A 124,196-nucleotide genomic window follows, 5' to 3' on the forward strand; every position below is an offset into this window, starting at 1 on the left:
ATCCCATGTTAGAGATTTTTCTTTCCTTTTTTTGAATGTCTAACATTTAATTCAGTCAATATTTCTCATACTGTTAGACTCTAATGTCAGAGGGAAACCATGTACTCGTACTGCACTTTAAGAACTATAAATAATGGTTGTAGACAAAAAACAACAACAACAAAAACAAAAACCAACCAAAAAAAATGCACTTTGTAAGCATGATGCACCATGATAAACATTGCAATTCTTGTAGGGACTGGAAATTACTTGAGCAAAATAACATACAGCAGCCAAAATGAAACTCGGCGTACTTTGTATATGTTTGAAAAAATAATATATCAGTGATTGCATTGTTTATTCTAACTCCTTTAAATTTTTGGAATTGTGGAGGGCATACAATAACATGTCCTTCCTTGAAATAAACCAGTAGCGAAGCGGCTTAAAAGCAAGCGGAAGGTAATTCATATTTCCTATAAAAGCTATAAAAAGAGAACATCTCCTCGTTGTAAGCCAAGGGATGACGTGGGTAGTGTCCGTGTTGTATTTCAACCCAAGTGAATATTTCAAGAGCACTCGTCCACTGAAAGTTATACCAGTGATAATAAAAACACACTTAGTTCACTAGTTCACTGATGTCTATTTTCTTCAGGAATGAATAAGTAAATAAATGAGATAAATAAACATATAAATATACAAACAAACAAAAAACAAACAACTATATAAATAGATACATAGATAAATAAATTAATAATAAAGGGCAAACAGTTACTTAAGTTACTTAATCATGAGGGTGCAATCTACCTCTACACCTAGTATTGGTAAATATTATGTAATCAGAACACTGTTACAGAAAATGATGCCATGAAGAAACAATATTTTTTGGGTCATTGAAATAACAAGAGGACTAAAGTATCAGTGAGCTATGTCAAGGAGATTTAAAAAAAACATATAAATATACTGGTGGGGTTTAAAGACAGTGTTGAGAGTGTATGAAGCAACACACTGTCCTCTTGTGGCCAGCAGTGTTGGTACAAAACATTAAAATTCATCATATATCCCCTTGTAAAAAATGCTAGAAAGAAAATATGCAAAACAAGACTGATGAGTTATTGTAAGTTATTTTACATTGTCTCGATTGAGTAGTATCTTCTGTGTTGTTATGCTGTAAATTATTAAAGTTTATCTATTATGTACCAACTATCAGAATATAGAAGCAGAACATACTCTCAGAATTCTAATTTTGAAAATTCTGTCAAAATTCCAACTTTAGAGTCAAAATCTTGACCACCTTTTTTCAGTGGCCCTTATTTTCTTCCTTGGAAATGTCATTGCTGTGCTCTTTTCTGAATTTCATCAACTTCTTCAACACCATGCTGAAATCCTTTTATATCCAATGCATAAACCAAGATTCCTCATAAATGCAGGCTCAGAGGAAATAAAACATAATATTCTTTTTCGCATGATCATTTCATCATGAAAACGCAAAAGCCATGCACTTATTTTTACTAAACTAAAAAAAATCTGGCCAGCCATTTTTCATAGTTTGTATATGCATACTGCATTTAAAGGCAAAAGAAATAAAGATGGAACGCTAAAAAGAGAAAACTATCTGAAGAAATTTTCATTGCGGACTTTCTAAAAATGAGCTGTGACTCTTCAACGTTTTCATAAATGTTAATAAACAAATAAAATATTTATACCCTTAAGAGAGACATAGGCAAGGAAACCACAAAACAACACATTACTGTGAAGTTGAACAATGAGCAGCAAGCAAATATGAATTATGAAAGAAGGCGCTTTGAAAGTTGAACTGTATTTTCCCTAAAGCCAGCAAAAGATTCTCCACACCATCAAGCTTTAATGCATACATTACCCTGTTACCCTTCATGCTTCAAAAAAAATAAAAATAGTTTTTATAGTGGATAAATATATTTGGAAATTTCCCTATTGGTGACTCTGTTCGTTTGCAATACTGTGGTTCAATGGGAAAAAAAGAAGCAGCACTGTTTTTAATAGGCCACAAATTTGGACCCTGATCTTTAGTTTCACTGAAATGTTAACAAACGTCCTTATTATCTTTGCCAGGTCACTTGGTGTCCAATCCGTTCCCGTGTCCTGGTTGGCCTTCATCCATTTTGGAGGATAAGATGACCTGATTATCTGACTGTAACAAACACAACTGTGCATTTGTAGTGGAAGAATATCAAAGCGAACATTGATATTACTTTGATAAAGTAGATATTCCATTAATGCAGACAGGTACGTAAATGGCTACTGTTTCACACATTTTTTCCTTTTATAGGGCTCTAATTTGACTCACTGGATGTCACTGAAGACACTAGATGTCCATTTAGAAGTGATGATTCGCAATGGCACTGAAATATGAGCATTCACAGTCAGTATTCCTAGTTTGAATCAATCACATCTATCACTGTCAACAGCAGGCAATGAGTTATATAATATGATTTTTTTTGAATGTGAGGCCCCAAGTCATGTGTTAAAAAATGTGAGATATTCCACTTTTGTTGCCATTGACTGGAGTCGACACATTTTTTTTTACCATTTAAAGCAGTAGGATGTTGTTTAAAAGAATTAGGAAAGTTATTGGATTTTATGGATAAGAACTTACTGCGCTTTTTACTTCCTTGCTCTCTTTTCGCAAGCTCAAAGGTCATTGTCGACATCTTAGGCCACCTCGTTGTAGGTTATCAGCAGATGTGACTTCTTCGTTTAAACTCGTCTTTAAACATGTGTCTCGATATACTATCTTCCCAGGCCACTAGACAGGATCGCGACTCTTGGGTTTTGCGATTTTGTTATGTGGATCGTTACGGGCTCACTAGAGCGGTTAACATAAGATGTCATTTTATCTGCAAGAGTGTCAATCAAAACTGAACTTCATGATATGATGAGGCAGAATTTCTGATAGTAGTTTTGCGTAATAAGATGACAAGAGTTTCCCATTGGGCGAATATGAGCATTATGATATTTTTCTGATTCCACTGATCCTACTTCTGAGCACGCCCAACTTGAATAATGCATCACTCTCTTTGTCAGCTACTTCATATTCAAAAATTATAATTTTAGAAAAGCCCTGTAAGTAAAATAAAAAAGTGTAAGAAAACACTTAATGTGTCTTGTGTGAGGAGGTGGTCTGGAGAATACTATCTGAACTCAAAATGGGTCACTTGGCTCCCTTGGAGCTTGGAAATGGGACAGATATCAAGAGAGCAGTAATTATTTTAAGAATTTCAAGAGTCAATGTTATTAAAAAAAGAGTACAGTACATTCTGTCATTCTTTTTTTTCCTTTCAGTGAATTTGACCTAACAATGTCAAAGGGAAAACATGCATGACAGGTTTTCTTTAAATGATAAAAAAAATGTTTCCACTTCTTCTCAGGAACTTTGTCTGACTTCTTCAGAGGCACATAGTCTTTCAGGTACTGCTGGCTCTGGATAAAATTGTCGCATGGAAATGTTACTCACTACATGATACCACCAATACATTGGCCCACGTGTCGATCGGAAAGATAAATACAATAGCAAGGAAAGCTGGCCAATTTTTGTTTCTTTTTTCAAATACTGTCGTTGAGGTCTATCATTCGACTGTGGTGAATATATTTGCTAGATTTTCTACATACCATATGCATATACTATATCATATCCCACCACACCATACCATATATTTGTGGACAGATTTAGAAGTTTACCCGTGGCTGCACAACAGTTCTGCTGTGGAACAAAAACCTCTGTAACCCAGCCATTTGTTAGTGTTCAGGAAGCATGACATACAAGCAGACAGCTCGAGCCGTGTGGGATGCTGAAATACATTCATAGTCCAGTGATTATTGAAGTTACATAAAGGTTATTGGGTCATCTATGAAAAACAATCACCACAATATAATTTTGAACATATTCTTCCATCTGTTCATTTTCTATCACGCTTGTTTTCATCCGAGTTGCAGGTGAGCTAGAGGGGAAAGGAAGGGTATGTTTTGACAAATAACCTTTCTTATTCATATTCACACAATAGAACCATTTAGGAAAATTTATCTTCAACACTCAAGCAAGTAGAAAAGCGCAGGCATAAAAAGATTTTACATAGGAAGCGAAATTTTTCAATTGAGCAGGCCTTAGTTTTACCACAAAACCAAATCACACAAGAGGGGAGACAACGGCTTGATTTTTCACAACTGACACTAATTCTATTATGTACCTATGTGGTTCTTTTGGAAATTATTAAAACTCCATCAAAAATGTGCCGCTTCTATTGCCCCTTATAAAATATCGCCACCAGCTAAAGAAATAACAGACAAAAGAACTGACAATAGTGGGCCGGCTATTTATTCTCATTATATCATGCATCCGACCGGTGGACTCCACTTCGAGAGGAAGTGTTTACAGGTTCAACCCCCTCCATCACAGCACCCCACATGACTTAAGGAGGATGTCATAAGTATTAAGAAATCAGAGAGAGGAAGAGAGAGAACATCTTTTGCTGAGGGCAGCTTTGATCAGCCACTTCTGTGTCAATTAAAAATGCGAAGCAGACGGTCACTTTGGATACAAACTCTGCTCCTAACATCCTTCCCTATATGGGGTAAGCAAAACTGTCCATTTCCATGGTTGTCCATAATTATCTACCGCAAATTGGTGTTTTGAATATTGCCTAGCTGTACTGTTGCTTCATCTTAAAGGGGAACTAGTTCCTTGAGTATAATGTTTACTCCTTTTACTCAAGGAACAATTTGGGCTTCCACGTCTCCTAATACCCCCCCAGCACCTAAACTTCTGATTCGTTCACGATCCGGGAACTCTCTGGTCCTGCTTTGCCAGACCTCGGAAGGCCATCTAGGGGTTCTCTTCAGGCTGTACAGATTCAGACAAGAGGTTTTTTTTATTCTTGCTAGTACTATGTTGGTTCAGGGTCTTTTGCTTGTGCTTCCACATAATAATGTCTTTATTTTTTTCTATCAATCTTTTTAAGGTGGATTCACTGGAGCGGTCCCCCACCGAAGATGTCCTCTTCACCGTCCAACTCAATGCGACAGAACCTGAACATTTTTGCTGTTCGTACAAGAACCAGCAGGGCTTCTACAGTGCTGTCAGTCCATATTTAACCATACAACATCACGCAAGTAAGAGAAACTCTGACTTATTTATCATACACCATAAGAAAGTCACTTTTGCCCCCTTGTGACTTTAATTCGAAATCATTCTGCACTGATTTTATTGGCACGCGTGGCATGAAATAATACGTAAACACTCCCATCCGCTGCTGTTGCAGGTGCTTCTTAGTTCGTATGATCTCTCATTGTTCTGTGGTCTACGTGTGTGTGCGGTGTGTGTGAGTCGCAGTAGTTACATCCTGTGTTTCATATAGTAAGCGCCCGCCTATTCCTGACATCAAACACAATGCATGCTGCAGACGGTTACAGCAGGGGGTTTGGCGAGCAACTGCGGTAAACCGTGGCAGGGTACGACGCTCAAAAGATGTTCACTATAACCGTCTTGTGGTGTCTTTTTTATCCTTTAAATCCTGCCTCAAAGTCTTTCCACAAACTGTTCCTACAAATTGGAAACTTTCTATAAAAAGCACAGTATAGTGGAAAAAGAACAGTTAAAAACAGTTGGATGACAGAAGCCCGACCATATTTGTTGCTGGTTGCGAAGCGACCAAATGAGAAGTAACACTGCGATTTCCTGCTGCTTTGGATGTAAAACGAACATAGAAAAATAGAGTTATTGAAACCTGACCTTCATTCTGTGTGTGCCACAGATTTTGCCCCTACTTTGGGTGGACCCACCCTGCCATCTCCAGTCTTATCAGTGGAGCCACGCAGTATGATGGTGGAACTTGGTGAAGTATTGTACTTCAGATGTTCTGTCCCTGCTCTTCAATCTACCTCAAAAACAACTTCATTCACATTGCTTAAGGATTCAATGACCAGTCAGCAACATGACGCCAAAGTGTCAAACTTGGAATCCCAACTGGGATTGTTTAGTGTCGGGCCAGTGACAAAGGGAGAAGGTGGCGAGTATGCCTGCCTCTACCACACGACAACAGGGGAGAACGTAGTCCATTCAACTATCAGCAACAAGATTCAAATCACTGTGAAAGGTATTGTAACTGATACTGTTTGTCCGTTTCAGTTTGTCTGTCCTTCCAAATGCCATCAAATCATATGTAGGCATCACATTTTATGTAGGCCACAATATTTGCATTTGATATACAACAAATGTCTAGATAACAGGAGGCCAAGTCTCATTTATAATTATGTACAGTTTATTAGTAAGCATATTTTATGAATAAATACAATGAAATAAAATCAAGAAAATATCAATAAAACTAAATCAATCAAATTAAGATGAAAAAAAAAACAGAAATGCAAAGGTAATGGCCATCAATAACAATCTAAACTTTTTGTGTTCAGCCTGTACTGTCAATTGCAGCCAATGAGTGTCCTATAAAGAATGAAGATTCTGCATAAATGACTTACGCTAACATGGGCATCATACTGATTCCTATAACTTTATGTAGTAAAGAAAAACAGAAAAAACAACACTTTTTGTGATGCATTCTAATTTTCTTCTGTGTGTGTGTGTCCAGACGCTCTCCCTGTACCTACCCTAGTTCTTGAACAAAGCACACAAGTGTGGCACATGCTCTGTAGGGGCTCTCCTGCGTACCCCGGAGCAGTGTTCAACCTGTACCTACTGGACAGCCAACTTCCTGTGGCCAGTCACAATATACAGGTCACTAGCCATGAGACCACCTTCCCACTGCCAGTACAGGACACCCTGGTGGCCTTGTACCAGTGCCAGTACACCATCTTCTTGGGAGGACAGTGGACTAATTCTGAACGCAGTCGCCCTTTGACGGTTTCCAAAGGTATTTTCATTTTTTGAGGCGCTTGTCTTCTTTTGGCTCACTGGTGCGCTGGAGTCTTTCCCAACTAACGTATAGCAAAAAGTAGATAATTCAGCAGGCATTGGCAGGGTGCATACTCCATTGACAAAAATTAATTTAAGTCTGAAACAAAAGCACCAAAATGTTTCAGGTTGAAACTGCCAGTAAAAAAACAATTGCAGCTTGTAGACTTTTATGATTAATAAAAAATAAATACAGTCTATTTTACGCCTAAAAAGTAGGTGCCTGGTCACAGGTTTCCCATTATAGAGCTCAAATGTAAATGACCTGCAATGTTACCCACATCTGCTACCCATGATTAAATATTTTGTAAAAAAAATAAAAAATAAAATATAATAATTGATTGCAACCCGGCTAAAGAAAATAGCTTGATGAGTAGATACTTGACAGAGCTTTGCACTGATTTACATGCAAAAATTATTCTCTTTTTCAGTTCTCCCGCCTCCAACAAACACAGGTATGATTATGTATATTAATGTGAAGAAGTTTTCATACCTTATTTAACCGGTTATTGCCCTATATGTGCAGAAATATCTAATGTAGATTGGCCTCTTATGCTTGGATCCCTTTCTGCGGTGGTGCTGTTTCTCTGCTCACTGGCCTTACTTGCGGTGGTAATTCACAAAAGAGGTATTTTTTTCACCAGTGCGCCTCTCCTGATGTTACTCCTTTTTTATACAACCTCAAATGTGCTTTGTTTTCCTGAAGTGAAAGCCACAGCTGATGAAAAGAAGAAAAGGTACTGATTCGAGTGTTATTATTGATTTTCCATTCACCTCAATGAAAATGAAATACTAACATATGTATTTTACTTAGGCTGGAGGCAAAATTTTGGACTCAAGTCCATGCGAAGGACCATGTTGTTGGTGAGGCTCTTTTTATTCTTGCACAGTGATTCCTAACCAATCATTCATATTCCATTCAGTTTACCCTCACGAGGGTTCTGGGGGTGCTGTAGCCCATTACTGCCAACTGGTGGAATACACTGAATTGGATGCTAGCTAATTGCATGGCACAGGGAGACAAACAACCATTCATGCTCAAACACACCTAGGGAAAATTAAATTGAGTGTTCAACCAGAATACTGTGCATATGTTTAAAATGTGGGAGGAATCCCGAGTACCCGGAGAGAATCCACGCAGGCACGGGGAGAACATGCATCCTTTATTTATTTATCCATGCCAATGATTCCGCTAGATGGTAGAAGGTACTTAAATTGAGACAAGATTGCCATTGTTCTAGAATACAGTAGGTTATCGGCTTTTAAAACATTTTTATTTAATGTGGGGTAATGGTTTCCTAATGTAAAAATTTCAAAATGTATCTTGGAAAATGGAATGTGCTGTTATGATACTATCATCTTTTTTTCTCCACAGACCTAACCCTTAGCCGGACCAATGTCACATCCCAGGTAATTATTATTCATCAGTTTTTATCCCAATTGCCAACATCAAGAAAAATCCTTCAAAGATTTATCAGCAAAATATCAGCAACCCATAAATTTTTCAACCTTTGTTACAAACTTCGTACAAATAAAGATAAGACTTTTATTGAGGTTAAGGTCAACACCTAGGAGGATCTGCTGCTAACGCAAACTTCCAGAAGTTTCTCTGGTGAAGTGATTTGGTCAAATGGCTGACCCCATTTTAATAAGTCTAAAAAAATTGACTATATCACTTAACCTGTTAACAATTGACCATAAATTTTCAATCGGAACTAATTATAATATGAATTACAATCTATAGTCTTGAAGTTGTCTCCGATAGTATTAAGTGATTGAAAGGACAAACAATACCTGGTATAAAGAACCTTTATGGGAAAGACAGTTACTTCAAGTATTTATTCATTCATTTTCTGAACCGCTCATCCTCACAAGGGTCGTGGGAGGTACTGGGGCCTACCCCTGCTGACCTCAGGCAAGAGGCGGGGGACACCCTGAATTGGTGGCCAGCCAATTACAGGGCACGAGGAAATTATGTGCTGTTTGGGAAAGATCCAAATGTGAAAATCCCCCAACCTGTGAGAGTTCACCAAACACAGAGACAAACTAAACTAGAGGCTATACTGCAGGAAATGCTTTCATGCTGGGTTCCTTAGAGCTTGCGTTGTGATTGCATTGATGATGTAGATGTGTGTGTGCATGTATGTGTGTGCATGTGTGTGTGTGCATGTGTGTTTGTGTACAGGGATGGATCAGCGGGGAGATGTGCACAGAAACCTCCTGCAGATCCCCATTATGGAACTCCCACTCTACTTTCACAAACCCCATCCCTTAGAAATCTCTCTCTGTTTATATTTATGCTTTATTATTGTGTGTTTGTGACGCTTCCGTTAGCTTTGAACACAGCGGGACAGGAAAAACAATTTCCTTTTTTCCAATTTCCTATTTCATGTGGAGAGGCACACTTCCACAATTAGACAGGACGTGATGTTTACTTTATTTACCTGTCAGGAAGCCATTATGACTGAATAAAACATGCCTACAGTACTTGTGGTTTATATTATCTGATCTAATTATTATTCATCATTCATGTTGATATAATTATTATATATATTTGTAATGTTTATGGTGATTACTCTGCTATTTGCAAAATAATACACAAGGAGGCTTGGACAGTGTAGACAAAGTTAGCGGCCCCTTTTAACTCCCCTCTTAAGGTAGCCTAACCCATTTGCATGACTTGAGCCGTTGTTTTGTACGGCATTTTTCATCACGACCTCTCAAGATCACGTGGCATTTGATGGCATGTGATTTGCAACCTCAATGTCTTTCACACCCAATTGGTTGCATTTACATGTATTAAGAATTTAGCAGGTTTGATTTGGTGATGCTTGACTAATTATTCGGTTGCTTAGCAACAAATTCAGTTGAACAGGTTTCTCGGGGATCACAATACGAAAGGGAAAAGTAGGGACATTGTTTTTTCAATATATAAAATAAAACAAAAATGATTATGATGAGTTTGCTCTTAATCAAGCAATTTTAAATATTTACCATTCAAACAGTTTCCATTCCATCCAGATTAAATACATTAAAATACCACATTATCCAATGAGGTAAGACACTAGAAGCTCAACCAAGTGTTCTGGGCACATAACACACACATTCATAAGCATTATGATGAGAAAAATATGTTCTTATGTGGGCAAATGATGTTGATACGTTGTGTATATTATGGCTTCAAGGAAAATATGGTGGCATCATTTGATTTTAAGATCCCATTCATTACACATTTTACGGCAATGCAGTGAGACAAAATAACCACTGAGCTGATTTGTGGTATGCATATGCAACATTTTTAGTGGGATGAGAAGTAGCTTGCTATTCTTTAAAGCCGAATAGAGAAAAGCTGTGGCCTTAAAAAACTAACATACCCCAAAATGTCCCAATGCAGAGGAGATTTTTGATGTTGGTGGGCTTTGTCCTGACATAAAAAGGTTACTATTGTAGCACAGACACATGTCAAGCATGTTTGGACACTCATATTAGGAAAGTAGCACATATACTGATGCTGAGCTATTTTTTTTTTAAATCTTACCCCCAAAATATTTTGTAGCATTCTGAACAATCTATAAGCAGAAGCATGTAAAAATCCCACCTTGCAATTAAAGTAATTGGCCTCAGGGAAAAAAAACAATCTTTCATTGCCATGGTGACCTTTTTAGTAAAAAAGAAAAAGTAGAAAACCTCAAGTTTCTTTGGCACTGGCATTCATATTTGCACAATCCATATGATAATGGTGGCTGGAAAGGATAGTTTTTGCACAAGGTAAAGTGGCAGTGGTTCGTAAAAAGCTGTAGGAGAACTACTATCTATGGAGTGCATGTTTTACTTTATGGTATGCAAAAGATTTAATGATGTAAATGTTCAAACTGCACTTTTTTCCTGCTGTGTGTGGCAGTACATTTATTATTTGTACAGAAAAAGTATTATTATTTGTACATTTAATCTTTATTTTCAAAGCATTATTTGGGTCCTATTGGACTATAGTATAAGAGTAATATACTAATGTAGTCAATCTATTTGAAAAAAATATATACTATGTGAAAAAAAAACAGTGGTTATGGTTAAAATGTGGCTTACCGATATTTAATAACCTTCGCTCTAGATTTATCTGTGGTACGGTGGTTTCTTTTTTTGGCTGAACTTCCTTTTCATGCTTGACCACTTCCGTATCTCCTCTTGAGTGGAATGACAGTGCTTACATATTTATACTCATTGGCTGCCCGCCAAACCTCCAAGGATGTCATTTAAATCATTCAAACAAATTCCTCAACATCATATGTCAATTTCTATTCACGATTAGATGGTAAATATTTTATTTAATTCATTCATCTTCTATATTGCTGGAGCCTATCCCAGCGAACTTCGGGCAAAAGGCTTACTACACCCTAGACTGGTCGCCAGTCAGCCGTAGGGCACGCACAGAGACAGACAACAATTCCCACGCCCAATCATTGCACCACCAAGCGGGAATCGTTTCCATGTTTACCCACACCAAAGTAAGGCGAGTGAACTCCTACACCGTCAGGTGCCTCATTTATTCATCGTTATTTATAATTTGCTTTACATATGGGTTTGGCCGCAAGTGACTCACAGGTCAGTAATTGACAGCCAACCTGCACAAGCACTACAATAGTCTTCAATGAAAGCAATATAATTTTTGTTTGAAATGGGCGAGAAAATCATGTCGTGATTTGGAAAGGCCACTACTTGTTTGACTACTTGAGAATATTTATTATTCATCATCATAATTAATCATCTACAACAGCGACAGTTTGATATTGTTTTTCCAACAATATTATTCCTAACCAACATTAAAAAACATTAAGGCAACCTAACATGCATTAGGTAAATCATTAATATAATAATATATATTTTGTACTGAGCAAAGCAATGTTCTAAATAAATCAACTTTTTGCTTAATAACCTTTGACTAAAAACTCTCATTGTCATGAAACATTTTTGACACAAGAAATAAAACTTTTGTCAAAATTTGACATTCACTTGTGTACAATGTAATAGAACTCCGTTTTTAAAAAGAATCGCTACTCTTTTTAGTCAACTTTTCTCAAAGATAAAAAAATGGAAGAAAAATACATGGATGAATGAACAATTATTACATCCCGATCATAATCTTAGACAGTTATGGCATAAGGCCATTATCTCAGGTATACAGTATATATATAAAAAACGATTCATTCTGCAAAACATAACATTGTATATTAACTAAATGGCTTGCCATTGTCAGAAATAGACGCCCAATCCATTTCAACTGTTCAAATGTACTGAATGTTTACTAGTGATGAACTCATAAAATCATGGCAGAGGGATGAAAACAGCCGTATGATTGGACTTCTATCATTGTCAATGGCACTGAAAGGGTTAAAAAGAATGTGAGAAGCCTCAGGCCTGCTTACTAACATCAAGTTTCATTCCAAAGGGCAGCAACTACTGCATGACTCAGGGAGGTGTCAAAGAGTGCTACGACACATGCGCTTTGATTCACGTGTGTACTCTGGACTATCATAATTCACCTGCAAAATCTTCAGCGTAATGCAGCGTATTAGGGCAGCTCCAGGATTATACCTCTTAGTTTGCTCATTCCACTGGGTGACAAGCTCATTAGAAAATTGTCAACTTTTTTGTGATCACAGAAGAAAATATAGCAATGGATTAAATTATACGTACGTGTTCAAGAGCTATAGTAAAAGGAGAAAATAGTAGGAACAGTCAGTGAACAGTAGACAATAAAAATCAAATATACTTGCGTGTCTTTAAAATGATCACATATTTACGAATTTCAAAAATAGCTGGCATAAGCGCAAAAAGGGGATTTTTGCATGGATTTTGTACGTAATGGCATTTGATTCCATAGGTTATAAAGTGAGACATTATTAATATATAAACATTTTTTTAATTTGCTGGGAGCTGATATTTTGGAAAGTAAAATCAGGCTAGACTTACAGTATAAATTTCTTGAAATTAAAGCATGTGTAAATGCAGTTTCAAGTCATTTTCATTGTGTCTGACGTCAATCTTGACCTCTTTATCGCTATTACTTTTTTCTTCATTGACACCAAGTCCCAAAACCTTCACTTTTTAATTAAAAAACGTTGTCCACCTCATTGCTCTTGTAGGGTTTTTCCAGTGAACATGCCCGACTCCCACAAGTGCACAAGGGGGGTCTTGTGTCTATGACTGTGGAGGGGCTTCACCACCTAAAGGACAATCAGAAATTATTGTCGGTTATCCAAAAACTGAGCAAGACATAAGGAGTAAGAAAACATTTAAAAAAATAAAATAAAAAATAAAAAAGACAATGAAATGGATGACCTGATTTAAAACGGTGCGTGAAGACCTGATTTATTCGGATGTGTTTGGGTTTTGCAACATTAATATGTATTTTCCATTCATTCGTTCCATTAAAATAACCACTCTCAATAATCAAAAGGACATATACTAGTGACCAACTAATTTAAAGTAACTGCAGAAGGATGAAACTGAACCACAAAATAATAGACGACTATCATCATCAATAGTGGTGAGAGATGTATGTCGAGGTACCACTGTACAATACACTCTTTTGTGGGTTTACACATATGTCAAACTATTTTTGAGTGCTACATGAATAGAAATTAGTCCTACAGCATATTTTTCCTCTCTATGTGATCTCTTTGGGTGACTTTCACTCTCCAGGCACCTTTGAGGCAAGATCTACACTGTTTATTATAGCACAGTAATAAGTGGAGATGATGAACAGAAAGAAAGTGAACACACTTAAATAGATGTAAGAACCCTAAAGGCAGGTAACACACACACATGCACACATATCCACCAACACACTTCCCAGACTCTTTTTTCCCCTGTCGTCTTATCTATGAAGATAAGCTGCTCGCTGTGTGTTCTGAGAGTTATCAGATGTTTTTGGCCCACATTTGGTGCCATGGATATGCTTGTTTCCTGTCTGCATTGAAGTGTGTGAACTTTTCAACAGGAATATACATTTATATTCACCCCAATGGAATGCCCTCTCATTGTTTAGCTGCAGGTAGCCTGGAAAACTTCAGAGATTACTTAACATCTCTCTTGACTGCTATTCATAGACTTTGAGAAAATAATAAAAATGGGCTAACCTAAAATTTCTTAGTGTGTCATCATTAGCAATTTCTTCATGTCTGTATTGAAACACATGCAAAAAATAAATTGTATATAGTAAGTGTACGTGATCTTTATATGTACACACACCTTTTGAAAATACAAAAATATATTTTAAAGCAAAGAAAAACTTTTAGAAATACTATTATATCAGTCCTTTTTCTTCTGTCTCTATCAGTCTCTATGTAGCTTACTTGAATCTAGTGTAATTGGTCTTTATTTAGGCACACCAGTGGTTTAGATTACAAATTTGAAACATAAATACAGTATGTGTACTCAGCTTTAATCAATTACTAAGTAGAAGTTGTATATAATGAATATTATTGAGTACTAAGCACCTCTAAAGTGTAAATCTTATCTTCTCTGAATTGGTGATTCCCGTTTTATTTAGTTATTTCTATCTTATTTGAGTGTACCGTAAGGTCACATGAACTTGAGAATAAAGCATCAAGAGGTCACTTTAGTCACCTTTGGCTGGTCCACTGTGTCTCTATGCTCCTGGCTTGGGGGCCACGTAACCAGCTTTCCAACAGATGGATGGGCTGGTGGAGACAGAAGAAATTAAGGAGCAGTTCAGAAATACTTAGCATTTTTATGTAAGCTATATTGTGAGAAATCTTGCAATACACAACTTCAGCAATCAATATAATACAATAAATTGAATACTTTTTTCCCCAACAAGGTATACAATTATTTGCCCAGCGTCAACATAAACACACCCTGTTCACTTTGTGATATATTTCTTGCATTTTTGATACCAAGTGCTCCAGTTCAGACCCACACAAAGGTCGACAGGAACACCTCCCTGATAACAAACATGCATGCAATACTGTATTATTCTAAACTTGACTATGAACGATCTATGTGAACTATATGTGCGCATCACATAGTACTTACTCATAATATCGCAATATGTGGTCTAAGACACCTATGAAGTTATATTTGCATTTGCAGTTTAATACAAGAAAATGAACTGCAATACACCCCCAACAGTAAGATAATTATTAGTAAGCATGCTATAATTTAAAAATCCTTGCTACCTATTTATTAATCACCCAGGATACCGATGGTTTCATGACACAGTAATCCAAGTATGACACATATCGATATTTACATATAGCTGAGAAATTGACACATTTTTCACTTTCAAAACAACTAACCATACTAAAACGTTAAAATAAACATCATTCATTATATTGGAGCTATACGTATTATTTAATGTATCTTCAGAGCATGTTTGGATGATCAATGCACACACACAATGCATCGATGACACAGTTCATGCTCATGCAATAAATGATAATTAATCATGATGAAATGTGAATTAACACATAACCTAATGTAATTTTGCATATAATAAGTCAGTCTGCACATATATGACAAATAACCACACTTGAAGGTTCCTTGAAATATTGGCTCATGATATCTTCATTTCCACCCATTGAAAATCACATAATGTATCTTCAAAGCAATTTTCTCTTTCCATAGTCGAATTTAGATTTAATGTTGCAAAAATATCATTATTGTACATTTGTGAAATTATTTTGTTCTAACAGTTTACATATTTGCGCATGGTAGAGAACCCTGTGTGAAGGTTTGGTTTGTTGCCAATAGGTTACATCTCTGGAGAATTTTGGCCTCAGTTTCTTTCTTGCAATGTAAATGTTTGGCCTTCAACCAAAGAGCTACAATCCAATCCCCTAGCAGCCAGAAAAAGATGGGACAGAAAACCACAATGCTTAGTTTGAAATAGTTGTGGTAGACTAACCTTCTGTGTGTCCGCTGCCTCTGCTGGAAGACTCAAGACCAGATGAATGGACGCTTCTTCTCTCCGAATCGACTGGCCGCCCATGACCTCCTCCGTCCGTAACCCCATACAGGTTAATCCTCTGCTTGCGGAGCTCTTTCTCCCTTTCTTGAGCTTCACGGATATCCTGCTCAACTTTGACATCGTTTGTGAGAGAGCGCAGCTTGAAGAAGGGGTTCTCCTTAGACAACATCTCTTCTGCTTCCAGCTCTAAAGAGTGCCCTCCCGAACACGATGGGAGGACATAAGAAACTTCCCGATCAATGCTGTCTACCTTCCCCTTAGTACAGTTCTGCTTCTGTTCCGGGGCATTCGCGTTTTTCTCCACAATTATGACTTGGCATGACATTCCCTCAGATAGGCCCGGTCCCCTAGGAGTGGAGGACATGAAAGCAGTTTCCAGAGGTTCTCTGCTCGGTCTTCTTTCCCAGCTATTCATAGTGGGTACCTGTGATGAGACCTCATCCCGGGTATCCGAAGAGCAGCTGCAACTGCTGCTGCTACTGGACACAGTGAAAAATGACTCAATAGGTTTTTGAAAAGCTTCGAAAAGCTTTTTTTTCTCTTTTAGTTGCCGAACAGTCCCTTTATCATAGAAACCAGAAACCTTCCCCAGCTTGACCAGAGCTTGCTCACGGTTGACATCCTCGTGGATCTCATGCTGCATCATTTTCCCCGCCAGCTCCCTGTCAATGCTTTGGAATTTCTCCGACTTGGCAGTGAGTTCCTGGTTGAGGACGGTTTTTGTCAGGGGGATATCAACATACTCGGTGGATGCATTCGGAAGCCCCCTGGATCTCCTTAGACTACGCTCTCGCTCTATGGCTCGCCGGATCTCCCTCTCAATGGGGGTCTCATTGGACTTGGCAGTGTTTGCTGTGCTGCGAGGTGGGAAGTCCACCGATAATCCGCTGTCACTCTGGTTGTCGTCGCTTGAGTCATACTCCATTCTGATGGCTTGAGGACTGTCCTTGTTTTCTCTCTTCTTTTCCTGGACCAGTACGTCACCTGACTCTTGCCCATCCACTTTATTCTCTCCACTTTGTTTCTGCTCTTGTGTTTTGCATTCTCCCTCTCTCCTTTCCACTATCCAGTCTGCCGGTCTCTCTCTTACTGTGACAACACAGACAGAGCCTTTTGAAAATGCCCCACCCTGATTGGGCGGCTCCATGGAAACGCCAGACAAAGGTGCAGAGTTCCGCTCGAGCACCTGTTGAGCAGCTTCCTGGTTCGAGCCCGTGGGAGTGAGCTCGTGTTGCCTTTGGGGCAGTAGCTCTCCCTGCTGGCTGTTTGAGGATATACCATCCGGGGCTGTTTGTGTCAAGGAATTTGGATTGCACGTGTTTGGTTCCTCTTTTTCAACAGTGAGAGGAGGTACACATGCATCAAGTGGAAATTGGTGAGTCACAGTTTCAGGTGATCTTGGCAAAGAGTCTGCTGCTAGTGGAGCATCCTCATTCTGGCAACATTCAGGCGAGTGGTCATCTAGATTGATCTCATCATCACTCGGCAACTCTGGTACCTCCACCTCCAAGCTGGAGAAATCGTCTTTCGGTGGAGGTTCAAAGAAAACACCTTGACCAATCAGTTTCCTGAACATATTTGATCCCTCGGGTGACTTGATGGGATGCTGTGGAGCTTCGACCCATTCGGTCATGTTCTCTTGGGTTTGGCCTTGATCCTTGAATCCCTGTTCTACGTCAGCATCCTCTATCGGTTCTCTGGGTGCTTTTTCGTCAAGCACTGCGGGATCGAGTCTAGTGTCCACTTCACGTTGCATCTGGCATTGTGGCTGCTCGAGCGAGCCGGTGGGACCCTCTTGCCTTTGCGGGGCCTCTGTTTCCATGGTGATTGCAGTGAAAATCGTTTGATCTCTAGACAGTTGAGTAAGTATTAAAATGACAAAGCAGAGAGAGGAGCACCACAGGGATCATTTGCTCTGTAGCAAGTCCACAAAGCCAACAGCAGTGTGACCAATGCTGAGCAAGTTATTTCAAATATGGTAAATACAGTTCAAATAGTTGATTTTGTTTTAATAAGCAAGTTATGTCCCTCAATCATAACACGGTAGACTACAATAAACCCTTTAAACGTCTTACTATTACATTTTTAGAGCATTTGACCAAATCAACCAATTAATGAAATAAATTAAACACGTTTAATCCATTTTGACTGTCACGGCTGCTACAGTGAAAGATCACTGCCAACCTTCACAGTCAAAGTGGATTGGATGACCAATGCGGTAATAGTCAGGTAATGGGTTACTTATACTTTGCTTTTCAAATAATTATTTCAGCTGTAAAGAATGACCTCATATAACAGGACCTGTTGTTTGCAGTGATTGAAAGGTCTTAAATTCAATGAGGCATCAAAAGCAAGCCAACGATGCGATAGTTTTTGTAATTGCTTTAACGTGCCCAACAGTGGATGCGATATTAACAGCTTACTGTATACAAGGGAAATACAATGTGCACAGTCTGTATCGAAGGATTCCGTGCGTACTTCAGTGGCCCCAGATAAGGCGATGTTCCATAACCAATCATCGTCACCTTTAATCCTTAATGACTGTCACACTGTTTCACTTTCATTGCCTTTAATGGGATATTGTTAGTCTACAATAGTGCACAGGTGGCCTTTGTGCAGCTCATAAAACCACCTTTAATTTAATCAGCTTAAAGACCGGTAGTAAAGCGTGCACGCGACTGCACATACACAAACACCATTCAGAGTTAATTTTGTCTTGGCCAGCACACACATAAACACTTTCCATTAAGGGTCATTTTGGCGTGGCCGAATTTCAAATTTGGGACTAATCATGGTAGGGGCCAAAGCTATATATTAATTATACTGAAATGTATAGCATCAGTATGAAAAACCAGAAGAATTAGGTTAAACAAAATGCACATTTATTCCGTGTTTAGTTAGCCTTCAGAATGTTAAAATTAGTTTTGAGATAGCAGAAATTTGGAAGGTGTTCATTTCCTGTAATATTGTGATTTATAAGGATTTCCACTAAATGTAATATAGAATGAACTCTGTAGCAATGTTATTTCATTCCAGATGCCCAAAGAAATGTGATGAAACTGCACGTTAAAACACATTACATAACAGGTTTGCATTTATCTTCATTCAAAGCAACTATTTATGTTGTTATGAAAAGAACAGCAAAATCTTGACATCATTAAGAATACATCTATCTACACATGCTATCAAAATTATTAAAAAACAACAACAAATATTTAAATTGAATTACTCACAGGAGACTTCTACACGTATAACAACACAAACGAAAACATTATTATTATTTGAAACCTTTTCACTTACCTGTTAACAATCACCAAAGTTGCTCACAATACGACACATTATTATTCTTAAAAGCACATTCGTTCCATCATCCTCAGCGTTCACATCTGCAGTGCACAGTGCTGACCAGCAATCAGTGCCTAATGCCTAAATCATATTGACAATGCGCACACGGGCACAAGAGGATAACTTTATTGCCGCTGTGGATTAAGAATACTAATCCGGTTTGGGAGTTACACGTGCTAGTTTAGACCAACAGCCTATTCACTTGAATTAATGAGTTTTCTTAAAATATATTACAACAACATGAAAAAAATGTGAACAGAAGTAAGGGAAAGGACAAAGAAAAACAACACCAAAAAAACAAAAACAAATAGCCACAAAAATGTCCAAAAACAAATAGGGACATAGCGATTCACCTCATCTTTTACTTTTAATGTACGTACTTTATACATTTTGATTAACTTTTAGAAGCCTTTGAAAATCTTGATTGAACTGATTACTAAGATTGCAGTAGTTCTCTCTCCTATCATATTCTCTTTCTTTTAGTAAAATGTTTAAATGCAAATCAGAAGGCATTGCTTTTAACACTGAAAATAATATCTAATGTTTTCATATAGTGTGCTGTATAAATCCATTTTAATCTCTGTAATTTGATCAAAATATATATACTTCTTTAAAATTCAAAACATGGCATATATGCTAATTTAAGGGTACAAACAAACATGCAAACTGCATCTTCTAACAGTTCCTATTTAAGAAGTCCACTGGTTTACACTAAATACCAAGAACAACAACATACCTCCATATCTCCATATCTTACTTTATATGTTTTGGCCAAATGCACACAACTAGCAGTATCCTTTGTACAATTATAATCATATGTCTGTTTCTTTCATATTTCATTTTATGTCAATATTTGATTTTTTAAAAATGGGTATACCATAGTTAAAAACATGACGTGAAAGAGAAAAATTAAGATCACTTTTGGAGTTGTTTCCTTGTCTTATTGATATTGTGTGTATACCTTGTTTTCGAAACTGTGTTGACTGAGATATTTTAAACTGAAAAACACATTTATTGCTCTGCACACCATCTTATATTTGTTTTATATGCTCTCCCCCAAATCATGCCTCCTTTATTCCCTTTGACTTGTGCTATTGATCTAATGGTTTCCACTTGCGGACATCACATTTTTGGTTGTCACAAGACTACATTGTTAAATTTTGGACTACAAGGGCCTGGCGTCCACTTATGTTGTGGACATCTGGACATCATTTTTCTCAGAAACTATATCATGTAAAAAGATAATTCTTTGGTTTTACACTCATCAGGTCCCAATTAGCCTAAATATCAAAGATAACATAAAAATGCACACCTTGCAAGAGTTTGTGTCTTAGGAGAACCTGTATACGCCACACGGACTCCACGGCAACCGACCTTCCCGCTACGGCCAACGACCCGCCTCCGCCGTCCCCTCTTGTGCTCGCCCGCCTCGCGGACGATCGAAATAAATATTTGAAAAGAACCAGACTCGCACCCTCGCCTGCTTTTGGGTCCTCCATCCCCGTACGTAACACCATTTGACATCCAAATGTATAGTGTTGTACAAGTATTTTACGATCGGAAATACATTTATATATAATAGTAACTATTTATAATCCAAAATGAATTAATTGAAGGATCCATTTGGGGGGTTCTGATTATTTGTAACAAAAAGACGTGTACATTTAAAAAGGTATGCGCAAAAAATAATAATTCTAAAAAAAAATACATTCAAAACATTTTATAATATCCAAAAATCTAAATGAAAACAAGTTGGAAACTGTAAAAAAAACTATAGACATGCAGTTAATTTAAATAAGTGTGGCCTGCCTTTGAACGGGCATTCCTCTGTGAATGTTATTTTAGTTTTATAAATCTCTTTTGATATTGAAGACAATAGGCAACCATTTATTATAACTGAAATGGATTGGCACTTATGCAATAACAAAACACATGAAAGCACAGGATCGAGGGCTTTATTGAGACAGTCAAGCCTGACAAAGCTCCTTGGTGGGATCCATCCAGTGGGGCTCCCTCAAGCCCAAACATTTGGCCTGAGCAGCAAACTCTTCCTTCTCATGGTCATCCAACTCTCGCCGTTTGCTCACCAAGTAGAGGTCAGTCGTTGTGTGTGTCGTCGACTCCACGTCAAAGCGGAACAAAAGACAAGTGGCGCAGGAAGTATGGTGGAAGGTGGCTTTGAAGAGATAGTTGCCACCCCTCAGGGTCATGACATTGTCCTGCTTGGTGGCGTTAAGTCTGTAAGACTGGCAGTTGCCCGTCACGCGGTTACGTTGGACGTAGGTGGAGTTGGAACAGACCAAAACGACGCTGTCTCTATTCTTGAGTGTGCCTTCGTCTACCTCTCGTTTCAAACTGGCTGCAACCAAACCCCATTCTCCCTCCAGCTGGTCATCTGATAGGTCCACCAGTGGCTTAATCAGTTCGTCGCAGGCCAGAGGGGCGCAAGCGGTGCCGGACAACAAGCAGACCACGACGGCTGCACATGCTAGGAGGATCATCATCAAGGAACGAGGGGGCCAAGCCTTTGAGATACACCCAAAAATTGCCAGTCACACTTGCGAGCTATGCATGGTGGCTTTTATAGAGGGGCAACACAGTCCTACATTTCAAACAGAACAGACAAAGTCCCACTCTCTGAATGATTCACAGAATTCAAACAAGACAACGAAAAATATAAAACATTTACTTGGACAACAAATAACAAAGTCAAATCCTGTACTGTCTGTCCTTGATGTAGAAAAAGTAATTTGATCGCACGTTATAGTGGAAAATTTCCAGCTTAAACGACACCCAGATTTAAAAAAATATATATATATATAACAAAATCTTCTATAATACAGTAGCACAGTGACAATCAGTCTCACGGGCCGTAAGCGACAATAATTCTAATTGCATGTTTGGGTAATTTTCAGCAACTTAATAGCCTATGAAAATCACTGTGTGAACGGTCTGCCACAAAATGCCCAAACTATTGCGTTGTCGGCGGATGCAAGGGTGCTGCAAAAAAAGATTTAAGGATATTCACCGATGGATTTCCAAAAAATGTTGCACTTAGTCAAGCATAGTGAGATTTGTACAGTAAACTTGGGAGCGATTTTCGTGAACATGGACATGGTTGTTGTCTTCACGACATTTCAAACATGAGTGCATCGAAATTTTTCGTGCTGCCATTCCTACAGATTAGACCGGAATCAGCATTCTGTAATCTGTATGTTAGTTTCCCGACTTGCAATGTTGAATAGCAATCTTAGTCTTGCCCCAGATGGGCTGCATTGACAAAAGGCAAGGAGACAGCTAAAGTATCCCTGTTCAAATAAAATGGTTTCCCATCCATTTTCTTCTAACAGTTCCTATTTAAGAAGTCCATTGGTTTACACTAAATACCAAGAACACCAACAACATACCTCCATATCTTACTGGACATACTTAATATGTTTTGGCCAAATGCACACAACTAGCTGTATCCTTTGTAAAATTATAATCATGTCTGTTTCTTTCATATTTCATTTATGTCAATATTTGATTTTTTAAAAATGGGTATACCATAGTTAAAAACATGAAAAATTAAGATCAGTTTTGGATTATGTAACCAGAAAATAGTTAAAAATAAGAAAAGTTGTGTTTCCAAGACTTATTGATAGTCTGTATACCTTGTTTATGAGACTTCTGAGTGAGATATTTTATACTGAAAAACATATTTATTGCTCTGCACACCATCTTACATTTGTTTTTTATGCTCTCCTCCCCCAACCATGCCTCCATTACGGCCTAAAACCACGACCTAAAAAGACCGACCACACCCTTAACACGCCTCCCTAACTTCCAACCTTGGTGCACGTGTGTGAAATATCGGAAAACATCATCTTTGATTGGAAAAGAGTCAAAGGCTCAAATTACTGTTCCCCCAAAATAATCAGTATATTTGTACCCTGTAGTATTACCCAATTATTGAAGGATGTGGCTCACCCCAAACATTTATCAATCTCTCCTTCAATATTTGACCCGATTGTCTCTTTGTCGTTATGCGTGTGGCCAGCTTTTAATAATTGACAGAAGACACAGTTGCAAATATTTTATTATTCATTGAATAGAATAAACCAGACATTAAGCACAAGCCTCTTGCGTTGCGGCAGTCTCCTTTGGACAAAGTGCCTTGCTGGGGTCCAACCAAACGGGTGGAAGCATGTTCAGACACGCCATCTGAGCCGTGAACTCCATCCTCTCTTCCTGGCTCACCTCCCTGTTCCTGCTGAAGAGGTACGCCCGCATCACCGTGTTTTCGCTGTTATCGAAACGCAATAACAAACAATCCGCGCAGGAAGTGTAGAGTAAGTTCACGCTGATGTTGCCTTTGTCGCGGAACTGAACGGTGCTGCCCTCCAGGGTCACGTTGTGAGCGCTGGAGTGGCACTTTCCCTCGACGTTGACTTTGGGCGTGTAGGATATGTCGCGACCAGGGCACACGCTGACATCGATACTGGCGCTGTCTCGTCGCTTAAAGAATGAAAGTTGACCCTGGTCCGCTAATCCACCGGAAATTAGAGCCCAGCGACCAGACAAGAGTTGGGTGTCCACTATCACCAGAGGTCGAACCAGGTCTTCACAGGCCAGAGAGGCTGAGTGGACGAAGGACCACATGGTGCACGCTAACACGGCACACAGACCAAAAGTTCCTGCTGAATGCATGTTCTCTTGGTGACTTTTCCCAATATTGCTTACAGGAGAACGCTAGCCCCTTTTATAGTTGATTTGTAATTGTGCAATACTAAAAACTCCCAAGTCATGCTGGACTAGGACTCTTTATTTCAATGGGAAATACAAACTACGTGAGTTGTACCACAGGTTGTATTTTTTTTTATTGAATTGAATTGAATGCTTTTATTGTCATTATACAAGTATAATGAGATTTAAAGCTTTCACTATACTTGTATAATGGCAATAAAAGCATTCAATTCAATTCAATTTTAAACATTGTTGCGAGTAAATTGTTACCAATTTCATTTTTTGGCAGTTAAAGTTGTGTTTGAACTTGATTTTTTAAGCAGACAAAAATGTAATACTCCAAAATTAGGAATATTTTACAATATTAGTGCAAAATAGTGGTGCTAATTTCCCCCCCCAAAAAATCAAAATGAGGTTCAGAGGTCTGTTTATTTCAATGAAATATGGTGGCTAACTCTTTTTAAAAGGTAATTTTCTCAGATTTTCTGATATTGAATTTCATCAAATTTGGAGAAATGCGATTCAATACTTGTCATTTCTAATCAGATTTTCACAATCCTAGTTTTGCAAAGCTCCTGGCTTTTTAACCTTTGGAAAAAAAGCTTTGGTTCCCTCTGTAAATAATTCTTATCTTATTTTCTTGTTGGGGTTGTCAAAGCCTGAAAGTGGGATGCACTCTTCAATTTAATTGAATAACTGTCATAGCTTGAATTTGTGATTGAATAAGATTTTAGGGTTATTTTGTGATAGTACTGGAGCACAACACAATATGAAAGCAATTTAGGAGTAATACTAACTTGAATGAGTTCGGCAACACTAATAGTTTTCATATTTCCTGAAAAAAAGACTCCTGCAGGAATGGATTTGAGCGCTATTGGTTGTTTTGCCATGTGATTGACTGATGACAAATAGTGGGTGTACCCCTCCTCTGAGGAGTCAAAGTCTCCTAATGTGGACATTTTTTGTTTGTTTTGGAGTTTCACCATGAAAAGCAATTAAGAACAAAAGTCCTAATTCCACTGGTGTGTTTTCTCAGAAATGACATGACGCAATGGCTCACAGCCTGTTGGGGGATTGACTTTAATCTACTTAAAACACCTTTTTTCCACAATAAGAACTCAAATTGTTTTGTACTGTTAAAACCATAAACACCTCTAAAACAATTATTATTGCAAAATCCATATGTATGTCCTTTAAATGTTTTTACTACTGTTTTGAGGCAGTAATAAACACAGTTTTCTACAGGTTACTAACAATATGTGATGAAATTATAGATTGGCATGAATATATATTCGTTACTTCATGTCATAATACTTAGTATGGAAATAATAGTGCATATCCACCAGAATGCAGTACAAAATGTCTGATGATTAATCTAAAGAGTTTCACATCCGAGTGTAATTGGATTAATGTTTTAGAATAAAGCATATTTGAACAGTTGAGTATTGTAATATGCGCCTTGCAGGCAAAGTTTGTTATGCTTGCGTATAGAAGTTGCATACATCTATCTATGAAAGGAAAATCAAATAGTGGGTACAAAATTGAACATTTTTATTCAGTTATAAAGTCTGGACCATAGACTGTGACATCTTCAACTGGCTTCTTTTCACAAATGGCCTTGGTGGGATCCATCCAGATGGGGTCCCGCAAGCCCAGACACCTGGCCTGGGCCACAAACTCCTCCTTCTCACTCAGCTCCAACTCGCGCCTTTTGCTCACCAAGTAGAGGTCAGTGCTGTCCAGGCCTTCCACTTTGAAGATAAACACCATGCAATCCGGACAGGAGGTGAGGTAAAAAGTCCCCACCATGACGACTCCCATGGCTTTGAGGGTCATGACATTGTCATTCAAGGTGACGTTGAGGCGGTAATATTTGCACTCATCTCCGAAGCGGTTGGCTTGAACGCAGGTGAAGTCGTACGCATGGAAAGTGATGCTGTCTCTCTGCTTGAGGAGGTCTTCGTCAGGCGCATTTGTCATGCTGGCAGCCACCACGGCCCAGCTTCCCGCCGCGTGTCCCGGAGTCATGCCGATCAACGGTCGGACCAGCTCGTCGCAGGTCGGGGGGGCGCCGAGGCTGCCTGGCAGCAAGCACAGAAGCGCAACGGAGTAGGCAAACAGAATCATCGTGCGATTCTCTGTCACCGGACACACGCTGACTTGGAAGTGGCAACCATGTGCTTTTGTACTGAGATTTCACCACGCAGCAGTTGAATGATTCACAGAAATCCAATAGGGTATCTCAAGTTTTTTTTTTAGGTACAGGGACCCCGTAGACAACTATCAAGTTTTAGATGATTATGCAAACAGTCTATGGTTTATGAAACATGATTTTAGATACAAGTAACTTTAAAATAGGAGCTGTTGGCCAGAAGATTTTTATTTTTTGCTTTGACTTGTGCTATTAATCTCATGGTTTCCACTTGCGGACATCACATTTTTGAGACTACAATGTTAAATTTTGGACTACAAGGGCCTGGCGTCCACTTATGTTGTGGACATCTGGACATCATTTTTCTTAGAAACCATATCATGTAAAACATATCATTCTTTGTTTTTACACTCATCAGGTCCCAGTTAGCCTAAATTTCAAAGCTAAAATAAAAATGCATGCCTTGCAAGAGTTTGGGTCTTAGGAGGTTAAAACAAGTTGTACTTTACCAGATGTAGTGAAAAAAAAAAGCTCTAAGTTTGTTTATTTAGAAGGGGCGTTTGTTGGAAGTGTTCTGGTATTCATGTCCATCAAAATTACCAGTTTAACATTTACATGATTTAAGATTTTATTACATTCATATAAGCCAGAGTACTGGCCAATTTTTGGCAGCTACCATTTGACATTCAAATGTATAATTAGTGTTGTCCGCATGTATTTTACGATGGGCAATAAAAATGATATATAATTATTTATAATCCAAAATTAAATGAATTCATTGAAGGATCCATTTGGGGTTCTTATTATTTGTAACAAAAAGACGTGTACATTTAAAAAAGGTATGAGCAAAAAAATACAATAATTCAAAAACAAAAAAAATTCAAAACATTTTATAATATCCAAAAATATAAATGAAAACAAGTTGGAAACAACTGTAAAAAAACTATAGACATACAGTTAATTTACAGTTAAAGTGTGGCCTGCCTGTGAATGGGCATTCCTCTGGGAATGTTATTTTTGTTTTGTTTTATAAATCTTTTTTGATATTGAAGACAATAGGCAACCATTTATTTTAACTGAAATGGATTGGCACTTAAAAATGGTTTCCCATCCATTTTAGAGTTGCCAAGAAATTGGGTGCTTTTCCAACAATCTGTTCTCCTGAGTGTTTATCTTGTCTCATACGAAACTCCCTAAACACATGTTCATTTTTCCACACATTACATACCTTAGGTTTTTAGTAGTTACTAACCAATTTTCTGGAATCTTGACGTTGATTTCTTCAATTTCGCCTTTGCGTTTTCTGCTGAAGGTTATATGCTTCTGTCTTGTACATTTTTGTACCAATAAAAATGAAAAGATTTCCATTGCCCGCAAAACTTATTTTCTGGGAAAACGAAAACATTTTCATTTTAATTGTATTCAATGTTTGAACTCCTGAGGAAAGATGAAATCGCCGATGAATCGCGTTCCATGGTGATCAGTGTACAAAGTTCTACTCTCCCTGAGATTAAGTCACGCCGGAAAGTATGGAATGTTTAGCCACAGTCGATCGTCTTCAGAACTCAGAAAAATAAGCTGGAAAATATTTAATTCACTTTATTCTAGGACACGTTGAATTCTTTTTTCCTGAGGGTAAACAGTTTTAAAGTGTCGAAATCAGGTGATTGAAGCATTTGTCCTATCACTCTGTCTGAAGTCTGACTATAAAAATGAAACGACACAGCATTTTTGAGAGAGAGAGTCTTTGCAATGGACAGCAAAGATATAGGTAGCAGCACTGCATTTTTAAACTATCTGGTCAATACGGGAAAAGTCCAATGAAAGGACAAAATTCTGCACTCCAACAAAGTAAATTTGTCAAATTAAGTTTAATGGTTAATCCAGTCATTTCTTCACAAAACAACTCATACAAGTACACAATCCAGCATGGTTTTAGGATCTAGTACAGTATAAATGTGTGGCTGGCTAGATAAAGAATAATTCCCACTTCAGTAAAAATGTTTTAAATGAGAAATTGGCCCTTGAAATTGAGTAATGTCAGTCAGGAATGTGCATTTTGGTTTTCATGATTGAGATGAATAATTATTATGTAACTTGCAGTAACTCGTTGGTTACCATTGCTGGCAATAGACTGTCTGTTCAAATGGATTGGATGTTTACTAGTGACAAACCATTTTAAAATCATAGCAGAAAAATGAAAAGAGCCAAATGATGGGCCGTTCATCCTCGTCAATGGCACTTTGGGTTGAAAAAAAAAAAAAAAAACAAGGCCACCTATCAATTCCCACATTTATTAAATAATTCAGCACTACAGCTCCTTAATAGAAAAATATCCTCTATAAACCACTCAATACATTTCATAAACACTTGAATTCACATTTAAATGAATGATATAGTATGTGCATAAACTCATTTTTAATAAAGCCTTTTTATATCACTGCATTAAAAGTGTTTTGATTGAGTTTGTTTTTTTATAGTGTAGTTAATCCGTACATCAAAAGCAAAAAGAAAAAATAATGAACACCTTTGTGGATCCTATAGTGTTAACAACATGAGGGCGTGAAAAACAAAAATATTATCAATGGGCTGCCATAGAGGGAAATTTGAGATCATCTAATTGCCGACAGAAAATCTAAGCAGCCTATTTTGGATAAATTTAAACGAACGTTTTTAATAAACGGGAACTAAATGCACTTAGTAACTCTTGGTATGGCCCCTTTAAAATATGTAGGTCAAGAAACACGTTTATTCTGAACTAAAAAATCTCTCGTAAATCCAAGTCCAGGGGCTTAATTAAGTTTAAAAAGCCCTTTAAAAAAAGTCCACATTTCAAAGTGGACTTCGAGGGAAACAGTAATCATAATAAAAGAAAGGAAATATTACTTACACAACGGTTTGTGTTTTTTACTTGCTTACATGAGCGAGCAGCACTGGAACGTTTTCTTCTTGGGTGCTTGTGCGGGCTCTGCCGGTTTGTCGGTGGCAGCTTCACCCGCGGCGCCGGAGGCTTCCTCAAGAAAGGGCTCCATCTCTGGGGGTCGAGCCTCAGTCCTGTTGTTCTCTAGGTGGTCGCTAAGGGCGACTTCCTGGAACTGAGGAGATGTAGCAACGGCATCGCCTTGGGCTTTTGACGTTGTTTCGGGATCCCCTGATGCTGCTGTGATAGCTTCTTCTTCTTCCTGTGCTTGTGGGGCCTTTGAAACGGGGCAAGAGGGTTGTGATTCGGAATAAACGGGTACCGGCGCGACCTCCACAGGACCGGTCAGGTTGCCAAGGTCATCTTTAATCTCCTTGGCCGCACTTGATTCATTGATTGCTAACTGTGTTGAGGCTTCTGGAGTTATTTGCATCTTCTCATTCACTTCATCTCCAGTCTGATATTTTTGCGGTGCAACTTCCTCATCATCCAAGATGACAACACGCTGAGCCCGCATGACCACGACGCCTTCGTCCACCTCGGTGCAGCTTAGGTGAGGAATTTGTTGGCTGTGGTTCTCCAAAGTGACCGTCACTCTTGGTCCATTGGTGGTGGACTTCTCCAAAGTGTCATCGCTGTGTTGTTTCAAGCTGGATTTCAAGTCCCCTTCACCATTCATCAGAACAGATGGCAGTTCTTCATGTGATACTTGGATTGCCTTCATGTCATCCTTGTCTGCCCCTGAAGGTACCATTGGATTAAAATCCATCGCATTCAAGCATTTTACATCATATTTGAAAAAGATCCACGCTTAATTAGCAAAATATGCTTGGTCACAGCAAAGCTGCAATGTTATATGATTACGATTAACACTTTGAATGCCCCAAGCTAGGAGGATTTATGCTTCTGAAAAATTGCATTTTACATAAGGTTTTATTTCCCACTTTTGCATAATTTGATGATTGTGGAGATCATTCAAATATACCAATATTATCTATCTGAGCTCATTCATATGTTTATTATGAATATGGTTTTGTGACACTGCCCATCTAATGCTTCAAATTTTAACTTAACTCAAGGGCTGACATTGATAGTCGCAGATGTCCAATTTATTTTGACTGGGAGGCCTGTCAGTAAAAGGGTAGATAGACAATCATATTATTTCATTTTGAGTCAATGTTTATACCTCTTATCCAGGTATAACTAGAGGTTACGTGCATTAAAGGGAACAACATTCTAGAATGTTTTCTTTGTGTGGCAGTGAGGAATGTGGAATTGTTACACAAAATAGCACCTCTGCAACTAGTTACGAGTTTTACAATATGAAGAGCTTGCACCAGAGGGTGATGATGTCTATTTACTGAGGTTGACACGCATCCTGGAAGTTAATATATTGAGCCTTTGAAGGTTTCACTGTACCATAAAATATGAGGTTTTGTCCACCTTGCATAAAGGCTGGACAGGTTTATTGTGTGACCAATCACCTTGAGGCCTCCTGGTGACAAAAAAACCCCTCTAAAATAGCAACATATGCCCTTGAGTCCAGTTCATAAGCACTATAATAATAAGGTGAATATTCATAACCACATGCGTGCACTCATTATGCAGATTTAGGTACAATGAAACACCAACCTAGTAATTAAATGCATTTGAAAATGCATAATTTCACAGAAACAAACAAAAATGCCTCTAAAACTGCACAAGCGGCTATAACTGTTTTGCAGTTATTTCTTTATAAAGTTTCATAGAATTCATAGAATTTTAAGATAATTATCTGTACAAATATTGCTACAGTGATTCAGATGATTACATAAAAATCCATGATATTTGTTACGTATTTCACATAGCTTATCATGGTTAGAAAGATTTCAAAAAAACATAACTAACATCCACAAGATTAATTTGAATATGATGAGAGAGACACTGGCATTTAAATTTGGATCTTGTGCAAAAAAGTGTTTGAGGTTCAAAGATGTTTGCTCTCTGCTCGGGCAATTTAAAACAGCATTTGAGGCGCATGTCACATATTCGTATTATCACAAACCTGATCTTATCTTGTCGTCTCTGCTCTGAAGATTCGTATCTAGAAGAAAATGAGTTGTGAGTAGACTGCATTTGGCTTTCAACTGTTGGAATACTCAACTAAAGTGGTCTAAACAGCACCTCTACTTCCGAATGTCTCTACATACAAAATATTCAGGCCCTCACATTCTTCCTTTGCCCTTCCCCCAATGGAAAATCAATTATTAATTGTAACGGCTTAATAAATAATTGTTCTTTTTCGTCTTTCACACAAATTTCATAGAAATTTGGTATACTTTTGTAATTTAATTTAAAGGGTTTCAAGGAGTAATGGGGACTTTTGAACAGTTGGAACAAATTAGAGCGATTAGATACATCCAATTGCGCACGTCTCCAAGAAAGTAATGTTTTATAATGTGCACTAAATGTCAAATAATTAATGCTCCAACATACCCATATCTCCTGCTTCCATGCCCACGGCTTCCTGTAGGGTAAAAGACAAATATTGTGCTTTTGTTAAGACTGAGGTGGTATAAGTGTATTGCAAACTTTAATGACAATATTCTTTGTTGTTTGACTTTGATGATTTCATAAAGCATCATCATAAAGTTAACTGGTCATCTAAAATGAACAAGTGTAAACATATATATCACTGCCATAATTTCAACAGTTTGGAAATTTGAAGCATTTGTGTTTCTGTGACTCAAAATTTAAAAAAGCGTCAAACATTTGTCGTTGGTTATGTTAAGCATGACCACGGACAGATTTTCTGGCAGGATTTGTAGTTATGAAATATACATAAAGTTCACAAATTATAGACACTTCCATCTCATCTTGCATTACTAATCAACAGAACATTTTAATTATTTTTTTAAGGGGGAAATGGAACAGTAAATTTAAAGAAATAAAGTTTAAAATGTGCATTTTTACACCCATATTTACACCCTATTTTCGTAAACGCCAATGCACAGTGCATGGACACAGAAGTATAGCAATCTCTTTTTTTTTTTACCGAGCTTTAACTTCAGTTCCCTAAAGAGCTTTTTTTCCCCAGATCTAAAGATCTTAACATTCATGTTTTCTATGAATAAATGTAATTTTCCAAGATGATTTTTTTTCTTCTTCATATTTTATTAGTGCTCTGTGGGAACTAGTACTGGAGTTAATTAATTTCATTTTACTCAACAGCGTCTTCACAACATTGACAACAGGAATGTCCTGAAGCTGATTTTTTGACGCTTTTTTTTGCAAGCTATGTTTTGTTGATACCGATCCGATGCCCATAATTTTCGACCAGTAAAAATGATACAAAAATAATTCAACCCAATAATGAAAAATCATTTTTTTGGATTAAAATAGGCCCTGTTCATACTTGCTTTGTTCACCCATGCTACTGAAAACAAGTGACTACTGGATTGGACCCGATCTTGTGACCAAAGCTGCTCTGATTCTAAATAAAACCTGATGCTGAATATCAGGACCAAACTAATGACAACTACTTAGTACATGTTACTTGGCTACCACCATCTGGCTAGGGTGTACATACCACACACTCTAGCGCAGGGGTCGAAAACCTTTTGACTGAGAGAGCCATGAAAAATTCATATTTTAAAATGTTATTCCTAGAGAGACAAAATTTAAAAGTAATAATACATGAAAATGCGTGCATTTTTTAGTTAAGCACATCGCAGTGCTGACGTGATGCTCCTATTGGTGCATTCGGGCCTCAGCTCTGCCACCAGCGGTTTCCATATTTGACCCCACAGGTTAGTGGAGAGCCATATACACCCATCAAAAGAGCCACATGTGGCTCCTGAGCCATAGGTTCCCTACAATAGTAACACTGCACCCTGTAGATATATTTTACATTGATTGGATTGTTTTTCTATAGTATGTAGAGCCCAGCGAGATTTCCGATGTATCGATACAACACGAATGGAAACAGAAGTTTTCAACCTTTACATTCGCAACAATAAATGAGCGCTATTCTCCAAATCAATGTATAAAAATAAAAAATTCAGGCATTAAAACATATCAAGCAGACAGACACACCAGAATGTATTATTCAAGTAACAACGTTACAAATGTTAGAAAGGCTTCTTAATGGAAGATGATAGGGGGAGATGGTTTGACACACTTTTTAACAGCATTTCTTCGTATCGTAGGCGTGCGTGTGTGTGTGTGCGTGCGCGCATGTCTCACCGTTTGGTCCTCTGTGTTCTGTTCTTTCGCATCCTCCCCTGCAAAGCCCACGTTCTGTGATAGCAACCTAAAAAGAGAACACATACATACATCTACATTTGAAACAATACGATACCATCTTAGCAAAACACAACGTCTTCATATCATCTTATTGGCGCACCAGATACCATAGCAACCAAGGATTACATAGAGTGCTTCAATCAACAACAGTGATTCTCAACCAGGGAACAGTGGTATTCTAGTATGGTGGGAGAGATCAACAAGGGGTCCTACAAGGAGTATACAATATCATATAATTTGCCTGCAAATCTAGTGAATTAAAAAAATGGCTGCGATAAACTCCTGCTCCACACAACCCTAAACAGGATAAGTAACATTAAAAATTATTGCATATCCTTGTTGATATAAGTATACCAGTGACAGGCTGAACAAGTAAATGCTATGCTACTAATAGACAGTGGTAAATGCAAATCCCCCTAAACAAGAGAAAATGTGTTTTCTTCGGGTATATCTGGATTGTGTACAAGGCCTAAATTTCAGACCATCTGTACTTGTTTCTGTATTTACAATTTCGGGGTTATTTTTGCTCAGTAGTATGCATGAGTGAAGATTTGTCTTCAATAACATGACATGACTTTTATTTAAATAACAATGATCCCCAAACTTCGAACAAAGACTTCCAAGGTACTTTAGTGGCCTAGCAATCAACAGGTGCAAATACTTATTGTCCAACATCATTTGCAAATATATGCTTTACAAATTATACGTTGTAATTTCATGCATTATATTTCTAATTTTTATCTCTCATAGTCAAAGTACAACTAAGTTGAAAATTGCAGACCTGTCACTCAAACAATTGGTGGTTGACCAAATACTCCTTTTTTTTCATCCCATTTTACCAATAATAAAATAATTAAGACACTTATCTGTACAACTATGGCCAAATAAACATCACAACAGCAGATGGAGCCAGGGAGCAAAATAAGACTTTCTATACTTACTGAAATAATCTTAGCTGACTGTTGACTTCGTATATGATCCTTATTGACAAACCACTCCTTTACATCCATGTCTTTAAGTTGCATTTACTCTGCCTAAACGTCGCATTTCAAAGGTTTTTACAATTATAAACCTCTCAAGATTATCTTGAAGCCAGTACTCAGCAGCAGAGTGAAAACCCTTGGCAAAGCATGCATAATACACAACAACAGAACAACTTACAAAGTGTAAGAAATGTGCGAACAAAGGAAGCACAGGGATGTACTAAATTATGCATGAGGTGTTAATTCTACAAGCAGAGCATGTCTTGCATACGACGGCTGAGTTGGTTGGTACCTGTGCTTTCCCACCTCCTGAGAGGCCAATGAAGGAGAGCGTGGGCTTTGGGAATCCATTGAGGAGAGGGACAAAGGAGCTCCCTCCATCAACCACTGATCCCTCAGAGACTTCCTCTAAGGGAACACAGAGAATAGACACACACAATAGAACAGAATATACAGTAGCGTGAAAACGGTGCACAAATTGGAGCAATATGTGAGTGAAATGTGCTCTGCTTGTCTCAGTAAAGTTGTAACTGTCAGCAAACATCAGACCTCATCAACCTGCCTAGCCACGTGATGCCTTTCTACTTGCACCTGAAATGTCGAAATTTCTAGACCAGCCAACATCCTGAGCTTTTTCCAAAAGTCTGCCCACTTTTCTTGGCTACCGTCCTTAAACTATAACGGGAACAAAACCATCTCTGTCTTCCCCTGCCGCAGAGAACAAGGTCCTTTCTGTTACCTTGCCTACCCCCTTCAACTGGCACGCAAAATCCCCCCCCCCCAACCATTCCAGGAGCGGACCTCACACCAATGCACCTTCCTTTTCAATGTTCATCAGCTGACGGCAACAGAGACACATTTCATAGAAATATTCTGGCCTCTCGTGACTGCAGCGACGTTTTTGACGCTAATGTTGCGAGTTGTCTGAAACGTAGGAAGTGTTAGCTCATTAAACATTAAAGCATCTTTCACCTCATTTTTATGGTGGTAATAATGAACGTCAACGAGTTTGCGGTTAGACCATAACGGAAAACAATGCTGTATATGTGGAAACGCAATAAAAAATGCCAGGCGAAAAAAGAATGCCCACAATTTGAGGAATGTGCCGCAAGCACGGTAACACGGAGGAGTAGGAAGTGGCAACTTCTGCGTGGAAATGAAGTTGAAACTATGAAGTAGAGTAAAGACAATGTCATGAGAAGTGAGAGTTTTAGAACGTGTAAAAAAAAAAAAAAGAAGTCGACAGGAATGGCTACCTGCTCTTTAACAAGCCTATTGAGAAAAAGGGTGTGTGTGTGTGCAAGACATGAAATAAGACATCAGAAAAGATCCTGCGAGGCTGCCAGACCTTGAGCTGCTGCAGCCTGAGTTTTTCATCTTCCATCTCTCTCTTGGCTTGCTCTTGCTCTTCCTGCAGACGTCGCTTGTCCTGCAAGATGACACATAGGCCATAAGGCCAGAAATTCAATTCAAGCGCTAAATGAGCAGCCAGACGGGTGATTAACCGATTCATCTTGTTCCATAGTGTGGGGCTGACTGATTGCACCTTAAAGCAAAGCAGGCACAATGATGTGCACTATATGGTTGTAACCAGAAGAGGTGCTTTGGATTGATTCAAAAAGTCATGCGGTAGCTTTCTAAAGAATCCCAAGTTGAAGTACCTTCTGTGACAAATCCCTTACAACTTATTGAGGCAGAAGTTTGGGACATTTAAAGGTTCTTCTGTCCCATTAAATACAATTTAGTGTTACATGCAGTATATAATTTTCTCTCTCACGGGGTGCTGGAGCCTATCCCAGCTGACTTCGGGTCAGAGGCTGAATTGGTGGGCTGCCCATACATGAATTTAATTTTTCAAAAGAAGAACATCGAAAAAAGTAACAGCCAATCGAAGTTTTGATTTATGGAGGACCAATCATTTTGTAGGCACGCCCTCACACGCAAGTTACCTTTGTTTTATTGTTGCACATAAGTAAGTCATGTGATAAGGGCAAGAGATCGCTGATTTATTTACAGTTCATTTTTACTGTGATCAAGTCAATGTTTTACAAAATGCAAAAGAGTAATTGAAATTGCCCTTTGACTAGGAACAAAAATGCCAATCTTTAAAATAAGCCCATAAAAATCACGTTTTATCATGACAGCATCTCATGTAATGTAATTACCAAGATATTTTTATTTCAAAATATATTTATTTTTTCATGTAGTTATTATACCATGGACTTATGTTTAGTTCTTAAAAAATGTTCTAATCCTTAAACAATTAGCTTTAACAGTGGCTTGTATCTAATTATGAATTCACTTTACATTATTGCCAATTGGAAACTTAAATGACAAAAACCGAGCAGATTCTGTTGGACTTTGGAAATTCCAGTTTCTGTCAAAGCCAATGTTGATCCAAATATCAACAACACTTGAGTCCCTAACGCTCAGTACAGGCTGGTGTTGTTTTGCACTTTTGAATTATGCATGAGCAACAAACAGCTCTTCTCTGTGGACTCACAGCAATGGCCTCCAGTCGCTGTTGGTACTTCTCCGCTTCATCCATCCTGGCACCTGTGACATCAACAAAGACAGGTGAAAAGGTTAAAGACCACGAACATGTACGGTGTTCTTTAGGCTTACTGCTTTCACTGGCTCAAGAAACTAGAAAGTGGCTATTTTTGCAATGCTGGGTTCATTTAATATTTGTGTTTGGCCGTTTTGGTGGTATCATATCCAACTAAATTAATGACTACTTTTCAACTGAATTGAAGTGATCATGCATGCTTTTAATAAAATTAACTCTTTCAGTGTGTATAAAATTATAGATGTCCAATCATGTGGCTCTTAAAATAAATAAATGACTAACTATTCAAAATTGCTTACTACTAGTAGATGCCAAAACTATTTGAACTAGAAAGGTAGGCAGATAATGAACAGACATTCAGTGTGTGTGTGTGTGTGTGTGTGTACTCCTAACTACCCACGGTTCCATGAAAATCATTTAATTTAAGAAATGTGCAGTTATGATTGGCAGAGCCAAAAGGTGAAGATAAAAAGACAACTATTGACTACATTCCATTACAAATTACTTACAATTTTAGTTGTCTGTTGTTCTTATATCAACTTGACCTTTTCTGACCTTAACTATAGACCAAGGGTGTCAGACTCGGGTTGGTTCGCGGGCCGCTTTAACGTCAATTTGATTTCACGCGGGCCAGACCATTTTAGATATAATATTTAGATTTCTTTTTATAAATGGATTAAAAGAAATTGATTAAAATCCCTGAATATTCAGGTTTTTTATAGATCTAAAACAATGTTTATTTTAGCTTTTTTCAAATATATTTTTAGATTTTACAAAATGATTTTTGAACTAAAAAAAATTACAATTATTGATTTAAAAGGGGTAAAATCAGGAAATTTAATATACATCTACACTCTTCATTTTAATTTGATCCTAAAACAGAAAGTCAGCACTCATGATTTACTTTACCGGCCCACACAAAATGATGCGGCGGGCGGGTTTTGGCCCCCGGGCCGCCACTTTGACACAGAATTTCAAAAAGGCATTTAATGATTCATATTGGTTAGATATGAACATATGTGGGATGATTGTCAACAAGGTATGAGGATACCGTACAAAAAATGGAGATTTTAAAAAAGGAGCAAATGCTTTTTTTATGTCACTGTAGAAAAAATGTATACACGACAAAGGAAGAGAGAAACAATCTCTTCTATCACTGCTGTTCTTACTGACTGGAGGTGGCAGCTTACAGTGTAAGACTCCTTAGGGATCTAAATCTTGCATCTCAACAAGGGTCCACATGAGGAAATAGCAGACACCGATAAACAAGCGGAGCCAATTGGCAGCTTTGATGAAAAGATATTGGAAGCTCCCTGAAGACACACACTGACTCTGATAATTAGATGAAATACAGGAGGATAAAGCTGACATAGTTGAAAAGTTTGAGGGAGTGGGAAAGTTGAGTTGGGCAGAGAAAGAGAAGATGCAGGGAAAGAGGTGTTGCAAAATGAAAGATCCTTATAATTAAGAGCTAGATTGTAGTCCATCAGCTCCCGACTGTACTGGTGGTTCATGAATTGAAAGAGTGAGGATATTAAGCACACTTGATATAATTAATATGGACAATTTGGCTTTTCCAAAATAAAATGAAAAGGAAAATCGAGGTCATTGAGGCTCAAAATATTCTCATCCTCCTCTTACACAATCACACTACTTTCTGGAATCTGCGGCGTCAAGGGAGCATGCGAGGAAGACTTTTTAAAGACCTTTCCATTTTCAGACCAACTCTTCAATAATTTTAATCAAGAGAACTTGGTAATATGACCTCAATCAATATTGTATACAAGTATTTTAGGACCTATTCTATCATCCAGAAAATGAATTGTTGACTACCTGTTTTTGACATGATTGGACAGTGGCATTTGAACTATTTATGAAAGTATCATTTTAAGCACGCCTTCATTTTGAAGAATATCATTACCATATGTACACTGCTGTTGAGCTTAAAAAAGAGCAATGTTATACCAAAAACTGTTCGATCAAATTAACCAAGCACTGGAAGGCACATTTGCGTCATCCAACAATTAATATACAAGCCACACATTCTGTTGGGAATATACCTAATGGGGACTTCCATCTACCCATCTTTCTTCCCACTCCCCAGCCACTAATTATTACTTAACATTATAGTGACCCCATTTTTAAGACTTCATTGAAAGGCCACTATAAGATCACTATTGACCTACTTTTATTAACACTGTTTCTAATAACGTTAAGAGGATGCATTATGAGGAACTAAATCCTACATTGGCTCTTCCATTAGAAAAAGAGGACTTGACCAAACCGTGGGTGTTAAGAGTTAATTTTCCCACACAGATTTGTGAAACCAGTATGCCAATGAATAGAATTCTATTCCTATCATTATGTTAAATATGTGACTGTGATTTTTGTCGCAACACCTACAACACAACAACATACTTGTAGAAACCAGAGAGTGCTCACAGTGAAAACCAGTGAGGTGTCCAAGATGCATTTATTTATTCATCATGAAGCACTTTACTCTCCAAATCTAAACCTCTGAAATTGACACATTTTTGGAACCTTTTCTCTTGGTGGAAGTCAAGGTAATCAAAACCAATTTCCCACAAATACTGGAACTAAAAAAAATAGCGGAACCGAATCATTTTAGTCACATCATTTGGCACAATATAGGGGTAGGCAATATATTTTTCCTCCTTGAAGAACGGAGGGCAAAGAATCTCTCCCTGATACAATTTAGCATTACAGGAAAGATTAAACTTCAAATAACAAAAATACTGACACATTCTAGTAAAACAGAAATTGGCCATACAATAAGTTTTAAATGTGTTCTATTTTCAAGCATACTTAGTAGAGTCAAATAAACACCATCTGATTAGATTAGATAACTTCATTCATCCCGTATTCGGGAAATTTCACTGTCACGGTAGCAAGAGGGCGAGAATACAGACACAGCAAAATACATTTTAGACATAAAAACGTGAAACAGAAGCACACTAAGACATGAAAACAATTATGCATATTTCGAATCAAATGATGTTTGAAATTTTAGTTTAAATTCCTTTTTTAAATGTTTGAATAATTATGTTAAAAAGCAAGCATGCCTGATTGTTAGAATGAAAAAACTAAAATAAAAAAACTCTGTGTATTTGTGCGACTTGTGAGGCTTTCATCATGGCTTCATTGCACACATTCCTCTTGCCCTGTTGCCAAAAATGTATATTTGCCTTCAGTGTAAGTGTGCTTGTTAATTCAACAGTATATATTTGCATAGGGGGTGGGGGGTCAATATCCTGGGTGTAGTGACATTGGCTCAGTGGGAACAGATGGGAGAACAGCAGGGTGTCAAGCACGAAACACTTTTAAGCTTTCAGTTGATATCAACTTTTGCTTGGGACGATTAAATAAACGCACAGAGCTCACATGGGAATAAAAAATATTTTCATTTTAATCTTAAGTCTGACAGTCCAACACAAGAATGTTTACCTAAAGTCAGCGTTTATCTACCGCTGCTTAAAGAATGTAGAATGTTGTGGCTAAAGTCCTGTAAATCTAGCAGATAACATCACCTCACTGTCGAGGAAAGGTCTGAGCTTCAGGAATTCAAATCACGAACGAAAGAAGTAGAGCGGTGGAGACAAAGCATGGGAAGTTGAATAGCTTTGTGGTGAGGTTGGGGCACATGGGCTTTTTACGTGACTGGGAGGTGTGGAGCATGAAAACTGCTGGCTAGGCCATTTTCTACTCTAGGCTTCACTGAGCTGTGATATTGGTTGACAAGCCTGGAAAAAGACGAGACAACTTTTTTTGAAACGATTAAAGAGTCTTCCCACATAAAGACAATATTAGTTTATATTAATGAATTAATTTTAGGAATCGAAAATATTGCTGAGTGGTCAGCGTCTCGGCCTCACGGTTCTGGGGTCGAGGGTTTGACCCCTGGTTGGTCCTCACGGTGAGTAGTTTTCTCTGGGTACTCCGGTTTCGAAACACATGCATGGTAGGTGAAAGGTTGAAGACTCTAAATTGCCCCTAGGTATGAGTGTGTAGGTGAATGGTTGTCAGGTCTCCTTGTGCCCTGTGATAGGCTGGGCAAAGATTCAGGGTATTGTCCCCCGCCTGGTGCGCACAGTTAGCCCCGCGAGCCTTGTGAGAAAAAGCGGTTTGGAAAATGAATGAATAAAATATTGCTTTTCGGTCAGACTGACATAGAGCAAAGTTGCTTGAGGTCTCGTGAGAGAAATTAGAAAGGTCTTCTTATGACATTTTTTTATGTGATGAGGTAATTATCCACTTGATTGCCTGTTTGGCATCCTTTTTTTCTACATGAAGGAATTTTGTGAAATGTATCGGAACAAATTTTGTTGTGTGCATCTTACTCTTGTCAATTATTCAGTGTGGAGGCAAACTGAATAAGTGTGTAATGTATTCTTCCAAGTGTTCTGGTTAGAATGTGAACCCACAAAGGATTCAACCAAAAATATGTAAACACTAAGATATTTATTGTCTATGTTACTCAAATCGTGTGGCAATGCATACTTGTCTGTATTTCATGATCCAAACTTGATGCATACCGTGACGTGTTGTGTCACAATATTTCGCCAAAAATAATATTTGTCCCAAATCTAGTGAATATGCGCATGTGTTGCCCATTTTCTAGCGATGATTCTGTGATCAATTTTGTGAATTTTGGTAAAAATGCAGTGTGAAACATCCACACCTTGATTAAATCGTGTCTCTTCATCTTGGCTCAGTAAACGTGCAACCAATTAATCCAACAAAGCGTTTATCTTTGATAACTTTATTCTCCTTCTGTGCAATACCCCACAGATTAAACGATAATGATCTGCCATCACACCCCCTCCCTTTTCAAGCTTCAAATAGCAATAAGAAATTATTTTTAATAAAGAGTGCTAGTGGCTCTTCGCAAATAATTCATCTTGCACAATAAGTGGCAAAATACCACAATAGAAGAATAACCAAAATTTGACTAGCTTCAAAGATCTGATGGAAAAAAAATATATATATTTATCTAAAACCTTTTACAACAGTGTAACATGTAAAGCACGAAAATATGAGTTCTTTCAAGGACAATGTAAACTGCACACACCCTTTTCAACCTTGTGATTGGGAAGAGGAAGTGCAAAAAGATCACTGTCCTTTTCCAGACACTTGGCAATGTAGTGTGATAGAAGTTACCCTGATCTCTGAACCTGTACATCCTCTGCTTTTGTTATTGTCTGTTGTAAAGGAAAATCTAGACTTGTATGGACAATCAGGAACACATTCCTCGAGAGAAGCAAACGGTTTCGATCTCGGCACGGTTATGGTAGAAGATTGAAAACTGTGGTTATGTTTTTTTTGTCAGCCATCAATTTTTAGACTACTGGGAAACTTGCATTATTGGAGATGGATATCCTACTAATCTAGGCAGATACACGTCTGAAATTATAGGTGGGGGTGTTAGGAGCAGCCTGCTATTGTTTTTCCCAACTCTCGTTTGTCCCTTCTGCCTTACTGTTGTGTTCGTGCAGCTACGCGCGATTCGAAATTAGTCCCTGATTTGTCTATTTAAACCCCACTGAGTTTAATGTCATTGTCGGATCGTCTGCTTAAATTCCCTTACCATGCATCCACGTCACCTTGTTCCTCGTTTCCTAAATCCGTGTTATTTTGTAAGGTCCCTCCTAAGTCATTAAAGTTTTGGTTATGAGCACGATTTGCCTCGTCCTCACCTGCTTCCCCGCGACTGGGTCCTAATTTCTCCTACCTCGCCTCGACGTCTCCCGTGGACGTAACAGGGGGTTTATTTTTGGTCTTTAAATACATGCAAGGATGACTCTTGTTTTTGTAAGACTATTTTTTGCAGGTTGTGCTTTGATTTGCAGTAACCTTGTGTCAAATTGGCAAATTTATCATTAAAAAAACTGAAATCTAATTAACGATACAATGCTCTCTAACTGCTTAACCTTTCATGTTTGTTTATTTATTTTTTAAATTATGATCTTGGCTTTGTTACTGTCTCGTTGAGTTCTGGCCTTGAACAAGTGATAGGATTCATGGCATTCATTGTTGCACCTCTACTGAATTACGTCTTTGATATTGTTCGATTACAGTTTCAAACTAAAGGTTAGTCACACCCCCACTTTGTTCTTAAGATGGTTGTGAATTGCTACACATTACCCTCTAAATTGTACCCAATCTGAGCATTCAACTGATCATGACCATGTCAAAATGTCACTCAGCCCCCCATGTTTAAATGTGTGGAAGGATTTTGCTGAGGAGAATCAATCTCACAGCCTCTGAGCTGAGGAGTCGCTTTGACGCGACAGCACGGTGACACTTTTGTCAAAAGGCTGTCAGCCTCCCTTCAAATTAATACGATGATCTGAGGGGTACATATTTACATAGGCATGACAGAAAAATATTAAAGGCAGAGTGCTTTTTAAATGACTCACGTTGGCTTGATTCAGTAAGTGATTAATACGTTGGATAACCGGTAAAATCTCTCTGTACATGGATGTGTTACATTAGTTTCACCAATATATTCATAGTTAATTTTTTTTGTCCCCATCAATCACATTTCATTAAATTGGTCTGTACCCAAAATACATATGAAATTTTCAACTGCCATTTTTAAATAGAAAATGAGATTAAATGTGACATAATCAGAAAAATATTGATGATTATTCCTCAGAATTTTAAGTGACAAATTTTCAAAAAATCTAAATCTATATTCATATTTAATTTTTTGTCCCCATCGGTCACATTTCATTAAATTGGTCTGTACCCAAAATATATATGAAATTTTCAACTGCCATTTTTAAATACAAAATGAGATTAAATGTGACAATCAGGAAAAATATTGATGATTATTCCTCAGAGTTTTAAGTGACACATTTAAAAAAAAAATGTAAATCTTTTGATCTTTTACAGCTTATCTCCTAAAACTTGGTTTGTTGAGGTGCATGAAAATGCAGGTTAACAGTGGCTTTGTAATGTGAATAGGAGCACCACATTTGTGTGTACCAGCTCGGCTTTGCCAATGAATGAGGATTAAAAGCTCGCAGTATTTCCAAAAAGGATAGACGTGAACGTTTCTGAGGGAGGGAAAATCTGTATAGAAATGCTGACAGAAGGTCATTCTGATGACCGTTACAAACCATGCATGACAGTCATCTTGAATTGTAAATTACCCATAGTCCCTGTGTTATGATATCATTTGAATGGGTGATCTAAAAAGAGGAACAAATGCATTTGCGGGGCTTAGTGTAATGCAACAGCCCTGACAAGTCCTTACAAGCTAGGTGTTACAAAAACAAAACAAAAACAAAAAACCCTCAGTGAAACCCACGTATTTAAGATACCTCCCCAAATGCACTTATCTATAGTAAAAATGTAGAGAAAACTGACAGGGATAAGTGAAAATCAATGGCAGGAGCACAATTTTCCTACAGAAAAATATGTTCTTTGAAAGTATGTAAGGCTTAAAGTTCTTTTTTAAAAATAATTATTATTAAAATGTGGTTGCAACTGATTTGTTTGTGAAGCTCTGTCATAGGCTTCAGCACAATTTAAACTATACCTCTGAACAGTGAATAATAATGTCAGCGAGGTAACAAGCAAATAAAAATGCAGATGAGCGTTCATTGTTTTTATTAGAATGAACTGTGCTTGCATTCCAACAAGGTGCAAGATTTTTTTTTAATGCCAATGTGATGTGTATCTTAATCATTCATTATTACTGATGAAAATAAAATAAAATCCTATTGTGGACTAGATAGAAATGCCATTTTGGATGTTTCAGGAATACTTGTGTGTGTGTATAATGTTACCCTTTATTATTGGATGTAAAAATCATTCACCCTTCTGTGTTTAATTGCTTTGTGTGCGCAGGATTAGTGTGTTCCTGTTTTGTGTATGCGTGTCAAACAGGTTTTGAGAGGAATGCAGTGCTAGTGCAATCTGCCCTCATCTGATGTTCTCTCTTGTCATTACATAGGCCTGCACACTAGAAGTCACAAAACATTACAAAGGATAGATTTTAAGAAAGGGCGGCCCAGTGGAGGAATGGATAGCACATCAGTCTCACAGTTCTATGGTCGAGGGTCCTATTTCGATTTTGTGGGTGTCAATATTTTTGTCCCGAAATTCATCGTTAATCAAATTGACATAAACGTTGTACTCACTAAGGACACTCCCCCCCCAAAAATGGAGGAATTTTGGACAGATATGTTGATGGTATTCAAAAGCATTACTTTTTTTAACCTTTCTTTTTTATTTAGGTCACTTTAATAGTTAGGGTGTCAAATATTTAACTCTCCATGTCAATTATCATTGAGGACAAACAAAGTGACATTACATCCCCTCTCCACCACCTGAGCAAATTAGACTTGGAGGTTGCTGTTGATATCACAGTGAAGGACAAATACCAATCAAAATTCTGTCGCAGGATTAAGCAAAGACTCATTAGGAGTAAAGAAAACCCTGTGGCAAAACCTTGGGCAAAATCTCTTTTATACCCATGACTGAGCCTATATCAATCCTGAATAATGAATGTTAAAGAAAGAAAAACATTAACATTTTGCATAACTTGCTTTTTGTATGTATTTGTAAAAGCCTGCTTTGAAATGAACCTAAGGGTTTCATGACATTACCTAACGTTAATATAATTGCATATGATTTCACTTTTAGACAAACCAACCAAGATATATCTTAAAAATTGACTGTAAGGATAGAAATGGGTATACTGAGAGTATACTGAATTAGTGCTACCGTCTGCTATGGAATTCTGCTTCACATGCAAAAACACAAACTATTGTCAGAGCAACAATAGGACTAGAGCCAGCAAAAACTAAACCTGATCACTCCCTACAGATCATCTGACAACATTGCGATGTGGAGGGTGTGTAATAGCCAGTTTTAGACTTAACTTTGAATAAATGTTTAACACATTCCTGCTGCAAATGAATTATTTAGTTAACCTTTATCAATCTATAGGTACGGCATTTGTGTACAGATATGTAACAATGCCAACAAGACTGCAGACAGAAAAGTAAAACAAGGTAATATATTCATACAACAACGGAACATTATACTTTACAGAAACACATATGAGGGAAAAGTTATATTTCCCAAATGCACATTTAGTTGAATGCTGTCAGAGATAAGAGCAAGAGGAGTGAGACTGAAAAAGATTTACAATTTTTTATACTAGCACGTGTTTGCACTTGTTAACGATTAATGAAAAAACTTGGAAGCCTTCCTAAGCAAGTTATCCCTTACGCACTTATACAATATGTCCAGACAAATAACATTTTCATTTTTATCTACTTGATCACTACCAGCCAGATGGTATAAAGAGAAGGGCAAGTAGATTGGAAAATAGGAAGAACATAAGCAAACATATTGACTTTGATCCTCTGTCCTCTCTGCAGGGACATCACTTTGGAGACTTTAACTAAATAGATGATTGCAAATGAATAGAGTCCATCCTGTCCAGACAGAGACACAGAGTGTCCTTGCAAAGCACAGGTGAGAGGAAAATTAACAGATCAATGTTGGAGTTCAAATACCATCTTAGATGTCATAAATATTGTAGTAGTTTTACTTCTTCAAGAAGGAAAATTAAGAAATCAGAGTGCTTGAACATTTAACCAAATGTAACCATGGATTCATATTCTGGACCATTTATCTTTTACCCAGGAAGCCGGAGCTTGGGATTGGACACTTGATATCAGAACTGTGAGGTAGACGTACAACCACTTAACCGTATTACTGACACATTTAAAAATAAACTACATTGCAATCAAATGGCATTCAAGAATTCTGTGTATTCTACATCATCATAAGTTTGGATATGAAATAGTATCTTTCCAAATCTGGCTTAATAAAATGAGCTAAAGGTGTGACCAGGAAAAATGCATGCTTCCATCAACATTCCAATGCACCGTTATATTTGTTTTCCTACTTAACAGAGCACATTCAAACATTAAATCAAGCTGGCTTCACTATCCTTTGTTTGTTTTCTATTACTTAAAAAGTAATAATGGAGAGGATCCTTCAGGTCTGACAAAACAAACATTTAAAGGCAAAAGTTTTCTCGTTTTATGGCCAATACACCTAGAAAACTTTGGATAGATTTGTTGTAAAAAAGGGGGACACTTTGTGGTATATATTGAGAAGTATTTTAGAACAAATCATGCGAGTGCCTCATTTCTGTCTCAAAAAGTGAAAAAAGCAACGTGCATCTGTCCAAAGTTCCACTGAAGCCTTGTGAGGAATTTCGGCATCACAAATCATTTACAGCACCTCCTCCATGGGTGTTTCACATGAGTAAAAACCTTGAACAGTCCATGTTAAAAGCTGTAATTCAATTTGGGATTTTGTTATGACATGAACTGCCAGAATGCTGATTTACTATGCTAAGAGTTAACAGAAAATAAGTGTTTGTTGGCTTCTTACACATATTCTTTGTCTGATTCTTTACTTTCAACATTTTGACACCTCAGTCCACTCACTTTTATACATTAAAATCCATAGGTTATTTCAAGGCGGCACAATGACAGAGTGATTAGCATGTCGGCCACACAGTTATGAGGTTGAGGGTTCAAACCCAAAAGTATGCATGGTAGACTGATTGAATGCTCCAAATTGCCTGTAGGTGAATGGTTGTTTATCTGTATGTGTCCCCCTCATTTTTAAAGAATGGAAATCAACATCTACTGCTACAGCAAACTCACGTGATGTAATTCTTATAAGGCCTCTGGTCCAACCATATGACATCATCATCAATGGTATGAAGATGTTTCCAAAATTGCAAATTAGAACAAAATCCGAATTTATTGCATGGCAAAATATGTCTGTTAATATTCCTTCAGAAAAAAGATTCTTCTGAGTGAAATACACCAGTCACTTTGGAAAATCCTTAAGGTTCTTTTGCATAGAAGCGGGATTTCAGGGGCTCCTATTGGGATGATTGTAATGAAATCAGCATGCAAAGCAATGTATATTTGATGAATTACTCAAATGAGTTTCTTACAAACAAATCTGCAGCCTAAAAATAGACTTTGTTGCAAGGGTGCTGTCATTAACGAGGCCCTGGTGCGTCATAAAAGCATGCAGTCGTTAAACTGAAAGAATTTGAGACAATACATGCAAGTATGGGCATGGGTAAGAAATGTTCCCAACCCCTGGAATAACGGCTGCATGGTTTAACTGACATAGTTTATATTTTTGCACTCAATTGGAATAGTTTGGCTATGCCTCGTTGCAGATCAAGTACAAAAAAAATATGCATCTGATATCTTCTGATGACAATCTGCTCTTTTTCAAATGTAGATAAAAAATCACCAATGCAACAGATATTTGGCAATGGGGGAGTGGAGTAAAAATATGCATGTTTTACATACTGTCAGTACGAGTCCCAAATCATCTGAGGCGTATGTGTCTGCCTAACCAACACACACAAAAATAAATAAATAAAACAAACACAATGCTGGGTATCTTTCCATAAATAATTGCTGACGCCAGCCAGTGCTGCTGACACTCAGCTAAATAAATGAAAGGAAAAGTCAGTGCAACAACATGGAACATTTTATTTTATTGAATTTAGAAGGACTAATGTCTTAGTCCAGGGGTCGGGAACCTTTTTGACGAAGAGAGCCACAAACAATTCATATTTTCCAATGTTATTCCTTGTGAGCCATACTACGAATTTAAAATTCAAAATACATACATGTAAATGACTTCCTTTTCCATTTTTTTTTAGTAATTTCACCACTTTTAAAGTGGAAAAAAAAAGAATAATTTTTAAAAGAATCTTATGCTGTTGCTAATCAATAAGAGGATGCAGTCCATAAGAGTCTACTGCAAAAAAATGAAGATTAAAGCAGTTCCAGATGTAATATCTCAGTTGTCACCAGCAATTTCCATATTTTAGCTCACAGGTTAGCAAAGAGCCAGATGCACCCATCAAAAGAGCCACATGTGGCTCGCGAGCCGTAGGTTCCCTACCCCTGTCTTAGTCCATTGGTTGTCTCATTGTGTTTTCAGAGTGTACCCCACTTAATATCCATAGTTAGCTGATGAGCACCAGCACCTCCGGGACCCTCGTGATGATAAGCGGCACAGTAGATGAATGAATTAGTCATGCCGCAGTCCAAGTGTGCCCATAGGAACAGTTTTAGCCAATGACGTAAAAATGGGGGGAAACAATCCGATTCCCTCCAACATTGAAGACTGCTTAAAAATTAGTCTTAGCACATATTCTTCGGCAATGACATTGAAACATGATATTGTACGTTTTGACCAAAATTTTAAAAAATCAAAGTGAATATACTTGCTTAACATCCCCAGATGTATAGCAAATGACTCCAGTTCAACAGGATGTAACCTATGAATGCCCTCAAACCTGGGATAACTGGTTTTTTACCATTGAGGGTGCTAAACATCCATTTTCAATTACACTGGACTGACTTTCAGTGAAATTATGAATTGGACGTCCAATGCAATCATTGGCAATCAGTGAGTTATACATTATTCTAGTTGAAAACACCTGTGTATTCCTTCTTTTAAATTTTTTTTAAACTGTGACAGTTTAAAAAGATATATCTGCTCTTGGCGGAGGCCTATCAATAACATTTTGGGATACAAAGTATCACGATAAATCACAATTTCAATATATTGTCACATCCCTAGTGACTTTCATTATAAGTTCTGCAAAGACCAATTCATTGACCTTAAATGCACATCTATATAACCCAAAAAGTTGGAAAAATATCCACAACAGGCCTTGCATTACAATGAAACATTTCCACCTGCAGTGTGAGTAGTTGCACACAGTAAAGATCTTGAAAGTGTCCAAAGACAGCCAGGCTTTAAAATTACTGCATCATAAAACTGTTCCATATAGCCTGCAGACCTGGACTTTATTACTCGTATAACTGATCAAACAAAAACTTTAATTGTTCCTGATGGGCCAAAAGAAAAATACAGAGTACCGTAAAAACACTTCATGTGAATGCTACTAGGATGATTAATGTAGGTTTAGTGTATTTATTAAAAAAAAAGTCACATTATAATCCAATTGTTCAGGGCAGACAAGTTAACAGCTGCTGAGTTTGTTCAACTCTCTAAACTGGGCTGACTTCCAGAGATTAAAGCGCTTTTAAAAAGTGTCAACACAGCATGGAAAGTGACATTTGCAAGCAGAATAAACACAATTTCAAATGTGCAGCTGGACGGAAACTCACCTGCGGCTGGTTTGACAGCGTGAAAATCCAACCGTGCGTCAGGTTTAAAATACCTCGCGATATGCGAAAATATTCAAATAGTCGCTGGAGTTACTACTAATTAAAAAAAAAAGTAGTTACGGGGAGTTACGATCGCTACATCAGTGAAAAAATAACAACAGCTAAGGTCATAACTCCAATTTAGGAGAGAAGCTTGCGCTCCCCGAGGCTATTCTCGCGAGTGGGAGTGGGCGGAGGAGGAGGAAGAGGAGGAAGAGGAGGAGGAAGAAGAAGAAGAAGAGGCCGGCTGATAAATGTTTACCTGTCTCCGGTGTTTCGGGAGTTTGAGCGAGGCCGGCTATCTGTGCCAAACCGACTGGCACGCGGCTTCGAGTGGCCAAATGTCGGTTGCAGCGACAGCAGATTGGGATGCTTGTCTCGCTTGAACCAGCGCCATGACCCGCCTTGTGACACGAAGCGTGAGTATATTGTCAAAGTGAAGAAGACCCACGTGGGCAGCAGTTGTTGATATTCTCAAGCCAACTCTCAATCAAGCTGGAATAAAATTCGATTCAATTATTCAAATTCCATGTGTGACCTACATGACCCAAAATGTGATGTCCACTCACTTTATATGGAAGCCAGGACTCAATTATAATTATCGTATGATTTATTTTTTATTTTTATGCTTGTGAAAATCTTAATTGTTATTTTAATTACAGTGGTGGCCAAGTCCGGTCCTCGAGAGCCCCTATCCAGTCTTTTTTCCATGTCTCCTTCCCCCAACACACCTGAATCAAATAATCGGGATAGGTATGAAGCTTCTGGACAGTTTGCTGATATCATTTGATTCAGGTGTGGTAGAGTAGGGAAATATGGAAAACAGACTGTATAGGATAGGGGTTCTCGAGGACGACTTCGCCACACCTGTTTTAGTATACTTCATAATATACGTGCATGAAAAAATAACAGGCCCAAGTGATAACGCGTCGGCCTCACAGTTCTGAGATCGAGGGTTCGATCCCAGGTCCGGACCTACCTGTGTGGCGTTTGTATGTTCTCCCCGGGCTTGTGTGGTTTTTCTCCGGGTGCTCCGATTTCCTCCCCACATCCCCAAAACATGCAGCGTAGGCTGGTTGAACTCCCTAAATTGCCCCTGTGTCTGAGTGTGACCGTGAATGGTTGTCCATCTCCTTGTGCCCTGCAATTGGCTGACCACCAATTGAGGTTGTCCCCTGTTTGGTGCTTGAAGTAAGCGTGGATAGGCTGCAGCACCCCCTGCGACGCTAATGAGGATAAAGCGGTTCAGAAAATGAGATGAGATGAGGCTCCAGTGACACTTATAAGGATCTGCGGTACAGAAAATGAATGAATAAATAAATAGCATTATAAATTGATACAATGTGAATTAAACACAAAATGAATAAAATGAAAATGAAAAAAAAGAACAGAAATACATGGCCTCCATTCATGCAACGCGCTAGGGCCCCCAAAACACTCTACCTGCCATTGACAACGATGAAAGTCCAATTCCATTCCTGCCCATGTCTCGGAACCACTGACAGAACTTGGCGTCCAATCCATTTTGACAGGGAGTGTTAGTCAGCGACATACAAGGAGTTCAATGAGTGTTCTATAAATATGGAATCAAATCTGGGTCAAAAATATTAATAATATACACAAGTCATCTGAAAAGTTGTATTTGGAATGTGGCAAGAACTACACACCCAGATAAAACATACAGAGGTTAGGTAAAAATATGTTTTGAATAGGGTTTGAACCCATGGTATGCTAACCAGTCACCTAACGTACCACCAGAAAATTTTTATGACTTATTTGGTTTTTAACATTGGTAAAATGATTGTTTTACTTCCCATTAAATTATCCTGCAGTTCCCTCAGTTTTCACAAAAGTAAACATTAATGATTTAACAACAACAAAAACACTCTAGATTTCTTGATTATCAGTATTCTGTTGACTCAGCTTTTTGAGTGAACGTTGTTGTTTCAGTCATTAACTGACATTTCATTGAAAGACCAAGGCATCTTTGCTGAATGTATCCACCCCCACTTTTCTCAACTTTGCTCATTTTTCTCTCTGGTGTGCAAGGCCATTTTCTAGTGGCACTTGTTTCATCTACACTGTATGTGTCTTTAAATGTGTATGTGCAGGGGTTTCCATGGGAACTGTCGCTTGTCATCTTTGAAATCACAAGACTTGATCATTCTTAGCAGTGAAAAAAAGCTAATTTTATGTGAGTGGTCTGCTTTCCCCTAGCAACTGTGAGTTGCGTTGTCGCTCTTCCAAAATTAGTTTAAGTGCCTAATTATGTTGAGCTTATTTATATAATAGAAAAATAATTCTTAATACACAGTTTGTAATAAAAAAAACAGAAAAAAAACAAAAGCAGCCATCGTGGTGGATATGAAGTCGCTATTTTTGTTGTATTAGCCATTTGCAGGGGCGAATTAGACACCGAGTTCATTCTTATGTGGCAATTGCCCCAAGTAATGCCCACCCTTGACCAGCTGTCAACTGCCACAATTGCAGCATACTCAAACAATGCCAACCCAAAACATGGAGACCTCGTTTCCGTTGATAAGGTTAGTACCACGTCATTAAAACCAGGACATTTCACATGCGTACTCCTTGTCATTAATTTCCCCACGTTTTGGAACTTTGTATATCAACCTTAAGTATGACAAGAACAAAACGCGGCTACTGTGAACGCAGCATCTCATCTCATTTTCTGAACAGCTTTATCCTCACTAAGGTCGTGGGGGTGCTAGACCACATCCCAGCTGACTTCATGCCAGAGGCGGGGGACACCGTGAACTGGTGGCCAGCCAATCACAGGGCACAAGGAGACAAACAACCATTCATGCTCACACTCATACCTAGGGGCAATTTAGAGTGTCCAAGCAGCCTACCATGCATGTCTATGGAATGTGGGAAGAAACTGTAATACCTGGAGAAAACCCGCATGCAAATTCCACACAGGTGGACCGACCTGGATTTGAACCCAGATCGCCCACTGTGAGGCCGACGCGCTAACCACTCTTCCACCGGGCCGCCATGAACGCAGCAATACAAACCTAAATTTTTAAAGTATCAAAACAACATATAGGAATGACGCTAATCCCCCTAAGGAATACACAGAAGTTTTAATTTGATTAGATAGGTGGAGTGTCCCCCCGTTCCTTGTTCATTGACAGCGTAGTGCAGTGCTATCCCTCCACGGCATAGGGTGCTGCCTACGCAGAATGCGGCCCCTCAATTGAGACAATTGAGTTTTTGTAACTGCATGAATTAATTTTAGTCTAAAGTACTTCTTGCTGTACACTATTTGTGCCAAAATAAAACTGTGCACCACACACACGCAAAAAACACCAGAAGCATACAGTCGTACCAACCAATTAGTCATCAAGGTTGTCTAATGAAAATGCTGTGGAGAGTTTCTAAGAGTTTCTTGGAGCACAAGAAGAGAATAACCGTAGGCCAATATGTTGTCCAATGAATCCTTGGCGACTAAACGACACGCTTGAGTGTAGAAATGCGATGGACTGCTTGCAGCTGGTTCGCTTTGTTTTTTAATCAAAAAGAAATTAAGAAGATGATGCCAAATCTAGAAGGGCCTTCTAAATCTTTGAATTTGTATGTCCTTTCTCTTAGAATCCATTAGATGGGTCATAATTTGAAAAGAGATTTTTTAATTTTAGCCAAGGTTGTGTGTGATTGACCACCTCAATGGTGAATGAAGTAAGGCAAGCATTTATCTTGTTCTTTGTCTCACTCTTTTTTTAATGATCCAAACGTGTATGTTAATACTGCTTTGGGGGTGTTTTAACTCCAGTGTAGTATCTTATAGTGCTGGTTTTATGGGGCACTAAAGTGCAAGGTGTCCCCCATTGTTGCGTCAGTGTTCTTTACATTTCGTGCCCTAATTTTGTATGTTTCTAACTGGTGCACATGAACACTGCCCATTTCATGTGCTTCGTCTTTTCAACCACTGTCACAGTTTCTTATTCCCATTTCCCATCTTCTGTTTTTTTCCCTCCGCCTCTCCGCTTCCACACGAGCATGCAGATGCGCACACACTTTCTCTCCATCCCCCTCTTTTCTGTCTTCCCATTCTTGCATTCACCAGCGACGACACCGAGCAGCCTCTCTCTCGCTCAGCTGGTGGATCCCCCGTGTTTGAGTAATTAGCCTTGAAGTGCTATTGAAGATCATGCTCATCTTGACGACCTAGCAGCGGACTGCAAATATATACACAGCTGGGAGAGTGCACGGATTTGGGCACGGTCAAGAAGCTTATCGTTCACTCTGAGCCTCTCGGACTTTTCGCTGATCAGGGAGCAAAAGTGAGAACAGGTTCTGCTTCAAGAAAGACCAGTCACGACAGAATGGACATCTATAGCAAATGCTGCTAGACCAGTAGTGTCCAAGAGACCCCTTATAACAGATTGAAACAATCAGAGGTTTAAGGTAAGTTCTATGTAGTGCCACTTGTTGGACTGACATGCAACTTGATATGTATTTTATATTCCTTCCATATCTTAAGCTTATGGAGAAAGATGTACTGATATTATAATCTGGAAGCACGGGCATGTGTGGGTGCATGGATGTGAACCAGTGAGATAGTGAACTGGTTCCTTTGTGCCAATGGGAAGCCAATAGAAGCGCATCAATGTAAATGGACAGCAGCACCAGTGACAATCAGTCACGCCAGCTTTATGTCTGATGGCATCCCTTGCTTCAAATGATGGGCACATAAAAAAAAGCCATAGTGTATACGTATTTCCAGCTCAACTTCATAATTGTGTATCTGAAAACCTACATTTGTGGTACATTTGGCTTGATAAACCTATGCACTGCTACATTGCCTCCTACGGTAAATTCATTTACAGTTGTGTAGCGTGTTGACAGTATATAGTACATCTTCATTTACCTACTGATTATGCAACATCAGGAGCAACGTGGGGTTTGACGATGCTCAGACCAGGCGGGGAATTCGAACATACAACCACCTGGTTGGGATCACCTACGCTGCCAACTGAGCGAACCCCCCTCTGTATAGTGGCTGCCTATTAACTTTTGAGCATTACCAGCTATGTTTGTGATTCACACACAGTTATGATTCACCCACATATTTATACATAGTTAATTAAAACATATTGTATGGTACACAATGCATATTATAAAGGATCTGTCCCCGGATCGGTCTGTTTCAAACACGGTATTTAACCCAAATTAAATAAATCTTGTTCTCCAATTTGGTGCCTATTGCAGCACATGGTGGCATCATGATATGGCAGGGTTAATTACAGCCACGTCATTTGAAATGTTTTTTTGCGAGATTAATCTGCATTTCCTTTGCCGATCAGCCCCTGTATTGTAAGTCTCATTAGCAGGTTATCCATTGTAGGGTTAAATACCATAAGATATATTTAAATAGGAATCGTTTTTCAACGTCGTCACTGTAATATTGTGTAGTCTATTCACCACATATAATGTCATGGCAAGTTATTAACTTATAGTCTCTGTGAAAGGCATTATACATTCAAAACTCACTCAACTGAAGCTCAACAAATAGTGTGAACAGTCATAGTCACAGTTAATACTAAGTAATTAGCATCTTCCATGAAGCAGACTAAAATATATTGGAAGGGAGGGTTGTCAGTATGAGATCGGATAGCATGAACAATGAATAGTAATTGTCTTTCCTGTGTGCACACTGTATATTGTATTTGTGCATTTTCATAAATGTGAACGCTGCTGCTCAATGAAGGCTGCAAGTTTGCGTGACCCCTTTTCCACCATCTGGGATAGAGCTCTGTTCTGGTTCACATATCAAATTACAAACCATTCAGAGGCTTTAAAGTAGAAATAAATTAGTTCCCATACCTGAGAGATAGGAGCCCCGCTGGAATCAAAAGATGGCTACTGTGAAGTTCCTTGTGTGTGTGTGTGTGTGTATTCATTCATGCATTTTCTGAACAGCTTATCCTCACAAGTGTCACGGGGGTGCTGGAGCTTATCCTAGTTAACTATACGCACCAGGCCAGAGACACCCTGAATTGGTGGCCAGCCAATTGCAGGGTGCAAGAAGACGGACAACCATACACGCCCACACTCAAACCTAGGGGCAAATAAACAAATGCTGCAATGCTTCACTTGCCTAGTCTTGGGGGTGGTTGGATTTCTTCTTCAGACTATGCTGGAAACAGCAAAATTTAGACTGCTTTAAATGAGTTGTCAGGAGAAAGCCAACAACAATAATGGAGTAAAGCAATGGTTGCACGTAGAGAAAGTAGTCCTCTCAAGGGATGTCTCAAGGTAGAAAGAAAACAGACCACTGAACAAAATGGAGACGATGGCCTACACTGTAAAATCCAAAGAGAATAGTGCTTTTATATATAACATTACAGTGCCCAAAGTGCTTTCCAGTGTGCAATGACCCATTCATGTAAATATTCTGCCTACTCTCAGTGACTTTTGCTCCCGTTTCTGCCAAATCCCGTTATGAATAGTGGATTGCACTTATGTCCATTCCTGACAAAAATGTCAACCTCTAGTTTGAAATATTGTTGCAGCATGCTAGGAACTGGTGATTAAAGCCGCGATTAGACAAGGACTATTATGCACTTTACAGTGGGAACATTCTAATAAAAATACACCAAGGTAATTTCCATCACAGCCCCCCAAAATGGCAATTTTACACACCACCTTTGGTCATACACAAGTCCATGAGAAAGAGGAAGAAACTAAGGATTTTTCAAAATTATTTTTTTATTTTTTACAGTGTTCATTCACTCCCTATCTGAGGTGTTCAGGTGCTCTGTGCTTTGTAATTCTCCCTCCTCAATGCCAACTACAATTGATTGGTATAAGAGCTTAAGGCTGATAAGGCAGCAGAATACCATCTACCCTCTTGTCATCATGCAGCAAAGAAAATGAATTTGATAGAAGTGTACGACCCTTGCGAGGATAAGCCGTACAGAAAATGAATGTATGTGTATTGGCAAAAATATATAGTATTTTGAAATCTTTCTACTGGGCTTTTGATAAAAATATAATTTTCAAGTGCTATGATCTTCGAGATGTGAACAATGTGCAATCTGATTGAAGCAGCATCTCTCGGTTCAAAGCTCAGACTGCCCTCTTTCATTTTAGAAACTGTTTTTCACAGACGGCCTTCCATTCATTCCTCATTTTGGAGGATAAATTATGTTATGTTGTGGGGCTTTAGCATCCTCAGGGAGTGGCATCCTTTAAACCAGGGGTCTCGAACTCAATTTACCTGGGGGCCGCTAGAGGCCGAGTCTGGGTGAGACTGGGCCGCATCAGGATTTCCACAAGAAAAGCACTGATAAAACTTTCCAACGTTATCAAATATCTTTATTTTTTAACAAAAAATAATGAATTAAATAAATTAACTTAAAGATGAATAAAAAATAAATCAATCAGTAATATAAAACCAAATAATACTAATGAGCATACAGTAGATATACACTGGCTGGCTAAGTAGAGAAAATGAATTATTTTTATTCCGTTTCAAATGTCTGTATTAACAGCTCTTTAACCTTTAACTTTCTGAACTTGAATGGAACATTGAACATGAAATATTCTGAACACGGCTTCTTTTGCCTACTCCTTGCTGCTAGAGACCTGGCAGCGCTTCTTCTCACATAGTCACATTTGGCTTGAGGGAGGAAGCAGTGGAGACCCTCAGTAGAGCTTGAAGATGCTCATCAGTAAGTCTGGACCTGTACTTGGACTTATTGAAGTTCAAGGTGGAGAAGAGCTTCTCACACAAGTATGTGCTCCCAAAAAGGCACATGGTCCGCTTGAACCTTCGGGAAAGTTCAGGGAAGCTGGGGGTCAACTCTCTCAAAAATTGCCCAAGCTTGTCTGCTTCTCCACTCACCTCCCTGAACTTGGCTTTGAGTGCAGAGTTGCACTGCAGGTCAATGAGCTCCATTTGAAGCTCAGGAGGGGCATCTTGCACATCAAAGGAGAAGGGGTCTGCAAAAATTTGAAATGTGGCTTTGTGTGTCTTGAAGTCTGCAAATCTGTGATCAAATTCCTCCTGTAGCTTCGAAATGGCCTCAACATACTTCTCACCACTGAATGGTGTGCCTGCATCCACGAGAGCCTTGCATGCTGGGAAATGGCAAAGGTTTGTCTGAGAGAGCTGGGCTTTCCATAACACAAGTTTAGTGCAGAATGCTCTCACGTTGTCATTGGCAGCACTGACAAGTTGCCCCTGGCCTTGTAGCTTCTTGTTCAGTACATTAAGCTCATGTGTGATATCAACAAGAAAAGCCAAGTCCATGAGCCATTTGGGATCACTTAGCACAGGATCAATCAACTCACAAACGGCGTAGCTAGCTTTGACTGCTGCATTACTGTCTTTGGTAGCCTTCTTGAAGAGATCCTGTTGCCTCAGAAGACGTGTTTTAAGACTGGCAACCTGGTTGGCTCTCTCATCTCCCTGGTATTTTTCGTACTCCTCAGCATGTCTCATAGTACAATTACGTTTCAAATTGTATACCTTGTGCACCACAACTTTTTCAGTGTAAATGAGACACGTCGGGGTGCCCCTGTGTTCAACAAAGAAATATTGCACTCCCCACTTTTCTTGAAACTGTCTGTGCTCATCACCGACCTTTCTCTTCACGGCAGGCTTTGAAAGAGACATCTCTGGGGCTCTGTAATATGTTTTTCCACTTGGAATGAGTCTCGGGTTGATCTTTCACATTCAGTCGCGCGGGTTTGTGGCGCATGTGGACTTTCGCTCTCCGTTTCAATCGCGGAGATGGCTACAGACACTGACACAGGCTGGATCACGGATCATAGCGCCTCATTCAGTTCTATGCTGAAAGCAGCGGAGGAGTGTGCGCGCCGAGCGGAGTGATCGGCCTCACGGCTTCTCCTCCGCCCAGCTGATTGGAGGAATGAATGAGTGAGTGAGCGAGGCACTGGACAGCCCGGCCGATGTCCCGCCCTCCAGAGCCATATACCTCACCGTGATTGGTTCATTCAGCTCCGAACCAAAGTTCCCTCTAATTTTTTGTTGGTCTGAGCAGAAAGACAACTTCCCTGAGCGCACTGAGTACCAGTGTGAGCGACATCATCGGTACTCGGATGATTCGCCTAAAGACGTTTCGCCGACGGACGTTTGACAGACGGGCAGGTCGCCGAATGGACGTTAATCCGGCCCGCCGCCGGTGTTGTCCAAATTATAGTAAAAATCAATGTTCGTCTACCATCAATGGCAGTCCGGGAATAAGCACTCTTGGGCAGGCAGATGTAGCAGAACCGAGCCGTAAAATGACAGCAATCGGGTCAAATCCATCCTAAAACAGCATTTAATGATTAAATACAAATACTGGATGATATCGCGATGGAGGCAAAAAAACGTCTATAGACGTCCATTCGCCAAAAACGGCTCAAAATGCTCTCAAATTCGGTCAAATCCAGCTGAAAACAGCGTTTAATGATTAAATACAAATACTAGTATTTGTATTTAATCATTAAACTAACAAATACTAGTACGACCTGTCCGTCTGTCAAACGTCCGTCGGCGAAACGTCTTTAGGCGAATCATCCGGTCACGACATCATCATTGCTCGCTATCGGCACACCAGTATCACACCTGCCACAAGCAGGTGCATGTCAATGTTCCCTCTAATTTTTCATGTAAAACATGCTGTAAAACAAGAAAAACATGAGTGGACAGAGCTACTGCCACTGGCTGCCACTTAAACGGCGCCATCATGGGGAAAGGGGTAAAAAAAAAAAAATAAAAAAATAAAAAAAAATAAATAAAAAATAAAAAAAAAAAAAAAAAAAATCGATCTTTCAAATTAAGACGGGGGCCGCAAATTATCGTCCCGCGGGCCGCAGTTGGCCCGCGGGCCGCAAGTTTGAGACCCCTGCTTTAAACTATCAAATGATTCATTAAATTAGAGGTTACCATCGTAATGATTTATTTATTTCACATTTGAATTTTCCCGCTGGGGATCATTAAAGGATCGTCTTCCTATTTCTCGTTGTTCTTATGTTTACTGTTTTAAATGCTTCGATGATCTTCATGTTGAAGTTTAAGTTCTTCTCATAACTAAAATCCAAATATATTGAAGCCTTCATATAGTAGGTATTCATACCTTCTCAATCCCATAATGCTGAAAACAGCAATTTTGGGCACTGTTGCTCTTTCTTATTCTTTCCCGATTTTGTTTTCTCTCTTTGCTGCTTTATGATTGTTTAGTTTGGCAAATAGCTAACAATTCTCCAAATCAGACTGAAGTATTTTTTTTGCCTATCATCATGAATGTAAGTTTAAAATACATTCAAATACTTTCAAACACAACAGGATTAGTGAAAAGGGGTTAAATACGAATTTAAATAAAGGCATGCCATTTGACTGCAAGATCGTTATTTATATTTTTAGATTAAAACTATATATAAAAAACAGGCCCAAAAGAAGAAAAAGAAATACTAAATTTGGGGTATTTTTTTTCTTCTTTCAACTGGGTCACTCTGTATCTTGTTATTGAGGGCCTAAACAGGATAAGCACTATAGAAAAAATGAACATTGTTTCACACTTGACTAATACTTAGCAAAACAAGTGAACTCAAGCTTTTCTGTCTTTTTTATTGCATTTTGCTATTTAGTTTTTTACCTAGGTCTACAATGTCTTGTGTCTTGCTACTGCAACCAAGAAATTTCCTGGATATGGGATGAAATAAAGTTCTATCTAACCTAACCTAACCTAACCTTTCAAATGGACTTTACAGATGATTGACAAAAGGCTGGTGGGCCAGAGGCGGGAGATGAAACTTCTCGGTGACAGCAACTATCAGAAAACCAGCATCTACATCGTACCATGCTTCCTCTTTGTTGAGGTGAGAGTGACCCTTGCTTACTTCGACTGTTTACTGGTTGAGCAACATGATGTTACTTTATTTATTGTTATAAAATGCTTAATGCTCAAAGAGTTCTGCAATCATTATCTCTTCAATTTAATCCTTCCTAAATCACAACCGAACTGTATTTGATAAATGCATGGTTGTGGATTAAAACATGCTGTTTACAACGCTTAATTCAGATAATCTTTTATGAACTGCTAGAGAAAACCTGACACTAGTGATACTCATACCACACAGAGAACTACTTATTTAGTCTGTTGATATGTGACATCTGGAAAATAAATAAAACACTTTTTTTTCATAGCTATATGATACTGCTTTGTCAGAGTGATTTAAACGTATGACTAATATTTTTCAAATGTAAAACTTTTTCTGTCTGCATTACAAAAAGACCATGCTAAAGGTCTCATGTCATTTTTGGGTAACTATTTTTAGTGAAAATAATATGCTTTGAGGTTTAGTTGATGAAACAAAGCAAGCAAATACTACATTTAAAGTCTATACAATTAAAGCAAGGAACTGAGATGGCAGTGGATTGCTTTTCAGCTTGGTGCATAGCCATGGTAACTGATGCTGAATTTCTCACTTCTTCCACAGCATGTTTTTTCTTTCTTTCTTATTTTTAATAACAAAAGGGAACATGGCCTAGATGTGAAGGGTTTTTGGCAGTTAGGACAGGGAGGAGGTGTCTGATAAAGTTTTCTACCATCTACTTTGATAGTATCGCAGACAATTATTGCAGATTTTCTCCAGAAGCTTTTGCTTTGTTATTGCTGACTTTAATTCACCAGTGCTGGAAGAAAATATAGTACTTACAACAAACATCCTTGCTTTGATTATGTGCAGTGGCTTTTAAACACACTGGTTGGAAAAACATATGTAGGAGAGTTTGACGACACAAATGCTTTCATTTCAATTAATTTTAGTCATAAGTCACATTTTATGAGGGATATGTACGTATTTTAGAAAGTCCAACCCCAAGAAGAAGCATTTCCTCCTGAAAGGAAAGGTAAAATAATGCGGTGAGTGATGCAGGGGGTGCCAGTATGGAGACACAGGCAGAGACACAGAAACTATCATTTAATACCCCGCACGACGTCAAGAAACAGCTTGCTCAATTGAACGCACAGGCTACTCATTATTGAATGACGCTACTCTCTGTAATGATGGCGTCACAAATTACTCATCAACCTTGCGGGAGGAATATACTAATAAGAACAGTCATTCCAAACAATCGCTACAATTGAAATAAAACAACAGGGACCAAGCGTCCATTTGTTATAAAGTGAAAAATACAGTATATACAGTTTATAGTGTATATATAAGAGATGAATACTTAAAACATATATATACAGTAATACGTAATAATTTTCTTTGTATGGAAAGTCCCATTGATAGCAGAATTACTTTGACAAATGTAATCCTCAACAATTCCTTTAACTGTATTCCTTCCTCCTCTCTGTGTCATCCTCAAATGTCATAATGGAGCACTTGTGGTTTCATCTACATTCCCTTATTCATTGACCTCATTAAAAAAGAAACCCAATTAGCCTGTGACACTGCTAACACAATAGACGCCTACAGGTCCGCTGAGCCACTGCAACAATCAGCCGAATGAGGCCTATTAGGGTGCACTGGTTGTAAAGTTGGATCTTCAAAAGGCAATTCTCGAAAATGCTATTTGAACTCAAAATGTTGGTATTTTATGATTTAAAAAATAATAATTATGTTCCAACTGCAAAAAAACTAACCGTCTGCTTCATTGTTTGACCTCATTGTACATCTTTGCGCGTCCACTTCCTGCTACATCCTCCATAGTAATCGCTGTATTGTAATACGCACCAACACACCTCTTTTTTTAAAGCAGCACAAATATCCTTCAATCCCTGCAGGTTCATCCAGCATGATAAGCTTTCTTTCATATCCCTCCTTGTTCGCGTGCATCGTCTTATTCTTGACATCTGTTGGAGATAAGAGGGTTTTTCAAGCTGCTTTTTTTAATGTAACACTTCGATAATGCACCTTGCCTTGCCAATTATTCTCTTTGACAGCCTCTCAACGTCTCCCCAGTTGGTCTTTTCCGACAGATCCGAGATCCATCACGTGTCATTGCTCTCCCGGACACATTGCCTTGAGTAATAATGTATACCATTGGTGCACTCCATTAATACCCATATACTTCTCTTCCCACTAAAAGTTGAAGACCACTCTCTACCCTCACGCTTCCTTTTTTGATGCATTCCATTTGAAATTTCCTCTCGTCTCTCAACATGACATCCTGTGCTTTGTCACGTTCTAGTAAACGTTATATATAAGCTTATTAGTCTATAAGCTTTTTATTGTGCAAACTTAATGTTACATGAAGCAGTTTGTAATGAGCAAGGCTTTCTGCGTACCCAGACATGGAAGCACTTTACTTTGGCCAACACAAAGAAAATTAAATAGAGATAATTTTATCCAGTAGAGTCCAAAGATTGCCTTACATCCTCGACAGTCTCATCAACTACCATATTTAACTAATCGGCTGGCATAGACGCGATTATGCCTGCTAGGGTTCGGCGATGTAACATAATTCGCCCTAAAAAATACATACATAAGCCACACGTGTGAAGATGAGACAGGTTTCAAATTGGGAGAAAAGGAATTAAAATTCCTTCTCCTTACTGTACTAAGCAGCACTTCGATCTTGGCCAATGCAAATGTTCATGAGTGTAAAGTCTACCTCTTAAATACGGCTGCTATAAAGAAATAAAGCAATTCTATTCGTGTGCGGTTTGCGAAGGCAAAAAAATGTTCCATTGCTGAGCACTTCTTATTTCAGAGGTAAAATATGCGCTGTGGCAATAGGCGGAAAAAACTCATGCAATATTTATTAAATCGTTCACAGTAAAAACTTAAATTACTTTGTTAAAACCTCCCTGTTAAATTAGATTTGACGTTTTTAGCAGTCAATGGATTGATTTGGTGTCTTTTTTTAAACAATGCGGTATATCATCGATTTCCCCAAAGTGCGCTCACTTTGTTTTTACATCACCATCATATTTACTATTCATCTTCCTATAGTGCAATGTTGCTGCTGACTGTCACTTTTCACTAGTTTGCCATGATACCTTTTTTTCTGCTTGCTGTCCGTGGCTTCCCATTTCCTTACAGTACAGTTGTGTGTTGATGTCTTTGTTCTCTTTTGTTTCTAGTCTTGGGCTGGGTTGACACTGTCTTAGATAGCACATTTTATCTTTGTGCTCAAACTTTCCAAGTTTTCAAACTTCACTTTCTTCTTCTTTTGAGTCATCATTTTATTACCATTTGCTTATTCTCGTGGAAGGAAATTTAAGTGCATACCTTTTCCCTTCTCCTTTAGCTCTCCCAAAAAGTATTAATATTTTCTAACACCCTTAAAACATATTTTCAATTTTCTGGACTCTGTAGAATTGAATTAAAAAGGCTCAATTGGTTCAGCTGGCATTTGAGGGATGGGACTCCAAATTCGCACAAGTCGATGTCATGAAGAAAATGGCAGAATAGCACCTAAATGCTTCTAAAACTACACCCACCAAAAAAAAAAATCAACTGTTTTTCAATGTGTGAACACCAGATTTGGCAAGACGAAAGCAGGGTGGAACGAATGATTTTTATTTGGAAAAGAGCAAACACATTGAACAAAAGCTGTGCCTGGAGGTAAACGTCGTATGGAGGCATAGTCAATCCAGGCATGGAATAAGGATGAAGAGCTTGAAAGCAAAAGGAAAGGAAGATGTTTTGTTATAGGGAGCTGTGGGCCTGATTCTGCTACTAGATAAATAGGATGCTATTTATAATTGGTGCAGTCCATGTTCTGCTAAATTCACTACAGTATTACAGAAAGAATGCAAACACACCTTGTGTCTGCATGGCGACTGCACAAAAGGGGATTATCAGTGAAAAATGATACACATAAAAACTGCTCTTAAAATCCCCCTATCACATGTGTGGCTCTTTTACTGATTCTAATAGATTGGACTTAGCTGAGCTACAACCCACAGTATTTTTCTTTGTAAAGGGGCATTAAGGTGGTTTAGTTTGGGGTCCTAGGTTCAAATCCAGGTCAGTCCACCTGTGTGGAGTTTGCATGTTCTCCCTGGGCCTGCATGGGTTTTCTCCAGGTAATGCGGTTTCCTCCCACATTTCAAAGACATACATGGTAGGCTGATTGGACACTAACTTGCACCTAGGTTTGGGTGTGACTGTGCGTGGTTGTCCGTGTACTTGAGCCCTGCAATTTGCTGACCACCGATTCAGGGTGTCCCCCGGGATAGGCTCCAGCACCCCCCGCGACCCTAATGAGGATAAAGCAGATCAGAAAATGAGATGAGATTAGAGACATGGTAGGATGGTTGGACAATTTAAATTGCCCATAGGTATGAGTGTGAATGTGACTTGTTGTCTGTTTCCTCGTGCCCTGCGATTGATTGGCTCGCCACCAATTCAGGGTGTCCCCCACCTTGTGCCCTAAATCAGCTGGGATAGGCTCCAGCACCCCCACAACCATTGTGAGGATACGCGGTTCAGAAAATGAATTAAATCAAATGAACATGTTTAAACCTGAAAATTGAGCTTCACTTAATGCCATTGCAGTGTAGTTTTTACGTGCCAGAGCACATCTGATCAGGGGCGGGACAAAACATCGATTAATGCTCTAGAGTGAGAATACACCTAGCAAGAAAAAGACTAAAACATTAAGATTCATTGCAGCTGTACCCTCCGTAAAGTATATAGCAATATGAGTAAGATGGAAGAGGCATGTGTCAAAAAAACTACACACTTGTGTATCTGTGATTAATCTGGAGACCTCATTTTCATGCTCATTTAATTAAAAATTTCTCACAATATAGTGGCCTTAATCTGCACATTCCCAAGGATGATAAAACAGAAACCCTCAGTGTGCACAAAAAGACTGTCAGTGCTCATCCCCCTATTATTTCCATGAATAGCACCTGCCTGACATATTGCTTCGCTGGGATTTCTCGGTTGTCTGAAGGATGGTAGAAACACTTGTTACCTGCCTGCTTCCCACCTGTTACAACTAGATATAGATGGAAGGAGAATCAATTCCATTATATAGTGTGCCTCATCACCGGTGAATATGGAATGAAGTCTATAAGTGATGTCACTGTAAATTTTATATTGTGTAATTAGTTTGTCCATTGATGGAATCCTTTTCCACGTTATACTTGTGTTTTCAAAATTATCCGTTATAGTTTACTCCAAATGAGGTCAAATCAATGCTTCATTAAAAGTGGTTCTCTGTTTATTCATTTGGTTGGTTGCCATCTTTAATTGAATTTTGCTTTCATGCATTCTGGTTCTTCCAACTATTTATCTTCTTCCAGAGTGATCTCCTCGTTTCACCTCTGCTTGTCATCCATCCTCTACTCATCCTCTATTTATTTGGTCTCTTTAAGTGTGGTTGTAATACAAATTTAAAACACTTAGCGGCGCACTAAGCACGAAGATGCAATTCTCCATGCCTTATCACCCACTTGCAAAAGCTTTGGAAAGCAATTTGCAGTTTAAGGGCCATGGTAAACCCTCATTTTAAGTGTATAGACCTCCCTCGACACAAGGAAAATACTCTCACAACGATGACTGTTGCATTGAATAGGGATTATTGGCTTTTATAAGACAAGGTAAAGCGATGGGAATAAAATATGATGCATGTTCTAATTAATTTGGCTCTCCAGAGTGCTTTTTTTTCATCCATTTTCTGTTCCACCTATCCTCACAAGGTTTGCAAGGGGTGCTGGAGCCTATCCTAGTTGACTTTGGGGCACCTTAACTTGGTGGCCAGCCAATTGCAGCCTTAGATTTCTTTTTCTTTTTTTAAATAATCAATTCTGAGGTCAGCTGGGATCTAACCCACCATTTTAAGGAGTAGAAGTACTACAGAAAATGCATTAATGCCTTGGTTTGCACTCATTCAAACCATATCAGTTGTTTGGTAAGCATACATGAGCACTTCATCCTGAGCTGCGTGGTGTTTTCTCTCAGCTTGGTGCTGTGCTCTTTAACACCAGCACCCACATAAAGTACATCTCCTCACCCTCTGGGAGCATGTTGACACTTGCCATCTGAATCCAGGCAGAAGACATAAAGCGTTGTGCAGGCTCACACGTTTTGGCCCCAAGAGACATCCGTCCCTTGGTACACTATTATTGCCATATTTGATTTTACACTGTGAAGTTAAAGAGGGATTTGCCTCTTTTTTTTCTTGCCACACCAGTCACTTTGATTTCATTGCTTTCCACTGCTTTTGAAGTTGAGTGGTATGCTCATTAAAGCTTAATTGGGTGGTCTGATAACGCCTTTTAGATTACTAGGCCAGTGAAATGGTGGTCATCCTCCATAATCAGCTTTGAGTGTAGTTACCTTGAGGCTTACAAATTGTAATAGTTTGCTCTAGTTTGGTGTGTTACCTGGTCTGCCATTTGGAATACATAATTGGTTCAGTTGAAGCATTGAAACGTAAAAGGCACCTAACCTTTTACAGGCAAAAATAGAGCCATGGTTACTAAGGAACTACCACACATTTGCATTTCCTAATCTTGCAAAATAAATAGCTACTTTGTGAAATTGCAGCAAAGTGGCATGTGTATATGTGCATATGATGCAGTTACCTTGTCCATTTGAAAGTCCTCTAAAGGTCTGTTGTTGTTTTTTTTGTTCTTTGGAAAATATGAATATATGCTGTAAACCAGCAAATACTAAGAACAATTTACAATGTTAAGATGAATTACGGAATTATAGCAATACAGTAAATCTTTTATAGCTCCTTAACTCGAATAGTTTTTCGGGGGCTGGCGTTAAACTCATTGGCTGCCATCATAGGCACTAGATTTCCAATCCAATATATCTCGGACAGGGTGGTAGTGATTGTTCCCACTGAAAGATAAGCATACATACACAGGCAGTCATAAAAGTTTAAATTAATTAGATGTCTTTTGTATTCAATGGCAGGCAAAGGGTTAAAGAGTTTAATGAAATATTCCAACCTCCTTTCAGCCAATCAGTCTTGCATACTCTGGACTTTTGCTTTGCTTCTACTTTGAGTGGGCTTTATCATTTCATATACAAGTAGGAGAGGTTGTTGTTTGGTTTGGAAAACCAACTGTTTAGCCTTCAACTTAGGCACACCAGAAATATAGTCTGGTCCTTGTACATTTATATATCCAGTAATTAACTTACTTTAATCTAATTCAAAGTGATATCATCCGTGAGCCTAAAGGCCACATTATACTCCATGTGGGCAACAATGCGCGCATTGTATTAAAGTGAGTGATGCATTGACCCCCTTGCAACCCTTGCCATGCACACAGCACAAATTGTCAGTGCTCAGAATGCCATGAACATTAGCTTCTCATGTTCGGTCCATTTAGTTACATGCAGTAATGACATGCCTAGGTTTCCCTGGCTTGATACCGCAATACTGACCTCAATAAAAATAACATCGCAAGCAGGAAACACAACAAAAATGCACAAAGCCCAGAAAAATCCTGGCGTGAAATTCCGCACAAAATGGTAAGACAAGGTAAATCTTTCGGACAATAAAACCCTCTATGATTGGTTTGACTAAGTGTTATTTTACACCTATAATCAACTTTGTGACGGTAATAATGGTAAATACATTTGAAATGAACATTTACTGATATTACTGTAATATTTGCTTCACAACTATCATGTCGAATTCCAAAATGGAGGCCACAACACCAAAGTAATTTATTTAACTATTGGTTTGGTTTACAGCTGCCAAAAAACACGATGGTACTAAAACTACGTGACTACAGAGGCGCATGCGGTTTTGTCACCAAATCCGATTCCGTCCAATTCTGTAAAAACAGCCCGTATACTATCTGATGGCGACATCATTAGTATGTAGTGTGGAATCTGTCTGTCTATTAACACTGGTAGATCAGGTTGAACTGAAATTTCAAAGAATTCTGACAGCACATCCTTATCTTCTTGAACCTATTTAGATTTAAGCAGAAGTTAGGTCCCATGTCTTCAAGGAGGAGCAAGCCCAAATTAGAACTGATTACAAATCATGACCTTAATGAATATTCAGACATGTCTACATAAAAGAAAACTGTAATCCTTTCAAGCAGAGTTTAAATGGTTGAAGCTGTTGGACTGTCAATTCAATTAATCAACTATTATATTGAGAATTATAGACCAAATGATAAACAAGGTGCCAAGATGCCAACTGCTGTCATCCTCATTAAACATTGCAAATCTACCTACTAGCACGCGTCCTTCTACCACACAAGACCTTGCTCTCTCGCCATCCCACCCTCACTTCCTCCCTCGTCTATTCTCGTATGCCCTTTCTCGTTTTGTAAGGATAAATGATGACGTTTCGACAACCGTGAATTCTTCTGCGTGAGTTCCTCCTCACAGACACAGGAATGCACCCACATGCGCATAGGCTTCCTCACACTGCAAACACGTACACGGACATACTCCCACACAATCAACAGAAGCAGAACTCATGTCGAAGGCAACAAACATGGGAAAAGGCCATGGAAAGAGCTGCTTAATATTGCTGGCCTATATATAAACGAGAACTCGGGGGTGTTTGTAGGATTTGCCAGCATGTTCAGAGAGGTGTGTGGGTGTTCGCATCCTTCAAAAGCATGCATTTGAAAGCCATTGTATTTTCGTATGTATTTCGATTACAGTACCTAAAAAAAAAAGATGTTTATGGTGCACTTGCTTGGATATATATATATATATATATATATATATATATATATATATATATATATATATATATATATATATATATATATATATATATATATATATATATATATATATATATATATATATATATATATATATATATATATATATACATATACATATATACATATATACATATATACATATACATATACATATATACATATACATATATACATATACATATATACATATACATATATACATATACATATATACATATATATATACATATATATATATGTATATGTACGTATATTATATATGTACATACAGTAAGAAGGTAATCAGGTCACTATGGCACTTCCATATTGAGGGTGAATGAGAGAGTCTAGCAAGTCTCTTCACCTCCATAATGAATGAGATGGTAGCCTTGGTTCACAATTTCTTTGAAAAAATAAGTACAAAATCAGCACAAATGTGTAGTGTATATAAACTTAAATTCCAATTACGTTGTTTTTTTATTATTATGATAATGTGTTCCTAATTGGAATATCAATGAGGAATAGCATGCAGCTTGAAGAAAATGTTTGCCCATATATCTACACTCATTGACCCAGAAAAGTATTTTTCCCTTTTGCAATTTTGGTAGCATGATGTCTTAATGGCCATTTTTAAGATGTGGGTATAACAAGTCCAAATATACATTTTCATTACCACTTACCCTGTTCAGGGTCACACACAGTTTATCAGCTGACTGGGAGTTCATCCTGGTAGGTATGAGTGTGAGCGTGAATGGTTGCTCGTCTCCTTGTGCCCTGCGATTGGCTGACCACTGATTCTAGGGTTTGCCCCGCCTGGTGCCGGTAGTTGGCTGGGATAGGCTCCAGCACCCCCTGTGACCTTTGTGAGAATAAGCAGTTCAGAAAATTAAATCATTAATGAATTTCATGCTGAAACTGCAATTGAACCTCATCAACAAGCAAGGGTTATTGACTGAATGATTAATGTCCAAAGCAGAACAATTGTCATTTCTACTGATATATGAGCCAGCGTCCTTTTTAAGATAACAGGAGCTATCATCATTCATTGTTACCTCCCAGTTGCGTGCCTTCATGGTCATTATCATCCCAAATGTATGTGGATACCAGCTTCGCCTGCTGCCATGCATTTGAATGCGCCACATTTGAAGGGCATGCCAAGCTGACCGCTTATTAGGTGCTAGGGAATTACACGATGTTCAGCAGGACTCATTTTTTCAGTACATGTGAAACTTTTAGACAAAAATGACTTTGTTTATTTAAAGCTTCATGAAGACACAAACACGTCAAAGGTTGCACGTCGCTAAGAATCAATAAAACCCCTCGATTTTGGACACAAGTGCATTTTTAAAAACAACCTGTTACTAAGTTCGGCACATTTTATGGCTGCATTTTACATCGAACAAGCAGAGGGGCTCTTACTTCAATTGGTGCTTCATGTCCAGGTGAAGATCAAGTGTTGGTTTCTGTTTCAGCTCCTTCCAAAAAACGATTCATCCAGGTATGGTCGGCAAGTTTGAGGGTGCGGTTGCTTCGAAAGCGGCACCCAAGCAGGTCGGCTCTGCTTGTATTGAATAATGATATTGTTTATCTTACTTTTGATACACTACTTAGTGTAAAATAAATGAATCAACCAGGTGAAGTAAATGTTAAAAGATTGATCAAATTTAGGGATGAACGTTAGATAACCCGTCAATTTCAAGACCTTTCAGTACACTCTGTTTACTTAATATCAACAATGGAGAAAGTCACCATTAGTACAGGGAATGCTGCTACCGTGTAGCTCACCGTTGTTTTCTCGTTTAGCCCTTTCTAGGAGGTAGAAAAATCTACATGTACAGAATTAGAACAATTGTGCACTGGCTCTAGAGGAATTAGAGTGCGCTGATAATAATTGGAGTGTGAATGAATATTCAGTACATCTGGCTGGTTTGTGCCGACTAGTGGGTATTCTACGTTTTTCCTCCTCTTAACCAGCATTGATGTCTTTGCCTTGTATGCTCTGTGACTTTTTGCTAAACAGGTCATATTTCATGCTTCATTGCATGTGCTTTGGTATAATGTTTAGCCGGTGTTTGCTGAAATCAGGATTATAAGGGAGATGATGAACTGGGTTATGCAGAAAGGTCATGTAAGCGTGTAATCTCTCCGACCCGTTGCCCTGTTCGAAGATGGTTTTCGTCTGTGTCTTGCTCCGTCTTCTTTTTACCGCTCTGTTCTAATTCACGCCATCTGTGCCTCCTTCCCCTCTTCCGCTCTCCTGTCCTCCTCCTCTTCCAAAAAGTGTTTTTTTCCTCCTCATTAATGTTTCTCTGCATGCTCACGCTGCTGAAAGCATCTTTCTCTTACTCTGTGATTCTTATCATTGCTCGCCGATTTGTCTCTTACTGTCTTCCTCGCTAACTCCTGCACCCCCCCCCACTTTCGTCTCTCCCTATCTCACCATGCACACTTGATTCATTTGAAACATCACGAGGAATCCGTCATTTTTCCGCGGTGAAGGATTTTTAAGGTTGCATGTATCACTTTTTGATGGGATCCAACCCCTGAAGCTGGAACCAATATGTTTTATTTCCAGCTGGTCATCATGGCAGGGACCGTGTTGTTGGCTTACTACTTTGAGTACACGGACACCTTCCCAGTGCACATCCAGGGTTTCTTCTGCTTTGACAAAGCATACTCCAAGCCATACCCGGGACCAGAGGACTACAGCAAGGCGCCGCCTGTTCTCGTCTACTCTCTGGTTACCGCCATCCCCACTGTGACGGTGAGTCAGTATCCTTCAGTAAAATTGCCACGCTTCCACAGGTGTTAAAAATGTGAGGAGCACTCGCACACACACACAATCGCATCCATGGTTCCCCTCATGCACATGGAGCTTGTGGAAGGAGAGCGATGTGTGTGTGGGCGTGCATCCTCGTGGTCTCGCTTCTCTGTTTGAGTGCATGCGTTCCGTGCCATAACCATGGCAACTGTCACTATATTTGTCCTGCGTAACGCAGTCCGAGTCAGCCACGGTGTGCAGTGTGTTTCTTCCAATCTGTCCGCAGCTTTATAAGATAGTTGAAAAATATTTTGTTTGTTCAGTATTTATTTCATGAAAAATTTGAAAAAATAATCCAAAAAAAATTAACACACTCTGTTCCATGATATTGATCCACCTTCAATTTGTCTGGATTAAAAAGAACACCACAAACAGTTTCATTTCAGTCAATTCTCCATAGTTAGCTGTCATCCTCCACATCCAAACACATTTTAAGCATGAGGCTGGGTAAATACTGAATTCAATTGCATATCATATTTAGACCATTTTCACTTGAGCACACCTATGGGCAATTAATAATCTTCACTCTTCTTTAAACGTGTGCTGATTTGAGGAATGCGTGAGGTAATAAGATTATCGCAGGACATATGAGGGAATCTTTATAAACTCCTAGAGGCAGAACTGAATTTTGAAGACTGAACCTCAGTACATTCCACTTGTTCAATTGTAGGCGACAAATTTCTGCTTACATGTTAAAAAAAAAAACTTAAAACCTCACCATTCCACTACCACTCTGTGGTATTGATCAATTGGTGTTTATTTGTATTTTTTTTAGTCACTAAACAATACCAAGTGAACAGCAATAATCAGATAAACAGTAATTAACCCCCAAAAATTATTTGATAATATACTTGAACATGCCCCACCCCTTCCCAATTATTGGATTGATTGAATAATAATTTATATGACTATTCAGTTTCTTCGCTGTTGGTTGCATGCCTCAATATAGGCTATTCATTTAACATATAGTATATCCACCCATACATGAAATCATTTTTTGGCAGTAAAATGAAGCTGATTGATGAGAAAATATGTTGATGAGTTTATGTTGAACTATCTTGATTTATGATGCAGTGGACTGTTGCAATTTTGTGGCATTCTCTTGGACCCAATAAGCGGTAGCATTAGCCTTTAACCAGCTTTCAAGATTACTGTTGTATTTTTGAATTTAAAATTACACATGTATTGTATCGACTACAAATCAATATTGAGTGAGAAAATAATCTGAAGTGTAGTTACATGATCCTTGCCACATGCAGGCGTATTATTAATAATGAAACATCTGCACATCCTCATCAAAGCCGTGTCTCCGTCTCTGCTTGTCCCCCCTGGGCTTGTTGTCTCTTTGATGTCCTACAGTAAAGTGGTGTTATGACATGGTTGCCTCCGTGCGACATAACACAATTACACTCGTACACACAAACACACACACCCCATCAAACAGGTCATACACAATTCTCATTTTTTTGTAGTCAGGGTAAAATATCTATGGATATTAAAGCTGCACAGTCAAAAGTCACAGGACAGTCATATTAAAAACATTGATAAATTTTCTATATCATTTGTCTATATCATTAGGACCACCAGCTGACTTTTGGCAAGAGGTTGGACAGCAATTTGGAGATTAGTTCACCAAAAACTAACCTGCTGCCTATTATTGTTCAACATTGAGGAAACCTATAGTAACATAAATGTGTAAATATGAATCAGTGGCCAGCCAATCGCAGGGCATAAAGAGACAGACAACAGTCACAATTTAGGACGTTCAACCATGGGGATTGAGATGTGGGAGGTAACTGGAGTACCTAGGGAAAACCCAGGGAGCAAGCCCAGGGAGAACATGCAAACTCTACATCACGTGTCAAAGTGGCGGCCCGGGGGCCAAATCTGGCCCGCCACATCATTTTGTGTGGCCCGGGAAAGCAAATCATGAGTGCTGACTTTCTGTTTTAGGATCAAATTAAAATGAAGAGTATAGATGTATATTAAATTTCCTGATTTTCCCCCTTTTAAATCAATAATTGTAATTTTGTAATCATTTTTTTCAGTTTTTAGTTCAAAAATTATTTTGTAAAATCTAAAAAAAAATATATATATAAAAAAGCTCAAATAAACATTGTTTTAGATCTATAAAAAACTGAATATTCAGGGCTTTTAATCCAGTTCTTTTAATCCATTTATTAAAAAAATCTAAATATTATATCTAAAATGATCCGGCCCACATGAAATCGAGTTGACGTTAACGCGGCCCGCGAACCAACCCGAGTCTGACACCCCTGCTATACATGGTGAGGATGGACCTGGGATCGAACCCTCGACCCCAGAACTGTGAGCCACTCGCTAAGCACTTGTCCGCTAGGCTGTTGAGTTTTAGATTTACATAAAATATTTTCAAATTTTGACACAATTCCGGCTTTGTGGGAACACTTTGGAGAACACCATTTATTTGTCAATAGCTTTTATTTGTCAATAGCTTTCCTAAATTGATAATTATGATGAGTCAGTCTGAAGAAGTGTTTTGTCATTAGAGTTGACAATGGGGATGAAGCCACCCTCTCTTTTGTGTCACTTGCCACTCCCCCTTTTGTTTACATTTAACATAGCAGCTTAGGCTCCACTCTAATGTCCTGAATAATTTTCTAACACACAGATGGCAGATTTGATGACATGTTTATGTGAGTTGAGCTTGCAGTCGATTAGTGGGGTGCTGCAGGCGCAAGGCTATGTGAGGTTCTTGGAGTGGGAGACCAATGATATGTTTTTGCCTGGAGTGTGAATGTTTTTTCTCTTTCCAAAGTCACAGCATCTGTGTTCACTTTTGCTTCAGGAAAAAAAAAAACACATCAACCCACAAGCCTGTGCTCAAACATTGAAAAGGAAAAAAAAAGTAGATTTCACTTCTGACTCAAATCTGACTCAGATTTTCATCTTCCAAGTAGCAAAAGACCTTTTTCACTAACAACTAGAGGTGTGTATTGTCTCATATTTGGTGATATGATTTGGATCACGATTCACAGGTCAACTTTTAAAGACGAGGTGAGGCTAATAAATCCTCACTATCTGCAGGGCTATTCCACACTGGGTTGAATCTCCTAATAGGTCACAGCTATCGCTTTTGTTGTTTTGCAGTCGCTTTCCGTGGGAATTCATAAAATCAATTTACCACTCAGGAAGAGAGCACCATCTGCCTCATTAATTCCTCCTCCAAACCTGCAAAACAATACAATTCCATGTAAATAACACTTTTTTTGCCACACGCTACAACGATGCAATGAAAGAAATGGAAACAATTACAAAAGATTTTCCCATACAACAATAGTAGAAAAGACATGAACCAGAAAGTATACAATGGGGAAAACATCCATCCACCATTTTTTGTTAATGCTTCTCTAGTTTAGAACTGATCAGTCACAGGACCCATAGACAATCACTGAGTGGGAATTGAACCTAGCCTGCCTGAACCAAATCTAAGCAAATGTACCACTTCACCATCAGCGACTTATCAGTAACAGAGCACACTCAAAAATGAAGACATAACGAGGCAAAGTTTTCTTTAGTTTATTCGTTGTTGACTGATAAAGCCTCCGAAGGGCCTTCATGAATAATGCATCTCCATGACTGTAGAGATAGTGGGAAATGATGGCGGCAAACCATATCATCCGGATGTGCCAGGTTTTATTCCGCTAGAGTTGTGGCTGCATAATTTGAAATTGTTCTGTCATATCATACCATAACAAACTGAAAGTAAACTATTTTTATTGTGCTTGGATGCCTCTGTGTTTTTTGCATTGTGTGAAGATAGTGAGGGCCACTTCAGGGCTTCTCCGATTGGCACAAATTTCCAAGTATACAAGCTTGAACAAACGCTGTCTGTCCTCAGATTTTGACAATGGAAACACATTAAACAGCTGTTATCTTAGGCAAATAATTCCACAAATATTGAAAATTCATGACCAATAGATGGGTTTTGATGTGAAAGTAAATTTCGTCAAAGTTATTGTACGAGTTTATTGTGGCCAAAAACAAATGAGGAAAAACCCATTTTATTTCCCTTCCTGCTCAGATAACATAGCTCTGCCAGACATTGCTCCTGCAGATACATAAAATGATTACAATTATGACGTATGTTGATGCTACAATGTGTCTGCCCCGCATGATTATAGCTTCTGTCAAGCGCCCTTTCTATTCTGTTGTTATGCTTAATTTAGGTTTTTCAGAAAAAAAATTGACAGGCAAACCCTCATACAGAAATAGTGACAATCGTCATCTGTGCTATTCTTTAGTTGATTGCAGTTGTCAACAGCTTTGCATCACGTTCCTGATGTGCAAAAATGCACTACACATGAACACACACATATCCGCCCAAAGCGCGTATGCAAATAGTCGAAAAGTTTGCTTGTTTCTAAGCTTTGGGAGAATCGTTCATGAATAATGGAGTCCCATGTTGAATGACAGACAGAAGAGACTTGGAAGTACTACAGAGCGGAAGACACGATTTGTGTCTTGTATTGAAACCCATCCTTCTTATTCTTGCCAGTGGAATGTTTAGAAGATCATTTGCCATGACGTTTCTTTTCTGTGGTGGGTTTTGGAGTGAGGATGAGGACCTTTTTGTCTCAAGGATTAAGGAGATTAATGGACATTTAGTTGAATTGAAAATGATACTGTACTGTAATTTTAACATGCTGGCATTTGCTTTATTAAATACCAACATCTTAAATATAGAGAATAGGGTTAGAAGGTTTAGACCAGGTTCTAAATAACATTTTCAACCATATATAGAGACAAAAAATAGATTTAAAAAAAAAGATAAAAATCAAACGACAGTCTAGGGCACAGGTGTCAAAATGGCGGCTCGGGGGCCAAATCTGGCCCGCCGCATCATTTTGTGCGGCCTGAGAAAGTAAATCATGAGTGCCAACTTTCTGTTTTATGATCAAATTCAAATGAAGATTATAGATGTATAGGGAATATTTCCTGTGTTTACTCATTTTAAATCAATAATTGCAGACGATTTGTACAAATTTGAATATCCAAAAATGATCAATCGATCAGCACGGTTGGAAAAAGCTGTCAATTTATTAATCAATTAATTTTGTCAGCCTAGTTAGAAGACATACTGGCCCTCTGGATGAAATCGAAACTACAACGTGGCCCCCACCAAAAAATGAGTTTGACATCCTAGACCAGGGGTGGGCAAACCGGTCCTCGGGGGCCGCTGTGGGTGCAGGTTTTTGTTGTAACCGATCCAGCAAAGGCACTTTAACCAATGAGAGTTCTGTGGAATACAAAGAAGCACCTGACTGCAATCCACTGATTGCACTTGCAGGACACCTGATTGGTGAAAAGGTGGCCTCTTTATGAGTTGGAATGAAAACCTGCACCCACTGCGGCCCTTTGAGGACCGGTTTGAGACCACTGCTAGGGTGTAGTCTGCCTTTCGCCCAAGGTCAGATGTTCTAGGTTCCACCAAACACCGAAACCCTCACAAACATCCGCGGTACAGAAAAAAAATGAATGAATAAAACAATACAAATTGAAAACTTTCATTCATTCATTCAACTTCTGTACTGTGTATTCTAGCAAGGGTTGCAGGGATTGCTGTATGTCTCAGGGTATTCGGGCGGCTGTGAGGCCGAGCACACGTTTGAATTTTTTATATTTCGTATTCCGTAATTTGAATTTTCTTTCGTATTCCCAGACAAAAATTTCGTAACTGGGATTATTCTTTTGTTGGGTCTCTGCTAAAGTGAGTGAGACTCTCTTAGGTTGTAGGATGGTGACATAATGCGAGATAAGATACTAAACCCCCTTTGCTCCTAATGATGCCTTATCAGAATACGAATGAGATGTAAATGTGCTTTGATTATCGAGAATGTGGGAAAGCACTTTACAAATGAAAGGCTTCTGTGCTTGCACAGAAGTTGAAAAATTAGCTGGACTAAACAGATAATGTTGTTAACAATTATTTCTTTGCAAAGAAGCAAAAATAAGAGAAAACAGAAAAAGAAGAGCAGTGGGATAGTGAAGGATAATCATGGCTTTATTCCGTCATTGGCAGTCATGCGAGACAGAGCCCGAAGAGATGAAGACAGCCGTCCGTGTTACCCCTTGACGATATGCTTGACCAGCTCTCTATCCCGTAAAACACACTTTCCGAGAACCCTCTAATCCGGCAATTCTCACACAGCACTGCAAGATTAGCTCTTCCCACACAGGGCCAATGTAAAACCCTTGATGAAAACACAACCATTTTATAGGAAGTGAAGGATAATTCAAGAAGGAGAGAGAGGAGATGAGATGAGAGAAGAACAGGAAAAGGAAAAGGAGATCAAGAAATGGGGGCAAAGAGTAATGGGGTCGTAGCTCCTACTAAAGTAATCTCCCCGCTTTTCTGAGAGTGGTGAGCGAGTGTATAGTAAATGAAGAGACTCGGAAATAAATACTGAAATAATTACAATGTTTCCAGTAGCCTAGTTTCTCTTCCACAAAGAGTCAGGAAAGCTTCCTTGGCACAGCGACTAAAAGCAGGGAGAGACAGATAGGAGATGCAAGAAGAGGTTGTCGGTGATGATAATGGAGCTGTAGTGTTATTGTCATGGTTACCGGCACTGCTGTGTGAGGCCATGTGTATCTTTGTGTGTAAAGACATTGCACAGTTCTCTGAGCTAAGTTTCTATTTTGCTTCTTCAGACAGTTTTCCCACCATTCAACCATGCAAACCCATCAAGAGCATCCAAAGAATCCTGCACGATACAGCCTATAAACCCATCCATAATGCATTTAACACCGCGACAGATACAATTCAACCAATATGGTGTAAATAGACATCTAATTTTAAGGGTGTAAGTGACGACAGTAACAATCCAAAAGCATCAGCTCACGCGCACACGTTACCTAATATTAGAGATGTCTCAGATCCAATCACGCGATTGGAAATCGGGCCCGATCACACCATTTTCGGAATATCAGAATCGGGGGGAAAAAAATAAAACCTTGAGATTTCTAAAATGAATATATTTTGAAGTATGAGCTCACTGCCACTGACAGCATTAAACTCCCATGTTTTGTCTGAAATACTTTTAATGCAAAGAATTACACACAAAAAAATTTTTGGACAGAAAACAACGTTTTACGAGTGTGACGAGAGAGGCCATTGCCCAATCAGCAGTCGTACAATCTTTGAAGGCTCCTCCCACAAAAAAAGGTCTCAATTGGATCTTGCCCGGATTGATGAGTATTACATTCATAGCGGATATATGACGGTCGTTTGTCTCTCTGTGTGCCCTACGACTGACTGGTGACCAGTCTAAGGTGTAGTCTACCTTTCGCCCGAAGACAGCTGGGTTAGGCTCCAGCAACCCCCGCAACTCTTCCGAGGATGGGCGATATGGAAGATAAATGAATGAATAAATTGGGGCTGCCAAGTTAGAAAGTTAGAAAGTAGCTATTGTTATTATCAACATTCGGTTGTTAAGAGAGCGTGCGAGAGTACCTTTTGAATATCCTATGAATCATCCTGGTTTAAGTTAGCAGATTTTGCTTGAAAATACCTTCAGTATTGATAAAACAACAGATGGTGACACTATTTGGAATCTCTTCACAAAGTTACATTTATATGTACCTCACCATAAAAGCTACAACATAAAAGAAGGCCAATTAGGAGCTGCTCAGTCTTTGGAGTTTTATTTTATTGTTCTCCGTGTGCTACTTGACTTTATCGCTTTGATGTATGTGTTGCACCTACAAATGTGGTCGATTCCTTTTATTTATTTATTTTTAACTGCTGTGTAAAAAGACAAACAAACAAAAAAATTGAGCTACTCCTACCGAGTTTTACGGATTGAGTCGTTGTCATGTATACCTCATACAAGTGTTTTTGTGTCATTAATCTGTAATTCTATTTTTATTATTTTCATGTTGCAATTTTGTCAGGTTCAAAATTGAATCATTAAATTAAATAATTAAAAATGATGCAAGCCACCAGTCAGTCAATGCAATTGAACCAAATTTCTTGACAAAAATAATATGAAAAGTGAGACTGTATTTGGAAAATTTGCAGATACACATCGGACCCCTATTAAGTTGAAGGGTGTGTGTATATTCATTGTTTCTGTTGACGATATAGAAGTCAATTACAACTAGAGATCTCTGCACAAGGTTAATATCACTTGGGGATAGCAGGTGATTTTTAATAATTCAAGAGGATGTTTGGCATTTTAATGTCTGTTAATGTGCTGAGTTTTTTTTCTTGCACACTTTTCTCTCCTAGCATAATAGCAAGTCCCCCATCTATCCTTTTATTTTCTTAATTTTGCTCCAGGGGGCGACCTTACGGTTGACCGGGCATTTTTCCTGCCCTGTCTCCTCCATTATCTACATTAGTGTTAATATTATGTTAATGGTGACTAATCAGCTTGTGACTACAAAACATTTCATTGTTCCGTACTTGTGATTTCAGTACTTGTGATGGTATAATAAAGGGGGCAATAGGTCTTTTACTTTCATCACAAAACAACAATACATATTGAATACATACAAAGTTTTAGATGGTATTTAGATCTTGTCAATCTAACCTGAGATCTAAAGATGTCCAAGATAAATTCAAAGTAACATTTTGCTGTATTCCAAGTACACAACATGTTTTTATATCCCTCACAGTAAGTACATAAAGTATATTTGATATTTGATGTAGCCTTTCAGGTTACATATAACTTGTTTTTCACTCTTTTTAGAGAAATATGTCACTTGTACAAGACAGTGTAAAATGACATCATTTCAACTAAAGAGATTAGTTTTGAAGGCAGGATTTACAAAAACAGAACTGGAAATCCCACCTTAAATCTGAGTTCTTATTATTTTTTATAGAGATTGTGTCTCAAAAATGATTTACTAATCCAAATTACAAAAAAAGAGCTGTCAATATTTTTTCATTTTTAAATGTGAAGTGAGTGCTCACTGAGTCAGAAACGAATGACCTTCTGAGTGAGATGAATATGAGAAGGGATGAGTATTGATATGGCAAACTTTTCAATACAAGGCTGAGAGGGGGGGATAGTGGCTCCTTAGCAGGGGGTTATCGCAATCGAACGTGCTCACAGCGAGATGTGGCGGTGTACTTGTAATTGAGTGTTTGTAAAGTGAGTTGTGGCAAATACACTTTTTCGCATCTCTGTCAGGCAAGAAATTAAGTGTCTACTTAAAATTGTTGACCTCATTGTTCATGCGCTATACAGCAGGAGCTGGTAACCTTTTTGACTCCGAGAGCCTTTAAGAACAAGATCCCAGAAAAGTGAAATTGACCTTCCCAAACTGGCACAACTTAAAGTTTAAATGAACCATTTACCTCGGTAGTTGGTTCTATACACCAACTACATTTTTTGCTGTTTTGAACAAACTGCTGCACCAACAAAAGACACCCCGTCCCCCCCAAAAAGACATTTAGCCACTTTTTTGCTGTTTGAAAAATGGCTGTTTCCCAGCATTTTTGAGAAAATAAGTTAAACACTCTCTACACTTTCACCACTGCTGTCAAAATATGTCAACTACAATTTGAACTTGCATGTGAATATGTTTTCCATCAGCTACATTTTTTTCATTGGGATGAAGGTTAAGTGTTTTGAACAGTTCTTTCATGCATAATAAATTAGTTAAGTACTAAAATGGTAAACTATGAACCATGTCATAACTGGTATTTCAACATCCAACTGTTCGTCTTTCTCTGCACACAGTTTATTAGTTTTTAGACATTTGGAATTATCCGTTTAAATGTCTGAACACCGTTTCCTGAACATCATGCATAGACAATGCGATGACGCAAATTTTGTGATTTCTGCATCTCGCTGAAACCTGCAAAGTCTACCTGTCACTGTCAATTCAAGATAATGTTCAAATCTTTCTCTAAACAAAGAAGACGTCAGCTTCATCCTTACTCGGGAAGTGTTTCAGATTATTTTCCCTCTGTGAATTAGATAGCAACAACTACTTCCTATATTCAAAAGACAAAGATTGTTTACAAGTGGAGCATATGCAATGGGGTTATCACAATGGTGGGTATACATGGCCAAATGCTCGGCTTAGGAAAGACAAAACCCTTATTCTTAGGAGGATATAGATAGAAACAAATACATATATAGTTCACAATAGAAGGAAAACGGAATATGGCCGCAACGCTCCAGACCGAGCATTCCATCATTGTTATGGGCGCGTGAGATCTCTCCCCAGTCAGATGGAAGAACTGCCGGGGCTTTGAAGCCTCCCATTGGCCTCTCCGCTGCTGCTGATTAGGTGATAGGACAACTTAGGAGGATCTAGCCAAGGAAGATGATCTTTAAAACCTCCAGACTACTGAGGGACTGTGTGGTAACCTCAGTCTCAGACTGCACAAGGTCAACTTGTAGACCTCCTGTGTATGGCTCCAGTTTCTTACCTAGGTCTACAATGTCTTGTGTGTCTTATGTCTGTCTTGCTACTGCAACCTAGAAATGTCCCGAATACGGGATGAAATAAACCTAACAAGACAATTCTCATCAGCATTCTGAAGCCTTAGTTCACCTTATCAATTTCAGAGGTCACTCATTACAAAAAGTTGTCTACTTTTAAAGGACGGGGGAGAAAGCGTGGGCGAATCCCAGTGAAGTTGTGTGTGTGTGTGCATGTAACTGGAAAAATGATACATATGTGTCAAAACATTTCATGTGGCAATATGCTTTTGCAACTGTCTCTGCCCTCAGGAACTTGTTTTAGGATGTTTATTTGAGCGAAGCAATCCTTTGCTAGAGCAAAAGCAAATCTATTGTTATCAGCAATGCATTGCAGGCATTAGGAAAAGTATAATAACCCTGGTAATTTTAATGATCTCAACACAAACATACTTAATCATATATTCTGGCACATCAGGAGGATATTTCAGGTGTTTGTACAGACATCTTAGGTGCTGTACAGGGAATTACATCCTCAATGGCTTGATCTGAGCATACTCGTATTGGATGACTTTAGTGTTGCTTTTTATGCAACTAGTCCCAAACACCTCGTTTATGGTGAAGCCCCAGCATTCTCGGTAAACCTTTCATTAGCAGCTCTCTTGTGGTGGCATCCGTATGTCACTCACACTTTTGCAACGTGAGCTACTTGTGTTGCATTAGCATCATCTGCCACTCCAAAATGTGAGCCATCCATTTTTTATGGGCTTGTAACCTACATCTATCCTGCTGTTTTAAGAGAAACAATGGGCTTAGATGGTGCTTAGTTGAATATTTGTGATAAAAAAAATCCTCAAATCTGATTTTTCACATTGCATACCCTCTTCATTCATTGGCCATAACTTTACAATAGTTCAATTATATTTAGATTGTGTTGATAGAATTTATTTTGTTCAACCCATTTGTTCACTATAGAACAGAGGTATGGATTCTACAAAGAGTGTCGTATTTTTCGGACTATAAATCGCATATGCCAATTAATGCACAATGAAGAGGAAAAAGTACAGTTTAGGGAGGGCATTTTTTTAGCTGATCAGAAACCAAGAACAAATATACCTTAAATTAAATTAAATCTAATGTAGAACAATAGGCTAAATAGGCAACCCTTAATGTAACATTAATTGTTTTTTTTTTATAACTATAGCCTAAAAAAATTGGTTTTTGATGGTCAGAGAGAATAAATATAAGTTGCAGGCCCGGCCAATCTATGAAAAAAAAAATGTGATTTATAGTCTAGAAAATACAGTCAATAATTGTTTGAAAATGAACTTTTAGATACATTTTATTACATTTAGCACACAAGATGTGGGTAGGGTTGCCAAGCATCCCTTGAAATACCAAATTGTAAAAATGGAATTGTTCCTCTTTGAGAAACAAAATCTGGATTTTAGAGGAGCATTAAACAAAGTGTTATTAAAGTTGTTCATTAGATTATCAATTGAGTCAACATTAGACCTAAGTGGAGCAATTACTGAGAGTAGCAGCTGGGAAGCTACAATAGTAGTTGAAAGTTTAATGCTGTGACCAATAAATCGCCCCGTTGTGGTCTGAACAATAACAATGGGCAAACATCGCTATAAATGTTGAACGGCTAATGAAATGAAATGTAAAGGGTTGGTAGTGAGTAATTGGTCAAGTTTGGTTTTTACTAAAGCTTACAAATGACAAGAAAACGCAAATGAGGCAGGTCAAGGCAACATTCAGCATAATTGCTGCCAGGCGGAGAGGGAGGAACTCATGAATTATTTTGCAGTGCACTACATTAAAATGAGAGAGTAGTAAATGAGGGTCATCAGCATTTAAACACACAGCTTTCTCTCCATTTGAGTGACATGCTCTTTGTCCCTCTCTCTGTCTTTTTTCTCTTTTTCTTTTACTGTCCCAGATTCTGATTGGAGAAGTGACCAGTTTTTTTGTCAAGTCAGAGGGAGCACAGGAAAAAACCATCGTGACCGCAGACTGCTGCTATTTCAACCCGCTCCTCCGCAGGATTGTACGCTTTCTGGGTCAGTGCTTGTTTTTTGTTTTTTAATAAAAATAGAACCACCTCTTTTGTTGAACTCAGAAGGGGTTTACATTTTTGGGGACTGAAGCTTAAAGTCATGCAGTTTGTTTATAAGGCAAAAAAAGGCTATTGCTTTATTGCAACATTTTGTTAGAGCTAGTTTGGAAGATTTAAATGTGGCTCTTGATATTATTTATACAAGCTTTATATAATCATCACTGGAGTAATATATCTATAATAATTAAGTAATATTTATGGTTTATTTATTTATGCAAGCTTTATATAATAATTACTGGATTAATATTTATAGTTTATTTATTTATACAAGCTTGATATAATAATTACTGGAGTAATATATCTATAATAATCAATACTTAAGTAATATTTATTGTTTATTTATTTATACAAGCTTTATATAATAATTACTGGAGTAATATGTATTGTTTATTTATTTATACATGCTTTATATAATAATTACTGGAGTAATATATCTATAATAATCAATAATTAAGTAATATTTATTTTTTATTTATTTATACAAGCTTTATATTATAATTACTGGAGTAATATTTATTGTTTATTTATTTATACAAGTTTTATATAATAATTACTGGAGTAATATTTATTGTTTATTTATTCATACAAGCTTTGTATAATAATTACTGGAGTAATATTTATTGTTTATTTATTTATACAAGCTTTATATAATAATTACTGGAGTAATATATCTATAATAATTAATACTTTTTATAATTGGGCACCAAAATGGAGATTTTGCTTTATAATTATTTTCTCATGTCTACTCATTTACTGCAGCAATTTAACCTGATTTTGTTAAATATACGATGTCTAATTCTTTTTATTTCAGTTTGACTGGTTCAATTAAGAGTGGAATGAAACAGTTTAAACTTTAAAACAATTTATTTGTCCCTTTTTCTAGGATTGTTTAGTATCTGCTCAGAGTAAAGAGTGTGCCATATACGCTGATATTTCTCAGCATTGTCACAAGTCACGGTGACTTCTAGATCTCTCCAGACCAATCATGTGTCCCTCTTTTTCTTGTGCACGCAGGCGTCTACTCTTTCGGCCTCTTCACAACCACCATCTTTGCCAACGCGGGTCAAGTCGTTACGGGGAACCAGACACCTCATTTTCTGAGCGCCTGCAAGCCCAACTACACGGCGCTTGGCTGCCAATCCTCACTGCAGTACATCACCGAGCAACGCGCCTGCACGGGGAACCCTTTCTTGGTGGTGTCTGCTCGTAAATCGTTTCCCTCCAAAGATGCGGCGCTCAGTTTTTACTCAGCCATCTACACTGTGGTAACTAAAGAGTTCTTCCTTTTTCATATCACCCTGAGATCACAGTAAAACTTTTTCCACCCTGGATTTTTTGGACCGCTTTATCCTCACTGGGGTCACGGCGGGTGCTGGAGTCTATCCCAGCTGACTTCGGGCCAGAGGCGGGGGACACCCTGAATTGGTGGCCAGGGTTCATTGTGCAACAACCACACACAGTCACACCCAAACCTAGGGGCAAGTTAGTGTCCAATCAGCCTACCAAGTATGTCTTTGAAATGTGGGAGGAAACCGCAGTACCTGGAGAAAACCCATGCAGGCCCAGGGAGAACATGCAACTGTACTCGGTCGTTTGGTCGCCGGTCTTTTGGTCGCCCGGAAGGTTATTGATAATTACCATTTAAATCCTTGCTCAAATTCCCTAAATACAAACTGCGAATTATTATTTAGTCATACTTAATGCCCTATTAATTATTAGGCTAAAGAAAAGCTCCAGATTTCCCGTATTTTAATTGTTTTTTGTTGGAGAACTTGTTAAGACCCTGATTGACGTACCTTCCTAAGGGGACAACGCATGTACATTCAAACTCTTTTACACACACGTCGGCTCAGTGAAACTGCTCAGGGCCATTGTTGGCTTTTATTGATGCGTAGACCGTGTTGTTTTACCTTGTTTTGTCGCCGGTCTTTTGGTCGCCCGTTGTTTGGGTCCGGGCGACCAAAAGACCGACGACCAAAAGACCGACGACCAAAAGAGCGGCGACCAAAAGACCGGCGACCAATCGACCGCACACTCATACCTAGGGACAATTTAAAGCGTCCAATCAGCCTACCATGCAGGTCTTTGGAATGTGGGAAGAAACTGGAGTACCCGGAGAAAACCCACACAGGCACGGGAAGAACATGCAACTCCACAAAGGTGGACCGACCTGGATTTGAACCCAGGCCCCCCACTGTGAGGCCGATGTCCTAATCACTCATCCGCCGGGCCGCATGATTTCTATTATCACTATTTAAAACAGGTCTCACATGTCTTTTTGACATCGAATCCCCATTGGTCGAATATTATGGGACAGTAGAAATATACAGTTTACCTGTGTGTATGCTGATTTATTTTGGAACTCATCCTCAGTCAGTTCAGACCAAATCATATACTTTAGCGTCACCCAGTGGAATGTTAGCGTTGCTGTTGTTGGGTTTCACTAGTTTTTTTTCTCCCTTTTTGCAATGTCCTATTTTGTAGGTGTGATGTGTGTGTGTCTATTTTGGGGGCATTTTATAATAAGGTCGACTAAATAGGTGTTAAGCAGACATCCAGAAGAATTTGATTTATGCTTACATGGTTGTTTTATTTAATAGTTTATGGATTATGTGTATAATATACATTCTCCATAATAGCTTACATTTTAGTCTTTCCCAACAAGTCCTCTAAATTTATGCCTTTAATGAAAAATGTGATGCAAAACTCGAGCACATTACTTTTTAAATTTTACAATGAGCATATTGGGATTTTTACAGATTCCTCTGCAGTTTTATTGGTTCGCTGAATTGCATTCCAATGCTCTCTCTGGACATATAAGGCTTAGACCCCCATCCACTAAGCCTCCACACCCATCTATTTGCCTTCCATCTTTTACTTTTAATCATCAAAGTCAGCACACACAATGTAAATGGTCCCACAGAAATATGTTTTGGTTCATGAAAAGCAAAGAAATGTCTTAATTACCCTTATGTGGAAGAATGGTCTCCTAACGAGCACTTGGTAGATTTTACCCAAACACACTCACAATAGCAAATGATTATGTGCAGACTGCTGCTGTTAACAACTGAAGTGGTAAATTTGTTCTTTTCATGATTAGTTCAGTAAGTTATTAAAATCATCTCTGTGTGAAATGCACCGTCTTGCGGCAGTCAATTCAGCTCCGCTTGTCATTTTATTCCAGATGTACGTGACCCTGGTTTTCCGCACTAAGGGAACACGTCTGTCCAAGCCAACGTTGTGCCTGGTGCTACTATCACTTGCCGTGCTGGTGGGCGTGGTGAGGGTGACGGAGCACAGGAACCACTGGAGCGATGTTCTGGCTGGGTTCATCACTGGCGGAGCCATCGCTGCCTTCTTGGTGAGGAGAGAGATTGTGGGATGTTCCTCCTTCTAGTTTCAAATTTGATCTTGTTTTTCTAGGTTTCTTGTGTGATCAACAATTTCCGGCCGGCCCAAACTGCCATGCAGAACATTCCGCCTTCAGCTCCGCAAACTTTGGAGATGCCAGCTGGAATTCCTCTGCTCAGTTTGCCCCGCGTTGAGAGTCCACTCGAAAAGTTAAGTGGCCTTCAGGTAAGGGGCGGGGAAAGTAGACATAAAAATTGAATATGAATTCCCATAATGTCAGCATGGGAGTCGTAAGTTCTCTCGAAGCTTTGCCTCAGCTTTTTTCGAGGTATTCTGGCTTCCTCGCATGTTTCAGATTCCTGTCAAGTTAATTATAAACTGTAAATTGTCCAAGAGTCCAATTGTTTTGGGATTTATTTTTAATTTTTTACAAAGCTTCTGTCCAAAAACAAAAGGTACAAATTATTGAGAACATGGCCTCCTTAACCCTTTCAGCTGGACTCTTACCACCGTTAATCATTCCGAGTGCAAATTAGTTAATTTAGTCATTTAAAAAAAACATTATTTGCAACTCTTATGTATTTTTTTTCCAATTAATATTATATTTTTTTGTAATTTTTACAATTCTACATTTATAAATCAATACAATGTTAATTAAAACTTCTTTAATGAAATTAACATAAAACAAACAGGTTTTTTTTAGGGTTTTTTCTCAGTATTTACCACATTGTAGGCGATTGACATCAAATACACTCAAATCGGGAAGACCTTATATTTCACAAACTAGTGAATTAAATGTGTGCCATGTAAGAGTTAAGAAAACTCCTAATAGGAATTGCAAAACCTTACATGTTAGGGTAGACTTTTGCAAAGGTGTGAGCATGTTTCCTACTCTATACGTGCCCTGCAAATAGTTGGAAACCATTCCAGGATAAACCTTACCTCACCCAAAATCAACTAGGATAAGCTCCTGCTCACCAGCAACTCAAATATGGACAAATATTGTAGAACCTACTCTTTATGAATAAATGTTTGAGGTAAGGCGTTTATTTTTTTCAATTGAATTGAGTGGTGCACAAAATCTTTGACAGCAAAGGGCACAGGTAAAGAAAGATCCTACTATTTTACACTCTTTACCTCTTCCTTCTTTTTCTGTATAGGCTCCAGGGCTACCATATTCTGAGATCACATGACCATCAGCCAATCCCGCACGCCACCCCCGTGCACCAGCCGTTGCGGCGGTGCCTCACCAGCTCTGTTTAGACCGAACTGATGATGGCGCCACCCAGTCAGGCTGTCCCACCCACCACGGGGGGCGCCTTCCTCTCCGCCGGGTGAAGTCCACACAGGTGTGAAGGTCCACGGGAAGAGCGTCGACGCAAGTACGTGGTCAGCCTGCCAAACTGTCGCAAAGCGGCGCCTGGCGGCTCCATTTCTTTCTTGTTAGTCCTTTTTTAGTCTCCTCCTTCGGGAGCAAAAGAGCCGAAGAAAGGCTCGTTGATGCCAGCTCTGTTGAAGCAATACTTCGCCTCAAATTTTCTCATCTCCACCAGGACTCCACAGTAAGTTTGACATTTGTTGCCTCCTTACAATCGAACTGTGATCAAAACTTAGTGGAGCAGGTGCTTTGAGGACTGGGATGGAAGCCTAATAAGCCCAGTGGATCTTCCACTGGATATGTTTTTCTTACACTCAGGACAGTTCAGTGTGGAAAAAAAAAGATGTTTATGTCAAAAAATACACCGTGCAAACATGGTATGAGTTGCTGAAGTAGTATTTTCAAGCCTTTATTGCACCATGGCACATTACTGTATTTGAGATGAATACCGCTAAACAAAAATGTCATAAAATGCACAGTGAAAAATAATTATTTAGTTACAGTATAAAATGATGTTCATTTGGAAACAATTGTATCATTTCGGTGTATGAATGGCAACAGGTGAATTCACGTCAGTCTTAGAGTACCTTCTTTTACAGGCAGTATACTAGGAGCCTAAATGAAGGAAAGTGGAAAGCACTTTTGTCATTCTTAGCTCTGATTTAGTATTTGACCAGCTGTCAATTTGTTATTGTGTTGTGCACTGAGTGATGTGATGGAACATTTGTAGCCCACTTCACAAATTGTTATCCAAAAACAATATGGCATAATTGCCCAAGGTCACATGTACACACCTAAAAACAAGGGGATGATTGATGACTGAACATCTAAATAGACATTGAACAAAACATTGTTTTTAGCCAGCAAGTCGGTATTTATTATTGACTTTAATATTTCTGCTGCACGCAAGTTAAATATCATGTGTTGTTTCACTGATGTTTTGACTATTTTAGAAGGTTAGCCCAGTCAGGGACACCTGCTTATCACACACATATTTATTGTTGGATATTTCTTTTTGATGTCCTTTTCATTTTAGTCTGTCTTCACCGCAGCATATATATATTAAACCAAGCAAAAAAAACAATGGCTCGACCTGAGGCCTCTACAGTGAAGGAAATGGCAAGAATCTGTTTGGAACATTAAAATAAGAGGTTTTCTTACACTTAACGCTACATTAAAATATAATATTACTGTGAAGATATATTAACCCTGACTAAGAAACAGGAAATGCCAAGGTGTGTGTGTGTGCGTGCGCTACAGTTTATTTTATTTTATTTTTTACGATTCCTCTCTATGAAAAGGACTAACTTGTTTGTTTAAATGTTTTGTTCAATTGGCTTGGTCAAAATAGGCTGGGCTTGGTTGGGTCCAATTACCAGATGGTATAGAAAATAATGGATGCGTGTTGTTACTATGTTGTCATTTTTTTAAACTGTGCGTGTGTGTTAATCCAAACAGGAAATGACAGCACAACTGTTGATCTTTGGTTACTTAGCTTTGGTGAACTAAGCTATATACTTTTTTTTTATTGGATATTTATGCCTCTCAGAATACCTACATAGATTAAATAGTTTCCTTTGAAATTTTCCTCACAATAGAAGGATGAAGGACTCTAACGTCTGACATTTTCTTGTTAAATGTGATTTGTATTTAACAAAATAAACAGCAATTACCACACAACCAAATTATTATATGCATGTTCTTCCCCTGCAGTAATAATTGGACTGAAGGGTCCAAGACAGAGTTCTCTGAGCTGTGGTGACTTCAATTAAAGTGAAGAATGGATCTAAAAGTCATTGAGGTGATGCATATGGATACAGAGTAGGGGTGTGCCAACACCTCAATGTGGATTGATATGTCAATTTGTTAAACACAATCGTATTTAAAATGATTGAAATGTAAAATACCAACCAATGTCATCATCTTTTAGACACACAAAGGCCATCATCTGTCTGGAATTAATAACCTTTTTTTTATAAACTTCCCTTGCCATCCATTCCCAAATGCTCTCTCCGGAAATCAGGGGACCATATTGGCTGGTCCGAAAGAATTCTGTAATTCTCCTTGAAGAAGTCCTTGGTCCAGCAAACATTGTGAACTGCACCGTTGAATAACCCAGCTGTTACCTACAGTTGACCGATGCAACGTCTCCATATAACCAGCCATTATTTGATGACCCTTTGCCAACTGAAGAAGTGTTCCAATGAATGAAAGAGCACCCAAGTTCCTGATGGACCCCCTCCACTGTGCCAGGTAGAAAATATTTTAGGTGGAATATAGTTATCATGCCACTGTTTCAATTTTCAAGAGAATAACACTTTTTTTTCCACCTTCCAATGTGACATGACCCTTTTAATGTCTTACATAAAATTAAACTTTTTACCAGATTTTCAATGTATCTCCTGCGGTCTAAAAAATTTGATCAGGTGATAAACAAGCTATTTTTGCCTACCTTTTAGGTATACTACATCACATTTTGGGTCAGGTAGGGAAGACTTGTATACTAAATGCTAAAATTGGGGTCTACTTGACTTATAATTTGATGTCCTACAAGTGGACATCAGGCATTCATGTAAATTTTGTTTTGTTTTAATGACCAAATATAGTCACTTAAAAAGTTTTGTCTAAAATATTTAGGCAATGAACAAGTGAAAAACATCAAACTGTATTTGTAATTTGTATTTCTTTAGGTAAAATATAGCTGGTTGTGTCAACATGCAAATTGAACAAATTAATTCATTTTCTGTACCGCTTATCCTCACAAGGGTCATGGGGGTGCTGGACTCTATCCCAGCGAACTACGGACATCAGGAGGGAGACACCCTGAATTGGTTGTCAGCAAATCGCAGGGCACAAAAAAGACAGACAAAAAAATTGAACAAATATTTTGCATTTATTTTGCATGGTAAATTATGCAGTGTAGCTTTTAATGCATTTGTGAAATATACTTCCTCCCAGTGGCCAACTTGGATGCTTAACCAGTTTTCTCAGATATTGTGTAGGGAGTGCAACAAACCAGCAGGTGACAGTGTTTAACACACTATCTTATCAGAGAACACCAGAGCAGCCCGCATTAAAACCACACAGAATATTCTAGGTTTGTTTAAAAAGTCACTGAAGGAAAAAATGGTTGAAAAAACAACATCACTTTTCCCTTACTGACATTATTCATCAAACTAGTACTAAATACAACGTGATGGCAGAGTTTACTTAAAATGCAGAAAGTCAATTCCCTCTCTTGTTTGGTATTGTGTTTGTCACTCTCGTAAACAACAATACACACACACACTGACACAGAACAGTGTGCACTCTCTCGACAACATTATCTTTTCCGGAAATTGCTTCTCAAGCACAGCCGGAGCCCCATTAGAAAAGAAGAGCTCTGCGCTGTAACCTTTTTAAAAAGCCATTAGTGATGCACCTGCTTCGCTCTCTCATTCTTTCTCTCTCTGTTCCTATTTGTCCCTCTTGTTAACAGTGACACACAACACACAATTTCTGCATCCTGATTGCCAGTCGCCCGCTACCCAATCCTGTAAGCGGCAACAAAAAGTCCCTTTCCTGACCAATTAGAGCATGACTCACTTAAGTTATGCACAGAACACCATTATTACAGTACATTTAGTCATACAGGAGTCACTTTTAAAACTACAGCCTCAGTTTCATCCTCAACAGCACTCCACTTTTGTATATATGTATTTTAATATTAAACTTTAAAAGTGAGAGTTGGAGAAATGTTGGCACCCAAACTCATATTGATTCATTCATTCATTTTCTGAACCCCTTATCCTCACTAGATCCGTGGGGGGTGCTGGAGCCGATCCCTGCTTACTACAGGGAACAGGCGGGGGACACCCTGAATCGATGGCCAGCCAATCGCAGGGCACAAGGAGACGGACAACCATTCACGGTCATACTCAATACGCTATTTTGAGTGTTCAACCAGCCTACCTTGCATGTTTTTGGGATGTGGGAGGAAACCGGAGTACCCGGAGAAAACCCATGCCCGAGAACAAAATGCAAACTCGACATAGGTAGGTCTGGACCTGGGATCGAACCCACATCCACAGAACTGTGAGGCTGACATATCAATCACTTGGTTGCCGACCCGCCAACTTAAATTTAGGTACCTCTACATACAATATGTTCCAGAAGTGGTTTTGTAACTTGGAGTTTTTGAAAGTTGACGCATATTTTTTTCATTCCATGATCTTTAATACTACCCTCTAGGGGTGTCAAACCGGTCCTCAAAGGGCCGCAGTGGGTGCAGATTTTCATTCCAACTCAACAAGAGAATACCTTTTGCAAGTGTAATCAGTTAATTAAAGTCAGAACTACTTATTTTAGAAGACACCTGATTGGTTAAAATGTCGGCACTGGATCGGTTGGAACAAAGACCAGGACCCACTGCGGCCCTCGGCGGAATCGGTTTGACACATCTAGACCCTTTAAAAATTATAATAGTACGTATACCAATTTTGTATGAAATTTGTATGCAAATGTATGTATTTGTGCAAAAAAAGAAAAAAGATAAGAACTATTTCTTTAGTCATTAGAATGAATGATAAATGCAAAGACATTTTCCAATGGGGTGGAATAGCCAGTGGTAGCTGAGTAAACATACATACACACGCATGTAAACAATTTTTTTAAACTTAAAATAATGTTGTGCACATTCCAAAAAACTCGAGAAACAACTTCGTTAACAATACGGATCAAAGGCACACGAATCAGCAACACTGGAGCCGATCAGCCATGGTCCAGGTAGCTTTTGGTCAGATGTCACGTTCAAACCCAATTTTTGGCACAGCCGCCGTTTTCCCGTCGGCTGTAGCGTCCCCCTACAGCGTAATAACCTCGGTCCCAGCGTCATGGAATGAAATACCTTCAGGGCAACATTAATTTGTCAGTTGAAATATAACTGCAGGTATAGTCAAGTCTATAAATATTGGGACTTTGTTGCAAAATGTGTGTTTTTATCCCACTAGTAACCAGCACACTGGGTTAGAAAACGAAACAGATCTCCAGATTTAATTTGAGAATATTTCCATCCAAATCAAATTATTATCAGGTGAATTACATACCATTTAAATGTTCCTTCACCATTTCAAAGCAGCCAACAGTAATTGGATAAACTACCAAAATAATCAATCAAATTGAAATGATAATTTTCTTTGTATTGGTATATTCTATAGATTTTTGCACAATTTTTACATGTTATTGTTGAAATGCATACTTCCGCTAAATATAAAAACAATAAGGCATTTTATAGTTATTACTGTATGTTGCAGATAGAAGTGTGCACAATGCATTAGTATGCTTTTGAAAGCCATGTTGAAATAAGTGGTTGAGTTGTGTTTATGACGTACATTATAGCCAATGATTAATATTGTGTTCACTGGGCTGCACTCTGCTGATTATTCTCAATGGACTGTCTTGCACAATTATGAAAGCATTAACGCTCATCTTGTGTGTACATGTGTGCTGTGACTAAGAGACTATGACTGCTTACCAGCAGCCATAATGTTCTGTTTTATTTGAATTTCAGTCCTGCAAATGTCCCTTTTAAACTCAGTCTGTCTTTTGTCTTGGAGACAAGCGAGACAGATGACCAACAATGTGTTGTTGTTCTCCGGCCTAAAATATATTGACAAAAGCCAGTTCTGCCACTCTTCAAACATTAGTGAACTTGTCTAAGTGCAGACTCAACCACAAAAAGATTGGCAATTTTGGGGGGGCTGTGAGTGCGGGACCACAGCTGGGAACTGAAAGTTCAAAAAGAACATTAAATTAAATGCTTTAAAAAGTGCTCCCTTGTATAGTCACACATTTTAAAATAGATGTGCGAGTAGGATTTCTTTGGGAATTGACGGAAATCTAAATTGTAAATGTGGAAATGAGTAAAAGTAAGTCCCCTTGAATAACAACAAATAGTTAAGCATTGCTTTAGTTTTAAGTATTTTGTCGCACGCCCCGATCTTTTAGAAGTGCCTCTCCTTTACAGGCCACCAAATGAGTAGAGTGTCAAAGTGGCGGCCCGGGGGCCAAATCTGGCCTGCCGCATCATTTTGTGTGGCCCGGGAAAGTAAATCATGAGTGTCGACTTTCTGTTTTAGGATCAAATTAAAATGAAGAGTATAGATGTATATTAAATTTCCTGATTTTCCCCCTTTTAAATCAATAATTGTAATTTTTAACCCATTTTTTCTGTGTTTTTAGTTCAAAAATCATTTTGTAAAATCTAAAAATATATTTAAAAAAAAGCTAAAATAAACATTGTTTTAGATCTATAAAAAACTGAATTTTCAGGGCTTTTAATCCAGTTCTTTTAATCAATTTATTTAAAAAAATCTAAATATCATATCTCGTGAAATCAAGTTGACGTTAAAGCGGCCCGCGAACCCACCCGAGTCTGACACCCTTGGAGTAGAGGATTATCAAAGACTCTTAGCAGCAATTCCATCCAGCTTGTCCTCTCAGGAAGACATCAAGTGGATACAAACATCCCAGGAGAAATTATTAGAACAACTATGGTCGCAAATGCAAACGCATAGGAGCAAGCACTTAAAAACACATTCCCTACTGGGCAGAGGACACTCAATTTCCACCTCGCTGTAATATTATTATTATTATTATCAAAGAACTCCCGATATAAAAATATGATTTCTAAAAGTTGAAAATTGTCCCACACATTGTTTGCATTTGTTGTCCAACTTCTAAATGTGCTTTTTCAGTGTAGGATAATGAAACATTAATAAATTATGCTGTGGCAGTGACATCTTTGCATAGGAAAAAAAAGGGACATACTAATGGAAAAGTGGGACATTGATCAGCGCTGGTTAAAGGTTTGGAACACATTAAGTTTTAAAAGCTTTGCCATGGCATCGTCATTCATAAGTCATTAATTTTCTGATGTCAATCACAACGAACAAATAACAAAAAAAATCACACTCATTAATATGACTGTGGGTAAAACATCCAGACTTTTTCAATATTTGTTGAATCTCATATACTCCAGACAAATTGTAAGAGTTATTCTTTATTCAAGCTACCATTTATGTATTTTGCCTGCGTAATATTTGCAGTCCATATGATGTCCAGGAAGAGCTTCTTTTGCAAAATATCGAAAAGATAAACTCGGGTGTTTGCCTTCAAAAACTTGTGAATCATGTCAGTTGGATATCAAGGCGTTACTCTAACCTGAAAAACGTTTGTTTTTACAGGCCAAAGCCCCGTCGAGACCCTTCTCAAATTGTTGTTGTTCTTGTGAACATTACATTTTAAGTCGTACTGTTCATTAATTTATAAGGTGATTTTCTTGAAAGTTCGTTTCTTTGTTCCATAAGACAATATATAATGATCCTCTGAGGCTATTTTTTGTCATGTGTCTGTCAGGACTTATTATTTAATTGTAGAAGTAGTATTAGCATGTGGAGGCCAACCTGCTGTAGATCAGGAATTTTCCAGTAGAGGGCAGTGCAGACGGTTGCTCCTTTAATATAAAGTCCAGAACAAGACAATTTTTCTTCACAACCCAATGCCCATTTATTTGAGGACAGATTTAGCCACAAAACCACCCAAAAAATACAGTGTGATGAACCGGTAAGTGTGCAGTACAATGTCGGATAAGCTAAAAACAATTATAGGAAACTTTCAAGACTAATTTAAAATAATTTCAAAGATTTACTTTAGCTGGATACTTTTTTGTGTGTTTTAGTATAACACTGGACAATATTAAGAGAACTGGTTCACTTATCTTCCTCATAGCTTAAATCTTTTGCTGTTTACTTTATATCAAAATAGCCCTATTATTGATTTTCTGTGTCATGCCTGATTAATTTATTGCACATTTATCGGAACGATTTAGGCAGATGAGGGCATGTGCACACAGTCTTCAGCCTGTTAGTGTGCTGTAGCACACTCATGCTTGCTTTCATCCAAATTGGTAAGTAATATAAGCAATTGAAGACAATTTAAGGATGTTCTTATTGACATTGTTTAAGATATCACACTAATACACACACATATAATGTGTTTCATAATCAATACTACAAACATGACGAAGTCGTGCCATACATATAGAGGGAGGGAGAGGGGGTAGGGGGGATTTGCTCATATCGCCCACCCCAACCTGTTTGTCAACCCAAAGGAAACCGGTATTTGATCCCGCTCATCCTAACGAGAGAGGGAGGGAGAGAGGGGGGGGAGAGAGAGAGAGAGAGTGAGATGCATTGGTCTGTATAGATGACTTGCATGGGATGCTGATGCTGTTGCATCCTGCCTCCATCCCTCCCTCGGACTTGGCGGGGAGGGCAGAGGAAAAAGAAAAAAAAACAAGGAGTGGTTGTGTGATTCCCGCTTAGTGCACGAGACAGAAACGGCATGAGGGTGGAGGAAGAGGAGGAGGAGGAGGAAGAGAAGGTGGCGAGGTGGTAGGGCGTCCCTTTAACACACGTATACGCAAGCATGGATGCGATGTGGAATCATCGGAGCAGCTTCTTCTCCACGGTGGTAAGTTGAATCGCTTCTTATTTTTACAACTGCTACAAGGTGAAGGTTCCTATGGCAACCAGTGATGAATGAAACCTCCATCAGCACCGTTCAAGTGCATTTGATGGGAGTGTGACGGTCCACGGGAGGTTCTGGGTGTGCTTTCTGATTGGACAGGAAGCAAACAGTTGCACTCCTCAGTGGACCTAGACAGGAAGAATGCAGCAATACAAACGAACTGGAAAAATATGTATTTACTGTGTGCAGTATTTTAAAAAAAATAGAAAGAAAATAATATTCTGAATATATAGGTCTAATTTTTTTTATTTATGTATTTTGAGAAATGACAAGTTCCTTAGCACCACTAGTTAGGGGAAGGAGAGAAAAAATTAAATTAAATTTCAGTGTTCTATGAAAAAAAGCATTATGTTATGCAGGGCGGATTTAAACATGCTGACAGTTTTATAATACATTCAGGTCATTATATTGGAAAGGTGCTGACTATTAACTCAAATCCTACTTTATGAACTAATAGACCCAATTGGTTTGTGTTAGGTTTATTACTAAAAAGTTCCCTTGCACTATCCTTCACATAGTATATAATTGCCTGTTTCATAATTAACTCATTGTCAAATGAAAGACGTCCAATTCATGTCAACTGGAAGGACTGGCCGTGAATGGTCATCTTTCAGTTCCATTGACGGGACTAGACGTCCGATCCATTTTGACTGGGAGCCCCAGGCAGCAAAAATTCCCTGCCAGCCTCTCCCTATGAGTACATTATATCAAATATGTGCGAGCATGTTGCCTTATTAGAGAGCAGAATATTTCAGATCTACCTATTATGGATCACCACAGTGTTTCTTATTATAAAACATTTTCAATATTTTGGGCAGTTTTTTAATCCCACTTTTTACCATTTTTTTTATAGTGGCCAGCTCTAATGTTTCAAACTGCTCATCCTCCCTATGTTGCAGACCCAGCCCTACCACGTCATCATCATCACCATTATCATTAGAGCAGGCGCCTTTAGTTCCGAGCAATTAGGCAGCAATGCAGCATGCGTTCCCCTGTTGTAAGCATGTGAAATGTCAGGTGTCCAGCCCCATTTGATGGATACAATGGGTGTATGGCAGTATAGTGTGAATGGCCAGGCTAAAAAAAAAATAGATGAACAAAAACATAAAATAAGGGCCCTCCAGCTGGAGCCAGTTCATTTCTAATCAAGTCAATTCAGGAAACTGATTCACCCCACTACCACCTAAATGGCAAAACCAGATGTCATCCGCCTTTAGTGAAATAAAGTTAGTGCAGCAATAAATGAAAGACTAATCATGTGAATATGTGGATGCGGGATGAGGTCATGTGACGTCAACGTGAGGGGAAGAAACCCCCCCGTGCCTCTTCCCTAGTCCCACAGGAAGGAAAGGAAAGGATGGTGTCATATACTGGAGTTTAGCTGCAACATCCCAACCAATCACACCTACGTAAATTCAGTTAAATTACCCGCAAAAGGTGTTTTTTAACACAAAACATTTGATTTTTTTTCTATGGGTAAGTTATCCGTCCATAGTTTCCAAATTGTAAAAAAAGGCACAAGTGAAACCCCATAAATGAATTGTTGAACTGTTAGCTGGCTAAAACATCAGCAACTCGTTGTTGATTGTGACTCGTGTTTATTTTATGACCAGTTTTTCAATAAATCGATGAAAATTGCACAGTTGGGGGGATTACAGTCCATTTTCACTTTCTGCCAAAGTAAATTTGCTATCTATTGTGAAGCCTTGCTTTGTAACTAATTGTGCTAAAACACAATTAAATTATTCTAGTTACCTTTAACAAGCATGAAATGATCCTTAACTTTGGACATTCATTTTTGTCACACTTTCTTAATCTAGCTCAAGCTGTTTGGGCTGAAGTAACAGTTGATACCAACAGTCAATTTTTGAGTTTTTTTTTCTCTGTACTGAATGGTAAAGTGTCCCAAAACATTTGATCAATAATATGTAGTATGTAAAATAATAAAAAATCATCATGCTGTTCGCCCATGTGCTATGTGCAGTGTGAAGTCTTACAATATGTATAGGTGTTGATAAATAAGAGCTGATTGGGTATAATTTTACGGTACACACAATTACAATTATTAGAGAGCAATACCTTTTATAGCCTTTGAATCACAATCCGTGATTTTTGATGAGCGACGAACATTCATTTTGTACCACCAGACTCCACTTTAGACGGCGAGGAGAGCAAATAGCAGCTGTCAGCAAGGTTAAAAAGGTGAAGGAGAAGAAAAATCAGTAATGTTTGTAAACCAGTCTTTCTGCCGTCAGCGCTCGCGGTGCTGATGCAACATCCCGTCAACCCTCTGCCCCCTACTTTAGCCAAAGATCCTCTCTGTGTTTCCCCTCCTCTCCTTTCCACTGCGTGTTGCCTGATTGACACGTCCTGCGATCTAATTGGCAAGTGTGTACCGACATTATTCTCCACGGGACGGGCCTAAGGCACGAAAGCTGATGATGGGGGGAGGTAAGAACATGTGTCCAGTGACACCTATTTGATCAGGGAAGAGCACCTCTCTGCCCTCCTTAAAAGCACTACAAAAACCCTTTTGTCACTTGAATGTGTGTATGTCAGGCTTAAAAAAAACATGAACTCACATTATTGGATTTCCAACGTGCATTTTTAAAAGGACGGCACATTGTTATTCAAGGGTGTACGCTCTTGTTTTTTTTCTGTTTTCTCACATAGGCGCTGTCTCCTTACAAATGCGTGATACAAAAGAGGACGATGGTGAAGAACCAGAGGAGGGCCTCTCGGCTCTACTCTCGACCACGGGTATTCTTGGGTGTATAATACAGATGTGGATGTTATTGCTTGAGAATACGCGTAGTCGAGTGGAGGCTTTGCATCCCAAGGACGTTCGGCATCAAAAGATGCACTCATGGGTAAGTTTGAAAATACGAGCATTCCCGATTCTCGCCAAATTCGCTCAACTAAACGCAGTTTTCTCCAACAATTTACCATTCCAGAATTATGAAGTGTGTCCCTCTTAGCACCTGCAAGAGGAAATGAGTTTGCTTGCGTCCCCTACAAGTGGCGCCGATGGCGACGACCTCCTGCACCATGCTAACACTAAGCTCAAGTCCCTAAAGGCATTATTAGTTCAGGGAGATGAACATTCCAGTCACACGTTCATTACAAACGTTTTTCTACTCAGCCAGTTGTGCCCTCGAGTAGAGAAAGAGATAATCTTATTGCTAGTGAGCGGCTATAATGGTTTGTCTCCGCCTAAATGTTCTAGGATTCGGCACAACGCTCGATTTCATAGACAAATGATCATTTTATTTTCGTACGCCAACGTTGGATAAATCCCATCATAAAGTGATGTATTGCACGCCTACGATTAGTTTTCCATTAGTCTGTTACCCGTTCTTTTCTTTACTATATCACTGCGTTTTTTAAATGATAATATAGTGTCTTTAATTAATGGATAAGTTGCATTTAAAATCCTATATTTTCTATGGGAAAAAAATAATTATACCGCGCCCTATCATTCTTTATGAATTCTGGAGAGGCTTAATGACTTCAAACCTAACTTTTTGGAGCAAAACTACATTATTCTGTACCAGTAAAGTGCTTAAGATACACATTCATAACTCAGGAAATCCATAATAAAAGCTATAAAACAAATGTTAAATTGGAAAATACAATAATTGCAATGTTAAAACATCAATGTAGTAAATTGATGCACTAATGCCTTTTAATGCGCCATAACAATGAAAATAAATTAATTCAGCATTGTTGCGCTTATAATCCAAGTGCACTTTAAAGTCTGAAAATGATATTTTATAGCACAGCTTATCATGATTCCAAGATTGGGGTCTAACCAAGTTTGTTTTACAGTTGTTTCACACATTTGCGTCATATTTCAGTTAAAGATGCAGGTTATTTTTTGGCATTTGGCAAAGTGCATCGTAATTATTCTTTGTGGATTTCTTTTGCAAAGTTTAAAACCATCGTTTTTTTATTTTTTTTATTTTAACCAACCACTTCAAAATCATGGATTGCTGCTTTTAATCATCTACACTTTTCAATGCTCTATACTTTAATGATCACTAAATATTACTGATATTGTCGGCAGGTTGTTTAATAGAATTCTAGAGAAGGAAAAGATTTCTTGGAAAAAAAGTGAAAATTCAATAACAAGACAATAACAACAATTTGCAAAACATATTCATTTAAACTATCTGTCCGTCTCCAAACAGGATATGGGTCTTAGCTTCCCAATACCATATGGCTCAAACCACATCAATAAGTAATAAAACAAGAAGAATGGATCAAATATATATATAAAAAAGTCCGTTTACTTTATAGTGAGTAATCCTCTTATTGATTGATTGTAAGACAAATGATAAAATGATGAATGCATGAAAATGCCATCCTTCTGCTTCACTTTCTTTTCTTTACACACCACCCAAGGGTGAGAAATCGTAAGCATGCTAATGTTACAGTGATTAATTACTGTATATAAATTCTGCGCGTGAACCGTCGTTAATAATATTAAAATGTTGCTTTAAACTGTCTGTGCAGTTAATAAAGGTTTTTATGAGGATGATAGCTTCATCCTGGATTATTTCGAATTCAATTATTTCCCATGGGAAAAAAAATGTTCATGAATCCAAATAAATCAAAAGAGTGAGCGACAAACACTATAATCTTATTACTGATGAGTAGATTTTGAAAGAACTCTGCAGGATTTTGCACAAACTCACAATTTTAATTCGTAAAAAAAAATAGTTCCTTAAACCTAATGAATATTTTAACACAAGTTTAACCATTCCCACTATACAGTTAATAAAGATTTTATCATAGCAGCAGTTTGAATCTGGCTATATTCCATAATAGGAAAAGTGTTTATAAATTTCAATAAATCAGAGAGGCTGACCAGCATCCCAAAGGCACTCTTTAAATATGAATATTGGTTCACTTTCCATACTGATTTTGTCGTATAATACACAGATATGTTGCGGGTCTGTTTCAGGCCATCACGATGAAAGAGTGGCTAGTTTCGCTAAACGCATTATATATTCTGATCGCTATCATGGCTTAAAATTATGATCATATTATTCTTTGCATTATCTAAATTTTGGTTTGTCAGATAGACTCGATATAATTGTGTTTCTTGTGGCAGGATTTGTCTACAAATAGGATAGTACTTTTTTTAAGTATACCAGATTTTTCCCACTATAAGGTGCAACTAAAAACTTAAATTTTCTCAAAAGTGCGCCTTATAATCCGATGCGTCTTATACATGGACCAATATTGGTTAATCATTGAATGAAATTCTCTTTAGCACAGCTCCATCTAGCTGATGTATAATCTCTACTCACTACTACTGTGTCTTGTAATTTGGTTCGCCTTATAGTATATGACACAAATTTAAAAATGTGCCATTTATTGAAGTTGCGCCTTATAGTGCGGCAAATATGCTGTTTTTTATTTTTTAAATAATACTCTGCCTTCCCTCGTGAGGAAAACATCTGAATCTTAACATTCATGTTGTTTTCTTAGACAGCCAAGAGTGAGGACTCTATGTATGTTTTTTTTCATTATTATTTTTAGGTTCCTAATATTGTTACTCCTCTGTAATTCGTGACAGATATGACTAAAATTTTCTAGGTATATATATTTTAGGGATATATACGCATTGCTCATCAGAGGAGGATTTTTGGTGTGTTTTTTTAACCCCAGGACTAATTATTTAGAATTGAATTGCATGATTATAATTGCTACTCCTCCATTATTAGTCGATGGATCAGAATGGCATTTGGGAGGAATTTTGTAGGGATGTGAATACTCAATCCTCGGATAGATTTTGTATTTGATCATTTATTTTGTATCAGGGATGATTAATTGAATTAATTAATTGCACAGCTAGAAGAGGGAACCGGGTAGTTGTAGTTCATTTTGAAGTTGTTTTCTCCAGGAATTAATTTAGCCTACAAGTAACATTAGAACACTTTCTGTTAACCAGGTTTATAATATTTACTTGGGGGATATTATCGTAAAATACCATGACCCCTGCTTGAGTACAGTTTGGATTCTATACCCACTTCTGGTTCTATAAAATAAAATTTTCCATAGGTGTAATTGAACTTTGTGAAAATTATTTGTCTTTTCATCGATGTGTAGAGGTCCACTTGCCAATAGAGAAATAAGACATTGATTTTGTGTCTCTGTTACTATTTTTAGCCAGAATGATGGATGTTTATGTCTTTTATTGATCAAGTCAAGGTGCGGGTTGTCGCCCATGTTGATTAATCAGGAGGCCGCCACCCTATTGGAAGATGTTTGAGCTTCATTAGCATTGTTGCTAAGACTTATAAATAAGCGATCTCCCCCACAGTTGCATATTCAGCAATATATTAGCATCTGTGTGTGTGTGTGTTATAAATGGCATTCAAAACACTTATTGTTGCATAAATCTTAACCACTGTGTTAACAGGTCACACATTTTGTTGCCGCAGAATGCAATTAAGGCTTTTTAATAAGAATTTCCATTCCTACTTGTTGATTGGGCGGCACTTTTCTTTCGATTAGTCTATGTGAATGTGTGTGTGCACACTAAGCAACAAAATGACAATTGTGAGCACAGCTCCAGGTGCCTAGCAACCACTTTGCTGTTTCCTTGGCAACTGTTGCTTCGCAATCAGTGTGGGTGATTGGCAGACTTGACAACGTACACCGAGTGACCCCTGACCCTACGTGCTGAATGAGAGGATAAAGAGCAAAAGAGAAAGGTGGGAGGGGGGAAGGGCGGCCATGCACACAAATGTTCTTATAAGTACACACACCCATACACACAGCGGAGAGGCTAAATGATAATCATTCTCCATTGCGATCGTCCTCCAGTGTTTCATAAGGTTTCGTCAATAGCGCTCCAGCTGGGCACAGTTATAAAATACACTAGCGCACCCTACATACACAAGTGACCGTTCCATCTCTCATTTATTGTCACAGGCAGCCCCTGTTACCACCCCCAGTTAACATTGAAAATATTAATCATTAATATTTTCATACTAATACTGATATGTTCTGTCCTCCCTGAAATCTCGCACAGCAAAGTGAGTTGGCAATAGGTACTGAGAGAAAAGACAATGGTTCTTTTTTTTAAATCTAATATTTTAGAAAAAAATACCCAAGCATAACATCAGATATTATATTAAAATATAGCAAATAGAATCCCTAAATGGAGGCCCGGTGGATGAGTAATTAGCGCGTCGACCTCACAGCTCTGGGGTCTTGGGTTCAAATCCAGGTCAGTCGACCTGTGTGGAGTTTGTATGTTCTCCCCAGGCCTGCGTGGGTTTCCTCTAGGTACTCTGGTTTCCTCCCACATTACAAAAAACATGCATGGTAGGCTGATTGGACACTCTAAATTGCCCCTAGGTATGAGTGTGAGTGTGCATGGTTGTTTGTCTCCTTGTGCCCTCCGATTGGCTGGCCACCAATTCAGGGTGTCCCCCACCTCTGGCCCAGAGTCAGCTGGGATAGGCTCCAGGACCCCCCGTGAGCCTAATAGGATAAAGTGGTTCAGAAAATAATTCCTTATCATTTTATACAGTACTGAATATCCACATGAATAATCTGGGTAACAATATGAAGATGAACATTGCTTTTTGAAACTTTCATAAAATGATCTCATCTTTATTTTATAGTGTGTCTTTTGAAGCTAATTTTAGTAGAGACATGTCCAATGATTTTCCACAATACTGTAGTTGGCCGGGATAGGCCCCAGCATTCTTGCGACCCCTTTGAGAATAAGCGATACGGAAAATGAATGAATCAATAACTCGACCAACAATTTCACTCTGATTGGTTTATTACTAATTGATGAACACCAACTCTTTCGAATTGTTGTATTACTGTTTCACAAGCATATACTTTTCCATGGATGCTTAAGAATTGATTACAGGGACAAAAAATACCCAATATAAATAACATTCATGTAAAAGATGGCTAAGCCACAAAGCCACATCTCACAGCATAGGATTTTTGCAGGATTTTTTTAATAGTTTAACACCATTAAATTAAAGTGAAAGCAGAAATTTCCCAACCAAATCCACAGTGATCATCAGATATATTTAAGATAATAACTGCACGCAAAAGGAAAGTAATTCTGGCCATAGCTGGTGGGAGATTCTTCTTGTCACATAGGTGGAAAATAACGGTGCCATTTTCCTCCAGGGCTACTGATTGGCCGATTCACAAGCGTCAATCCAATCACTGTACACGTCGACTGGCTCCGACAGATCTATGTAGGGAATGGTAAATTAAGGAGAACGACTTTGTTGCATGACATTGTGTTATAAATGAAGTTGACTTTGGAAATCAAAAAGTAAAAAATGAAAAGGGTGATCGATAAGCACATCAATGATAGATGAAAAGCACCAACGAGTACTTGCAAATTGCATTTCCATAAAGCATCATTAAAAAGCATTGGCCAAAACAACAATAGACGGCAATTTAAATAAAGACAAAAAATGTATTTTACATAGACCTAAGTTAGAAATGCATAGGTAATAAAATGCCCATTTCCTAAATTACAGTAAATGTACTGTATATGACTGAAGTCATAATATTTGAAAGTGTTATATTTGATAGTCGTTACAAAAGTGCTGACAACGGCTTATAACCTGCCGACTGTGGCTTTTTTTCCAGAAAGCCTTCTTAGACAACATGATGTCATTCTCAATGTTGTTTTTTTCTGCATTCTCGCACTTAACCCCATATACGTTTTAAGACCATTGTTAATATTCCTAACAAAAATTTCACACGCCAACGTCTTTCTACAGCTGTTACACTTCACATTCTCCCTAACCCCCAGACGCTGACCACGCCATAGCGTCAATTCCCTCCAATCCTACATCAGCTGTCTGGGCACATAGGAGAGAGGCGCCAAATCCTCAATTAAGAGTGGTAAGAAGACCAAAAAAAAAAAAAGTTCATCAGCGGTTAAACACCGGGGCCAGAAGATTACGCTGAGAGCTTCCAGTAAATGGATGCTGTGGTGAAGCTAATGGAAGTGTCCCCAATTTATTGATAACAGACTTGACAGGACAATCCACATGTGTATATTCGAATGAAAAACAATTTCAGACCTGAAAACAAAGCTTTCATCTAGGGCTACAGTGCTGTTTGACAATTTGTCGCCCTTCGTTACGCTTTCAAAGAGCTATGTAGTAAACCAGCTCATTCATTTTTCAAATCAAATACGTTGCGGTATTCAGTGAGCACCAATGCGTGGAGAATCAAATTTGGAACCTTGATGATTTAGAATTGCTCCATTTAACTAACAAAAGATGTGTAACGGACTTCGTTAGTCGGAGAAAGCATGCTATTCCTGTGCAATATGTCGTATAGCCTAATATGGTCAATATTTCATTAAAGCTTGATGTGGGAAAACAGCATTATTGAGTTATTTTATATACTGACTACATTAACACTAATGCAGAAAGATTTGTGCTCCATGAGTCTTATGTGTCAATTGTAGTTTCACAGATACAAAACCTGAGTCTCCGCAAATGCTATTCCCTGATGTAGAAGAATTGTAGTGATAAATTTGTTATAAATAAAAGTGTCTGCAATGTAGAAAAAAAGGGTTTTTATGTGCTCCTGATTCGAGAATCAAAACTAGAATCTCAGACCTGTGAGGCAAGTGCGCTAACTGGCTACTGTGTAAGTAAAGGACAAAATCTAGAGCAAATTGTGTAATATATTCATTATGTCTCTATTATTAAAGAGACATTGTATTGAAAAGGATACAAGTAATGTGCGTCTGGAACTCCTCCAAACAAACAGTACATGATATGATTCCAGTATTTCTGGTCCTCTCCCTGTCGTGTGAGGAAAAGAAATGATTTTATTTTTGTTTCATTAGAAATAAAAACTTAAAAAAAGAAAATATTTACATTTTGACGTCACATGACTTTTCGTGATTGCAGAAGGGGCAAGTGAACTGAGTGGCCAGATCCCCAGTCATCTTCTTCTTAGTAGGAGGTTTTCGTTTGGACTTTCTGCGCCCCATCGATCAAAATTGTTTTGTACTGTTCTGTGGAAAGCACAAATGATACATCGAAAGAATGAGCGATTAGAACCAACACGTTGAGATTACTCCATCGATCCCCAAAACTGTGGTAAAATGGGAGGACACCATGAGCAAGATACAGCCCCAAAACGGCAAAACACGTTACGATTGCAACGGAATTGTCGATTGGGAATCAAAGACACCAAGTTGTGATTAATACGGGGTTTAAAATAAACATAAGAATGTAAATTTTAAAAACCAAATGTTTACCTTTGTTTGGAGAGCCCCACGTTGCAAAATAAGGAAAACAACTTCCGTAAACCCGGCGTTTGCAGGTGAGTGATTGGATGAGAGCGATTTGCTTAACGGCCATTCATTGGCTCGTACGCACGTCCGTCACGTCGTTGGGCTATGGTGATAACGCGTCAGACACACGTGTTGACGTTAGGTTAGAAGCTACAAGTATGCTCAGGTTGAAACTACATATTTGTTCCTAAATAAACAAGAATGCTTAATCGACAGAATTTACATATTTCAGAATAAGTTTATTTCAAACAAAATATTATTACTGCCTTTCAACACAGACAAAGGTAAGTCGAACAAGCATACACTGTTATGAAAGCTTCCTGAAAATGACCAATTAGTAATTTGGAAAATATAGTATATTGTATGTATTTATTGTCGTATGTGCGGGTTATTTTGTTCCTCAGATTCCTCTGGGGCTAAGACTGCTAAAGTGACACTCAGGTGTAAAAAAAATAAAATGAAAATAAAGACTTCGAGTAATAGTTGTTTACTATTTGAGTGCTTATTTGATTAGACAACACATGGGGATGAATTGAAACATACGTAGGTGCAATAAACGTGGGGGCAATTTTCAGAAATCATGAAAGCATTGGATTTTTTTTTCCACAGGAGGGATGTCACAGATGTCAACATTGAAGGTGGTGGGGTTGGGAGCAATTGCCCTTACTCTGAGTGTAGAACTCCTATGGAGGCTCCTGCGTCTCCTTAAACCACGGAGAACTCTGAATGAAGTCCTCTTCTTCCCGTCCGAGGTCGTCTGCGTGAAGCACTTCTTCTCGCCTTCTTCCCTCAAGTGAGTGACTTTGTTGTGTGAGCATAAGGAAGCTGCCTTGGTCTACACCAAAAGACTGAGACGCTCTGTGTCCATCGGTACCTTTGTGTTTTGATAAAACCTACAGATAATGATGGATCTATACTGTATGTACTCCAAAACTTCCATATGAACTTAAGTTCATTACATCAAATAACTGAATTGAAGCTCTGTACATAAAGATGAGCTGAGGATAATCTAGAAGAAATAATTTAGAGCTGAAGATCATGAACAGTCTCGACTTGTGTGTATTTCCAGCTCCTGTGGTTGCCCTTTACCTCATGGTGTCGAGACATCCTTCACTCGTCTTCTCAGCTTACTCCTATCAGCTTCATCCTCCCTGGACTTGTGTCTGTTTTCTTTCTCCAACATGGAACTGAAAAGGGCGGTTGTCTACCTGTACAAAAGGAAGGTGACCATCAGAGTCCTTGTGGACAAGCAATACTCCGTCATCAATGGCTCCCAGGTGGGTGCCCTCCGCAATGCCGGTAAGTCTTACTATATTTTAATTTAAGAATAATTTTGGGGTTACGTTGTGGGTTTTTATTTTTGGTTTATTTTACAAAGAAAAGGGGTCAATGAAGTTCAATCTATCGTATTCCATAAAGTACCTCCTGAGGTGATAGTGCGACTTTAAGGCACTCAAGTGTGCCAAAGTACCCAGGTTGTTAATCACTAACATAGTTTTAAATGATTAAATGGAAGGAAATATGGACGTATATTATTTAGTTTCTGATAAGTGGGCCTTGTAATATGGTAGCTTTTGTGGATGTGAGTCTGATCCTGTTTCTTATCTCATCCCACAATTTTCAGTGATAGTTCAACATCACCATAAACGTGAGGTGGAGAGAGCAGTTAAAATGAACAAAGAAACACCAGAATCATAAATGAGCATAGAAATTCAATCAATAATGCAGCATACATATAAAAGTTACTTGCCAATGTACACTTCAGAGAATGCAGTATAATCCCAATGACACTACATAAAACCATTCTGCGCACATGGTCGCCCTTTACTGAATCAGGCTGATCTGAGCAGTGCTGCAGTTGGCCTTCATCCAACGTGATAAATAGTTGTATTTCAGCCTCTCTTGTGCCAGACAAGTGAGCCAGCCACACGGACTGCCTCGCAATAGAGCCAGCCTTGCCGGAGGCGCCCTGCGAACCAGCATTTTACCTGATTACTTTTCCTCAATGCACTCTTTTTTTTTGGTAAGGTCAAAGGTTGTTTTACATTTTCATGGAAATGTTGTGCACTAGGCACTGTGGAAGACTGGTTAGCATATCTGCCTCACAATTTTGAGTTTTGCTTCTATTCTATTCTACCTGCAAGGGTTTTCTCTGGGTGTTTTGGTTTCCTCTAGCATCCCTATAACATACAAGGCAGTAAGAATGCCCTAATTTGTCTCTAGGTAGTACGTGTGTGTGTGTGTGTACTGCCCATAGTTAGTTGGGACAAGCTCCAAAATTAAATTTATTTATATATATATATATATATATATATATATATATATATATATATATATATGAATATATATATATATATATATGTATATATATGAATATATATGTATATATATATATATATATATATATATATATCTATTTATATATATCTATATATGTTTATATATATATGTATATATCTATTTATATATATATATATATATATATATATATATATATATATATATATATATATATATATATATATATATATATATATATATATATATATATATATATATATATATATATATATATATATATATATATATATATATATATATATATATATATATATATATATATATATATATATATATATATATATATATATATATATATATATATATATATATATATATATATATATATATATATATATATATATATATATATATATATATATATATATATATATATATATATATATATATATATATATATATATATATATATATATATATATATATATATATATATATATATATATATATATATATATATATATATATATATATATATATATATATATATATATATATATATATATATATATATATATATATATATATATATATATATATATATATATATATATATATATATATATATATATATATATATATATATATATGCAGAAGTTCCCCATCTTGTGGAAGACTTCCTGTGTGTGGTTCCAGTTTTTTTTTTTCCATTTTCCAGTTTCCATTTACTTTGATTTGCTTTGTACTTTTGGCTTTTGCTTTGTTGTTGTGCGGCCTTTGCGACTGTACTGTCTAACTTATAACTATGCCTTTTCTTGCTACTGTCACAATGAAATTTCCCGAATACGGGATGAATAAAGTTGTCCAATCCAATCCAATATATATATATATATATATATATATATATATATATATATATATATATATATATATATATATATATATATATATATATACACACACACACACACATACACACTATACACACTATATATGTTTAAAGTTTATTCAAATTATACCTCTTGGGTGTGGAGCTTCAGTCAAATTAATTGTATGTAGTAAGATCAATATCACCATTTCACTTTCTTTTTCCAACTTTGTTCTCCCTGATTGTTTCCAGAGCAGAGCAGTTTATCGATAATGCATTGAAATCCTGTCATTCCTCACTCTCCTCCTCCTCCTCCACAGGGATCTGTGTGCGTAGTGTAGGCGGCTATCTGCACATGCATCACAAGTTCGCCCTGGTGGACGGCCAGCGCCTCATCACAGGCTCCCTCAACTGGACGGTGTCAGCGGTGCAGAGTAACGCAGAGAACATCCTCGTCACGGATGAGCCGCGGCTGGTCCAGCCCTTTATCAGAGAGTTCTCCAGGTTATGGTGGGAAAGTGATCCGTCTCACAACAGACCCTCCCCCCGCTGACCAAAATGTGCCTCACTGCGAATTGTCATCCAAACCCACTACGTTCAATGCTCACTTTCATGTGTCAGACTTCAGTTGAGTTCCCATGAAGAGTCTTAAAGTAGTTTAATTAGATGCTGAAATATGCATAAATGATGAGATCTTGTTTTTTTATAGCCCGTTCATCTTCTAAAAATGTCCCCGTTTCCCCAACAGGTTTGATTTTATGGACACTGAAAGCCTACAGTGCCTACAGTTCTTATTACAAGTAGGAAGGCGAGATTGAAAATACTAACATTTATGTCTCTGACGGACCAGCACCAGGTGGCTTGCGGACCGTTAGTGGTCCACGGCCCGGCGGTTGGGGACCCCGCTAGTGTTTTTCTATATGCAAACTTGTATAACCTTATTCCAGTTCTTTTATGAAAAAAGTACGATGTGTTTGAAATTTTTTATGTGGTTAAAAAAACAGCACTGATTATATTTTTAAAAGCAAGTGCTAGTGTTGTATTGTAACAGCTGCTCTCTGGCACAATTGTTTTTGGGATCATTTTGAAAAGATGTTTTTTATTAAGAGTGCAACTGTGTGTTTTACAGGCAGTCTCAGTGCCAATTAAAAACTAAATTGGTTTTCAGCATGTCAACTATATCCTCTGCTCCACAGCTGTCATTTTTCCTCCCTAGTGGTCTTCTATCCCAATCTAGATGACTAAAAAGGCCTCACACACAGCAACAACAGTGAGGGCCCACCAGAGCAGTTTATCATTGAACATGATCTGCTATGAAAATGCTTCAAATGTTTGCATGACTGCTTGCTTCAGTCTTTTCACATGTTCGTTAAGTGTGCTAAATGAAAATGTCAAAATAAGGAATCAGCTGCCGCGTTGCGTAAGTGCCGATTTAACTATGCGGTCATGTGTTTGTTTTTTTCCAGCTGTTTAGTTGCGCCAAGACAAACCGCTTTGCCGGAACCGTGTTTGCGTCCACTTTCAAAATAAAGACTTCCAAAATGACATTGGATGGTCTTTACTATGAATTATCTTCATTTGAGAGACAGGTAATCAAAGTATTTTATTTAAGTAAATGGTCATTTCTAAGCTTTATGACAATTGGGAAAATGTTTAAACGGCCATTTGATGAGACTTATTACAACACACTATCAAAGTATTGAATCAAGCACAGGTGCATGTGAAAATGGTTAATTGAGGAAGTAACTGAAAGGGCTTGCATTTATTTTATGTATTTTTTGCAAAAAAATTGTATTTGTTGAAATGCTCCCACTGTTACCAATTATAATATAGAATATTTTTAAAATTATTGTTTAAATCATTATTTTATGCAAGATTCTACCTGCTTGAATGGTCATGACAACGGTACAATTGAGAGTCATAAACAGGAAACAATCACATTCTGATAAATCAGCAGAATAAACCAGGAACAGCGAGCATATTTTCAGGCTGTTAAGAGCAGTACAAAATCAAAAGGCACGATTATTAAAAAATGAATTAAACCATGCATTACCACATTAAACTTCACAAGTCAAATATTGAATGTTTGTGAAGTAACTCTTGGGATGAAAACCTTGTTTGTGTGAAATCACTTCAATTCATCCGACCAAAATGCTGATTTCTTTTATTCCAACACTTATTTCGTGTTTTAAATCAAATGTGCGTTTACTATCGCGTCTTAAAAACGATGTCTCAATTTCAGTGGTGATCTTACTTCTAAAAGCAAGACCGGAAACGCTCCACCTCCACAGCCGTACTTGACTGAATCGCACGCTGGTAGTCCGGGTTTGTGAACACATGCGCGGATCCGGGAGCGACAACGACGCACACGGACCCCCCACCAGAAGGCGGAGGACGACGCGATACGGAGGGAGTAAAACCCAAGGTACTGACGGCGTGCTAAAAAGAAAAATGCTTGTTGAACATGGAAATAAAATGCTCAAGTTGATCAACTTTTATCATGTCAAAATGCGCGTGGATGATTGAATTCTACGTCAACAGGTGTCATGTCCCCATATAACTGCGGGCACAAGTGCGCACATGCAGACTTCTAACCACACGTCAACATTTTGTGATAATAATTGTCGAAAAACTCAAGTCCCACGAGCCATATCTGGCCTTCATTGTTAAGGGGCCTGCAAAAACTGACCAATTTAAAAAAGGAAGAAAAAAAATTCCTCTTGAAAGTAGACAATTTAGTTGTTTTTTTTACCCAACACATTTGGGGACAATACATGTATGATGTTTTCTTTAAAAGTTCCCACTCAGTAGAAAAAGAGACTAGAATTGAAATTTCACTAGGCTTAACCACACACCTAATCCGTGACATTGTATCTTATATTGTGCCAGGAAATTAAACAGAAAAGCTATACAAACTATGCTTCATTGTCAGTTTACATTCAAACTTCAGATGCAACGTAAGCTATAAGAACACAATTAATTGAACAAAACTTGACTGATGATAAAAGGTCTCTTGTCTTTAAGTGCCCATCGGTTGCCATATTCTCTCAATGATCTTCCAGCAATATCCACAAAGTCACCTGTGTCTCCTCAAAGCTTCAACCCAGTTTAAAGCAGTCAAACGTCTCCAAGGGAAGCGATTTTTTTTACTGAGTACCCCAGGTGTGGTCTGGGAGCTCACAGGGATCTCATTGTTTTCCCAGTGGTCCAGGTGGGTGGGTGACGTTGGTTGTGTAGGGACGATCGCACAATGTCAAGCTATTTGGTGGTGACATAGATGATCCGGGCGACCTGTAGACCTCCCATCCTCCAGATTTGCGGGTTTGGGGGACGTTCCACATCCACTCCCATCTGGGTTGACGAGGGCGGTGCCAGGCCCACCTGGCAGCGGCCTGACAACTGTTTCTTTTTTTATTTGGATAACTAAAACACACGGAGTGGGTTCGGTCGGGCCTGACTAAATACATGTAGGCACATTCAGGTAAATGAGATGGTTACCGATGCCAGGATTATCATTCGAATAGCAAAGGATGTCAATTTTTCAACTCTCACAGGTGATTTTTAATACTGAATTCTCCATCTCACATGGCTGACATTGCTACCCTGCCCTATAGCATCTTTATCGGGCCTATCTTCCTTCTTATTATACCAATTACCACCCCTACACACCCACACACACCATGTCTACTGGTGAATACGATTAGAAAGTGATAGCGTCGCTACGTTTCAGAGGCAGCATGTGCCTTCTTTGTTTCTTCTTCTCTTGTTCTTTCTGTGCTTCCATTATCTCCTCGGTCCCACGAAATTCCTCACTGTCTGCTGCTCTCTCCTAATGAAGAAGACTACATACAGTACGTGGCCCCAGAGGAACGACAATAACGACAATGTGACCCCTGAACCAGATCTTGTACAAATTCAGTTTCTCCCCACTAATTTGGACAACGTATTGACTTCTGTTAGTGTGTGCCACGGTCTGAATAAGTGTGTTGCTGAGCCTGTCCCTCTTTAAGTTGGCGGGAGCGGTAATGCTGATCAGGCCTCCAGAGAGGGAGAGCAAGAAAGGTGGGCAGACGCGAGGATGACTGCATGCTTCAGCATCCCGATGATGCTACCGGATGGTGAATGGCTGAAGATGAACGAGTGGGTGATGATGGATGAGACGTGCTGGGCTCAGCATCGACCGGCGCCTTAACTTTGGAGAAATGACCAACTGGAGTCTCCAGTGACGGATAGGAAGGGATCGGAAGGAGAAGGGAGTGGGCAGGGCGCTGGCCAGGTCATGATGCATGGCTGTGCTGTGACAAGCCAAGATGGAGTGTTTCTAAAGCAACACTTCCATTTAGCATTTACTCGGCTATTACCCAAGGGGATAGATTTCTGACGGGTGAGCGTTAACTTGACTCGCCTAGCAGCTGGGATCCTTTACCGTGACATCACAGGCCTTTTCACACTCCCCTCACATGTCACAAGAAAGCCAAGAGACTCAAGTATAACAGTTTCTGTTTTCATGTCATTCTTCCCAACAGACAAGTTATCTGACAGAGGATTGTCTGCACTCAATCAATGTTGACATACCGCCGCTTAAAAGGGAATAAGTCAAGGATGACCACACTTGAATATACCAACAGGTGTCAGAACGAGTTAAGGTAGAATGGTTTATAAAGTGTAACTTTTGTTACATAACTGAATAGATGCTCTCGAGACAATGCTAAAAACTGATTTTAGCCTTTAGTCTGAGACACTAGTCAGGACAAATTTTGGCTTGAGCCAGCCAGACCTAAAGCTAACTGAAAAGCAGGTAAGCGTTCGTAACATAACATAAATAAATTTAAATGAACTTGGATTACGATGCAGACACACTCAAAAATAAGTTTAATCGAACCTAACACAAAACTTTATTCTAATTTTGTTTGACATTTTGATACCTTTCTTCCCCCGGGTTGTCTCTTTTTGCCCCGCCTCCACACTGACTTTCAGTCAATATCGAGGGTTGTTTCAGTTTGTATTCCTTTTTAAAATATTCCCAAAATGATGCACACAAATGTCCTCACAATAGGATAACGCACGACCACTTGCCAACGAGAAGTAGTATATACGCCATTCGCACTGACTAACGGGAAAAAAAACACTGAAAAAATGCAATGCTCCGCCCAGTGCTCGCAAAGACATTACAAAGAGGGAGTTGCGACCAGAGACATTACACAAGGGAGTTGCGGGGAGAGAGACAGTGCCCATGATGTTCTTATGAGCAGCATCTCGCGTCCACTGTCTGCTCGTATATCAAAATTTGTCTCGTATCTCAAGATAAATATTTGCCCGAAATTTTACTCATATCTCGAATTGCTTGTATGTCGGGGCACTCATATGTCGAGGTACCACTGTAGTTTATAGTTTTTTGCGCTTTATTTTTTTCATTTATTTGTAAATGCAATATTTTGTTATATTTCTGTGAGTTTATATGTACACTTAAGATTTGAACATGCAATAGGTTGACTCGGCCACAAAGGAGTGGTAATAAACCCACATCACCCAGGCATGTCCAGTCCAGATAAATAATTGTTCCTCGAAAACAAATAAAATGAGATAAATGACTTTTCCAAAGATGTCAAGACTCTGTATAGCTCTGACTTTCACGGGAAAAGAAAAGTAACGCCTTTCTTTACAAACAGCTTTTGATAACATGTTTGGACTATTGCTACAGTCCACTGCACACATCCTTCAGCTGTATCCTGATAAAGCTCTGCCCGATGAACATCTTTCTTCTTCGTCTCTAACGTCCACAGATGGCATCAGCCAAGGAATCGGGACCGGGCCGAGAGGATAAAGACCCGGCCGACCAAAACTTCGACTACATGTTCAAGCTACTCATCATTGGGAACAGCAGCGTGGGGAAGACGTCATTCCTCTTCCGCTACACGGACGATTCCTTTTCGTCGGCATTTGTCAGCACGGTGGGCATCGACTTTAAAGTAAAGACCATCTACAGAAATGACAAGCGTATCAAGCTGCAGATCTGGGTGAGGCATATCAGCATCTTCTTTCCAGCTTTTTGTGCTACTACTAAATCTAGTATGTGAATGATGTTATTTAAAGTCTTGAGAACATCTGATTATGGAAGCTTCTTGTCCTTATGATTGGATCATAAAAATGGTGACACTTGTGTTGGTGAAGTCCTCCAAACTCCAACGATGCAGGAAGAACTATAGGAGCATTATTTTCCCATAAATCAGCTCCTAGAAAATGCAAAAAAATGAAATCCCAGTGCCCACTACTCCATGTTTTGTCAATAATGTATATTACATAAGTTAAAAATCCCATGTTAGAGACTTGGAATTGCTAATGCATCCACGTTTATGTTTTATTTTTGTTAATTATTTGCAAAATTCTTCACCATGGAAAGCTGCCTGGGTTGCTTAAATGTCTGCACACAGAGCACTTAGTCTAATTTATGTATTTTTATTTGTCTTTACATTTGCTAACCTTTGTGTTCACACCCCTGGCGCTTTACTGAAGTTATGTCGCTATGAATATTTAAAAGAAACCTGGAGCAACGTAATGTAGGCGCAAGATCTCCCCAATGCATTGTGAGATGCACTCTTGCAATTCACTCGTTTGGCATTAAAAGACAATAAAAAATAAATACAAAGTCGAAATAAAAATAAAAACATAGCTTCCTAATGTATATTTAACTTGATACAAGTTTCTCAACACATTAGTTGATAAAAGTTTTTAATAAAGTCAGAAAAAAATTACCACTTCATATATAAATGTAAAATTAACCATCCAAAAAAAAGCATCCATGTTTTTGGAATGTGGGAGGAAACCGAAGTACCCAGAGTAAACCCACGCAAGCCCAGGGAGAACATGCAAACTCCATGCAGTGAAATCCCATCTGCTATCGAACCCTCGACCCCAGAACTGGTTACCACTCGGCAGCCAGGCCGCCTCCATTTGGAACAATTTGAGCCAATAATACGCGCCGGTGCACAGTTAATCTTGTTTCTACTGCGTGGCTAATATAAATAACACAACAGGGAAAACAGGGTTTGACAGATAATAAATCAATAAAATTGTTAGGGGAAAAAAGTATATCTTCTTAAATGCCCGGGCTATAACCTGACTTAAAGGCAATAAGAAACTGAGGTTAAAATGTTATATTGTGTAGCCAGTGGTTCTAAAGGCATTGTTGCACATTTTCCCTTCAGTTCGGTCTGGCATCCGCCAGGCTGCCGTGCTTTTGGCATCAAGTCATTTCTTTTGCGACCGCGTTAATGCTAGTTGATGTTTAACACGCTCCCCAGACAGTACACTTCATGAAATATGCATGGCTTTGAGAGGGTGGGGGGGGGGGCCTGTGCTTACGATGCAGCCCGACACCCACCAGGACAAAACTCGACTCAGTCACAGCACTCCTGTGAGATGAAAGCAATACATCGTCTTGGTTGTTTTCCCCCTCCCCCGCTAGTTGGAATGCATTCTGCTCACATCAGGAGCAATGATCAAATTCGGCTACAATGGCTTTCACGGGACCACTGAAACCATTGATTTTTTTTTTTAGTTCCATTCCGCACTGCAACATTACCATTACTTTTCATAATGGAACCTCATATTAAATTCATCCGTTTAAATGTGCTGCGCCTTCACGTGAAGTGTTCTATGAAGATTCAAGTTCCTCGGCAGACTCCACATAAAGGAGACAAATGACGCACCTTCCCTACTTAGTGTTGCGCTCTGGGGGAAAAAAATGCAGGCTGTATCCTGGTGCGCTTTGGGTGGTGCAACATTGTCTCCTGTTTGATGGGAGTTACTTCTGTCCAAAGTCAATAATTTACTCCTCCTTATGGCAATTGCCCTGGCTACCATGTCTTGTTTTGCTTTGCTTGCCAACTTTCTTTTGGGAATTTGTATTACTTATTTACGTGAGAATGTGAAAATATTCCTAGAGAACTTCACTAGATCACACTAAACCCATAATAGTAATCACTCTTGCTGTATCACATTACTGTATTTTCCAGATTTGGCTGGGCCTGCGACTTATACTCGGGTGCGACTTATATACGTAGTATTTTTTTTCAGTTTGACCCACCAACAGCTTGCTTTTTGTTTGTTATCCTATAGTTATCCAAAAAACCTGTTACTACGTCACATTAACAGGTGCCTATTTTGTCTTTCATAAATGCAATTTATACTGCACTGCAACTAGTATAGTATTATTTTATATATACATATTTCCCTTTTCATTGTGATTTCTTTGGCTAGTGCGATTTATAGTCCAGTGCGACTTATAGTCTGAAAATTTGGTAACTTTAAAATGGTGACACATTATTTTCTTTAGCCCCTCATTTGGGAAGCAATGGCATTGCCATGAAAGTTCGTCTGAGACTTTAAACGAGTTTATTCCGAAGTAAAAATGGGATGTTTTACAATGGCAGACTACATATAGTATTGGATTGTGGCAAATGCGCCAATCTGCGATCCCTGATTTTAATTTTACACTGCAGAGGTTGGCCTTTGGCAAGGGAACATCCCTCATGCTAATGTGTGATCCCAATCAAGAAGAGTGCTAATGAAGTGAATGCAAGTTCTATCTATTCTTCAATTTCTACTCTACTTTCAGTAAAGCCCCTTTGTTTTTCCAGGACACAGCAGGTCAAGAACGCTACCGCACCATCACCACAGCCTACTACAGAGGAGCCATGGGCTTCCTCCTTATATATGACATCACAAGCCAGGAGTCCTTTGTGGCAGTCCAAGACTGGTGATCATTTTCTTGTTCCGTTCTAGGGCGACGTCATTGCAACAGGAACAGAACCAAGTTTTTTTTGTTTTCTCAGGGGAACACAAATCAAGACCTACTCATGGGACAATGCCGAAGTGGTGCTTGTTGGAAATAAATTGGACATGGAGGAAGAAAGGAAGGTCCCCACTGAAGATGCTGAGAGACTCGCTACAGAACTAGGTTAGTGAGGAAGAACTTTCCAACTCACTGACAGTCTGAGGCTCACTGTGCAGAGTTTGCATGTTCTTCCCAGGCTTGTGTGGGTTATCTCCGGGTACTCAGGTTTGCTCCCACATCCCCAAAAACATACATGGTAGGCTGGTTAAACACTCTAAATTGCCCCTAGGTATGGGTGTGAGTGTGCATAGTCTGTCCGCCGCGACTAGACATTTCGTTGACGGACACTTCGTCGCCGGACACTTGGTCGCCAGACAGTTCGTCGACCGGACATTTCGTCGACGGACAATTCGTCGCGGGCTAAGGGATAGTGACAATATTCTGTCTTAAAGTTTTAGCTGTAAATGTGCATTGGAACCAAAACATCCACTGAGGAAAGTTGGACTATTAGTACTATCTATTAGGACTTCACTAAATTTTGCCTGACGTCATCTATATTTTAACAGATTAGGACCGATCAGGCCCTAAATGGCAGTTTTGATGAGGTTTTGCTTAATTGCACAGCCCGAGCAGACAGTATTTCAATACTTGCAGCGAAGCACACATTTCTAGTCTTGGCAACTAATTTACTCTTCAGACACTGCACACGGTGAGCCAAAGACCAGATTAAAACCAGATTATGCATTCCTTAAACTTTTCCTGCTCCTAATAGGATTCCAGTTCTTTGAGGCCAGCGCCAAAGAAAGCATCAACGTGAAGCAGGTTTTCGAAACGATAGTGGACGTCATCTGCGATAAGATGAACGAAAGCATCAACGGTGACTCCTCTCCGTTGGCCAATCACAAGGCAGCTGGCCTGAAGGACACTCCCCGCGGCATCCAGGGGGGTTGCGCATGCTGATGCCGACACTCGCGCACAATACTATGCTTTTCAAGTTGTTTTCCGTCATTCAAGCTTTCAATATATCGCATGATTTCAACCAAAACCCTTGAATATGACTGTTACACTGAAATGCCAAAGAGCTGCTTTAGAACACGTGCCTTTTTGTCTTACTGCTCCTCATTGGTCACTTTTAGAGTCTGTGAATGTAGGCACCTGTTGCAGGCAGACGCATGAATCAAACTTTACAGCAGTAAGGGCCACAGTACTTTATGTTATGCTACCCTCTTGTGGTCCTCATAGAAGTTGCATTATCATCTCTTATGGTACTGGGGAGGGGTCACTGTTGAAATGATAATTGTTTGGATTTTTTTTCTTTAGTAAAGTGTTAACGGCAAAATCATATGCTTTTTTGGTCTTCAACTTGGGGAAATTAAAGGCAATTAGCAGCCTATGTGATGCTTTATTTGGAATAAAATGTATCTGATTATATACTGTTTTTTTTTTTTTTTTCTCTACTACCAAAACAACCAAACTTTTGCGATTTGACTTTGATACTGCTTGTTTTAATGTGGCATTACATTAACCACTTTCCAATGTGGTGTATCGTATGTACATGACTGATTTTTTTTTTGTCCTAGATATTGAAGTGACCCCGGTGACGAGCACTGATAAGAAATTTTAAGTAAGTCAATATTTCTATTTTAATTGTGCATCCTCTCTAAATGCATGTGATTGTGTTGTAAATCTTTCCATGTCTGAAGGGACTTTGACCCGGGTGGAAATAATGCTTATCAGACTAGCAAAAAAGAAAAAAAAAAGTCAGTGACGTTTAGGGCATGAACTCCCTTCTCCACCCTTATCTGCTTTATATGTGTGTGAAACTGGAGAGAAGTACTACACGGAAACTGGTCTACACACTCCTGCTTGATCAACAAAAGTAACTGCAGCTCAGGTAGGAACACTCTTATGCTCCCTTGACATCGCTGAAAGGTGGAAGTGCATTGACTATTTGGTGTTCAGTTAAAAAAGTAAATAAAAGAAATTCATTCTTGATATACTGTAATTAATTAACATTCCACTTTTGTTGGTTGTAATATTTGGAAACAACTGAAGTAATAGTAATACATTGAATTGTGTTCCAAGTATGACAGCAACTTTAAAAAAAGATTTTAAAAATATAACCAAAAGTACCATGTTAAAAGAGAAATATCAAATTGTGATTTTTTTTTCTTAATCTACCCCCCACAAAGCATAAAATTTGATAGCCAAAATTCTGATTTTCAATTTGGCTGTAATTTCCTTTGGAAAGTTATTTTTTACGAAAACTGTATATTCGCCCCACAAGGCTCATAACCCATTTTTAGCATGCAAAATTATATTTACTGTAAAAATTGAATTTCACTTTCTTAATTGAGCAAAAAGTAAACCCTTCATTGGAAGTGATTGAGTTACACTTCTAAATATATCAGTAAATGGACAATAAAGTTACTATTCTAGCAAAGATCATTGCCATCCATGCATCACGCACATTACTCCTTAAAAATGAGTGAGTCTCACAGGGCCGATCATTACATCTAAAATCTGTTTAGATTTGATGAAGTTAAAAAAAAGAGTGACAGCTTTAAAAAAACTACTGCTTTTTAAAATTCTTTTCAGAAGTTTTAATATCAATACTCAAAATCAAACTCACTGACAGCGTTTGCCTACATTTGGATGCAAGCAGGGATGGATTCTCGTTCAGTGACAGTGTGGAATGGTTATCTGTCACTGGATGTGTCCTCTGACTGACTGATGACCAGTCCAAGGTGTACAGTCTGCGTTCTGGCCATAGTATCTTGGCATAAGCTCCATCGGCCCATGAGAATAAAATAAACAGTGTTGAAAAAAACAAGGATGGTCTTAAATGATGTAGCATTGATTTTATTTTCAAAGTCCTTGTGCATTTATTATTGTAACATTCCAGTCTTTATTCTTATATTTTGGGATGTTTGTTTTGTGAACGCATCCATTAATTGGATTTCATTCTCAGGAAATGCATTTTGTTATCAAAATCCTATAAATATTGAAAATGCCTTTTTTTTCCTGAAATAATTTAGCACTATATTCATACTTTTCTCATGACTATTTTTGTACCAAAGTTATGAATCTAAAAATATTTTGACCTAACGTTAACATCACACATCCCCCCTTATTTTATAGTATGACATTATTGTGAATGAAATAAATAATTCTAAATATTACCAATATTTTCTTAATTAATTTTGAAATCATGTTTGAAATGAAACTACTCAATTTTTCAAAATTATCCTAGTTTTCCCTTTGTCTTTCTAGTAGTAAAACATTGTTTTTCATCAGTTCTGCCTTCAAACAAATTTCCTTGCGAATGACATGGCAAATATTTTACTGTGCCTCAGGAAACAATTTTTCCAAGTAGGTTGCTGATGTCATTGCCGATAAGTATGGTTGTAAAGAAGTACTA

The 124,196-nt window shown here is 38.4% G+C and overlaps 8 protein-coding genes and 1 long non-coding RNA gene across 16 annotated transcripts in view; 6 read left to right on the forward strand and 3 right to left on the reverse strand.

Annotated features, from left to right (window-relative positions):
* Positions 1–4,471: 4,471 nt before the first annotated feature.
* On the forward strand, positions 4,472–9,682 carry LOC144077866 (uncharacterized). Its single transcript, XM_077605938.1, has 11 exons — positions 4,472–4,583; positions 4,725–4,873; positions 4,971–5,121; positions 5,763–6,104; positions 6,594–6,875; positions 7,348–7,371; positions 7,443–7,544; positions 7,623–7,653; positions 7,731–7,780; positions 8,292–8,326; positions 9,102–9,682. The coding sequence occupies exons 1-11, from the start codon at positions 4,523–4,525 to the stop codon at positions 9,189–9,191; spliced, it is 1,317 nt and encodes a 438-aa protein (XP_077462064.1). The 5' UTR covers positions 4,472–4,522; the 3' UTR covers positions 9,192–9,682.
* Positions 9,683–11,439: 1,757 nt separating this feature from the next.
* misp3 (MISP family member 3) lies at positions 11,440–19,366 on the reverse strand. Of its 2 annotated transcripts, XM_077606265.1 has the most exons (4): positions 19,206–19,366; positions 15,843–17,755; positions 14,543–14,616; positions 11,440–13,137 (listed from the first exon to the last, which is right to left on the reverse strand). In XM_077606265.1, exons 2-4 carry the CDS (start codon positions 17,725–17,727, stop codon positions 13,042–13,044), a joined length of 2,055 nt encoding a protein of 684 aa, XP_077462391.1. In that variant the 5' UTR covers positions 17,728–17,755; positions 19,206–19,366; the 3' UTR covers positions 11,440–13,041. The 2 variants fall into 2 exon arrangements, with proteins under 2 accessions (XP_077462391.1, XP_077462392.1); XM_077606266.1 differs by lacking the exon at positions 19,206–19,366 and having other exon boundaries at positions 15,843–17,904.
* An 8,613-nt stretch (positions 19,367–27,979) lies between these two features.
* On the reverse strand, positions 27,980–50,376 carry palm3 (paralemmin 3). The gene is made up of 7 exons (XM_077605458.1): positions 50,116–50,376; positions 36,818–36,870; positions 35,663–35,743; positions 34,607–34,722; positions 33,272–33,338; positions 31,523–31,553; positions 27,980–29,788 (listed from the first exon to the last, which is right to left on the reverse strand). Exons 2-7 carry the CDS (start codon positions 36,860–36,862, stop codon positions 29,043–29,045), a joined length of 1,086 nt encoding a protein of 361 aa, XP_077461584.1. The 5' UTR covers positions 36,863–36,870; positions 50,116–50,376; the 3' UTR covers positions 27,980–29,042.
* On the forward strand, positions 50,373–92,075 carry plppr2b (phospholipid phosphatase related 2b). 6 transcript variants are annotated; one of them, XR_013301048.1, is made up of 10 exons: positions 50,373–50,573; positions 60,901–61,008; positions 72,367–72,555; positions 84,979–85,099; positions 86,170–86,420; positions 88,340–88,516; positions 88,579–88,715; positions 89,667–90,068; positions 91,598–91,685; positions 91,815–92,075. XR_013301048.1 is itself a non-coding variant. In XM_077605456.1 (8 exons), the coding sequence occupies exons 1-8, from the start codon at positions 50,550–50,552 to the stop codon at positions 89,697–89,699; spliced, it is 1,056 nt and encodes a 351-aa protein (XP_077461582.1). In that variant the 5' UTR covers positions 50,373–50,549; the 3' UTR covers positions 89,700–91,145. The 6 variants fall into 6 exon arrangements, 4 of the variants coding, with proteins under 4 accessions (XP_077461582.1, XP_077461580.1, XP_077461581.1 ...); XR_013301047.1 differs by having other exon boundaries at positions 91,598–91,827; XM_077605456.1 differs by lacking the exons at positions 91,598–91,685; positions 91,815–92,075 and having other exon boundaries at positions 88,579–88,731; positions 89,667–91,145.
* A 6,195-nt stretch (positions 92,076–98,270) lies between these two features.
* LOC144077217 (uncharacterized) lies at positions 98,271–105,977 on the forward strand. Its single transcript, XR_013300966.1, has 3 exons — positions 98,271–98,395; positions 101,126–101,322; positions 101,407–105,977. It is a non-coding gene; the product is annotated as an uncharacterized LOC144077217 (long non-coding RNA).
* Positions 105,978–106,424: 447 nt separating this feature from the next.
* On the reverse strand, positions 106,425–108,863 carry LOC144077216 (transcription elongation factor 1 homolog). Its single transcript, XM_077604780.1, has 4 exons — positions 108,735–108,863; positions 108,349–108,488; positions 108,203–108,273; positions 106,425–106,691 (listed from the first exon to the last, which is right to left on the reverse strand). Exons 2-4 carry the CDS (start codon positions 108,462–108,464, stop codon positions 106,627–106,629), a joined length of 252 nt encoding a protein of 83 aa, XP_077460906.1. The 5' UTR covers positions 108,465–108,488; positions 108,735–108,863; the 3' UTR covers positions 106,425–106,626.
* Positions 108,367–113,484, forward strand: pld6 (phospholipase D family, member 6). The gene is made up of 4 exons (XM_077604779.1): positions 108,367–109,054; positions 109,380–109,563; positions 109,840–110,069; positions 112,260–113,484. Exons 2-4 carry the CDS (start codon positions 109,385–109,387, stop codon positions 112,490–112,492), a joined length of 642 nt encoding a protein of 213 aa, XP_077460905.1. The 5' UTR covers positions 108,367–109,054; positions 109,380–109,384; the 3' UTR covers positions 112,493–113,484.
* On the forward strand, positions 113,405–122,206 carry rab3da (RAB3D, member RAS oncogene family, a). Its single transcript, XM_077604778.1, has 6 exons — positions 113,405–113,528; positions 114,182–114,364; positions 117,723–117,956; positions 120,579–120,697; positions 120,774–120,898; positions 121,548–122,206. Exons 3-6 carry the CDS (start codon positions 117,723–117,725, stop codon positions 121,733–121,735), a joined length of 666 nt encoding a protein of 221 aa, XP_077460904.1. The 5' UTR covers positions 113,405–113,528; positions 114,182–114,364; the 3' UTR covers positions 121,736–122,206.
* A 48-nt stretch (positions 122,207–122,254) lies between these two features.
* Positions 122,255–124,196, forward strand: part of tspan34a (tetraspanin 34a) — a 7,710-nt gene continuing 5,768 nt past the window's right edge. Inside the window, exons 1-2 of one of the 2 annotated variants that reach the window (XM_077604776.1) lie at positions 122,255–122,399; positions 122,479–122,669. The gene's annotated coding sequence lies outside the window, so the exon portion shown is untranslated. The remainder of the gene's footprint in view (positions 122,400–122,478; positions 122,670–124,196) is intronic. The other variant, XM_077604777.1, reaches the window with a different exon arrangement.

This window comes from Stigmatopora argus, chromosome 7 (genome assembly GCF_051989625.1).
Source record: "Stigmatopora argus isolate UIUO_Sarg chromosome 7, RoL_Sarg_1.0, whole genome shotgun sequence".
Lineage (NCBI taxonomy): Eukaryota > Metazoa > Chordata > Actinopteri > Syngnathiformes > Syngnathidae > Stigmatopora > Stigmatopora argus.

Excerpts from the sequence above, each read along its gene's own strand:
- LOC144077866 (XM_077605938.1), top strand. The coding sequence starts at position 4,523 with ATGCGAAGCAGACGGTCACTTTGGATACAAACTCTGCTCCTAACATCC. Across the intron at positions 7,372-7,442 it reads CCCGCCTCCAACAAACACAG|AAATATCTAATGTAGATTGG; the intron begins GTATGATTATGT and ends CTATATGTGCAG. Across the intron at positions 7,654-7,730 it reads GCTGATGAAAAGAAGAAAAG|GCTGGAGGCAAAATTTTGGA; the intron begins GTACTGATTCGA and ends TATTTTACTTAG.
- misp3 (XM_077606265.1), bottom strand. The coding sequence starts at position 17,727 with ATGGAAACAGAGGCCCCGCAAAGGCAAGAGGGTCCCACCGGCTCGCTC. Across the intron at positions 14,617-15,842 it reads AGGCAGCGGACACACAGAAG|CCCATCCATCTGTTGGAAAG; the intron begins GTTAGTCTACCA and ends TGTCTCCACCAG. Across the intron at positions 13,138-14,542 it reads ACACAGTGGACCAGCCAAAG|GTGGTGAAGCCCCTCCACAG; the intron begins GTGACTAAAGTG and ends ATTGTCCTTTAG.
- palm3 (XM_077605458.1), bottom strand. The coding sequence starts at position 36,862 with ATGGATGAAGCGGAGAAGTACCAACAGCGACTGGAGGCCATTGCT. Across the intron at positions 33,339-34,606 it reads CAGGAGGTGGGAAAGCACAG|GTTGCTATCACAGAACGTGG; the intron begins GTACCAACCAAC and ends TTCTCTTTTTAG. Across the intron at positions 31,554-33,271 it reads AGAACACAGAGGACCAAACG|GAAGCCGTGGGCATGGAAGC; the intron begins GTGAGACATGCG and ends TTTACCCTACAG.
- plppr2b (XM_077605454.1), top strand. The coding sequence starts at position 50,550 with ATGACCCGCCTTGTGACACGAAGC. Across the intron at positions 50,574-60,900 it reads CCCGCCTTGTGACACGAAGC|ATGATTGACAAAAGGCTGGT; the intron begins GTGAGTATATTG and ends TGGACTTTACAG. Across the intron at positions 86,421-88,339 it reads ACTCAGCCATCTACACTGTG|ATGTACGTGACCCTGGTTTT; the intron begins GTAACTAAAGAG and ends ATTTTATTCCAG.
- LOC144077216 (XM_077604780.1), bottom strand. The coding sequence starts at position 108,464 with ATGGGGCGCAGAAAGTCCAAACGAAAACCTCCTACTAAGAAGAAGATG. Across the intron at positions 108,274-108,348 it reads AAGTCATGTGACGTCAAAAT|GGAGAGGACCAGAAATACTG; the intron begins GTAAATATTTTC and ends CTCACACGACAG. Across the intron at positions 106,692-108,202 it reads GTTCCAGACGCACATTACTT|ATCTGTCGGAGCCAGTCGAC; the intron begins GTATCCTTTTCA and ends TTCCCTACATAG.
- pld6 (XM_077604779.1), top strand. The coding sequence starts at position 109,385 with ATGTCACAGATGTCAACATTGAAGGTGGTGGGGTTGGGAGCAATTGCC. Across the intron at positions 109,564-109,839 it reads TTCTCGCCTTCTTCCCTCAA|CTCCTGTGGTTGCCCTTTAC; the intron begins GTGAGTGACTTT and ends GTGTATTTCCAG. Across the intron at positions 110,070-112,259 it reads GGGTGCCCTCCGCAATGCCG|GGATCTGTGTGCGTAGTGTA; the intron begins GTAAGTCTTACT and ends CCTCCTCCACAG.
- rab3da (XM_077604778.1), top strand. The coding sequence starts at position 117,723 with ATGGCATCAGCCAAGGAATCGGGACCGGGCCGAGAGGATAAAGACCCG. Across the intron at positions 117,957-120,578 it reads GTATCAAGCTGCAGATCTGG|GACACAGCAGGTCAAGAACG; the intron begins GTGAGGCATATC and ends TTGTTTTTCCAG. Across the intron at positions 120,698-120,773 it reads TTTGTGGCAGTCCAAGACTG|GGGAACACAAATCAAGACCT; the intron begins GTGATCATTTTC and ends TTGTTTTCTCAG.